General features: G+C 46.8%; 1 protein-coding gene and 1 pseudogene across 1 annotated transcript; one reads left to right on the top strand and one right to left on the bottom strand.

The window, feature by feature from the left end:
- The first annotated feature begins 73028 nt into the window (after positions 1-73028).
- On the top strand, positions 73029-142398 carry LOC123171315 (polyubiquitin-like; annotated as a pseudogene).
- On the bottom strand, positions 127973-128905 carry LOC780615 (agglutinin isolectin 3-like). Its single transcript, XM_044585601.1, has one exon. The coding sequence runs from the start codon at positions 128863-128865 to the stop codon at positions 128269-128271; it is 597 nt and encodes a 198-aa protein (XP_044441536.1). The 5' UTR covers positions 128866-128905; the 3' UTR covers positions 127973-128268.
- Positions 142399-144179: the final 1781 nt, after the last annotated feature.

The following is a 144179-nucleotide window of genomic DNA, read 5'->3' as shown; positions in this document are numbered from 1 at the left end:
ATGTGCAGTGGTTCATACGTCAGTACTACACAATCTTGTTGCTAGTGTAGTAAGATATGAGGATAACAAATGATGTTGTGCGATATGTAACATAGTACCGCTTTTTCGACTGTCCGGTTGAGAATGAACGGTGAGATCAATGTTAACAGATCTAGGTCCACAGCGCACGGTGAGTACGGTGCTACAGTACTCCACGAAACATGAACCATATGAAGCACGAATAGTGTTAGGCAGGGTGTATGAAGGGTGCACGGGATGGGAGCAAAAGTTCCCTTCTCGACCCACTTTTGGGTGTTTGGCAGAGTGCATGAAGGGTGCATGAGTCCACACTAGTAGGTTGACAAAAATACACGAAGAGGAAACAACTATATTGAGATGAGAATGCAACCAAACACACCCACACGCTTTGTGCTACAGTGACTGGTCTGCACCGTCTGAGTTTGATCCAACGGTCATGTTGCGCCGAGACATGGACATGCCCATGCAGAGGGCGCCTAAACACCACCGAAGTCCCTCTGCTTCTCGAGGCGCACGACGTTGGTGATGCAGGGTGCAACCGCCCGTAGAGCCCGCTCCCGTTCGACGGGAGCCAGCTCGTCAAAGATGGCGTCCAATGGCACGAATGGATTCCGGTGACGGAGCCCTGAAAGGATTCGCCCGGCAACGGCGACGGCGATGGCAGCCCGCAACCCCTCCTTGTCCAGCTCAGCCCCCACCATCGCGCGGAGACGGCTCAGCTCCTTGGAGATATAGGTGAAGAAGGAGACCAGGTCAGGAAGCCGCAGCTCGTTGTAGTCGACCGGGTGGTCGAACGGGTTTAGCCCGACGGCCGGCATCGTCGCGCTGGCACGACGGTAGGCATCGCGCAGCCGCAACACGTTCGTGGCAACTTGGTTCACCAAGTGGCTGAGGTGATCCTGGACCTCATCACGATCGGCCCGCTCGCGCTCCAGCCGGCTCCCCTGACGGCCTATCGCATCTCCCGCTTTCTGCAGCAACACCGCCGACGCCTCGAGCATCTTTGTGGTGGACGCCTGCTGCTTTTGAAGCTCCGTGAACTCCCGCACATAACGGAGGAGCATGGCACTCCTCTCCTCCTTGAGCTCACGGAGCTCCACGTCCTTGGCCCTGAGCTCTACATCCTTGACATGGAGCTCCTGTGTCAGGCGCCTCACCTCGGACTCCGTGATCTGCTGCGCCGCCATGGCACCAGGTAGAAGAAATGGGGAGAGGAAGCAAAGGGGGCGAAACGGCTGAAAGGCAATGCAATCTACGGGAAGGCGGAGGGAGCGGGGAATCTTTTGGTTTTCACCACGGTAAAACACCAGTCGGCGACTTCTCACATCAGGGAGTAGTGGGTTTTTACAGGCGGAGTCATCGTGACTAATTGCTGCCGCGCCTGCTCCCGTCAATCAAAAAATTAAAAATCCTGCCGCACCCAAACATGAGAGCAACGCCGCGGTGGATATTTAAATTTCCCTGCCGGCAAGTAGATAAAAAAGGGGTGAAAAAACAAATGTGGCGGCGGCCTAGCTAATCGGTCAAACTAGCCCAACTAGCTAGCCACCGTGCTTCACTGATGTACTCGGCGGGAAAGGTGGTCTTTCGTGATTTGACGACTCATTTACTTGCTTCGGCGCTAGGACCGAGGAGGACCCAGAAAACGCGCGGTAGGGCGTCCCACGTCAGGAAGAATATATGCGTGCACCACCCGGGAGGACCCCGAAACCGCGCGGTAGGGTGTGCCACGTCTCGGCACGGAGGAAAAATGTGCGTGTAAAAATATACTGTATTAGACGTAGTACCTATGGTTCGACCTCGGGACCCAGCCAGTCGGTCGAAAACACCCCACTAGCCACACAGCTTCATCATGCAAATGTGGCACGGAGGATAGATGTGGTTAGCTCCGTCTCGACCAGCCACAACGTCTCTTGTTCTAGGCGATTCTTCTATTTTCCAAGCTTTTTTAGTTGTAATAACACCACGGCAAGCTAGCGCCGCTCTTCGTGTGTGCCCGTGCAAAGGTTAGACGATGGAGAGAAGAGAGATTGAGATCGCAGACCTGGGACCCACCAGAAAGTGAGACAACGGTCATGCACGTGTTGACGAGGCACTCCCTCTACTCTACTCAACGCAAGTACTGTATAAAATCAAGTTATGGGACAAAGCCAACAACCGTTTGTTTTTTCAGGCTATCGACTTACGCTTTGTAGTCCAGGTTGCCAGTTCGAATCTCGTCTTTCAGATTTGTTAGTTTTAGGTCCAAATTTGATTAATGACAAGTGGGACCCCCGTGTGTTGTTCCGATATTTCAGTGTAGGATGGTTTTTTTGAACAAACACTTTGCGCAGTTAGACAAGTAACGGCACGAGTTACACATATTTTGCAAGTTTACGAACAAAAATGATAGCGGCATAGAATAGCACATCCACCCCGCAGCTTAGATACTATGGTGATACGAGTTTTTACACCGTTGGAAGTGAGATCCAATGGCTTGGGAGTAGTCTTTGTAATTATGCGCAATTTCCAAACTCTCCAAAGGTTTTTTTGCAAATAAAACATTCAGGCCTCGTGTGTGCCGCTGCATCTTCGATCCAACGGCTCCCCGGTGCTCATATTAGGTGCTCCCCATAGCTTAATTACCCGCCACGGTGATATGAGCATCTAGGTCGTATGATCAGTGATCAGATGGCACATGAGTAGTACTTGTACTTTCTGCGCATTTCCCAAACTCTATCATTCGTATACTGCAAAAACATTCAAACCTCCTAATGTGGGCCGTTAGATCTCAGTGAACTCGTATCACCATAGAATCTACGGTGCGGGAGCACCTCATACTCTCCCGTGCGAGAAAACATAAGGTGCTATCGCAGCTTGGATGCTATGGTGATACGAGCTTGGAGGTCATTTGATTTGAGATCCAATGGCATCTGAGCAGTCTTTGTGCTTGTAAGCAGTGGCCGAACTCTTTTGGGGCTTTTCTGCAAAAAACCATTCGAACCACCAAGGAGGTGTTGGGTCACAAATCCAACGCCTCCGAAGAGCTTGTATCACCAAAGCATCTAAGGTGTGGTAGCACATGATATTCTTACATACATGAGAATATGATGTCCTCCTTCATCTTAGATGCTACGGTGATACGAGCTTTGAGGTCGTTGGATATGGGATCAAAGGGCATCTAAGTAGTTTTTGTACAAATTGTGTGCAATTCTCAAACTTATCAAGGTTTCCTGCAAAAATATTAAGACACATCATGTGAGCTGCTATATCTCAGATCTACAAGCTCCAAGCAACTCGTATCGGCATATACCATCTAAGGTATGGGGGCACATGATATTCTCCCGGGGAGGAGGGGTGGGGGGTGCACAACCAATTGGTGGTTGGGAGGGTGGGGACAAATATAATCTAAACAACCCTAAACAGAGCTCCACAATTTTATCGAAGGTCGAGGGGTTGACCCCCGACAATCATAGCTCCGCCTAAACACAACATTTGCATGTACTGTAGTACTAGACTTAATATTCATGTTTCAGTTTCATGTTCATTTTAAATATTGAACTGAGGACCATGGATGTCTTACATTTTACTCCCTTCGTTCCTAAATATTAGTCTTTTTAGAGGCTTCAAATGGACTGGCACATACGGATGTATATAGACATATTTTAGAGTCTAGATTCACTCATTTTGCTCCGTATGTAGTCACTTGTTGAACTCTCTAAAAGACTAATATTTTGGAATAGAAGGAGTATTTTTGACTTCGTGTCATACATGCATGGTTTGTAAAAATAGATGCACTATACTTATTGGATTGTTGTTGTGTTCGTGCGTGTGTGTCTGTGTGTGTGTGTGTGTGTGGTCATATGCTTGATACATACAAAGTTTTGTCACCTCCATATTGTTCATCTTTTAAATTTGAATTTGCATTGGAAAACTTACTAGGGATACCATGAAATGTGAAATCCACGTTGAGATCACTAGATCACAAACTCACTCTAATTCAACAACTCGTCATAAATCAATTACCACGTTGAGATTAGTATTTGCAAGGAAAATACGGGTATTGTAATACACATAGATTCGTTCGGCAATTTAAAAGGTTCCTTTCGTATTCTCGAATGGTAGGACCCAACGGCGTACCAGCCAGACCTTGGCTCGTGTTGATCCTAAAAAAAACCGGGCTCGTGTCCTTCGGTGGCGTGCGTGGTACGCACATTAGGCAACCCCAACCAGTCGAGCCTCAGTGTTTCAAGTCGAAATATCTGGCGGCCAGAATTCCAGCCCTAGGAAATTCCCCTCATGTCCCCGGTCCATAATGACTACCGATCAACAACGGTTGAATTCCCTCGGTCGCCGCTCGTCAAGGTCACCCGTCAACTGCATTGCCTACTACTACCCCTACAGCAGGATGAGCACAAAATTGAGCCTGTTTGTTTGTGCCTAGTACTTGAGTTAATATATCAGGCAATGCACTGGTACAGAGGGATTATCCTTTTACTCTGCATATATAACTTGTCTGAAGTCTAACTAAGCAAAATGTTTTACCAAATCCTTTCTTAAGAAATACAACAGGACAGATGTACGGATTGAAAATTTATTGCATGATGCAGGTTATGATATTGTTTCGAATCCTGGATCTTAAATTTCAGAAAATCCAAAAGTGAGCATAAATTCTTGAAACTAAGCATGGTCACGTGATATGGCACAAATATTACTTCGTAAGTTTTTTCTTCAATTTGAGACAAGCTGCTTATGACAAGTTGCACAAATGAAGAGCCAAGGTATTTTAGAACAAAGACCTGTCACGTTAAGGCGAACGCTTTCACTATTGAAACCGTGGGCGTTTACGTGCCGCCACGAGTCCCCGCTTCTCATCGGCAGGTGCCGTCCGAGCAAGCGTGTGAGTCGACGGGAGGCGTGCGAGCAGACCGCTGCGCCGGCTGTCAGGGAGGCGCGCGAGCAGACCGCTGTGCAGGCTCACCCGGAGGCGAGCCCTTTGACTAGGCTCCGCCGCCCACCGTCGTCCCAACTGCTCCCACTTTTAATGTCGTCAGCGCCGCAGTTTAAAATCAACCCCGCACTACCCGGTATCGCTAGAATCCTCTCTCTTCCTCTCCGATTCTCCTGTCGTCTACCTCCAACTAGCCTGACCTAAATGTACGCCATGCCGCATCACGATGGTCTGCCCTTAGTCTTCCAGTTTCCTGAGGAAGACACCCAGCCGGAGTCTCAAGAACATAAGGCGCTTTGGGACGAGATTGAACTCGCCTTGCGGGAAGACGCCACGCCTGTCCCCGCTCCCGTTCCGGCTCCCGTCGCCCCGACTGCGCCAGCGCCCATCCCCGTGGCATTGATGGGCTGGGAGCCGCACATTGTCGCCGAGCTTGATCCCACGGGGTTCCACGAGGTCCCCGCCGACTTTCACGCGCCCGTGCACCTGCCAGCGCATGCGCCTGCGCGTGCACTAACGCGCACGCCCGTGCACCTGCCAGCGCCTGCGCCTGCGCGTGCACTGACGTGCGCGCCTGTGCCGGTGCCCGTGCACACGAATGTCTCCGCCGCGCCATTGACAGCGCCTGTTCCCACGCGGGTGCCAGTGCCCCCCTCAGCGGCATGGATGGCCGCCGTTGACCGCTTCCTTGCACCAACGCTAGTCGCCTCCTCCCGCCAGTTGACTCGCTCCGAAGTCCAGAACATTTTGGCCTTCCTTGAAGCTAGGCCAACGTCCAGGAGTACACCAACAACGGCGCAAGACGCCGCCGTCACCGTCGGTCAGTGGCCCGACGGCACACAGAGCACGGCAGAGGAGCCGCTTCGCACCGCGAGACGCCCCCGCCGCCGCTGCGTAATCTAAATTTGCCATGAAAAACGTTCGGATTGCCATGCTTAAAATCCGAACGTTTATCATTTCCGTTTATTTTATATCGATCGTCGTATAATTTAAAGTCGGAGTCAGACTGAACGAAATGTATGGTTTGATCGATTGAATGTTCTGCTAGAGGCGTATCAAATTAAATATAAAACGTCATCAAGCCACATGTATTCCTTGTCATCCAACGACCTAGACTACTTCAATGTCGAGCGCTCAACACGTTTAGCGTGCAGTTAATTTCATGCCAAAAATAGTGCTAATCACATGACAACACGCAAATAATATCCTAGTAGTTAATATCCGCATGCACTTAATATACTTCCAAATTAACGTGCATTGCATGTACACACTGACTAGTGCTGCTAGTACGTGAAACTGGTGCCGTGACTTGTGAACGCGTCCAGATATGGTCAACGGCAACATCGCCCACGAACATTGCTTAGTACTAAAAACATTATGTGAACAAAGGGGGTACAACAAACATTACATGTTATCCATTAATTAGGCTGTGGTAATATAAAAACATTATGTGAACAAAGGGGGTACAACAAACATTGCTATTCTACGTATGTTGCCTATTGACGTGCGGCTTGAAGGCCCAGTCGCATGTTCGATCCTCGTCCTTTATTTTTTAATTTGTATATGGGTCCAAATTTGTTTCATGACATGTGGGCCCCTCGGTGTGTAGTTTGTAGCACTTTAATTTGTGGGTCGAAATTTGTTCCATTCCAAGTGGACTATCGGTGTGTAGTTTTGTAGCTTATTTATAATAATTAAAGAGAACAACATAGTTTTTTCAATAATACCATGGTGCGACGTTGAAGGCGAGAAAGGATGTGCGAGAGAGCGATGACCGAGCCAGAGGGAAATCAACTAGGGGAGTTGCGGGGGTTGCAACGGTGTTTCGAGTAGTTGTGGGCCGAATGCTACGAAAATATAATCTAAACCGACCGGAATAAATGCCTACACAAATTAATCCAAGGTTGGAGTGCCCCTCAATGTAAATAGCTCCATCTTTGCGAGGGATGGAGAGGTAGTAGCTTCAACGCGTGGAAGATACGGTGTGAGAAAGTGAGGTCAATCGAGAGACATATAGATAGAGAGACAAAGTGAGTGTGGTCCGACATTCATTGAACAAATATATATGCTCCGGAGAGATATTGTCCGATTGAGATTTTTGGCAAGGGTGAGGGCTGTAAGATAGAGCTTGAGAGATGATCCAGTCATAGACATGTAGATATATTTTGTGCGTGGGAGGAAGCAAGGTCAACCGATCACATAGGGTCGCCGTGCGATCAAAAGAGTGAGACGGATTGGAGAGAGTGACCTAGATAGACAATGTGCGTGAGAGAGTATACAATGTGAATAGGTCGAATTGGGCTCAAACATGGTGATATACCGTTTTTGTCCGAGAAAGAGCGAGGTCAATCGAGACATACGGAGAGAGAGAGAGATTGAGTGAGCGTGGCCCACCATGAGGTCGAAAGAGTGGCGGCGGCTTGGATGGACTGGCCTAGATAGACAATCTGCGTGAGAGAGTATAGAGTGTGTCGATCGAGGCCCGAACAGGGAGATATATCATTTGTGTGTGAAAGAAAACGAGGTTAAACGAGACTCAGATAAAGAGAGCGAGATTGAGCGAGTGTGACCTAGATATACAACGTGCGTGCGTGCGCACGAGAGGTTGGGGGGCTAGATAGGCAATGCATGTATTTAGCGCGAGAGGGTGAGAGGGAGGGGGGGGGGGGGAGAGAGAGCTCGGCATGGGGTGCAATGGCGGGTGTGTGAGGTAAATACATTTGGTAACAGAGTGGAAAAAGGGGTTGTGTAGTTGAGAGACTTAGAGATCGAAACATGGAGAGAAAGAATGAACATGTGTTGGAAACCGATAGCTTCCTAAGGTTGTTAGGAGAGGAAGATTGACTGATACAGGAAGTATGTAGCGTTCGTGCGGGGGGGGGGGGGGGGCTAAAAACAACATTTGAATGTACATAGTACGAGACTTAATATCGATGTTTCAATTCGGTGTACATTGTAAGATTTGAACCGAGGACCAGGCATACGGGTAATTATTTCGAATTCGTGCCATACTAAGTTTCGAAAAGTTGACATTGACTCAGTTTGTTGTGCTATTTTGTAGGTCATATGTTTGAATCCATCCAAAAGTGTTCTCACTACCATGGTGTTCATCATATACATATGAATTTGTATTAAAAAAGTAGTGTAGATACAGTGAAATGCGAAATCCACGTTAGAATTGGAGATCGCTACGTGACACACACTCTAATTCAAATAACTAACTATGTGACACACACTCTAATTCAAATAACTAATTATGTGACACACACTCTAATCCACGTTAGCGTGGTTACCGTTTTGATTTTTTTCAAATAACGCGTTATTAATTAATTTATAGTACTCCCTCTGTTCACTTTTATAAGACCTTGAAGACATTTCAGACAATGTGCAAAACAGTTCATTTTAAGTTGTCTGAAACGACTTACAAAAGTGAACGGATGAAGTATCTCGTTTCGAATGCCTAATTATTGCAAGGAAAACACGGGCATGGTAATACATACAGATTCGTTTGCAAATGAAAGAAGATTCGTTTGCATTCTCAAATGTAGGCGCACCAGGCAGACCAGGGTCGTGTCGGGGTGGACGCTGCTTTGGTGCCTTAAAGGCAACTGCCTTTGGGTCACTGACATGTGGGCCAGCCACCTGTTGGGCCCACATGCCATGGCCACAAAGGCAGGTGCCTTAAGGCACCAAAGCATAGTCCTGTCGGGGTGGTCGCGTGTGTCGGACGGACGCGTAGCACCCAGCCACCCCCCCAAAAAAGGACGACAATATAAGTTCGCGCTTCCACATTTCGGATTGAAATATCTGGCGGCCCCAATTCCAGCCCTGCAAAATCTCTCTTCTCCACCGTCCCCTTCCGCGCCCAGATTGCTGAAATCCCTAATTCACCGCCAACCCTCGAATCGCCCCTCATCTCGTCTCTTTCCCCACCGTTCCCCACCTCTGTGCCGGACGACGACGACGAAGACGACGGTCGCGCTTCACCACCGCACCGGAGCTACCTCATGTACGCCCTCGTCCACCGCACCGGGTGGTCCACCGACAACGTCGGCCGCCACAACCGACGTACCTCACAGACACCGAGTTCCACCGCATCAGGTGCGCTTCACCGACGCTGTCTCCCAGCTCACCGGGGCTATTTCACCGAGCACATCGTCGCACCTCCGCCCCCGAGGCCGTTGGGGCTTCACCAACGGTCTCGTCCACCGCATCGTAGCGCTCCGCTGCCACTCAAGATCTGCATCCGTGCGCGGCCAGCCAACGCCAGCGCATCACCCTCAACGACTCTGAAGTGACTCGCACTCTAGCTAGGCGAGCATGCCCAAACGCCGGCCCGAACTAGGCATCCACACATCACTCCCTTGTGCACTGTTCCGATGATGTTTGGATATCCTTTCACTGCTCTCTTAGCTTACACGCCTATGCAACTCTGAATTTAACTCTTATTTCTTCTGGAGATATCATCTGAAACAAGCAAATCCATTTTTTAGCGAAGCATGACGGCGCTACGGGATCTGGTACACATCCTGCACACCCGTATAACCTTGTAAGTATCTGTCCTCCGGTACAACATCAAGGTCGATTCCTCTTATTTGATCAACCATTCGCCGTGTCAAAAATGCAGAGGGGGATGCAAGGAGCACAAGGCCTGCACATCCAAGCAAGTGGTAACATGGACTTGTACATGGAACATCCCAAGCGCAAGCAGAGCTGCAGTGAGCCTGTACAACGAGCTAGCGTAAGTCCCTGCATTTCATTTAATTCGTACTGGCATTCGTGTATGATTTGTGTGCAGTGGCTGATCCACGAATTCAAGTTACCAGGGGCGAACATTTAACTTAAAAAATACGAAGGCACTTGCACTCCGGAAATCAACATAACTTGAGAAATGTGAAGCTACATGCACTTTGAAAACCAGCTAATGATCCAAAGTAGTTCAGATTATAAACACTAAATGATGCAAGCACCAAAAAACACAAAATGCAACATGGTGTACAAGGACTACAAACATGGTCTGTACCTGCTTGAATTATTCGTTCTCTGGCTGAAAATATCGAAGTGTAATTGCACGTATAACCAGTGCGCAAACTGCATATCAATATATCTATCCTGCACAAGTATGCAATAGTTTCAAACAACAGATTAGAAAAGTATTTATGCTATGTTGTCATGATACGGGGACTTTCTGGTAGATGGCCTCGACGTTTCCTCAAGCTATGAAAATGCACTATAATTTGCTTGTCATCAATGCCTGCAAATCTCTGTCTCTCTCAACATAGTAGATCATCATTAGACACTAAATCCTTCAATGAGCTTGCAAAATGCTTGCATTAGATCCCTCATTAGACACTATATGTTCATCACCAGGAGCATGTAAAATGTTTGCATCAAATCCTTCATTAGCAGTCTGTTCATTAGACACTTCAGGCTCAAGAACAACATGAGCTTGTATGTTTGCACCGGAAACTTGATTAGATACATCAGATTCAGTCAGTTCAGTATTGATTGGGGGAGTTATAAAATAAGTAGAAATTGGTTTCATTTTCTCATAGATTCCCTACATACAAGCAGTTTTACAACACCGTCAGGTTTAACTATTGGCCAGAAATTGAAGAGTTGAATTAGATATAATCAGGGATGTGATGTACCTGCTCGTTGCGCATGCTACTCTTGCAAGCTGCGACTGTCCGTTTGCGCAAGCTCGATGCCATGCCCGTGCTGCCGCCGCTGCCTCCCACGCAGGCTACACCCAGGGTTGGATCTTCATCTTCTTGTCCTTCCGTTCGCTTGAAGCCCGGCGACCGCCCTCCAACGAGGGCGCGAGGAAGTGCTGTGTCGGTCTGTCCAGCGGCGGCTAGGTTAGGAGCGAACCAGACTGGAGGCTGGAGCGAATGAATTGGGATTTTTCCTGCTGTCGATCGATATGGGAGGCGCTCGTTTGGGCCGCGAGCCTGCTATAGGGCCTGCCTTGCACTTATGTTATTGGCCCATCCAAATTGAAACATTTTTCTTCATTTTTTACATTGCCTGCTCGTGCGTTGGGACGAACAAAACTAGCGTGGGCCAACCTGGACGACTCAAACTAGGTGCACACTTTCCAGCCACCTGAGGCGGCCGCCCATACCAGCCCCTATGGTGGCGTCGCCCCTTTTTGCGTGTATGATTGGATAGTGAAAAATATTCCAGTGGCGCTTTTGATTTACCCACAGAATGGTTGAATTGCTTGTTTCTATGAACTGAGTTCGCCAATAATGTGAAGGATGCCAGTCTTTTCATCCTATTGTAGATTGCTTAGATCTCGATATGCCAAAAGTAATCACATGAAATATACAGTAAAAGCCAGTGTGATGTGTTTGGCTACAACTAGTCTGACTACACGTCCTCATATAACATATCAAGGACGCACCATCTTACCAGATTAACCATTCGACTTACCCATGCAGTGTGGGAAGAAAGAAGTATTGGGACTGCGTATCCAAGCAATTGATGCCATGGACTCCTTCGTACAACCTTGTAAGCGAAAAAGAAGTTGCAGTGTGCCTGTACAAAGAACTAGCGTAAGTTCAGTTACCTGCTTCTCGGAATTTTAGTTAGCCACTTATTGCAAAATTGTTCAATTACGTTGCTTGGCTTAATTTAGTTTGCTACTGATTACATAATGGCACAACCTGTTAATCATATTGTAGACTGCGCCTATCTATGTGTTTGATACTTACTGTTAAGAATTACCTGTTTGCCTTAACTTAAATATCTACTTGTTTGTTTAACTGCTTTGCTGCTGCAACAGCGGGTTACAATGATGTTAATAACTACTTTTCAGCATCCAATTGAAACTCTTTAATTCCTTGTTTGTTTAACTGGTTTGCTGTTATAACTCCCAGTTGAGATGTTTTGCTAACTTCAACTTTTCTGAATCCAATCGGAACTTTAATGGCAAAACAGGTTAGCCCAAGATCAAAGAGCGAGGTCCCCATGGACGTTGCATCATCCCACAGCAGTGGCACCGGCCCAATCGTGCATTATGAATTGCCAACTGCTGATGCTCTAGAGGCTAAACTAGTGGTAGAAAGAGATTCTGCTTCTGCACTTAGAGATGAAGTTGACATGTTGAGGAAGCAAACAGCACAATCACAAGCAGTACTCAAGACAACCATTAAATATTTGGTGGATTTCAAAACGAAGCAAGCTGAGACTGACCAGATTGTTAAGGTCCTGAAGGAAAAAAGGAAATTAAATTCCTACTTGGTAAATCATAGGTGAAATGTTCTTTCCATAGTTGAATAACCTTTGTGTTGTCTGTTCATGTAATCAATCAAACCATTTGTTTTAGAGATCATGTAATAATTGTTTTTTTTTTTTTGGTTTGTAATTTTATTTGAGCACAAGTCTGTATCAATTGATAAGACTCGGAGACATTTCATTTGGATTGCTGTGCCAGACCTACAAATATGCCAATCGGGCTGAATGTGCATTCAGCAATAGTAGTAGTATAGATGGACCATAAGTGGCACGCATTGGAAAGGGCCAAGATGCTGGCTAAAAAAAGGATGCTGTTGTAGCCAAAAAAAGTACAGCGGCCTGGCTTATGTATGTTAGTTGATATTATTGATCCATATACTCTATAAGTGTTTATATGTCTGTTAGTTCTGTACATTCTTGGTTGATTGACTCGGTATTTGAATCTTGATACATCGCTTGTGTACATATCTAAATGGGAGTACACATTATGCTGCGTGTGACATTTGAGTTGGACATGAAGTGTTCCAAATATTCGAATTCACCTTAAACTGGATTCTAGTTTCTGAATTTGAGTATCGGCATTTGTAAACCATATTCATATATGACAGTGGAATACATCTTTGTCGTCCTTTTGAAGATATATAAAAACACATAGAATGATTTATAAAGATTCATATAGGAATACAAAATGGATTCGAATTTAGTTGCCAGGGTAAACGTGGATGCTTATTGTCCCAAAATTCGAAAGAAGCAGCAAAATGTCCACTCCCACGTCGGCTGCCCGAAGCCAAGTGTTTGGGAGATGGAAATTACTGTCTACCCATTACACGGACAATCCATCGGCCCGATTTCCACTGCTCTAAATAGGGGTAGGTTAGTAACTTCAATTAGACGTGACACGACCGCCTCTGAGCCCATTCCGACACGGTGGGCGTCAAACATGGGCGGCAAAACTCATTTGATTCAAGCTCGTCCGAAAGACCTCTGTTTCTCCCTCCATTCCCCATTCATACACGGTGGGCGGCAAAACAAACTCGACTCGGCCGAAATCGATGTAGGCAAATATTTTCAATAGGGGCAGGTTTGTAACTTCACTCAGACGTGACACAACCGCCCTACCTGTCAGCCCCGTTCATACACCGTGGGCGCCAACCATGGGCGCCAACCACCCTCTCCTCGCCCGAAATCGCTCTGGGCAAATATTGGCGAGATGCGAGATTACCGTCCTATCCCCAACCGACGAGACGTCCAAATTTTAAACGGGGGCTAAGTTCGTAACTTTCCCATATTTCAGACAGGCGCGTCCCAAAAACATGGTTCCCCGTACCTCTCCCTCCATTTTCCCATTCATACACCGTCCGCGCTAGAACACCCCATCCCCACACCAGCCTCCGTCCGCCACCCCATCCATCGCCGCCGTCCTCCACCACATCCATCGCCACCATCCTCCACCATGCCGGAGCGCCTACCAAGACCGCGTCGTCCACTGCTAGAGATGGACGTTTCTCATCCACGGCGACGGACCATTAGCCTTGCATCGCGTCCTCTCGCTTCATCGGCGCCGTCGTCCTCTTTGCCGGGGCCGCTCACACGACCTTCTCTTCCACCGCAACGGGACTTATCCCCCGATGCACCCGTCTACCGTCGCAGATCTGCTTCAACGCCACCGACAGCCATCGCACCCCCGATGCCTACACGGCGCCGCAAGAGAGGTGGTACTTCATATCTCCTCAACTTTTTGATCTCAACCAGAAAATAGATCTTAACTTGGTTACTCTACTTTCTTTTCAGCTCTTAGAATTTAGTTCTTAGTTCGAAGCAAACAATGGATGCTAAATATCATTTCTCCGGTTTGCAGCTTCAAATCTGCCATGGCACAACCATAATACGGTTTAATTGATCATGCTTAGGGTTTAATTGATCATGTTGGTTCCGTGGTGGTTTCTTTAATAGAAATCGGAGGGGAAACCCTCTTTTGCTAAAAAAATATGCTTAGAGTTTCCCCCTTTTATGATCACTATACGATCAGAATACGTGCTTCGTGTCATAATAACACTGCTCCACCCATCAAGCTAAACAAGCTTAGTTGTTCAAATACGAATCTGATATTATTAAAACAGAGTTGTTTAATTGGTCAGCTAAATGTTCCTAAATTAGTTTCGAAAATGCATGTTCGCCGCTCGGGTGTGTATCTCTACAGGGTGCCCACGGTGGGCCGGCCCACCCTGGGATTTTGGGTCGTCCCAGGCCCCGATTCCCCTCTGTTCTGCTGCGCGCTTCCGGTCTCTACTCGCCCCCAGCCGCCTGCCTCACCGGCGACTTGCCGTCCCCGGACGACATGACTCTAGGAGGAGACGCCGGACTAACAGGAGGCCAGGAGCCGCTCGCCCAACAGCGTCACCGCTGCCCGGGCGCGCTGCCGTGCCTACCTTCCCAGTCCGTTCAGGGCTCAGGCGTGCAGCACCCACCAAGCCAACCCGATTTATCCTGAGATACGTCCTCAACACTCAGCAGCCACTCCTCATCACCCATTTTCTAATTGATTCATTACTCATTAGGCAGGACTGTCATTAGGGTTTCTTGTGTGCTCAGTGCTACCTACACTTAATGGTTCAGATGTATTTTGATAATCTTTAGTACCTCTAAAGTTCACAGGGTTTTCAAAATTCCGGCCCTCGGAACAGAAACTAGTCATTTTGGATTGTTGGTCGTAGTGACATTGACCCAGATTACTACTGCAAGCCAGGTTTGTTGACAATTTTACTTGTCTTTCTTACTCATTCGATATAATATCCAATTATTCACGTCGATTAGTTGCAAACAATAAGTGCTAGACAAACTTCTTCATTCAGATTTTGGACGGTCTCTTACTGCAGTTACAATTCTGCATACTTGTCCTAGTAAGCTCACAAGTAAATGATTGATTCACTACATCTATGCTTGCCTTGTCATATTTGTTGTCAATATTCTTTTAGGGTGGACCACCCTATTTCTAAATACTGGAACCGTAGACATGAGTGAATAGTATTTCTCTATGTGATCTCTTCCATCATGTGTGGGTAACGAACACTGCATTGTATAGAAAGAAAGTGTCATTTCCAGCTTTTACATAGGTTTCGATCTTTTACATGGAATACAATCTGCCTACTTGCTTTGTGTCGCACTACCAACACTCCACCCTTGAAGCTAAACATTACGCCACTCATAATTGCTTAGTTTATTTGTTCAAATACGAATTTCATATGATTCTAATGTTCCTACTTCAGTTTTGAAATGTGTGCCTGCCTGTTATAGAGACATAAGGGGTTTGTATTTCTGTGTGTGGTCTGGTCAGCACGGTTGGGGAGGTGAACTTTGCATATGCAGGGGTTTATAGGGAGACACTCTCCGAGTTGAATCCGCAATGCATTCCATAGATAATCTGACTACTTTTTATGTTTTCATGAATCTCAGATTCTGAACAGCATCATAATGATTATGAGCTTGCGCGCATGAAAAGAATAAAGCAGAACAATGCCATGGCTGTCAAACTTGGCATTAAGGGACTGAAATCAAGTCTGGATGCAATGCAATGCAAACGCTCTCCACCTACAGATTCATGCTCAGAATATGATCCTAACAGTGATTCTGAGCTAGAGGGAGACCTAAGTCAATGTAGCTCCCTAGTGGAGGAGTCAGAGGAAGATGCCCTATCTTATTCACCCATCAAGGTACTTGCTCTAACTTTCCAAGGTTACATTGCTCGCACATATCTTGCAACTGATGCTTTGCATTGCTTCTACTTTGTTGAACTGCCATTAGCTTAGTTTACACATCGTGTATGTGAATACGCCCTGCCTATCCATTTTCAGTACATATTCCATCTGTCATCATACCATATTTATCCATTCAATGCTGTTCTTGTGTATCAGACGTTCAAAAGGAAGAGGGCGATTGCTGATCGTGGAGGAGCACAAGCAAAGTATTTGGAAAAGGTAGTGGCACCTGATAAATCAAATAGCCCATTAGGTGTAGTTGCAATATCACCTGACCCACAAAATACCCCAACTCTAGCAGACTCTAGCCCTACTACACTGGTCATTTCTGATGCCCCAACTCAGCAGACCCCAACTGCAGCAAACAGTATGATTATGCCAGTTGACATAGCACCAGCTGTACGACGCAAAACCCCCATTCCAGCAAAGAGTACACCAAATCCAGTTGCCAAATCCCTTTTCGAACCAGAGAGAGCCCCAATTGCAGCAAATAGGACCCCTGTTCCATTTCTTCCCAGTTTAGAAGACGAAGCTTATGTTGTTGTCAGGAACTTTGTGCGCATCTTTCCTTCATGGAAAGATTATACCGCAGACACAGAACAATTTCCAGTCTTCCTCCGCAACTTACGCGTAAGTAATGTACTAATGTTATTCATGGTCATTACTGCATATGTTTCTGCTGACAGAAGACACAAGATTTCATTCTTTTAAATAGGCGAGGAGCAAACTGGATTGTGATGACGAGCAAGGGTTGGTTGCGCTTTTCAAGCACTCGTTGATGAAGTATCGTTCCTACCTGAGGCAAGCGCACTTCGATGGCAAGCCTCTGAACGAAATTTCTGTAAAGTCTCCGGTGCTACATTTATCCGACGGTGACTGGAATAATCTTGTTACACATTGGTCTCGGCTGCAGCGTAAGGTACTGTCTATGATATCACATCACAATTTGAACTACATTTCTGCATTTGCCTTAATGTCTCACTTGTACGAAAACTGTTAGCAGAAGAACATTCATTCTCAAGGGACCACAGAATCTCGCAACTATACTGCACACTGCTTTGCTCTTGTGAGTACCTCTTGCCCTGTATGACCATACTTACTTTCATAGCTGTTTGATTATGTAGCATCACTGCACATGTTAGCCTCGTAATCGTCCATTTGGTGGACATTATAAGATCCGTATGGACTCTTACATAAATTTCGAATCAACCCAATGCTTTTGAAGAGGTTTAGCTCTGCAGTCCTCTTGTAAGGACTGAACGTGGTCTATCACTGTACTTACATTAACAGCTACTCCCTCCATCCCATAATATAAGAACGTTTTGTACAGTACACCAGTGTTCAAAACACTCTTGTATTATGGGAAGAGGGATTGGTTCATTTGTAGCATTCTGCATCTTATCTCCCTCGCCCACCATTTACTAAAAAAGATCAGATCTATATTTAATCTTACCAACAAGTAGAATACACAGACAATGCCAGTGCAGAAGTGTAGCCCATTGCTCTTGTCAGTACATTTTGTCCTGTAACGCTTGTACTTCCAGGGATTGGTAGTTGATTATGTAGCATCAATCTGCATCTTATCTTCATTATCCTCTATCCCTTCCAGTATTATCATATCTATAATTACTCTCTACAAAATGTAGAGTACAGGCAATGCTTATGAAGAAGATTCTGTGCTGAAATTCTTGAGTTATCCTTCCCTTGACATGGAGAAGGGCATTATAAAGCCGGTGTTAACTGTTAATGTAAGTCAGTCCTTCTAAAGCCTTTATCCTCAACTGCTGTTTAATTTGCTCATACTCCCTATCGTTTACTGCTGTTTAGTTTGCTGTTTCTACCAAAATGCATGTTCGTAAGAACCGTAAGTTCTAAGTTTTACTTGTAAAACCAAATTCCTTATTCATACCATGCACATTACTTAAATACTCCCTATATGTATGCTTGTTTTTGTGGATCTATAATCCAGTGTGTGGTGAAGCAGCCCACGTTTGCACCTTGTCATCTCCTGTTTTATCTTACTGATGTGGCTGATGATATGAACAACATGCCATGCACATTATCCAAAATAGATACAATGATTTTCTTTGCCCTTCATCTATGCTTGTTATGTTGACATGGTAATCCAGTAGTGTGGTGAAGCTCCCCGCATTATGAACAATGCCAAATTATGCTATTGATATTTTGAACTTACTCTTTATTTTCTAATTTGAAATTGGATAGAATTGACAGAACAGTTATCATCTTTGTTTATACACGTGCAAAACCTGTCATCTCTCTGCTTTGTTTCAGGGTGATATGCCTGATGGCATGCACAAGTCTGCTGAAGGCTGTGAGACAAACCCAACATATATTGCAGCAAAGAAGGCAAAACATCTTGAAGATAGCGAGACAACCCCAAAGTCTTGTCTTGATGCAGTGTTCAAGTTACTTGAGACTAACAGTCAGACAAGCTCACAGAATTCGTTGTCTGAATCAGTTCGACTTCTTCAGTCCCAAGTTCTAGCAGAAAGGCATTCTGCAACTCAACTTCGACTTGAAGTCCTATCTCTAAGAAAGATTGCGGAGAACACCAATGAGAACCTCATCGCTAAACAGCTACACCTGGAAGCTATGACCGACATGCTAGGCCGGTCTCACAGCCTTGCTCAGCAGCTTGCGCAGCAGTTCCCCCGCAAGGCTAACCTTTCTTGAACTGTCTTGGAAGTGGTCTCGGTTCAGTATTTTTTGTTACGCTGCAATGGTGCCCAGTTTTTGTAATCTGCTTCTTCGTTGCGCTTTATGATCACTGGTGGCGAACTTTGATGCCCAGTGGATGTAATATGTGTAATAGCCGTGATAGCCTAGCATAAGTTGCTTGCTTATTTATTTCCTTGTTGTCTTGTTTATTTGTTTGCTTGTAGTCAGTGCAGTTCTTTTTCCGCGGTTTGCTAGTGGCTGCAATAACCTATTTTTTAAAACTAGGCCACAATAACCATGGGCTAATATTTACTGTAGTGACACTGGGCCTCCTACGGGCCGTAGAAACAGTGGGCCTTCTACGGGCCGTAGAAACAGTAGGCCTTCTACGGACCGTAGAAACAATGGGCCTTCTACGGGCCGTAGAAACAATGGGCCTTCTACGGGCCGTATCATCAATGGGCCTTATACGGGCCGTATGATCGATTGGCCAAACATGGGCCAATAACAGGCCGCATTATGGCCGTAAACGGGCTAGAGTTGGAATCGTCCGTTCATGGGCCGACCATAACGGGCCATCATTAATAGGCCGTATTTGATGACGCTATGAAAACGGCCCAACGTATTAACGGACCACAAACGGGTCGACTGTAACCACGGGCTGAATTTGGCCCACAAGCAGAAAATGACAGTAACGGGCCATAAGTAAACGAATGCTGGAAATGAGCCCAAGAATAAATGGGTTCTGAGAAGGCCAAAAGATAACATGGGCTAGAAACGGCCCAACGGAATAAGGGGCCGTTAATGGGTATAAAGTGATACACTGTTCATTACGGGCCAGTTTCACCACAGGCCGTTAATGGGTGTAAAGTGATACACTGTTCATTACGGGCCAGTTTCACCACGGGCCGTTAATAGGCCAAGAGTTACATAGGGCCTCATATGGGCCGAAAGACGTCATGGGCCATACATGGGCCAGAAGTGAAAATGGGATGGAATCATATTGGATGGCCCAGATGACGCTACTGGGCCTAATTCGGATAGGGCGTAACGGGCTGTAAATGGGCTATATGCGAACAGGCCGTTAACAGGCTTTCCATGGGCCGGCCCGCGACCTTTTGACCAAGTCAAACGGTCCGGCCTTTTCACAGGAATGGGCCTCTGTTGGGCCGTGCCACGTGTCGACGTATCATAGGCGCCTTCTGTCCAATAAGTGGATGACATCTGTCCCAACGATGAGCCGACACGTGTTTCCTCCAGCCAATGATGATTTTACACGTGGAAAATCCCCATTGGTCGGGGCTGTTAACGGGTTATCGGATCCAAAACCCGACCCGATAGCTTAACGGCGTTCCGTTACGGTGGATGCCACGTGTCAGTCACCCTTGACGAAAGCACTTCTGTGACGCGCGATTTATCGTCATGGAAGTGGACACTTCCGTGATGATAATTTTGGTAATGTCATGGAACACTTCTACGATAGCACAGGTATGACTATCTTGATTCTGTCATAAATTTGTCATGCATGTACATGCATGACAAAAAACGCGACCTACTGTGACAAACACGTATCATCACGGAAGTGTATTTTTTTGTAGTGTAGCTAGCAGGAGCCGTCAAGACATGCTCCGGCTGAAGCAGCTCGGTGGAAGCCACACTGCTTCTCCGCTGAGATGGCGGGGTAGCTTCGGGGGTAGTTTCGGCAGGTCGATTGCTGCGAGCTACGTCTCGTTCCTCTAGCGCTTGAACCCTTTCGTTCAGCTTCTGAATTTGGGTCTGCTCCACTTTTTTCCTCCTCTCCTGGCTTTTGTAACCGCCTGCGTCCGGAAAACCAGCCTTCCACGGAACGGAGCCTGGCGTGCCTCGTGTCCGTCCAGGGTGCTCAGGATTCCCGAGGGCCATTGTGAGCTCGTCGTTCTCTCTGTTTGGAACGAACGTCCCTTGGTGCGCTGCATCGATATAGTGTTGAAGCCTCTTGACTGGTATTCTCATTTGCTCGTCCGTCCAAACGCACTTCCCTGATACAGGGTCCAAGGTTCCGCCAGCCCCGAAGAACCAAGTCCGGCAACGGTTTGGCCAGTTCATTGTCTCTGGTTCGATCCCTTTATCAAGCAGATCATTTTCAGCCTTGGCCCACTTAGGCCGGGCTTTGAGGTAGCCACCTGACCCCATGCGATGGTGAAGCTTCTTCTTCGCAGCATTTTTCTTGTTTGTTGCTGACAACTTCTTACTCTTTTCCGATGTCTTGTGGGCCACAAATGCGCGCCAGTGATCTCTGATCTTCTCATATTTGCCGATGAATTCTGGTATCTCTTCTTTGTCGACAAACGTTTTTAGCTCATTCTTCCACCTCCTGAATAGGTCTTCCATCTTCTTAAGAGCATGAGACTTGATTAATTGCTCTTTAACTGGCTTCTCCGGATCCTCCTCTGGCGGTAGGGTGAAATTTGCCTTCAGCTCAGTCCAAAGATCATCTTTCTGCATATCATTGACATAAGACACCTCAGGGTCTTCCTTCTTAGGCTTATACCATTGGTGGATGCTGATCGGGATCTTGTCCCTAACAAGAACCCCGCACTGAGCAGCAAATGCTTCCTTTGTCCGGATGGGTTCAATCGGTTTGCCGTCGCGCGCGATTGCTGTGATCTCAAACCTTTCATCCGAGCACAACTTTCTCTTCGGGCCTCGTCTCTTTACCGAAGTTGTGCTCGATCCGGAGGGCTAGAAAAAAGAAGAAAGACGAGAGTTAATTAATATGTGTACATACCAAAACAATGAATGCATCAATTAGCTAGTCAGCACAGGCTTAACTAATATATTTACCTGGCCGGACTCTGTTCGGTCACCGGAGCCGTCACCACGGGCTCCTTCTTGCACCAGCATTGGGTCACCGGAGCCATCATAATCATGTCTTTCCTCCTCCACTCTTCGATCACCGTAGCCTGCTTCTTCACCCTGTTCTTCCAGACCATCATTGTCGTTAAGATACGACAAGACATCACCTCCGGCTAAGATTATGTCCCCCAACACCTCTTCTGCTTCCTCGTCTCGTCCGTGCTCCATTGTTTCTGCAAATATTACAACATGGCAATTATTACACAAACATGACAGCAGGTGGATATATTAGTGCAAACGTAGACCTAGCTTATTCTGGGTTTGGGGTGGCCTCGGCAACGCTTCAAGGGTAGGGGCGCGGCGGGAGGGGGTAGGAGACCGACATCGTTTTTTCTAGGGTTTGGGTGTCCTCGAGAGTTTTGGTCGAGCGAGAGGGCCGGGGGGTGCGCCCGTGGTATAAGTTATCACGGTCGAAGTTATCCGGGAGGGGGTTATATCGACAACGATGACATACATACATGGGAATATAATTTTATCGGGGATGGGGTAGGTCGACCCCCCCTCGTGTTGAAGTTATCAGGACACGGGGTATATCGACAATGACATATCTGATAAAAAATAAGAAGACGAAGAAGAAATAAAAAGAGGAGAAGAAGATATTAATATAGGAGAAGATTGAAGAAAAAAAGAAGAAAAAAAAGAGGAGAAGAAGAAAGGAATAGAGGAGAAGAAGAGAAAATAGAATATTCTATTTTCTCTTCTTCTCCTCTATTCCTTTCTTCTTCTCCTCTTCTTTTTCTTCTTTTTTCTTCTTCTTATTTTCCTTTTTCCTCTCCTTTTTCTTCTTCTTCATTATCTTCCTAGCTAGATATATAATACTTTTCTAAAAATGTAACTTTTGCATATATAAAACTTTTTCTTCTTCTTCCTTCTTCCTTGTCTTCCTTCTTTTCCTAAATATATACAACTTTTCTAAAAATGAAACTAACCTAAAATGTACCCAAATGTACTAAAAATCTAACTTTTATATGCATAGAGAACATACATACATATATACATTTTTATAAAAATGCAAAAAAAACAGAGAGGAAGGCCGGCGGCCGGACCGAACGTGGCGGCGGCGTGTGGTCGGGGCAGGCCGGGGGCGTGGAGCGGCGTCGGGGCAGGGGCTTGGGCCGGGGCGGCGTGTCGGGGCAGGGGCGCGCGGGCGACGGCGACGGCGACGACGGGCGCGGGCTACAGCGACGGCGACGACGGGCGCGGGTGACGACGATGGCGTCGGGGCAGCCTGGCGGCGACGGGGCAGGGGCGATGACGGGGGCGCGCGGATGGCGTCGGGGCGGCGCGCGTACGGCGTTTGGGCGGCGGGCGCCGTCAGGGCAGCGGACGGCGTCGATCTGGGCAGCCTGGCGGCGTCGATGAGCTCGGCGTCGTCGGGGCAACTGGCGATGAGTTCGTCAAATTTTCCTAAGTGCTACTTATATACCCAGGCCTGTGGTCCCGGTTCATAGTAGAAACCGGGACCAAAGACACCCTTTAGTCCCGGTTGGTGCCACCAACCGGGACCAAAGGCCTCTTTTCAGCAGCCCAAAGGGCGGGAAGCGGCGGCCTTTGGTCCCGATTGGTGGCACCAACCGGGACTAAAGGGGGGGCATTGGTCCCGGTTGGTGCCACCAACCGGGACGGAAAGCCTTGCACAGCGGCGTGGTGGTGGAAGTTTAGTCCCACCTCGCTAGCTGAGAGAGAGCCGCACCTGTTTATAAGGTGCGCTGCGCCTAAGCTGTCGAGCTCCTCTCTAAAGCAGGCTTACGGGCCTAACCTCTCTGTACATGCCTGTGGGCCTACTAGGCCTTCTGTGGGCCTGAATCCTGGCCCATGGATGAGTTTCTAGTCGTATTCAGGCCATGGTGGCCCAGTAGGTGGCATAATTTTATTTTTTGCCTGTTTTTTGGTTTTCTTTTTTGCTTTATTTATTTTGTTTTGTTTCTACTTACAACAAAAAACTTATTTATTTTATTTTATTTTGTTTCTAATTACTTATTTATTTTACTTTATGATAATTCTTTTTGCTATTAAAGTTTCTAACAAAAAAAGTTCTTTATGAAAATTCTTTTTGCTTTCAATGATTTTGAACAGAAAATACTTCGATAATTTTAGTTGCATCAATTTTATATAATTTTAGTTTCAGTAATACTAGAGGTTGCTTATAATGTTTTGAACAGAAAATACTTTGATAATCTTAGTTTCATAAATTTTATTTATGTTATTAAAGTTTATTTTATTTTGTTTCTACTTATATATTTTATTAAAGTTTATATTATTTTGTCTCTAATTACTTATTTATTTTATTTGTTATTTTTCATGCACCATTTTTCATGCATTTACTGATTATTTTGAGCTATAAGACCCTAAAATTGAAAAGCATTTCAAATGAACTCTGAAAAGGTTGAAAGTTGGCATGGTATCATCATTTCATCCACATAGCATGTGCAAGAAAGTTGAGAGGGTTACGGCAAAACTGGATGCACTTCGTGTACAAAACGGACAATGGTATCATACTCGTCTGTTACAAAGTTGGCATGGTATCATCATAATAGTTGCGGGAGAAAGTCTTCACTTTTTCTTTGGTTGTGTCATTTGCTTATTGCACCGTAACCATGGATAATCTTCATCGTTTATTAGGATTCTTGGGTCAGCCTTGACTTTGAAGGGAGGAATTTCATGAAACTTTTCATAATCTTCAGACATGTCTGTCTTGCCCTCCACTCCCATAATGTCCCTTTTTCCTGAAAGAACCATGTGGCGCTTTGGCTCATCGTATGATGTATTCGCTTCCTTATCTTTTCTTTTTCTCGGTCTGGTAGACATGTCCTTCACATAGATAACCTGTGCCACATCATTGGCTAGGACGAACGGTTCGTCAGTGTACCCAAGATTGTTCAGATCCACAGTTGTCATTCCGTACTATGGGTCTACCTGTACCCCGCCTCCTGACAGATTGAGCCATTTGCACTTAAACAAAGGGACCTTAAAATCATGTCTGTAGTCAAGTTCCCATATGTCCATTATGTAACCATAATATGTGTCCTTTCCCCTCTTGGTTGCTGCATCAAAGCGGACACCGCTGTTTTGGTTGGTGCTCTTTTGATCTTGGGCGATCGTGTAAAATGTATTCCCATTTATCTCGTATCCTTTGTAAGTCAATACAGTCGAAGATGGTCCCCTGGACAACGAGCACAACTCATCACAAACAGTGGTGTCACCTCTGAGACGTGTTTCCAACCAACTGCTGAAAGTCCTGATGTGTTCACATGTAATCCAGTCGTCACACTGCTCCGGGTGTTTGGAGCACAGACTGTTCTTGTGTTCATCGACATACGGGGTCACCAAGGTAGAGTTCTGTAGAACTGTGTAGTGTGCTTGAGACCAAGAATGCCCGTCCCTGCATATTATTGAGTCCGCTCCTAGCGTGCCTTTTCCAGTCAGTCTCCCCTCATACCGCGATTTAGGGAGACCTATCTTCTTAAGGCCAGGAATGAAGTCAACAAAAAACCCAATGACATCCTCTGTTTGATGGCGCATGGAGATGCTTCCTTCTGGCCTAGCGCGGTTACGGACATATTTCTTTAGGACTCCCATGAACCTCTCAAAGGGGAACATATTGTGTAGAAATACGGGCCCCAGAATGACAATCTCGTCGACTAGATGAACTAGGACGTGCATCATGATATTGAAGCAGGATGGTGGGAACACCAGCTCGAAACTGACAAGACATTGCGCCACATCACTCCTTAGCCTTGGTATGATTTCTGGATCGATCACCTTCTGAGAGATTGCATTGAGGAATGCACATAGCTTCACAATGGCTAATCGGACGTTTTCCGGTAAAAGCCCCCTCAATGCAACCGGAAGCAGTTGCGTCATAATCACGTGGCAGTCATGAGACTTTAGGTTCTGGAACTTTTTCTCTGGCATATTTATTATTCCCTTTATATTCGACGAGAAGCCAGTCGGGACCTTCATACTAAGCAGGCATTCAAAGAAGATTTCTTTCTCTTCTTTCGTAAGAGCGTAGCTGGCAGGACCTTCATACAGCTTCGGAGGCATGCCGTCTTTTTCGTGCAAACGTTGCAGGTCCTCCCGTGCCTCAGGTGTATCTTTTGTCTTCCCATACACGCCCAAGAAGCCTAGCAGGTTCACGCAAAGGTTCTTCGTCATGTGCATCACGTCGATTGAAGAGCGAACCTCTAGGTCTTTCCAGTAGGGTAGGTCCCAAAATATAGATTTCTTCTTCCACATGGGTGCGTGTCCCTCAGCGTCATTCGGAACAGCTAGTCCGCCGGGACCCTTTCCAAAGATTACGTGTAAATCATTGACCATAGCAAGTACGTGATCACCGGTACGCATGGCGGGCTTCTTCCGGTGATCTGCCTCGCCTTTGAAATGCTTGCCTTTCTTTCGACATTGATGGTTGGTCGGAAGAAATCGATGATGGCCTAGGTACACATTCTTCTGCATTTGTCTAGGTATATACTTTCAGTGTCATCTAAACAGTGCGTGCATGCGTGGTATCCTTTGTTTGTCTGTCCTAAAAGGTTACTGAGAGCGGGCCAATCGTTGATGGTTACAAATAGCAACGCGTGCAGGTTAAATTCCTCCTGTTTGTGCTCATCCCACGTACGTACACCGTTTCCATTCCACAGCTGTAAAAGTTCTTCAACTAATGGCCTTAGGTACACATCAATGTCGTTGCCGGGTTGCTTAGGGCCTTGGATGAGAACTGGCATCATAATGAACTTCCGCTTCATGCACATCCAAGGAGGAAGGTTATACATACATAGAGTCACGGGCCAGGTGCTGTGATTGCTGCTCTGCTCCCCGAAAGGATTAATGCCATCCGCGCTTAAACCAAACCATACGTTCCTTGGGTCAGCTGCAAACTCAGCCCAGTACTTTCTCTCGATTTTTCTCCACTGCGACCCGTCAGCGGGTGCTCTCAACTTCCCGTCTTTCTTACGGTCCTCACTGTGCCATCGCATCAACTTGGCATGCTCTTCGTTTCTGAACAGACGTTTCAACCGTGGTATTATAGGAGCATACCACATCACCTTTGTAGGAACCCTCTTCCTGGGGGGCTCGCCGTCAACATCACCAGGGTCATCTCGTCTGATCTTATACCGCAATGCACCGCATACCGGGCATGCGTTCAGATCCTTGTACGCACCGCGGTAGAGGATGCAGTCATTAGGGCATGCATGTATCTTCTGCACCTCCAATCCTAGAGGGCATACGACCTTCTTTGCTGCGTATGTACTGTCGGGCAATTCGTTATCCTTTGGAAGCTTCTTCTTCAATATTTTCAATAGCTTCTCAAATCCTTTGTCAGGCACAACATTCTCTGCCTTCCACTGCAGCAATTTCAGTACGGTACGGAGCTTTGTGTTGCCATCTTCGCAATTGGGGTACAACCCTTTTTTGTGATCCTCTAACATGCGATCAAACTTCAGCTTCTCCTTTTGACTTTCGCATTGCGTCCTTGCATCGACAATGACCCGGCGGAGATCATCATCATCGGGCACTGGTTCCTCTTGATCTTCAGCAGCTTCCCCCGTTGCAGCATCATTGGGCACATTGTCTGGTTCCTCTTGATCTTCAGCAGCTTTCCCAGTTGCAGCATCACCGTATTCAGGGGGCACATAGTTGTCATCGTCCTCTTCTTCTTCGCCGTCTTCCATCATAACCCCTATTTCTCCGTGCCTCGTCCAAACATTATAGTGTGGCATGAAACCCTTGTAAAGCAGGTGGGTGTGAAGGATTTTCCGGTCAGAGTAAGACTTCGTATTCCCACATTTAGGGCATGGACAACACATAAAACCATTCTGCTTGTTTGCCTCGGCCACTTCGAGAAAATCATGCGCGCCCTTAATGTACTCGAAGGTGTGTCTGTCACCGTACATCCATTGCCGGTTCATCTGCGTGCATTATATAATTAAGTGTGTCAAAAACCATTACAGAACATCATGAATAGATAATTAAGTGACCAAATTAATAGAAGTTCATCATCACATTAAAACCAAAGTATATACATAGTACTCACCTAACAACATATAGCCCTCCAGAGCATCTAATTAATTAAACCATACATTGAAACTATGTAAAACATTTCAATGCGAAAACAAGTGCGATCATAATCGCAACTAAGGTAACAATTGATCCAACGGCATAATGATACCAAGCCTCGGTATGAATGGCATATTTTCTAATCTTTCTAATCTTCAAGCGCATTGCATCCATCTTGATCTTGTGATCATCGACGACATCCGCAACATGCAACTCCAATATCATCTTCTCCTCCTCAATTTTTTTATTTTTTCCTTCAAGAAATTGTTTTCTTCTTCAACTAAATTTAACCTCTTGACAATAGGGTCGGTTGGAATTTCCGGTTCACATACCTCCTAGATAAATAAAATCTATGTCACGTTGGTCGGCATAATTTTCATAAACAATAAATGAACCAATAGTTATAAAGATAATATATACCACATCCGAATCGTAGACAGGATGGGGGCCGACGGGGGCGGATACCAAAACCATCGCACTATATAATAACAAGCAATAAAATAGTAAGAAAATTCGACAAGTATCTATCTAAAGTAAGAATTTTTTCTTTCAGAAAGAAGATAAGAACAAGAGGCTCACCACGGTGGTGCGGGCGACGAGATCGGCGCGGGCGATCGACGGCGGTGAAGACGGGAATGGGACGTGACGGGCCGCTAAACCTAGACAAATCTCGAGGAAAATGGATCTTTACGGTCGAGCTTCGAGAGGAGAAAGCTTAACTAGTGTGGCTTGGGCATTTCATCAAACACCTCATGTGCATAGGAGGTGAGCTAGAGCACCACAAAGCCCTCCCCTCGCCGGCCAGAGAAAAACAGAGCACTGGAGTGCTCTGCTCGCGGGCGAGGGGTATATATAGGCACCTCATAGGTCCCGGTTCGTGGCATGAACCGGGACTAAAGGGCAGCCAGTGGTCCCGGTTCAAGCCACCAACCGGGACCAATGATGGTGGACCAGGAGCGAGGCGCATTGGTCCCGGTTCTTCCCACCAACCGAGACCAAAGGGGCCAGACGAACCGGGACCAATGCCCCCACGAGGCCCGGCAGGCCCCTGGCCTCACGAACCGGGACCAATGCCCCCATTGGTCCCGGTTCTGGACTGAACCGGGACTAATGGGCTGACCCGGCCTGAACCAAAGCCCTCTTTTCTACTAGTGCATCGCTAGGATGTGTGCTTTACTGGATGATGTGCTGAGGTGTTGATGGAAATGCCGAATGCAAGGCTCCTTTATATAGGAGTCCAAGTCGTTCGGTGGTGAACCAAACCTAGTTAGGCATTGATCCTAGTTTATTCAAATCTCACGATTGTTTTCAACTCATGACTTGAAATCGGCTGGTGTATACGGTGTCAGTGTGTGAACCGTCAAGATGAGCCATGGATTTAATACATGACGTGGAAATCAATTGGTAAATACGGTGTCAGTTTGTGAACGGTCAAGACGAGCCATGGATTACCTCATGACTTGGAAATCTGCTTGTACAACATGTAGGTACGTGCTCCTACAAGCCGAGGTCCGGTTATCGCATGCATGCATCTGGGTGAGTGTACTAGCATAACATTTACTCTGGCAAGCCGATACAATGTGTGAAAGATCAAGACGGACATGCATTCCTGACCGTGAACAACTACAGAGATGGCTAGGATCTGACTCGCTGAAATCTGCATTGCATAAGCATATATTCCATTTTTGTTTAAATCTCCATACTATAATGCAAACACAAGATTGAACAATCAGCAGCATGAACAAAAAGTATCATATACCCTCCCGATAGCGGTGCAGAGCACGGAGAACCACTTTCCACCTTCAACCGCCGGCGGCCAACCCGTGGGATCTTCCTCCCTTCGTCTGCCGCTTTGTCGGCGAGAGGTGTGGGGAACACTGATGCTTCGGCATCGACATTTAGATAGGTTAGGATTAGTTTTCATGACGATGCGGCTCTCAGGTGATCTCTTTTTTTCGAAACGGCGGCAAAAGATTTGCCTCGTCGACTAATTAAGAAAAAGAGAATTACCTAGTTAATTAACGGAAAACCGATACATATAGACTACATGCGGACTACTCGTCAACAAAGAAATTCCATGACCCCACGGTCAACCCGACAAACATACATAACGCGCAACAACCACGATCCCTCGCACTTCTACGTCGCGAAGAAACCCCAACGAAATCAAGGATGTCTTAGCAATGGCGCCAAAGTTTCCTTGCTGGTGATGGTCGAAGAGACTAATCCACGGAGACGAGCCAATCAGAGATGGTGGTTGAAGAGACTAATCCATTAAGCAGCCACAGACCTTAGCAATGGCGCCAAAGTTTCATTGACTTCCCACGTCTCGGCAATGCTCTACATGGAGGCATCGGCGAGTCGATGCCACATGTCCCTTGCTGGTCGTCCCGATCATCGAGGCTAGGATTTCCATGTCTGGGCCAGCGGGCGCAGACGATGGATATCTCGGTGCTAGGTTGGCGGATGGTGCCATGCAGCCTCACTGCTCTTCTTTGACTTCCTCGAGTGAAGATAGCGGTGCCGAAGTCCGGCAGGTGACATGGGGATGTACCCCGACTGATGTGTCACAGTGGAAATAGTTTTGCGGCTCACGACGAACGTGTTAGTTGGCTCAACGAAGCGGCTACGCGGCAATGGTGCTCCTTCGGATTTAGGTGTGATATACCTTCATATCCTTCGCCTCCGTTTGTATTTTATCGGTGGCGGGTGTGGGCGGTGGAGAATTTCTTTTCTATGTGCATAGGGATCTCCAAGGACATGATTACATTTTTCTTTTTCTTTTTGGGTGTCCTTTCTGCAAATTTACTGGGGCAAATGTCCTTTTGACTTTGTCTTGTTGAGGTGCACATGTGGCGTCATGACCGTAATTTTATATGGACACGTAGCTACCTTTCTTAACAGGAAGTATCATTCTGTGGACAGTAAGCAACACTACATACAGGGACGGAGCCAGAATTCTAACATGGGGGAGGGGGGGGGGGGTATTTTGCCTAAGCATGCAGACTGATTGGAAGAAAAAAGTCCATGCAGACGTTATAATGTTTTTTTTTGACGAATTTATACTGAACTTAATCTTCATCAAAGGAAGAAAATAAGTGTGAGCTCTCTGAAACAATTCAATTTTCATCAAAAGTTATCATAAAACACAGGCAATTGACATGTTAATGAACTAAATCTTTCTACCATATGGGGATAAACGATGCAAAACCTTTTCTCACGGATCAAAAATAATCCCTAATTAGTTTTCTACGTTTGTACTTTCTGCAGTTTTCAGGAGAGATTAATCTTATTTTGTAAGATCAGACAACAACTAAGTAATGAGAACGAGAGAAGAGAGTGACTAACCTTTTTTTTCCTTTGCTCGTTGCTGCTCATGTTGGCTGTGCATCCGGCCGGTGGCCGGCCACACAAGGATCGCCTCGCCCCCTTCTTAGATTGAAAACATTGGGCGGCGCTAGATCGAGAACTGCCTTAAGACCTAGACTTGCTCGAGGGGGAGAAAAGGAAACGACCTGAGCGTGTCCGTCTTTTTCGATGGTGGGCTACTCCTGCTGAGGCCTTCTAAGATGGGCTTCAGAGTTTACTAGGCCGTGGTCAGGGCCCTCAGGGGGGGTGGGGGGGGGGGGGGGGGGCGAAATTAGTCATTAACACATTGTTTTTCCGGCTGTTTAATCACTATTGTACGTAAAACAAAATCGTTGGGGGGGGGGGGGGGGGGGGGCTAGCCCCCCCTCGCCCCCCTTGGAATCGTCCCTGACTACATAAGTAATAGAAAAACGAAAACTAAATAAAATCCCGATTATGCTTACGTATATTTGAAAAAAAAACTCATACAGAAACTACAGGGAAAACAACTTCCACTATAAATTATAGAAAAGAAGAGAAAATAAAATAAAATAAAATAAGAATCAGATACCATTATAGAGAAGTTAGGCATGGAGAAATTCAGTTCGTGGTGAATACCGTATGTGCTAGTGCAACAGTAACGTGGAGTTTCCTACTCATATGATTTACCTCTTGTTTTCTACGACGATGATGAGTAGATAGGGGATCTCGGGTGGCAGCCCGAGACCTCCGGGGATGGGAACCATTTGCTTCCCCATTCTAGCTTCTCCAGGCATTCGATCTAGTTTTTTGTTGTTTTAGAAAAAAGGCTACCACACGGCTTCAAATTAATGAAGCCCTTACAGGTAACCATACAATACAACAACACACATAACAAGAGAGGAAATAAAAATGGCCCGATACAACGGCGCCAAAGAGCAACCACAACCCCAGACAAACGGATGCGGCGCCACTTGGGGTCATCTGGGTTCTCGTCCGCAATTAGGCAACCGAAGCAGATCCCAACTCGCCGATCTAGTTATGCTCAGACTTGTTATGTAATGGATGTGTTATGTTGTGACTTAGATGTAATATATTTGAGTTTTTCTCATGTGAGACTTAATATAGATACCGCTTCTTCATATATAGATGGTTTTTTTGCAATGATATTTCACAGATGTAAACCTCATATCATATAACCATGCGTTGAAGTTATATCATGACTATATATACTACTTCGTCATAGACGGTTGAAGTTATATGGCATGATAAGGTATCAGATGCACTTCTATTTTGGTTTTGGCAGCAAGGCGCTAAGTCTGGAATAGTTTCACATCCGGGGCTTTACGGTTTTCCAGTGTTCCAAATGCAGCACAAAGCACAAGAACATACATAATTGAGAATCACATGTTTATTATTACCAGGCCAGTATCTAGCTATAGACAGGAAATCTGAGCCTAAAGTTTATCCAAAAAAGGATAAAAGTAGCTCCCAAATTTTTTTGGCAATCACACTAAATCAATAGATGAGATACGGTCTCACAATCAGAACAAAAAACACAACCTAATGGTTTATCCATCTTCCTTTTTTCTAGATTATCTCTAGTCATGAGTTTGTTATGAGATATTAACCAAAGGAGGACAAGAACCCTAGGGGGAGGAGGGACACAAATAGAACAAACAGAGGGGATGAAAACATGTTGCACTCCTATGAAATTTATGATGCTATATAGAGATTTGGACCCTTGGAGTCACATTGTCAAATTAGAGCATCAATATCATCTCTAAGAGGAAGACTATGAACAATTCGCTCAAATTAATACCATGACTCCACCATCTTTGGGGTGAAAATTCTACTAAAGGCCAGGTTCATGTTGCCATTCTCCCAAATCTGAACACCAATTGGTAGATCATGGGCCGGAATTGGACATATAGGGGAGAGGTGCCAAATCAGGTTTCCTCCCAAAATCTAACGAATCGTTCCCTATCACTAGTAGAAAAAGGCCCATTTGTCCCGGTTCCGGAACCGGGACTAAAGGGTCGGTACTAAAGCCCAATACCTTTAGTCCCGGTTCGCCTACGAACCGGGACAGATGGGGCTCCACGTGGCCGCTGCGGCTTGCCCAGGCAGGAGGGCCTTTTGTCCCAGTTGGTAGCACCAACCGGGACCAAAAGGCATCCACACGTCAGTAGTTTAGGGGCTAGGGTTTTGTTTTTTAAGGGGGGGGGGTTGGGGGTTGGGGGTTTTGAGGGTTTTGTAGGGTTAATTTAGGGGTTCATATATTGTGTTAGCTAGCTAATAGAGAGAAGTGTCCTCTCTTATCTCCGTGCTTGGTCGACGCTATGTACTATAAGTATAGAGAGGACTCGACACACTAGCTAGTAAGCAAATGAAGGAAACCATTAAGTACAGAAGATTGTCATGAACATATACAGAGAGAAGTGATCGACCTCTCCTTCTCCGAGAGATTGGTCGAACAACAAGTTTTCGTATATCTATGCGACGCTACTGGCAACATATATACAATATAAGATCTCTTACAACCCCCTAACATCTGAACTCAACTTCCACATGGTATTCTCCGTCTTTATTGATGACGTGGTCAAGAAAGAATCCCGCCAATTCCTCTTGAATTGCTTTTATGCGATCTTGTGGTAGGAGTTCATCCCGCAGGTGCCAAAGCTAATTTGAAGAAGGAGCTCAATACATATATATGAATGAAACTCAACACAAATGATGGTAATAAAATAAAATTGTGAAAATTATTGCTTACGCACTTCATAATCTTCTTTAGAGTAGCCCCGCTTAGAGGTCGTCGCGTTGTAGATGTACTCGCAAATGTAGTATCCACAAAAATTATTCCCGCCTTCCTGCCACAACCACTTTATGAGAAATAGAGGTCAATCAAACCGATAATCAAGCATTATAAATGGTATTGATGAAACTAGCTAGAATCAATGGGAGATGCGCGGAACTAGCTAGTAGTACTTACTTTCGGGTGTGTAAATCGCAGCTCCCCCGGCAGTCCCGGAGCTTCTACGATGAACTCTTTCCAAACCCTGCCAGACAAAGAAAATAATTATTACTTGATATCAGGAAATGAACAAAGTTGGCGATATGGTGCGATAATCATCGATTGAACTTACTTCTCGAGCATTTCAGTCATGGCCGCATACTCCTCATGATCTTTATGTCTTGAGTCTAAGACGGTTACTAGTCCCTGCTCAAGCTTAATCTCTAGGAGAATAAAGTGGAAGCTGCGCACGCATGCATAACTCATCAATTACATTACTATAACCTCGAGTAATAAGGGAAACCGAATATGCACAAGACAGTAACACTCACTTGAAGTTGTAAGGAAAGATTATTTTCTCTTTGTTTTGATTTTGAAGCAACGATTTTAGCAAGTTGGCCTCGTTTTCTTTGGCATTAAATTTAACCGTCCATTCATCTATGAGATTTGTGTTAATGAACCCAATATCATAGATTTGTGCTTTTCCTCATTCGACGATCTTCAATCTGCATAGTATAGTGAGGATAATTATATATACATGCAATGAAAGAGCTGAGCTATATATAGAGACTTAATTATAGAAGTAGTACTTACAGACAGTAGCAAGTGATGATTATTTTATCGAGGGCCTTTTGATTGAAAAACTAGAAGAACTCCTCAAATGGAACAGACAGCAGATGAATTCCAAGGAGGTCGTGCTCCTCTTTAACTCTCAGTGTAAAAATATCCTTCTAGACTTGCAGGTGTCCATGTACCACTTATGGAATCTTCGCATCATCGTTGTTAGAGGAGGATGACCAGGTTTGACGAGAGGCTTCTCGTACCGATATTTGTGTTCGTCCACCTCCATTGTATCAAAATGTGCATCTTCGGGCATGTAATCACCAGGATTGGTACCGGGCAGCATCCCCGGCAGATTTGCGACGATATCGCTAGACACCTTCAGCGGGGGGCACGATTGGTTCGCCTGTTCGCCGAGCTGGGGAATTTTTTCCCACTTGTTCATTCTTGTAACGTTTTGTCACTTGAAGTAGTTCCCGACCGGCGTGCTTCTTGCACTGCCTTTTTAAGAGCGCGGACATGGTTGTCATCCGGTGGAGGCGGTGGTGGTCGCTTCAGGGCATCCAAAGTGCGCTTCAATTTCACCGGATCTATCGTCTCCTCCGGAGGTGGATTTTTCTTTGCAAAAAAGTCCTTCACTTGGGCTTTACAGATCTTCGCGTTTTCCTCCTCGGTCATCTCGTATGCTAACTTCTCTAGAGGCTTGAGAGATGGACCGAATCTGTATTGCCTGCCGCCTCTGGCTGTACTACTAGACGCCGGAGCAGCCGGAGCGGCGGCGACTGTCTTCCTTTGTTGCTTACGAGGCGGAGAAGGGGGCGGAGTGCTACGACGCGCCGGAGCGGCGGCGGCTCTCTTCCGTCCTTGCTGACGAGGCAGAGGAGGAGGCGGGCTGCTCGGACGCGCCGACGCAGGCGGAGAAGGAGGCGGAGTGCCGCCACGCGCCGGAGCAGCCGGAGAAGGAGGCAGAGTGCCCTGATCACTCGCCGGAGGAGGAGGCGGAGTGCCCTGACTCGCCGGAGGAGGAGGAGGAGGCGGAGGCGTCCAGTTCGGAAGCTTGATGAGCTCCTTCCGCCATAGACATGGAGTCTTCAGAGCAAGACCCAGGTGAGTCTCCCCTTCATCGGTAGGGTGGTCAAGCTCGAGCTCCTCAAATCCCTCCGTTATTTCATCGACCCTCACAACAGCATAGCCTTGTGGAATCGGAAGGCAGTGAAAAGTTGCGCCGGGTTCAGGAGGTGCAACAGAACCGACATCCGCCTTGACTTTGAGGTGCTGCCATTGCGTCATAAGGTGGCAATCTTGAGCCTCCGTGATAGTATCCACGGGGTCGCTGGGATCCGTGAATTCAGGTTGCTGAAGGAGCTCGGTGGAAGCCACGCAGCTTCTCCAATGAGATGGCGGGGTAGCTTCTGGGATAGTCTCAGGCCACTGAGATGGTTGGTCGGCAGCTCGCTGGCTCTCAACTTGTTCCTCTAGCTTTAGTACTCTTGCATTCAGCTTCTGCAGATCGCTGAGCTCCTGTTTCGTCTTCCTCTCCCGGGTTTTGTAACCTCCTGCGCCGGGAAACCCAACCTTCCACACAACGGAGCCTGTCGTGCCTCGTGTTCGTCCTGGGTGCTCAGGATTCCCGAGGGCCTGTGTGAGCTTGTCGTTCTCTCTGTCAGGAATGAACGTCCCTTGTTGCGCTGCAACGATATACTGTTGAAGCTTCTTGACCGGTATTTCCAGTTTCTTGTCCGTCCAAACGCACTTCCCTGTTTCAGGTTCCAAGGTTCCCCCAACCCCGAAGAACCAAGTCCTTGAATGGTCTGGCCAGTTCAATGTCTCTGGTTCGACCCCTTTATCAAGCAGGTCCTTCTCTGCCTTGTCCCACAACGGCCGGGCTTTGAGGTAGCCACCTGATCCCGTGCGATGGTGATGCTCCTTCTTTGCAACATTTATCTTGTTTGTCGCTGACATCTTCTTACTCTTCTCTGATGTCTTGTGGGTCACAAATGCGGGCCAGTGATCTCTTATCTTCTCAAATCGGCCGGTGAATTCTGGAGTCTTTCCTTTGTCGACAAACATTGCTTTCAACTCATTCTTCCACCTCCTGAATAGATCTGCCATCTTCTTAAGAGCATGAGCCTTGACCAATGGCTCTATAACTGGCTTATCCGGATCCTCCTCTGGCGGTAGGGTGAACTTTGCCTTCAGCGTGGTCCAAAGATCATCTTTCTGTCTATCGTTGACAAAAGACACTTGAGGGTCTTTGCTCTTAGGATGATTCCATTGGTGGATGCTGATGGGGATCATGTCCCTAACAAGAACCCCGCACTGAGAAGAAAATGCTTCCTTGGTCCGGCTGGGTTCAATCGGTTGGCCATCGCCCTTGATTGCTATGATCGTGAACCTTTCATCCTGGCGCAACCTTTTCTTCGGGCCTCGTCTCGTTACCGAAGTTTGGCTCGATCCGGAGGGCTAGAAAAGAAGAAAGAAGAGAGTTAATATGTGTACATACCAAAACAATTAATGCATCAATTAGCTAGTCAGCACAAGCTTAATTAATATATATACCTCGCCGGACTTTGCAACAACTCCTTCATCCGTTCGCTCACCGGAGCCGTCATCACGGTCTCCTTCTTCCACCGGCATTCCATCACCGGAGCCATGATAATCATGTCCTTCCACCTCCATTGTTCGGTCACCGGAGCCTGCTTCACCCTCTCCTTCCAGACCATCGGTGTCGCTGAGATACGACATGATATCACCTCCGTCGAGGATGATGTCCCCCAACAACTGTTCTACTTTGATGTCTCGGTGCTCCATAGTTTCTGCAAATATTACTACATGGCAATTAATATACAAACATGACAGATGGATATATTAGTGGCAAACGTAGACCTAGCTAGCTCGACGCTTCTACAGTTTGGGGTGGCCTCGAAAACGCTTCCAGGGTTTGGGGTGACCTCGACAACGCTTGTAGGGTTTGGGGTGGCCTCGACAACGCTTCTAGGGTTTGGGCCGGACCGCCTCTCTCATGAATGTCCGACGTCCGGACCAACAAGGGATTTAACAAAATGACGCCATTCTGGATGTGCAGAAAATGGTCCCTATTTTTCTGATCTCATCTACCCTTCTATATGTCACGTTGTCTAGTGTCAAAGGATTCAAGAAAACCATGGCTTCATCATTAGCCAGAAGTAACAGGCGCATGATGGTATGAAGCTCTTCAAAATTATTTTGGAACGGAGTCCTGATAGGATAATTCGCTTCTTGGTACGAAGTTCTGCAAGAGCCTTTCGAATATCGCTATTTGGATGGCCTTTGCTGAACTTCGTAGCAAAAGGCAAATTATCCTATCAAGACTCTGTTCCGAAACAACTTTGAAGTGCTTCATACCATCATGCGCCTGTTACTTCCGGCCAATTATGAAACCATGGATTTCTTCAATACTTAGACATAAGAGAACGTGCAAATGTAGAATGGTAGATGAGATCAGGAAAAATATGGATCAACTTAATTATGCACATCCATAATGGGGGCATTCTTGATAAATCTCTTATAAATCTCGAGAGAGTTGTCGGGTAGGAGTGGGAGGGGGTAGGAGACCGACACCGTTTTTTTCTAGGGTTTGGGCCGTACCGCCCCTCTCATGAATGTGTGACATCCGGACCGACAAGGGATTTAACAAAATGGTGCCATTCTGGATGTGCAGAAAATGGTCCATATTTTTCTTGATCTCATCTACCCTTCTATATGTCACGTTGTCTAGTGTCAAAGAATTCAGGAAAACCATGACTTCATCATTAGCCGGAAATGATAGGCGCATAATGGTACGAAGCACTTCAAAGTTGTTTTGGAACGGAGTTCCCGATAGAATAATTCGCTTTTTGGTACAAAGTTCAGCAAGAGCCTTCCGAATATCGCTATTTGGAAGGCCTTTGTTGAAATTCGTACCAAAAGGCGGATTATTCTATCAGGAACTCCGTTCCAAAACAACTTTGAAGAGCTTCATAGCATCATACGCCTATTACTTCTGGCAAATGATGAAGCCATGGATTTCTTCAATACTTTGACAGACAACGTGACATATAGAAGAATATATATATATATATATATATATATATATATAGATGAGATCAGAAAAAATTGGATCAACTTGTGCACATCCATAATGGGTGCATTCTTGATAAATCTGGACCCTTGACCCCTCAGCGACCCTTGACCCTCTACCCTAGTTCACGAACCTCGACCGCTCAGCGATCCACGACCATCTACCCAAGTTCCTGACCCTCGACCCCCCTCATGTCATGTCTGACGTACCCCCTCATGTCATGTCCGACGTCCGGACCGATAAGGGATTAACAAAATGGCGCCATTCTGGATGTGCAGAAAATGGTCCCTATTTTTCCTAATCTCATCTACCCTTCTATATGTCACGTTTGTCTAGTGTCAAAGGATTCAACAAAACCATGGCTTCATCATTAGGCGAAAGTAACAGGCGCATGATGGTACGAATCTCTCCAAAGTTATTTTGGAACGGAGTCCCAGATAGGATAATCTGCTTTTTGGTACAAAGTTCAGCAAGAGCCTTCCGTATATCGCTATTTGGAAGGCCTTTGCTGAAATTCGTACCAAAAGGTGAATTATCTTCTCCGGGACTCCGCTCCAAAATAACTTTGGAGAGCTTCGTACCATCATGCCCCAGTTACTTCCGGCTAATGATGAAGCCATGGATTTCTTCAATACTTTGACACAAGACAACATGACATATAGAACGTTACGTAGATGAGATCAGAAAAAATGGATGAACTTGTGCACATCCATAATGGGGGCATTCTTGATAAATCTCTTATAAATCTCGAGAGAGTTTGTCGAGTAGGGGAGGGAAGGGGTAGGAGATCGAAGATGTTTTTTCTAGGGTTTGGGTGTCCTCGAGAGTTGGTCGAGCGAGAGGGGGTTGATCGACGTCCCCACCTCGACCCTCAACCCTCTACCCTAGTTCCCAACCCTCGACCGCTCGGCGATCCTCGGAGAGTTGGTCGAGCGAGAGGGGGTTGATCGACGCTCGAAGAAGAAAAATAGAAGAATAGAAAAAAGAGGAGAAGAAGAAAAAATAGAATTATTCTATTTTTTCTTCTTCTCCTCTATTTATTCTTCTTCTCCTATTTTTTTTCTTCTCCTCTATTCCTTCTTCTTCTCCTATTTTCCTTTTTCCTCTCCACTAACCTAAAATCTACTAACCTAAAATGCACTAACAACAACTAACCTAAAATGCACTATAAATCAACTAACCTAAAATGCACTAACCTAAATCAACTAACTCAACATATGAAGAAGGAAATGTTATCGGAGAGGGGGTATATCGACCCCCCCTCATGTATCCACATACATACATCCATCTATGGATCATCATTGGAAAAAATGCATACATCCATGGATCACCATTTCTCATATATATCCATCTATAGCCACATACATATATAAATGAAAAAAATGCTATGAAAAAATATATGAACAAAAATACATATATACTTGGTAAATATTCTATGAACATCATTTCACATATATATCAATGCATACATCCATGGATCATCATTGCTCATATACCATAGTCATATATAAAAACTTTCTATATATGAACAAAAAAACATTTTTGACATATTTAGCATATTCTAAATTTTCCTAACTCTTTTACAACCAGAAAAATTACTCCAACTTCATGACAGTACCCACACTCCAATTCACCAAAAACCTTCTGATCCATAGTTCAAAATTTTCAAATTTCATTCAAATGTAATTTGAATCAGATTCAAATTACTTGCTGAAAACCTATTCTAAACCACTCCAACAATTCTGAAATTTTGCCATCGCCTTTGTCTTGCATCAGTACCTCACCACAAAAAATTTCAGAAATTCCAAAAATGCCCAAAACCATCTAGCATTTGATCAAACACCTTCTATATGCACTGTTCATATCTGTAAAAAAAATCAAAAATTTCTGAAAAGTGGACAGCGCGTTGCTGCTGCTCCACTCCTTCTCCTTCTCCTCTCCTTTTGCTCTTCAATGCGTCGGGGCCGACGGCGACCATGGGGCAGGAGCAGAGAAAAAGGGGCGCTCGGGACCATGGGAAAGGGGGGCACTTCGAGGGGGCCGGCGATGGCTGGAGTCCGGCGACGAGGATGGCGGGCTCGGGGCGGCACGCGGCGACGGGGACGAAGAGGCGGGCTCGTGGAGGCACGCGGCGACGGGGACGAGGACGAGGACGGGGGGCTCGGGGATGTCGGCGACGAGGATGGCGCGGGCTCGGGGAGGCGACGACGCGGTCCAGAGGGCTCGACAGCGATGAGGACGAGGAGCAGCCTGGCGACGTCGTCGGAGGAGAGGACGAGGAGATCGATCGAACTAAATGAAAATTTCTAAGTGTTTGCTTATATAGACGAAGCATTGGTCCCGGTTCGTGGCACCAACCGGGACCAATGCCCCCCTTTGGTCCCTGTTCGTGCCACCAACCGGGACCAAAGGTCTCTTTTCAGCAGCCCAAAGGGCGGGAAACAGAGACCTTTGGTCTCGGTTGGTGGCACCAACCGAGACTAAAGGGGGGCATTGGTCCCGGTTGGTGCCACGAACCGGTACCAATGCAACCCTTTCCTCCTAGTTGGTGCTACCAACCTGGACCAAAGACCTTGCGCTGGCATGGTGCGGTGGGATGTTTAGTCCCACCTCGCTAGTTGAGAGAGCTCGAGAGTGGTTTATAAGCGCTGCTGCGCCCACCCTCCCGAGCTCCTCTCAACTGCAGGCTTTCGGGCCTACTCTGTCACTCCTTGCCCGTGGGCCGACTGGGCCTGCTTCGGGCCTGAATCCTAGCCCATGGTTGGGTTTCTAGTCGTATTCAGGCCGTGGTGGCCCAATAGGTGGCATTTTTTCCATTTTTTTGTTTTCCTTTTTGCTTTATTTATTTTATTTTGTTTCTACTTACAACAAAATACTTACTGTTGCTATTTTTATTTATTTTATTAAAGTTTATTTTATTTTGTTTCTACTTATTTATTTTATTAAAGTTTATTTTATTTTTTTGTTTCTACTTATTTATTTTATTTAAGTTTATTTTATTTTACTTTGTTTCTACTTATTTATTAAAGTTTATTTTGTTTCTACTTATTTATTTTATTTTGTTTCTACTTCTTTATTTTATTTTATTTTTTGGGTTTTTATTTATTTTATGAAAATTCTTTTTGCTTATAATGTTTTGACAGAAAATAATTTGATAATTTTAGGGCCATAAATTTTATATAATTTTAGTTTCAATAATACTAGAGGTTTATAAAAGCTTTTTAGTTGATTCCTTTTGCTATTAGAGTTTCATTAAAGTTTTCTAGTTCATTCTTTTTTCTATTAGAGTTTCATTAAAGTTTTCTAGTTCATTCTTTTAGTTTATTATTTTTGCTATTAGAGTTTCATAAAAGTTTTCCAGTTCATTCATTTTTATATTAGTTCATTTTTGGCGCTAAATGACCCTGAAATTGAAAAGCACTTCAGATGAACTCTGAAGAGGTTGAAAATTGGCATGGTATCATCATTTCACCCACATAGCATGTGCTAAAAAGTTGCGAGGGTTACGGCAAAAACTGGATGCACTTCGTGTACAAAATGGACAATCTCTTTCGAAGTATCATGGTTTCAGACGAAAACTCATCTCTAACAAAGGGATTTCATTTTTTTGAACTTATTTGAACTCCAGACTTTTTGTGTGTTCAAAATGAACCATTCAAAGCCACATCATCAATTTTCAACCCTTTCTAACTTCATCTGTTATTTTTCATGAATTTCCTGATTTTTTTGAGCTAAATGACCCAGAAATTGAAAAGCACTTCAGATGAACTCTGAGGAGGTTAAAAATTGGCATGGTATCATCATTTCACCCACATAGCATGTGCTAAAAAGTTGAGAGGGTTACGGCAAAAACTGGATGCACTTCGTGTACAAAATGGACAATCTCTTTCGAAGTATCAGGGTTTCGGACGAAAACTCATCTGTTACAAAGGGATTTCATTTTTTGAACTTATTTGAACTCGAGACTTTTTGTGTGTTCAAAATGAACCATTCAAAGCCACATCATCAATTTTCAACCCTTCCTGACTTCATTTGTTATTTTTCATGCATTTACAGATTTTTTTGAGCTAAATGACCCTGAAATTGAAAAGCACTTCAGATGGACTGTGAAGAGGTTGAAAATTGGCATGGTATCATCATTCCACCCACATAGCATGTGCTAAAAAGTTGAGAGGGTTATGGCAAAAACTGGATGAACTTCATGTACAAAATGGACAATCACTTTTGAAGTATGAGGGTTTTGGACGAAAACTCATCTGTTACAAAGGGATTTCATTTTTTGAACTTATTTGAAATCCAGACTTTTTGTGTGTTCAAAATGAACCATTCAAAGCTACATCATCAATTTTCAACCCTTTCTGACTTCATCTGTTATTTTTCATGCATTTCCTTTTTTTTGAGCTAAATGACCCTGAAATTGAAAAGCACTTCAGATGAACTCTGAAGAGGTTGAAAATTGGCATGGTATCATCATTTCACCCACATAGCATGTGCTAAAAAAGTTGAGAGGGTTACGGCAAAAACTGGATGCACTTTGTGTACAAAATGGACAATCTCTTTCGAAGTATCAAGGTTTCGGACACTATTACAAAGGGATTTCATTTTTTTGAACTTATTAGAACTCTAGACTTTTTGTGTGTTCAAAATGAACTATTCAAAGCCGCATCATCAATTTTCAACCCTTTCCGACTTCATCTGTTATTTTTCATGCATTTACCGATTTTTTGAGCTAAATGACCCTGAAATTGAAAAGCACTTCAAATGAACTCTGAAGAGGTTGAAAATTGGCATGGTATCATCATTTCACCCACATAGCATGTGCTAAAAAGTTGAGAGGGTTACGGCAAAAACTGGATGCACTTTGTGTACAAAATGGACAATCTCTTTCGAAGTATCTGTTACAAAGGGATTTCATTTTTTAACTTATTTGAACTCCAGACTTTTTGTGTGTTCAAAATGAACCATTCGAAGCCACATCATCAATTTTCAACCCTTTCTGACTTCATCTGTCTCCACTTTTTCTTCGCTTGTGTCCTTTGCTTATTGCACCGTAACCATGGATATTCTTCATCGCTTAACAAGGTGCTTGGGTCAGCCTTGACTTTGAAGGGAGGAATTTCATGAAACTTTTCATAATCTTCAGACATGTCTGTCTTGCCCTCCAATCCAACGATGTCTCTTTTTCCTGAAAGAACTATGTGGTGCTTTGGCTCATCGTATGATGTATTCGCTTCCTTATATTTTCTTTTTCTCGGTTTGGTAGACATGTCCTTCACATAGAAAACCTGCGCCACATCATTGGCTAGGACAAATGGTTCGTCTGTGTACCCAAGATTGGTCAGATCCACTGTTGCCATTCCGTACTATGGGTCTACCTGTACCCCGCCTCCTGACAGATTGACCCATTTGCACTTAAACAAAGGGACCTTAAAATCATGTTTGTAGTCAAGTTCCCATATGTCCACTATGTAACCATAATATGTGTCCTTTCCCATCTTGGTTGCTGCATCAAAGCGGACACCGCTGTTTTGGTTGGTGCTCTTTTAATCTTGGCCGATCGTGTAAAATGTATTCCCATTTATCTCGTATCCTTTGTAAGTCAATACAGTCGAATATGGTCCCCTGGACAACGAGTACCGCTCATCAGAAACAGTGTTGTCACCTCTGAGACATGTTTCTAACCAACTGCCGAAAGTCCTGATGTGTTCACATGTAATCCAGTCGTCACACTGCTCCAGGTGTTTGGAGCGCAGACTGTTCTTATGTTCATCGGCATATGGGGTCACCAAGGTAGAGTTCTATAGAACTGTGTAGTGTGCTTGAGAGCAAGAATGCCCGTCCCTACATATTATTGAGTCCCCTCCAAGCATGCCTTTTCCAGTCAGTCTCCCCTCTTACCGCGATTGAGGGAGACCAATCTTCTTAAGGACAGATATGAAGTCAACACAAAACCCAATGACATCCTCTGTTTGATGGCCCATGGAGATGCTTCCTTCTGGCCTAGCGTCATTACAGACATATTTCTTTAGGACTCCCATGAACCTCTCAAAGGGGAACATATTGTGTAGAAATGCGGGGCCCAGAATGACAATCTCGTTGACTAGATGAACTAGGACGTGCGTCATGATATTGAAGAAGGATGGTGGGAACACCAGCTCGAAACTGACAAGATATGCGCCACATCACTCCTTAGCCTTGGTTGGATTTCTGGATCAATCACGTTCTGAGAGATTGCATTGAGGAATGCACATAGCTTCACAATGGCTAATCAAACGTTTTCCAGTAGAAGCCCCCTCAATGCAACCAGAAGCAGTTGCGTCATAATCACGTGGCAGTCATGAGACTTTAGGTTCTGAAACTTTTTCTCGGCCATATTTATTATTCCCTTTATATTGACGAGAAGCCAGACGGGACATTCATACTGAGCAGGCATTCAAAGAAAAATTTCCTTCTCTTCTTTGGTAAGAGCGTAGCTGGCAGGACCTTCATACTGCTTTGAAGGAATGTCGTTTTTTTCGTGCAAATGTTGCAGGTCCTCCAGTGACTCCGGTGTATCTTTTGTCTTCCCATACACGCCCAAGAAGCCTAGTAGGTTCACGCAAAGGTTCTTCTCACGTGCATCACGTCGATTGAAGAGCAAACCTCTAGGTCTTTCCAGTAGGGTAGGTCCCAAAATATAGATTTCTTCTTCCACATTGGTGCGCGTCCCTCAGCGTCATTCGGAACAGATAGTCCGTCGGGACCCTTTCCAAATATTACGTGTAAATCATTGACCATAGCAAGTACGTGATCACCGGTACGCATGGCGGGTTTCTTCCGGTGATCTGCCTCGCCTTTGAATGCTTGCCTTTCTTTCGACATTGATGGTTGGTCGGAAGAAATCGATGATGCCCCAGGTACACATTCTTCATGCATTTGTCGAGCTATATACTTTCGGTGTCAGCTAAACAGTGCGTGCATGCGTGGTATCCCTTGTTTGTCTGTCCTGAAAGGTTACTGAGAGCAAGCCAATCATTGATGGTTATAAACAGCAATGCATGCAGGTCAAATTCCTCCTGTTTGTGCTCATCCCACACATGTACACCGTTTCCATTCCACAGCTGTAAAAGTTCTTCAACTAATGGCCTTAGGTACACATCAATGTCGTTGCCGGGTTGCTTAAGGCCTTGGATGAGAACTGGCATCATAATGAACTTCCGCTTCATGCACATCCAAGGAGGAAGGTTATACATACATAGAGTCACCGGTCAGGTGCTGTGATTGCTGCTCTGCTTCCCGAAAGGATTAATGCCATCCGCGCTTAAACCAAACCATACGTTCCTTGGGTCACCTGCAAACTCAGCCCGGTACCTTCTCTCAATTTTTCTCCACTGCAACCCGTCAGTGGGTGCTCTCAACTTCCCGTCTTTCTTATGGTCCTCTCTGTGCCATCGCATCAACTTGGCATGCTCTTTGTTTCTGAACAGACATTTCAACCGTGGTATTATAGGAGCATACCACATCACCTTGGCAGGAACCCTCTTCCTGGGGGCTCGTCGTAAACATCACCAGGGTCATCTCGTCTGATCTTATACCGCAATGCACCGCATACCGGGCATGCGTTCAAATACTCGTACGCACCGCGGTAGAGAATGCATTCATTAGGGCATGCATGTATCTTCTGCACCTCCAATCCTAGAGGTCATACGACCTTCTTTGCTGCATACGTACTATCGGGCAATTCGTTATCCTTTGGAAGCTTCTTCTTCAATATTTTCAGTAGCTTCTCAAATCCTTTGTCAGGCACAACATTCTCTGCCTTCCACTGCAGCAATTCCAATATGGTACCGAGCTTTGTGTTGCCATCTTCGCAATTGGGGTACAACCCTTTTTTGTGATCCTCTAACATGCGATCGAACTTCAGCTTCTCATTTTCACTTTCGCACTGTCTCCTTGCATCAACAATGACCCGGCGGAGATCATCATCGGGCACATCGTCTGGTTCCTCTTGATCTTCAGCTTCCCCCGTTGCAGCATCACCATATTCGGGGGGCACATAATTGTCATCGTCCTCTTCTTCGTCGCTGTCATCCATCATAACCCCTATTTCTCTGTGCTTGGTCCAAACATTATAGTGTGGCATGAAACCCTTGTAAAGCAGGTGGTTGTGAAGGATTTTCCGGTCAGAGTAAGACTTCGTATTCCCACATATAGGGCATGGACAACACATAAAACCATTCTGCTTGTTTGCCTCAGCCACTTCGAGAAAATTATGCACGCCCTTAATGTAGTCGGAGGTGTGTCTGTCACCGTACATCCATTGCCGGTTCATCTGCGTGCATTATATATAATTAAGTGTGTCAAAAACCATTACAGAACATCATGAATAGATAAGCGATCAAATTAATAGAAGTTCATCATCACATTAAAACCAAAGTACATACATAGTTGTCATTGAACAACATATAGCTCTCCGGAGCATCTAAGTAAACCATACATTGAAATTATGTTAAACATTTGAATGCAACAACAAATGCGATCATAATCGCAACCAAGGTAACAATTGAGCCAACGACATAATGATACCAAGCTACGGTATGAATGGCATATTTTCTAATCTTTCTAATCTTCAAGCGCATTGCATCCATCTTGATCTTGTGATCATCGACGACATCCGCAACATGCAACTCCAATATCATCTTCTCCTCCTCAATTTTTTATTTTTTCCTTCAAGTAATTTAACCTCTCGACAAAAGGGTCGGCTAGAATTTCTAGTTCACATACCTCCTAGATAAATAAAATCTATGTCACGTTGTTTGGCATAATTGTCATAAACAATAAATGAAACAAATAGTTATAAAAGATAATATATATACCACATCCAAATCATAGACAGGACGAGGGCCGACGGGGGCGGATACCAAAACCATCGCACTATATAATAACAAGCAATAATAAAAGTAAGAAAATTAGAAAAGTATCTATCTAATCATACAAGTAAGAATTTTTTTCTTTTAGAAAGAAGATAAGAACAAGAGGCTCACCACGGTGCTGCCGGCGACGAGATCGGTGCGGGCAATCGACGGCGGTGAAGATGGGGACATGACATGACGGACCGCTAAACCTAGACAAATCTTGAGGAAAATGGAGCTTGGAGGTCGAGTTTGGAGAGGAGAAAGCTAAAGTAGTGTGGCTCGGGCATTTCATCGAACACCTCGTGTGCATAGGAGGTGAGCTAGAGCACCACAAAGCCCTCCCCTCGCCAGCCAGAAAAAAATAGAGCAGGGGAGTGCTCTGCTCGCGGGCGAGGGGTATATATAGCCACGTCATTGGTCCCGGTTCGTGGCTGGAACCGGGACTAAAGGCCACCCTTTGGTCCCGGTTCCAGCCATGAACCGGGACCAATGGATGTGGGCCAGGAGCGAGGCCCATTGGTCCCGGTTCGTGTCTGGAACTGGGACAAAAGGGTCCAGACGAACCGGGACCAATGCCCCACGAGGCCCGGCCGCCCCCCTGGGCGCACGAACCGGGACGTATGCCCCCATGGGTCCCGGTTCATGACTGAACCAGGACTAATGTGCTGGCCAGGCCTAAACCAAAGCCCTGTTTTCTACTAGTGTATATGAGCGCTCCTAGCGAGGGTTTCCTGCCACCTCCTACCAGCGGCCCCATGGATCCGCCTCGCCTCCTATGGCCTTAGGACCATTAAGGCGCGGTGGATCTTGGCGCTTGCCGGTGGGAGGGCTCTTCCTCCGTTATTAGATGTGTTTTTGAGTTTGCTTAGGGTTTATGTCCTGCTTAGGAAAACGAAGCGACGACTTTCTGAAGATGGAATAATATTCTTCCCGCCTAGTTCCCGTCCTAGTGATACGTCTAGCGTTGCCACCTTGTCGGAGGGCGTGTGGAGGTGTGTTTCCGGTGGATCTCATGAGATTTGGCCGACGTTTGTCTTCGATGGATCTGCTTGGATCTGGTCTTTGTCCGTCTACGCTCGTGTATCCATAGGTTGGATATCCTTCTGATCTACTCTTCTCTTCATCATCGACGGTTGTTGTTCTGGTGCACTGGTCCTTTGGGACTTAGCACGAAGACTTCCTGACTTTCTAATACAACAATGTTTTTCCGGCTCCCATGAGGGAGGGGTGATGATGGCGCCACACCTTTGGCTCGCTCCATTGCTTGTAGTTGTCGCTAGGTGGTCTACGAACTTGGATGTAATTTCTGTTACTTCTGATGTTCTATGCCTCATCGCTTTGTTGATATACACCACTAACTTGGTTACTTTTGTTTTTGCAATTTTGACCTACGCAGATGAAGATCGTTGCGAAGACCCTCCCTAGCAAGATCATCACACTCGAGGTTGTGTCTTCTGACACGATTGATAATGTCAAGGCGAAGATCCATCACAAGGAGGCATTCCCCCGGAGCAGCAACTATAGGGGAACGTAGTATTTCAAAAAAAGTCCTACGATCATGCAAGATCTATCTAGGAAAAGCATATAAACGAGCGGGGAGAGCGTGTCCACGTACCCTCGTAGACCAAAAGCAAAAGCGTTAAGTAACACGGTTGATGTAGTCGAACGTCTTCGCGATCCAACCGATCCAAGTACCGAACGTATGGCACCTCCTCGTTCAGCACACGTTCAGCTCGATGACGTCCCTCGAGCTCTTGATCCAATTGAGGCCGAGGGAGAGTTCCGTCAGCACGATGGCGTGTCGACGGTGATGATGAAGTTACCGGCGCATGGCTTCGCCTAAGCACTACGATGATATGATCGAGGTGTGTAACTGTGGAGGGGGGCACCGCACACGGCTAAGAGAAACTTGTGTGTTCTAGGGCGTCCCCTGTCCCCGTATATAAAGGAGGGGAGGGGAGGCCGGCCGGCCCTATAGGGTGCGCCAGGAGGAGGGAGTCCTACTAGGACTCCAAGTCCTAGTAGGATTCCACCTGGAGGAAAGGGGGAAGAAGGAAGGGAGAGGGGGAAGGGAAGGAAAGGGGGGCGCCGCCCCCTTCCCCTAGTCCAATTCGGACCCAGGGGCGGCCAGCCCCTTGTGGCCCTTCCTCTCTCCCCACTAAGGCCCATCAAGGCCCATTATTTCCCCCGAGGGGTTCCGATAACCCTCTGGCACTCTGATAATTATCCGGTACCTCTCGGAACTCATCCGGTGCCCGAATAACATCGTCCAATATATCAATCTTTATGTCTCGACCATTTCGAGACTCCTCGTCATGTCTGGTGTCTCATCCGGGACTCCAAACAATCTTCGGTCATCAAATCACATAACTCATAATATAAATCATCATCGAACGTTAAGCATGCGGACCCTACGGGTTCGGGAACTATGTAGACATGACCGAGACACATCTCCGGTCAATAACCAATAGTGGAACCTGGATGCTCATATTGCCTCCTACATATTCTATGAAGATATTTATCGGTCAAACCGCATAACAACATACGTTGTTCCCTTTGTCATCGGTATGTTACTTGCCCGAGATTCGATCGTTGGTATCATCATACCTAGTTCAATCTCATTATTGGCAAGTCTCTTTACTCGTTCCGTAATGCATCATCCCGCAACTAACTCATTAGTCACATTGCTTGCAAGGCTTATAGTGACGTGCATTACCGAGAGGGCCCAGAGATACCTCTCCGATACACGGAGTGACAAATCCTAATCTCGATCTATGCCAACTCAACATCGGAAACACCTGTAGAGCATCTTTATAATCACCCAATTACGTTGTGCCATTTGATAGCACACTAAGTGTTCCTCCGGTATTCGGGAGTTGCATAATCTCATAGTCAAAGGAACATGTATAAGTCATGAAGAAAGCACTAGCAATAAACTAAACGATCATAGTGCTAAGCTAACAGATGGGTCTTGTCCATCACATCATTATCTAATGATGTGATCGTTGATACGTCTCCAACGTATCTATAATTTTTGATTGTTCCATGCTATTATATTATCTGTTTTAGATGTTTAATGGGCTTTATTATACACTTTTATATTATTTTTGGGACTAACCTACTAACCGGAGGCCAGTGCAAATTGTTGTTTTTTTGCCTATTTTAGTGTTTCGCAGAGAAGGAATATCAAACGGAATTCAAACATAATGAAACCTTCGCGAGGATCGTTTTTGGAACAAACGCAATCCAGGAGACTTGGAGTGGACGTCAAGGAAGCAACGAGGTGGCCACGAGGTAGGGAGGCGTGCCCCCACCCTCGTGGGCCCCTCGTGGCACCACCAACCTACTTCCTTCGCCTATATATACTCTTATACCCTGAAAACATCCAGGAGCACCACGAAACACTTTTTCCACCGCCGCAACCTTCTGTACCCATGAGATCCCATCTTGGGGCCTTTTCCGAGGCTCCACCGGAGGGGGAATCGATCACGGAGGGCTTCTACATCAACACCATAGCCTCTCTGATGATGTGTGAGTAGTTTACCACAGACCTTCGGGTCCATAGTTATTAGGTAGATGGCTTCTTCTCTCTATTTAGATCTCAATACAAAGTTCTCCTTGATTCTCTTGGAGATCTATTCGATGTACTACTTTATGCGGTGTGCTTGTCGAGATCCGATGAATTGTGGGTTTATGATCAAGATTATCTATGAACAATATTTGATTCTTCTCTGAATTCTTATATGTATGATTTGATATCTTTGCAAGTCTCTTCGAATTATCAGTTTGGATTGGCCTACTAGATTGATCTTTCTTGCAATGGGAGAAGTGCTTAGCTTTGGGTTCAATCTTGTGGTGTCCTTTCCCAGTGACAGCAAGGGCAGCAAGGCACATATTGAATTGTTGCCATCGAGGATAAAAAGATGGGGTTTATATCATATTGCTTGAGTTTATCCCTCTACATCATCTCATCTTTCTTAATGTGTTACTCTTTTCTTATGAACTTAATACTCGAGATGCATGCTGGATAGCGGTCGATGTGTGGAGTAATAGTAGTAGATGCAGAATTGTTTCGGTCTACTTGTCGCGGGCGTGATGCCTATATACATGATCATGGCTAGATATTCTCATAACTATGCACTTTTCTATCAATTGCTCGAGAGTAATTTGTTCACCCACCGTAGAATTTTCTATCTTGAGAGAATCCACTAGTGAAACCTATGGCCCCCGGGTCTATCTTCCATCATATAAGTTTCCGATCTATTTTATATTGCAATCTTTACTTTCCAATCTATACAACAAAAATACCAAAAATATTTATCTTATTATCTCTATTAGATCTCACTTTTGCATGTGGCCGTGAAGGGATTGACAACCCCTTTATCGCGTTGATCGCAAGGTTCCTATTTGTTTGTGCAGGCACTAGGGATTTGCGTGTAATATCCTACTGGATTGATACCTTGGTTCTCAAAAACTGAGGGAAAAACTTACACTACTTTGCTGCATCACCCTTTCCTCTTCAAGGGAAAACCAACGCATGCTCAAGAGGTAGCAAGAAGGATTTCTGGCGCTGTTGCCGGGGAGATTTGCACCAAGGCAAGTCAAGATTTGATCTCCTGGTAACTAGCCATTTCTATCGCCGTTGCCGGGTAGATCTACGCTCAAGTCAAGACATACCAAGTACCCATCACAAACTGTTATCCCTCGCATTACATTATTTGCCATTTGCCTCTCGTTTTCCTCTCCCCCACTTCTAAAACGATTTTCGAAAACCTTTGCCTTTTCTTCGCCTTCTTCCCGTATGTCTTTTTGTTTGTGTTTCCATGTGCCTTCTATTTGCTTGCATCTTTTCTTGCTAATAATCTATTGATATGGATCCACTTAAAGTGTTCTACTTGGATCATCTTCGATCTATATGTGCTCGTGCTGAAACCCCAACTAGTTTAGTTCAGGGAAAATCTTTAGATGAGCATGCTAATTTTGTGTGTCATCGTTTGTCTGAAAAGGGGAAACTCTTATGGTATCAAATAAATAGTTTGGTATGCTATGCTTGGAATCTTTGTGAAATTTATGATTTTACTTGTTGCTCTAAGAACCCTAAAAAACACCTTCCCTACCAATGTGAGTTTAATGATAATGAAATCTTATCTTCTTATGGAAAGGGTGTGTATAGTTACTATGACATCGAACAAATTGAAGAATTTGTCATTTTTAAGGGTGCTCATGAAGTTGCTTCTTTGATTGAAAAGTATGATATTACTCTCTACAAATCTGAAATTCCGACATACTTAAATATTGCTATGAAAACTATGCTCATAATGCCTATGTTAAGGAAATTATTGAGAGAATGACCGTTGCTTTGGAAGAAAATAATGATATGCACGAATCTATAGATAATTATGATTCCAATGATTTGATTGAAATATCCCTTGATGAACATGATGCTTGCTATTCTTATGGCCGTGATGCCAATATTTATGGAGATGAATTTGCTATAGTTCCTTATGTTAAACATGAGATTATTGCTACTGCACCCATACTTGATAGTTCCTTGAATCAAAAGCATGATTGCAATGATGTTATTATAAATTCTCTTGATGTCAATTGTGCTAATAATATGCAAAACCCTAAGCTTGGGGATACTAGTTTTGCTATGTCTACTACTTGTTGCAATGATCATGATTGGGGTGATTCTTCTTATGATCTTGAAAATTTATTTAAGCCCCATGATGAATATGAGATTGATAATAGTGTTTGCAATAATATTGAAAGTGGGTTTGGAAGAGTGTCAACTTTAGATCCCACATATTTGGAGAATGTTCAATCTTATGGTATTTTTGATAAAAGTGGGTTTGGAGAGGTCATGACTTTAGTTAATGATAATCCCACTATTTTGGAAGAGTGTCAACTTCGTATGCATGTAGATCGTGTTGAGAATATGTTATGTGATAGCTACTTTGTTGACTTTTCCTATGATCCTACATGTAATTATTATGAGAGAGGAAAATATGGTTGTAGAAATTTTTATCTTACTAAATTACCTCTCGTCATGTTGAGATTGCTATCGTCTCTTTCTTCTTCCTTGCATATGCTAATTTTTGCTTGCTATGGTAACTTGTTTTCAGGATGTTCTTGATCGCTGTCCAGTGATCCACTCCTGGATTACTTTGGTACCTCCCTGCTAAACTAATAGCAAGGCACACATCAGATCTGGTACACAACATTGCATGCATGATAGAACCTATGGCTGAAGCATAGGGAATGACTTTCATTTTCTCTCTATCTTCTGCAGTGGTCGGGCATTGAGTCTGACTCAACTTCACACCTTGTAACACAGGCAAGAACCCTTTCTTCGCTTGATCCATTTTGAACATCTTCAAAACTTTATCAAGGTATGTGCTTTGTGAAAGTCCAATTAAGCGTCTTGATCTATCTCTATAGATCTTGATGCCTAATATATAAGCAGCTTCACCGAGGTCTTTCATTGAAAAAATCTTATTCAATTATCCTTTTATGCTATCCAGAAATTCCGTATCATTTCCGATCAACAATATGTCATCCACATATAATATCAGAAATGCTACAGAGCTCCCACTGATACGTCTCCAACGTATCTCTAATTTTGTATTGTTCCATGCTATATTATATTCTGTTTTGGACATTAATGGGCTTTATTATACACTTTTATATTATTTTTGGGACTAACCTATTAACCGGAGGCCCAGCCCAGCATTGCTGTTTTTTGCCTATTTCAGAGTTTCGCAGAAAAAGAATATCAAATGGAGTCCAAACGGAATGAAACCTTCGGGAACGTGATTTTTGGAACGAACGTGATCCAGAGGACTTGGACCCTACGTCAAGAAAGCTACCAGGACGGCACGAGGTAGGGGGCGCGCCTACCCCCCTGGGCGTGCCCTCCACCCTCATGGGCCCCACATTGCTCCACCGACGTACTTCTTCCTCCTATATATACCTACGTACTCCCAAACTACCAGATACGGAGCCAAACCTAATTCCACCGCCGCAACCTTCTGTACCCGTGAGATCCCATCTTGGGGCCTTTTCCAGAGCTCCGCCGGAGGGGGCATCGATCATTTTATGATTTGTGAGTAGTTTACCTCAGACCTTCGGGTCCATAGTTATTAGCTAGATGGCTTCTTCCCTCTTTTTGGATCTCAATACAATGTTCTCCCCCTCTCTTGTGGAGATCTATTCGATGTAATCTTCTTTTGCGGTGTGTTTGTTGAGACCGATGAATTGTGGGTTTATGATCAAGTTTATCTATGAACAATATTTGAATCTTCTCTGAATTCTTTTATGTATGCTTGGTTATCTTTGCAAGTATCTTCGAATTATCAGTTTGGTTTGGCCTACTAGATTGATCTTTCTTGCAATGGGAGAAGTGCTTAGCTTTGGGTTCAATCTTGCGGTGTCCTTTCCCAGTGACAGTAGGGGCAGCAAGGCATGTATTGTATTGTTGCCATCAAGGATAACAAGATGGGGTTTATATCATATTGCATGAGTTTATCCCTCTACATCATGTCATCTTACTTAAAGCGTTACTCTGTTCTTTTGAACTTAATACTCTAGATGCATGCTGGATAGCGGTCGATGAGTGGAGTAATAGTAGTAGATGCAGGCAGGAGTCGGTCTACTTGTCGTGGACGTGATGCCTATATACATGATCATACCTAGATATTCTCATAACTATGCTCAATTCTGTCAATTGCTCAACAGTAATTTGTTCACCCACCGTAATACTTATGCTCTCGAGAGAAGCCACTAGTGAAACCTATGGCCCCCGGGTCTATTTTCCATCATATTTAATCTCCCGACAACAAGCTATTTCTGTCGCCGTTTTTATTTTGCTTTCTTTACTTTGCATCTTTATCATAAAATACCAAAAATATTATCTTATCATATCTATCCGATCTCACTCTCGTAAGTGACCGTGAAGGGATTGACAACCCCTTTATTGCATTGGTTGCGAGGATTTATTTGTTTGTGTAGGTGCGAGGGACTCGTGCGTGGCCTCCTACTGGATTGATACCTTGGTTCTCAAAAACTGAGGGAAATACTTACGCTACTTTACTGCATCACCCTTTCCTCTTCAAGGGAAAACCAACGCAGTGCTCAAGAGGTAGCACCCACTCACTTTCTTTTAAATACAGGCTTCTCTAAAAGTCTGTATAAAACCATATGCTTTGATCACACTATCAAAGCATATATTCCAACTCCGAGAGGCTTGCACCAGTCCATAAATGCATCGCTGGAGCTTGCACACTTTGTTAGCACCTTTTGGATCGACAAAACCTTCTGGTTGCATCATATACAACTCTTCTTTAAGATATCCATTAAGGAATGCAGTTTTGACATCCATTTGCCAAATTTCATAATCATAAAATGCCGCAATTGCTAACATGATTCGGACAGACTTAAGCATCGCTACGGGTGAGAAGGTCTCATCATAGTCAACTCCTTGAACTTGTCAAAAACCTTTCTCAACAAGTCGAGCTTTGTAGACAGTAACATTACCGTCAGCGTCAGTCTTCTTCTTGAAGATCCATTTATTCTCTATGGCTTGCCGATCATCGGGCAAGTCAACCAAAGTCCACACTTTGTTCTCAGTACATGGATCCCATCTCAGATTTCATAGCCTCAAGCCATTTCGCGGAATCTGTGCTCATCATTGCTTCCTCATAGTTCGTAGGTTCGTCATGGTCAAGTAACATGACCTCCAGAACAGGATTACCGTACCACTCTGGTGCGGATCTTACTCTGGTTGACCTACGAGGTTCAGTAGTAACTTGATCTGAAGTTTCATGATCATCATCATTAGCTTCCTCACTAATTGGTGTAGGAATCACAGGAACTGATTTCTGTGATGAACTACTTTCCAGTTCGGGAGCAGGTACAATTACCTCATCAAGTTCTACTTTCCTCCCACTCACTTCTTTCGAGAGAAACTCCTTCTCTAGAAAGGATCCATTCTTAGCAACGAATATCTTGCCTTCGGATATGTGATAGAAGGTGTACCCAACTGTCTCCTTTGGCTATCCTATGAAGACACATTTCTCCGATTTGGGTTTGAGCTTATCAGGTTGAAGCTTTTTCACATAAGCATCACAGCCCCATACTTTAAGAAACGACAACCTGGGTTTCTTGCCAAACCACAGTTCATATGGTGTCATCTCAACGGATTTAGATGGTTCCCTATTTAACGTGAATGTAGCCGTCTCTAAAGCATAACCCCAAAACGATAGCGGTAAATCAGTAAGAGACATCATAGATCGCACCATATCTAATAAAGTGCGGTTACGATGTTCGGACACACTGAGGGAGTCTTGGATTAGGGGTCTCCGGGCGTCCGGGCTATGTGACGTGGGTCGGACTGGTGGGCCGTGAATATACGAGATAGAAGGCTTTCCCCCGTGTCTGGATGGGACTCTCCTTTCCATGGATGACAAGCTGGTGTTCGGATATGAAGATTCCTTTCTCTGTAAACCGACTCTGTACAACCCTAAACCCCTCCGGTGTCTATATAAACCGGAGGGTTTAGTCCATATGGGGAAGCATAATTACACAGCCTAGACATCTAGGGTTTAGCCATTACGATCTCGAGGTAGATCAACTCTTGTAACCCCTATACTCGTCAAAGTCAATCAAGCAGGAAATAGGGTATTACCTCCAATAAGAGGGCCCGAACCTGGGTAAACATCGTGTCCCTATCTCCTGTTACCTTTGATCCTCAGACGCACAGTTCGGGACCCCCTACCCGAGATCTGTCGGCTTTGACACCGACATTGGTGCTTTCATTGAGAGTTCCATTGTGCCGTCGTTAGAAGGCTCGATGGCTCCATCGATCATCTACAACAATGCCACCTTGAAGGTGACTCTTCTCCCCATCCAAATTTTCGTATTCGGCGGCTTCGCACTGCGGGCCAATTCGATTGGCCACCTGGAGCAGATCGACAGCTACGCCCGGGTCATGAAATCAGCTTTGGAAATCTGAACTACGTCGCTGATATCCGAGGAGACTTGATCTTCGAGGGGTTCACGACACCGACGGCCGCTCTGGCCTTAGATCTGGAGCAAACCGCTAGGTCCGAAGATGGGAGTGCGGAACCCACCGGACTCTCCACAATTATGGAGCTCACTACCACAGATCCAGATAGGACTGTGTCATCGGCAGGCCTGTAGCCTAACCGGACTCCCCTCATCACTGAAGGGCCGGACTCATCCCCAGATCCTAATTTCGGACTCTCGAGGACTGTAGCAAGCGGGCGCGACCCGGAGGCCTTTTCCTCACCTAACGACAAAAGCTCTTGTCTCCCCGTCCAACCCTCCCCTTTAAGCGAGGCCCTGGACCTAATGCGACCCCTCGCCATCGCTGATGAATTGCTGCCAAACTGCGCCCAGCCCATGCTAGGGGCTGAGAGCAGGGAATTTTACGTCCCACCCACCACCCACTTCATAGCCACTATCAAGGATCTAACCGACTGCTCGATTATGCCTCTGAAGACATCGACGGTATGGACGACGATGCCGGAGATGAGCAGGGCCAAAACCCGCCGTTCAACGGACGCTCGACGGCCACTTCCCCATATGACATGTACATGGTGGACACACCCAAAGAAGGCGACGGCGATGATGAGAAGGATCCAGTCGAGGACGAACCTCCTGAGATACCACCAAAGCATCGACGTCAGCGGCGCCGCTCTAAATCGCATCGCAGAAAAGATAGCAATACCAGCACCGGAGACAATAATACTCCGGAGAACGCCGAAGACCAAGAAGCCCCCATCGAACCAACATCCGAACAGGATGATCGGGAGGACGGTCAAGTTGACCCTGACGAGCTGGCAGGGAACGAGGACTCGGAGGATAGCAACTATCTACCACTCTCCAAAGACGACGTGAGCCTCGGCGACGAAGATTTCATCATGCCAGAGGAACCCCTTGAACAAGAACGCTTTAAGCGCCAGCTAATCGCAACTGCGAGAAGCCTCAAAAAGAAGCAGCCATAGCTCCAATCCGAGCAGGATACGCTCAATGACAGATGGACTAAAGTCCTGGCAGCCGAAGAATACGGCCTTGAACGCCCAATAAAGAGCTACCCAAAGCGCAAGCTGCTACCCCAATTTGACGATGAGGCCCTGGAGCCCATACTGCCAACATGTGGCGCTGTTGACAGACCTGACCGACCACCACGTGGCCGGGACAGAGCGGCAACTCAAGCCAAACAGCAGCCCGCATGTGGCACCCCGGCTCAGAGAAACCGGAATGCCCCGTATTCCAGCCCAGAGATCGAGGAGAAGTCTTCTAGAATACGGCACTTCTTAGCATAGAACAAACCAGCTTTCTATTATTACACGAATATGAATACAAGGTCTCCGATATTACAATGAATAACATCGGCACGGCGACACTACGCCATCCTCAGTTGCTCTATGCAAGCAGCAGAACAACTCAAAGCAGCGGAAAAACTCTAGCAGCGGAACAACGATGACGGTGGTGAACTCCACCCCGCAGGGACTCTGGCTGGAACGCTTATCCTAGCTCGCGAACACAGGAACAACACCAAACAAGCAAGCAATCCAGGCACGACCTGCAAACTGGCATGACACGCCAGGTCAGTACATTGAATGTACTTGCAAGCTCACAATAACCAGAAGCATTCAAGACAAACAACAGCATGGCAATTACAGGTGTGACGCCCGGGTAATCAAGCTACAGTAACCCCTGGTAATGATGCCATGTCACTTCGATTACTCTTGTTAATCTCGCGTTAATTCAAAACTGATCCAACTTCAAACTGAATTAAAGGCAAACAACAAAAGTTTTCAAAAACTAAAACTAAAATGTCCGGGTTGTGTCAAATAAATCGTAAGTAGTAATGGTGGAGAAACCACATGTTTATAAAATATTTAAATGCTCTAAATTAACTAAAACAGCAACTAGAACAATTAATTAAATACCTTTTAAGATATAAGGTTACAAACTATTTTTAATTAAATGCCTAACTAGTATTGGCAGTGGTATAACTAGTAATACTACATTAGGTGATGTTTTCATAATGAACAAAACTAAAATGTGTAGTAAATAAAATAGCAAAACTAATTAACAGGAAAAGTAAACAAAAGAAAAAAAAGGGAAAACAAAGGGGCAAACCCCCCCGGCCCAACTGGGCCACGGCCTAGCAGGCCACCAGGCCGCCCGGCCGCCCCACCTGGCCCAACCGGCCACCCACTCCCCCCTCACTCCCTTATCCACCCATACCCCCGAAACCCTAGCCCACAACCGCACACCCCCACTCCTCCCCCACGTCTCTCTCCCCCTCCCCGATCCAGATCGGGATCGGGGGAAGGAACCCCCCACGGCGCCCGACCCCGCGGTCGCCGCCGCGCCAGCCTCCGACGTCGCCGCCTCGTCTTACCACCACCTTGCGGACGCCACCTTCCCGCCGGACCGCCTCGTCACCTCCCCGACCCTGGAGGCCGCCGCTCGCCGCCCGAACACCGACGCCGCCCAACGCCGCCTCGCCCTCGACGCACGACGACGTCGCCGGAGCAACCTCGCCGGTCTGCCTCCTCCACGCCGTCGTCCCCGCCTTCCACCCCGAGTCCCGCTGCCCCAGACCCCGCCCCCCCCCCCCGTGAGGACCCCCCTCCTTCTCCTCTTCCCCACGCCCCGCCAGTGCGTGCCCGCACGCGCCCGCCGTGGCTGCGTCCGGCCGGCCTCGCTCCGCCCCGCCTCTGCAGTCCAGTCGCCTGTTGCGCACCCCCTGTCCAGCGCGCACACGCCGCGGTCGCCGCGCCCCGCGCGCGCCCTCGGCCGCGCTCACCGCCGCGCCGCACCCGCCCCTCCATCCCATGCTCGCCCGCGACCACCGTCGCCTCTGCCACTTTGGCCCGCGGCCACTTCCTCCGCCCCACACGGCGCTCGCCCCGCCTCCGGCCGCCGTGGCTCTCATGCCCCGCTGCGGCAAACCCCCGCCATGGCCACGGCCCCGCCCTGCCCCGGGCAGGCTACGGGCGCCCGTCGCCCACGCACACGCGCGCCGCGCCCGCGCCCGCCTGTGGCCCCTGGGCCACTGCCAGGTGGGGCCCCGCGCCCCTGAGCCACTGCCCCTGGGCCCGAACCCCCTATGGGCCACAGACAGGTGGGCCCCCGCGCCCAGAACGTAATAAAAAATGATTTTAAAAATAAATAAATAAAAATAAATAAATAAATAATGAAGATAATTAATTAAGATAATTAATTAACTTAATTAATCCTGTTAATATTAACTAATTAAGATTAATTAACTTAATAATTAATTAACCTATTTAACTACTGTTAATTAGCTAACAGCCCCTGACAGGTGGGACCCACCTGTCAGGTTGACCAGGTCAACGGACAACGTTGACTGCTGACGTCATGCTGGTGCATTAATTAAGTTTCGAATTAAATTAATTTATTAAATTCTAAAAATGATTTAAATCATTAAAATTTAATATAAAATAAACCGTAGCTCGGATGGAAAAACTGTGTACATGAAAGTTGCTCAGAACGACGAGACGAATCCGAATACGTAGTCCGTTTGTCAGCCACACATTCCTAGCATAGCGAACATGGAACTTTCCCCCTCCGGTCCGTCTGTTCGAAAACGCCAAACATCGGGAATACTTTCCCGGATGTTCCCCCCCTTCGCCGGTACCACCTACAGCCGCGTTAGGGCACACCTAGCACAGCTCATTGTCATGTCACGCATCGTCATGCTTATGTTTGCATTGTATTTAATGTTTCTTCCCCCTCTTCTCTCCGGTAGACTATGAGACCGACGCTGCTGCTGCCCAGTTCGACTACGGAGTTGACGACCCCTCCTACTTGCCAGAGCAACCAGGCAAGCCCCCCCCCCTTGATCACCAGATATCGCCTATTCTTCTCTATACTGCTTGCATTAGAGTAGTGTAGAATGTTACTGCTTTCCGTTAATCCTATCCTGATGCATAGCCTGTCATTGTTGCTACAGTTGTTACCCTTACCTGCTATCCTACTGCTTAGTATAGGATGCTAGTGTTCCATCAGTGGCCCTACACTCTTGTCCGTCTGCCATGCTATGCTACTGGGCCATGATCATTTCGGGAGGTGATCACGGGTATATACTATATACTTTATATACATGACACATGTGGTGACTAAAGTCGGGTCGGCTCGTTGAGTACCCGCAAGTGATTCTGATGAGGGGGCTGAAAGGACAGGTTGCTCCATCCCGGTAGAGGTGGGCCTGGGTTCCCGACGGCCCCCGACTGTTACTTTGTGGCGGAGCGACAGGGCAGGTTGAGACCACCTAGGAGAGAGGTGGGCCTGGCCTGGTCGGCGTTCGCGGATACTTAACACGCTTAACGAGATCTTGGTATTGATCTGAGTCTGGCCATTTGGTCTATACGCACTAACCAGCTACGCGGGAACAGTTATGGGCACTCGACGTCGTGGTATCAGCCGAAGCTCTTCTTGACGTCAGCGACGGAGCGACGCGCGCCGGATTGGACTGGAACGCCTGCTAGGCTAGGTCTGCTTCCGGCCGCCCTCGCAACGTGCAGGTGTGCAATGGGCGATGGGCCCAGACCCCTGCGCGCATAGGATTTAGACCGGCGTGTTGACCTCTCTTTTGAGCCTAGGTGGGGCTACGACGTGTTGATCTTCCGTGGCCGTGCATGACCCAGGAAAGTGTGTCCGGCCAAATGGGATCGAGTGTGTTGGGTTATGTGGTGCACCCCTGCAGGGAAGTTTATCTATTCGAATAGCCTTGTCCCTCGGTAAAAGGACGACCCGGAGTTGTACCTTGACCTTATGACAACTAGAACTGGATACTTAATAAAACACACCCTTCCAAGTGCCAGATATAACCCGGTGATCGCTCTCTAACAGGGCGACGAGGAGGGGATCGCCGGGTAGGATTATGCTATACGATGCTACTTGGTGAACTTACCATCTATTCTCTTCTACATGCTGCAAGATGGAGGTGGCCAGAAGCGTAGTCTTCGACAGGATTAGCTATCCCCCTCTTATTCCGGCATTCTGCAGTTCAGCCCACCGATATGACCCTTTACACATATACCCATGCATATGTAGTGTAGCTCCTTGCTTGCGAGTACTTTGGATGAGTACTCACGGTTGCTTTTCTCCCTCTTTTCCCTTTTCTATACCTGGTTGTCGCAACCAGGTGTTGGAGTCCAGGACCTAGAGATCCCGAGGATGATTCTGCATGGAGCTCGGCTTCGAGGAGTAGTTAGGAGGTCCCAGGAAGGAGGCCTGGCCTCTTCGATCGTTGCTACGTTGGTGCTAGCCTTCTTAAGGCAAACTTGTTTAACTTATGTTTGTACTCAGATATTGTTGCTTCCGCTGACTCGTCTATGATCGAGCACTTGTATTCGAGCCCTCGAGGCCCCTGGCTGGTATTATGATGCTTGTATGACTTATTTATGTTTTAGAGTTGTGTTGTGATATCTTCCCGTGAGTCCCTGATCTTGATCGTACACATTTGCGTGGATGATTAGTGTACAGTCAAATCGGGGGCGTCACAAGTTGGTATCAGAGCCAACTGCCTGTAGGAATCCCCCTTTCCACACTCCTTGGCCGAAGTCGAGTCTAGACATTACAAAACTTTTACTAACATGGCTGTGTGTCTTACGGGCCCACGTCGCCATTGGGTGGTATTAGGATCTTTTACTCCTTGTCTATACTCCGGGGCTCTGATCTCTCTTCTATTCGGGTTAAGTAAATTTTGCTAAATCTAACATTAGGATCTCGTTATCACTTTCACCCGGAGAGCCCCTTATTACTGATGATCGTCTGCTGCACGTGAAGACCCTGAAGATACTCTCCGCTGTTAACGCGAGAACTTGTCTTCTTCGCTTTCGCAATTCCCTTTCATCGATAAACTCCTATAGATAACCACGTATACTCGCCATTCATACAATGTTTCCCAGTTGATCTTGTTATTACAAGATACCCCGAAATTCCCTCTGTTGTTCCGAGAATCCTTTGAGCTTACTGCCTTGCTGTACTTTGTCACCTGAATACCCCTACGGATAATTCTCGCACTTACCGAGTATCCGCTCATCCCCAGTTGATTCAAGTATATCACAAAAGTGTTCAGAATACCATTCGATCTTCCGAAAATCCTCAGGAGCCCATTGCTCTTGAAATTCTTGCTTACTAGCATAATGATTAATCCCATAAGTCTCGAAATCTTATTGGCACCCTTTGTCATTATCTTTTTGAGTCCATTGATTCAATATGTTGCGAATGCTTGCAATCCTCAATCAGATCCTAGAATTCATCCTTCCGGCTCAGACATCATTTTTAACATGAGCTGGATCTCGACCAATCAAATCGTTGTCGTTTGTACCCCTAAGGCTATTCAGCTTATCCATCCCTAATCAGAGCATTGCTTCTGATCCCTTGTCTTGGAATTCATAATTCTTTTGCAAATGAACTCTGAAGTAGTCAGTTGTTTCTATCATCTGATCTCCTTACATGCTTTTTCTTCTGGTTGAGTACCGATGCTCACACCAGATCCCTTATGGACCATCAGAACCTTGTTGTTTTATCCGACGACGTCCTTCATATTCAATAACTTTGTGAGTCTTTTCTCGGATACATAATGCCTTTGGTAAATTGTATCCTATGCTTTGTCAACAATGCTCTCCTTTCGAGCTTGTGTTATTTACTCCTGAAGTTTGAGGTATATGTTTCTAAGATGCCCCGATGGATTGAACCTATACCTTCCCTAAAAACCGTATGAACCCGAAGGTTTTCACAAGCCATACCCTTGTGGTATTTTACCAGATAATTTTCTACCATACAACTTCATCGAATGCAAGAAGTGAATGAAAGGTTATGCATTGGAGAAGTGGGAGTCGACCTTGAACTTTGTGTTCATGCCCATGGACACGATTTAGACCTTATCATTAAAAGCTTCTCTTAAATTAATTATTCCCTTGGAATAAGTTCATCTTATATCTGTGATCTGGCCTTTTGCAATCGTGGTTCCGACCATGTTCTCCTTTAAATACCATTTCTCGTACAAGTTGGGCACTTGTCTTCTGCAGAGCAATACCCCAGTCCAACCTCTACTTTGATCTACCGTCGAACATTACACTCTGGTATCTCAAGAATACCACGGAACTACATAACTTCTTATGAGTTCTTCATCAACTATTATTCTCGCCAATTCCAACTTCCCTCGGGTTCTAAGTTATTAGTAACTCGAGAACACCGTTAAGTCAATCGATTCCGCACTCCAATTCAATAACTCTAAGTAATTTTCGTTGCTTATGATTTAATAACCCTTCAAGTCATTCCTAGCCCGATCGGCTATATCATTATCATGCAACTTTTTAACTGTGCTATCTGGTCCTTCTTTCCGAAGCACGATTTTCGACGATGAGCTAAGCTTACGCCAACTTTCCTCGTCATATCATTTCGCCTTGAACAACAAGCTTGTTTCCGAGTTTGTGTCGTACCCAGGGTTCCAATAACCTTTCGCTTCATCATTCCTTTGACTTGATGTCATCGCCGAGGGATTGCATCTTCATGGAATCTCTCGACAAATGTGTCGTGATCATCATGAGCATTCTGAGTCCTTCCAGAATATCAATTGAATTCATGATGAGAAAGACCATCCTTTCCCTTGATGATTTGTGTTATCATCGGCCACTTTACTGCCTTCCCTCCAACACAAACTTGTTCGTGTTTTGTGTTATACCTTGAGATCCTTGCTATCCAGCATTTGTTCCTCTTTACTTTGGAGTATTACCAAATTTTATATCAAGAATGTCGTGAGAATTTCACCACCTCTTTAGAATTCTTGATATAGTAATACATCTTGCCGTCTACATTCAGTTCTTGGTCCCCATGTTGATTTTAACCACAGTACCCACAAATGAACTGTGATGTGTAAAATTCAAAACTTCCAGCAACCCTATTGCTTGTAATTTAATGAACGATAGTTCATTCCTTGTGTATTGGTTATCGAGTCACCATTCTAACCTTGATCATGCTACCTAAGCCCATATTCGGGTGCACCTTTCAACCAATGTTTAATTGTGTATGTTTTCCTCGAGCATACATCATTAAGTCATTCGATCTAGCTAATGTTATCTCCTTGTTCACATAGTTGTGGAAATCCATCTTTTGGAAATCTCAATGGATTGTCGCTGAGTCAATCAGTCACCTCCTCACCTCTCCTTGATTTAATGATGAACCCTTGTTCGGAACTCGCTTCCATAGTTCATCTCCCGAGAATCTTCGATGTCGTTTCGACAATTTGTGTTGCACCTTTCTTCTCAGGCATCCTGAGTCTGAGTTATCCTGACACCAATCAGATCTGAATCTCGGTCAAATATGATGGTTGGAACATATTTCCAAGAGTTATAACATTGGTCTATTTATGACCCGATAAGGTGATGTCATGCCTAACCCACCTGGCCGGAGGACCTATTGTTATAAGTTTTCCCTTTTTAGCAAGGTTAGCTATTCTTCCATGAGGAAATTGTAAGACTTACTCTATAAGTTGTTCCTGATGGATCCTTTGTGTATCCATAGCCTGATCTTACCTAATGACCATGTTAATGCTATCTCGAAGCATGTCTGTGTTACTCCGATCTTCAATAAAAACATTTGAAGCACAATGCTAAATTTTCGTTATCAATTATTCAAACACCGTTCTTTGGGTAATGTCATGAACGTCCTCTTCCCTAACCTAAATGGTTCTCTTCTAACCATTGTCCTTGGGAAGGATATACCCCCTGAAATATGTGTTTAAACACATTTTCCTTTCCATTGTTCTGTTTAATCTGATAATCATATTTTCCTTTCCATTGGTTGGCTTAACGTTTTTGGTGATCATTATGATCTAAGCAGTATTAATTCCCTGCTTGTGCAAACACCTCGGTGTACAACTCTATCGGTAAGACCCTGTTACTATTGTTGGTGACATTCCGGTAACCACCGATGGACGAGAACTTTGCCTATTGGTCCGCCTCGTTTCAACGAGCAGGAAAATGGTTCTCTTCGTCCCTCGCCCTTGGTACCGACAATGTTGCTGACATATAACTGATAGGCTACCCTCTGACATGCCTTGCTATCATGATCGTGCAAGATGTCACTGCCCTTCCTACTTTAACCACATGGTGGGCCCATAACCCACAGTTCCACAGGATCAAAACCTGACTCTCCTGTGCACCCCCTGTTCCCAAATTTATTCATCGCGCGTGGCCTCGTATGTAATTCACGGACCACCGTCCTACTGATCTATTCTGGTATCAGACGCAATACTTACTCTCGCTGCTTGAACCCCTTTCACACTTTGTTTCAGGCAACGAACGATTCACCCGCTCGAAACTTCTCATGGTACCTACTTACCTTGCTCTCGATATTGTGTTAAGTTTCCATTCAAGAGTTACTTTCCGCCACTTTCCCCGATGTTATCAACAAGATAGTCAACCGTTCAGAGGTCTGTTATTCCAAAGTTACCCCTTGTCCTTCGTAAGTACGATGGAGTTCCCGAAGAAAGGATGCCAGCTTCATCATGATGACCTTGAGCAGGAAAAATGAAGACATCAACGTAACGGATCAACTTCTTCGAGAAGAGCAACTAGGACCGAGAAGATTCATTAGAATACCGTAACCAGAACTTTTCCCCGTCCTCCCCTCTTAAATCTCGGGACGAGATTTCTTGTAGTGGAGGAGAATTGTGACGCCCGGGTAATCAAGCTACAGTAACCCCTGGTAATGATGCCATGTCACTTCGATTACTCTTGTTAATCTCGCGTTAATTCAAAACTGATCCAACTTCAAATTGAATTGAAGGCAAACAACAAAAGTTTTCAAACACTAAAACTAAAATGTCCGGGTTGTGTCAAATAAATCGTAAGTAGTAATGGTGGAGAAACCACATGTTTATAAAATATTTAAATGCTCTAAATTAACTAAAACAGCAACTAGAACAATTAATTAAATACCTTTTAAGATATAAGGTTACAAACTATTTTTAATTAAATGCCTAACTAGTATTGGCAGTGGTATAACTAGTAATACTACATTAGGTGCTGTTTTCATAATGAACAAAACTAAAATGTGTAGTAAATAAAATACCAAAACTAATTAACATGAAAAGTAAACAAAAGAAAAAAAGGGAAAACAAAGGGGCAAACCCCCCCCCCCCGGCCCAACTAGGCCACGGCCCAGCAGGCCACCAGGCCGCCCGGCCGCCCCACCTGGCCCAACCGGCCACCCACTCCCCCCTCACTCCCTTCTCCACCCATACGCCCGAAACCCTAGCCCACAACCGCACACCCCCACTCCTCCCCCACGTCTCTCTCCCCCTCCCCGATCCAGATCGGGATCGGGGGAAGGAACCCCCCACGGCGCCCGACCCCGCGGTCGCCGCCGCGCCAGCCTCCGACGTCGCCGCCTCGTCTCACCACCACCTCGCGGACGCCACCTTCCCGCCGGACCGCCTCGTCACCTCCCCGACCCTAGAAGCCGCCGCTCGCCGCCCGACGCCGCACGACAACGTCGCCGGAGCAACCTCGCCGGTCTGCCTCCTCCACGCCGTCGTCCCCGCCTTCCACCCCGAGCCCCGCTGCCCCAGACCCCCCCCCCCCCCGTGAGGACCCCCCTCCTTCTCCTCTTCCCCACGCCCCGCCAGTGCGTGCCCGCACGCGCCCGCCGTGGCTGCGTCCGGCCGCCCTCGCTCCGCCCCGCCTCTGCAGTCCCGTCACCTGCTGCGCACCCCCTGTCCAGCGCGCACACGCCGCGGTCGCCGCGCCCCGCGCGCGCGCTCGGCCGCGCTCACCGCCGCGCCACACCCGCCCCTCCATCCCATGCTCGCCCGCGACCACCGTCGCCTCTGCCACTTTGGCCCGCGGCCACTTCCTCCGCCCCGCATGGCGCTCGCCCCGCCTCCGGCCGCCGTGGCTCTCGTGCCCCGCTGCGGCAAACCCACGCCATGGCCACGGCCCCGCCCTGCCCCGGGCAGGCTACGGGCGCCCGTCGCCCACGCACACGCGCGCCGCGCCCGCGCCCGCCTGTGGCCCCTGGGCCACTGCCAGGTGGGGCCCCGCGCCCCGGAGCCACTGCCCCTGGGTCCGAACCCCATATGGGCCACAGACAGGTGGGCCCTCGCGCCCAGAACGTAATAAAAAATGATTTAAAAAAATTAATTAATAAAAATAAATAAATAAATAATGAATATAATTAATTAAGATAATTAATTAACTTAATTAATCCTGTTAATATTAACTAATTAAGATTAATTAACTTAATAATTAATTAACCTATTTAACTACTGTTAATTAGCTAACAGCCCCTGACAGGTGGGACCCACCTGTCAGGTTGACCAGGTCAACGGTCAACGTTGACTGCTGACGTCATGCTGATGCATTAATTAAATTTCGAATTAAATTAATTTATTAAATTCTAAAAATGATTTAAATCTTTAAAATTTAATATAAAATAAACCGTAGCTCGGATGGAAAAACTTTGTACATGAAAGTTGCTCAGAACGACGAGACGAATCCGAATACATAGTCCGTTTGTCAGCCACACGTTCCTAGCATAGCGAACATGGAACTTTCCCCCTCCGGTCCGTTTGTCCGAAAACGCGAAACATCGGGAATACTTTCCCGGATGTCCCCCCCCCTTCACCGGTACCACCTACTGCCGCGTTAGGGCACACCTAGCACCGCTCATTGTCATGTCACGCATCGTCATGCTTATGTTTGCATTGTATTTACTGTTTCTTCCCCCTCTTCTCTCCGGTAGACTATGAGACCGACGCTGCTGCTGCCCAGTTCGACTACGGAGTTGACGACCCCTCCTACTTGCCAGAGCAACCAGGCAAGCCCCCCCCCCTTGATCACCAGATATCGCCTATTCTTCTCTATACTGCTTGCATTAGAGTAGTGTAGCATGTTACTGCTTTCCGTTAATCCTATCCTGATGCATAGCCTGTCATTGTTGCTACAGATTTTACCCTTACCTGCTATCCTACTGCTTAGTATAGGATGCTAGTGTTCCATGAGTGGCCCTACACTCTTGTCCGTCTGCCATGCTATAGTACTGGGCCGTGATCATTTCGGGAGGTGATCACGGGTATATACTATATACTTTATATACATGACACATGTGGTGACTAAAGTCGGGTCGGCTCGTTGAGTACCCGCAAGTGATTCTGATGAGGGGGCAGAAAGGACAGGTGGCTCCATCCCGGTAGAGGTGGGCCTGGGTTCCCGACGGCCCCCGACTGTTACTTTGTGGCGGAGCGACAGGGCAGGTTGAGACCACCTAGGAGAGAGGTGGGCCTGGCCTGGTCGGCGTTCGCGGATACTTAACACGCTTAACGAGATCTTGGTATTTGATCTGAGTCTGGCCATTTGGTCTATACGCACTAACCAGCTACGCGGGAACAATTATGGGCACTCGACGTCGTGGTATCAGCCGAAGCTCTTCTTGACATCAGCGACGGAGCGGCGCGCGCCGGATTGGACTGGAACGCCTGCTAGGCTAGGTCTGCTTCTGGCCGCCCTCGCAACGTGCAGGTGTGCAATGGGCGATGGGCCCAGACCCCTGCGCGCATAGGATTTACACCGGCGTGTTGAACTCTCTGTTGAGCCTAGGTGGGGCTGCGACGTGTTGATCTTCCGCGGCCGGGCATGACCCAAGAAAGTGTGTCCGGCCAAATGGGATCGAGCGTGTTGGGTTATGTGGTGCACCCCTGCAGGGAAGTTTATCTATTCGAATAGCCGTGTCCCTCGGTAAAAGGACGACCCGGAGTTGTACCTTGACCTTATGACAACTAGAACTGGATACTTAATAAAACACACCCTTCCAAGTGCCAGATATACGATGCTACTTGGTGAACTTACCATCTACTCTCTTCTACATGCTGCAAGATGGAGGTGGCCAGAAGCGTAGTCTTCGACAGGATTATCTATCCCCCTCTTATTCTGGCATTCTGCAGTTCAGCCCACCGATATGACCCTTTACACATATACCCATGCATATGTAATGTAGCTCCTTGCTTGCGAGTACTTTGGATGAGTACTCACGGTTGCTTTTCTCCCTCTTTTCCCCTTTCTATACCTGGTTGTCGCAACCAGGTGCTGGAGTCCAAGAGCTAGAGATCCCGAGGATGATTCTGCATGGAGCTCAGCTTCGAGGAGTAGTTAGGAGGTTCCAGGCAGGAGGCCTGGCCTCTTCGATCGTTGCTATGTTGGTGCTAGCCTTCTTAAGGCAAACTTGTTTAACTTATGTCTGTACTCAGATATTGTTGCTTCCGCTGACCTGTCTATGATCGAGCACTTGTATTCGAGCCCTCGAGGCCCCTGGCTGGTATTATGATGCTTGTATGACTTATTTATGTTTTAGTGTTGTGTTGTGATATCTTCCCGTGAGTCCCTGATCTTGATCGTACACATTTGCGTGCATGATTAGTGTACGGTCAAATCGGGGGCGTCACAACAGGTTAAGCAGAAATTAGCATGAAGTCATCAGGATAACATGGCATCAACAATATGATACCGCTAGAACAATAGGAGCATATAAATCTGACGATACTAGCATGCAACAGGATGACACTATATGCACTATTTATTCTGCTCGGGTTACTTCGTAACCATCACATGCATCACTTACCAACCTCGGACATCATACGATTATCTCAGGATCAAATCAAGCTTGGTACAAACAATACCGTAGTAATCATTAAATGACCACAAGGAGCTTGATCTTTACCCACGATTCTCGCACAACATCACGAATATCCAACAACTCGGTATCCTCGATACCACGGTGATCATTCCGGCGATCACAACCATGACCAACACTTGGTCTCAAACGGTGATCTTTCCGGCGATCACAACCAACTTATCTCATCATCAAACCGGGGTTGTTATTAATCAAGTTATTATTATTAATACTGTTGACTCACGGTGGGACCGACTACGAACTGGGCCCTTATCCGTGGACGCGGCTAGCGATAGATTTAATATACACTCTGCAAAGGTTAGTACACTGTACCCAGACCACGGAACCCATGGCCTCGCACTCCAATTCGGGTGGACCAACGGCGTTCCGACAAAACCGATCTACTGCCATGACACTCTCCCGGCCACTCCGACTCCCTCCCCATGGGGCTAGTCCTGGGTGGCCCCGTGTCTACCAAAGACACAACGACCACCGTCGTGGTCCGTCCCAAACAGGGACAAAATCGCTTATCATCCAACTACGGGCACACAAGGTTATGTATGCTTACCGGGCTAGGGTACGCACGCCCATAACCTTCCCTAGTTGGAGGCACCGGTGAGAGGCACGACAATAGACCCAGTTAGGACCCCCCATAAGGCAAGTGTGGTTGCACTGGTCAGCTCAATTTGGTGGCAGCATGACTCAGCCAACAGTTGTTCAAGTTCAATTTAATCCGGTTAAACTTGAATGCAATATGTTGAGCCATGATAAAATAACATGATGCAATTACAATGCATGAACATGATATCAACATAAGCACGGGTTGCAACATAACTATCCACCATATCCACAATGAATCATATCCAACTGAGCATAGTATAATGACGAGCATGAATATCACAAGTACAACACTACTCATAGAAACCTAGCATGACCACTAGCATCAACAATAAATATCATGCAAGACATATCAACAATGCTACCATGCAATCATTTAACCAACTGGATGCAAAGGGACATGCATAACGACGGCGCTCGGAACAGACGTTAGTCATGCACCGAAGGCCATCACCAACATCAACATGTACTACTAGCAAGCATAAGCATATTAAAAGAATACTAGCAACTAGTACAAGATAACCAGGTGCAAGACAACATAACACGAGAGTGAACATGAAACTCTAAGCGGCACCGGAGCAACGATAACCATGTTTTAAACAAGCAAACATTTATTAAATATTCAAGTTGAAAACCATGGCTACTGCATGACTATCATGCAAGTGGGTATTGTGGCTTGCCTGGGGTGGAAGAAATCACCGGGACAAAGTGCAAGAAGCTTGCGGAAAGAATCGCCGGAAAAACATTTTCTCTCGGAGGGGGCTGATTAGGGGCAAGGGCAAAAAGGTCATTTTCAGAATGTTAAAACATAGTGAATGATACCAACAGAACGGGCTCGACGAGACGAAGAAGTGGGCTTTGGAATCACCTCATTTGGAGTTGTGAGCAAAAAGTTATAAGGGTTTTTCTGCCAGGGACCTATCTGTAATTAAATCATCACAAACAAGCCCTCGGCTGGAAAAACAGAACGCGCAATCCAGAGAATACGCTTTCAGTGAAGTGAAAGCATATTTCGCACCGCAGAACACCAGAGCACGCTTTCATCGCAAGAAAACGTATTTCTGGGATACCGCTTCCACTTATCCAACTCAGCGGTGGTGGGGTCAGCGGTGTGTGCGGCTGACGGGTGGGACCGCGAGGCCCACCGGCCAGCTAGCAGGGAGGGGTCGGGGCCTTCTTCTCCTTCCCATCGCCGCCCATGGAGCAGAGGGAGGAGCTCGACGCCGGCGGCCGTTCTGGCGCCACAGGCCACCTCCAGCAGCGCTCCGGCCACCGGGATGATCAGGGAGACGCCGCGCTTCACATGGGCTATATCCCGGACTCCGGGGAGCGCTCGGACGAGCGGGACGGTAGCCGCGGTGGACGGCGGCTTCGGGCAGAGGTGGAACTCGGGGATACGGCACTCCGGCGACGAGGAGAAGGGTTGGGGACGCTTGGTGGGTTGTGGGAAGGCCTCTGGTGGTGGTGGACGGAATAGAGGGGTTCGGCTTCGGGCTAATTTAGCCGGCGAGGAGCGGCGGACATGGAGGCAGAGGGAGGCGAGGAGAGGTTCTCCGGCTCGGGTGACTGGTCGGGGAAGTTGCTGGAGGTGGTGTGAGGCTGGTGGTGAGGTCGCACGGCCTCGGGATGGGCTTATATAGGCAGAGGGGCGAGGTGCCGAGCTGTCGTCGCCGCGGACGCGTGGCCGGCGCCGCGGACGCGTGTGCTCGCGCATGAGCTCGGGGGAAGGCGACGGGGAGACACAGGGAGGAGCCCACGGGGCAGATGGAGCCCACGGAGCACGGGGAGGAAGAAGACGGCGACGAACGGAACCAAATGGCCACTGTTCGCCCGTGGTCACGCGGCGGCGAGCGTCGGTGAGCAAGCGGACGGAGGGGGAGAGGGGTCCACGGGGACGGCGACGATGCAGGATAGCTGCTGGACACGCTCACGCGCGCGAAGGCGACGAGAGGAGGAGGGGGTCCAGCACAAACAGTCACTGGACGCGGCCACTGCACACAGAGCGCGTGCACAGGCACGCCATTGTCGCGGTCACTGCGTGAACCAGGGCATTCAATGCTCTACAACACCCAAAACGTTGTCTAGCTGATAGTCCATCCAGGGGAGGTTGGTACTGAGGTGGTAGTTTGGTTAAAGACGCTTTGGTTAAATGGTAAGTGAGCTCTGAAGTTTACTGTAGTAAACTTGGACGTGAAACAGTGATCAACTGAGGTGAGATTAGAGGCAAATGAGTTGTCTGGGGTGATTAGCTTAGGAAGAACTACCATACTGGCGAGTTTGGAAGGAAATGGACCAAGATTTAATGCACTTTCTTTGCAACTGCATAATCTGGTCCAGAAACTTGATCAGGAAGGTGCACTCACATGGAGTGTCAAAATGAGCTCAAATTGGGCAAGGCAGAGTCATTTGGTCCTATGAAGATGCTCAAAAAGTCTCATACCAATTGGCCAAGCCATACTGGTACTTGCTTCACAAACATCTCCTCTGGACAGAAACTTGCAAAACTTCTAGAGGAATAATGGCTTGATGAACAATGCCCAAAATGGGTAGAGGTAGGTTATATGGATAATAGAAGGCCTAGAAAAATTGGCAGCCATAATGGAGCAAGATAAAATATACTTGCTTCACAAACTGAAATTTTGGACAGAGTCAAAGAATTGAAGATGAGCTCACATGGAGGCATGACATGAGCTATACTTTGGTGGAGGGCTATTATATGATGATATGAGGGATAATGCAAAATGGAAACTCATTTGGATATGCCTAGCTTGCACCTCCTTCACAAAGCTTATTTCTGGATAGAAACTTTGGAAAATCATAATTAAATACTTACTAGGCAAATGAGGTTGCATTTTGGCATGTGGCAATGATATGGACAGGAAAAGGTGTCCAAGGAGTTTGAGGTCAATTGGGAAAAGAAAAATAGCACTTGCTTAACAATGTGCCATTTAGGGCAGAATAGGAAATGAATTATTTGAGCATGATGATAAACATGACAAATGAAACATTTTTCCATATTTGAGAAAGATATGACACAAAAAATTTATGAGAATTATTTGGGAATTTTAGGAGTGATGTAAATAAAGGTTGCTTCACAACCTAGGGCAATTTGAGTTATTCCTTTAATAGAAAAGGAATATTCCCAATAAAAAGAATATTGGGATTTGGGCTAGGATGAAAATGACAGGGTCTAGGGAAGGATTTGGGAATGACAAGCCACTCTGGAAACAAAGAAGAGGGCATCTTCTTCAGTTTCCAGACCACAAAGCCACGGAAAAAGAAAACTCAAGCAAAAACCTCAGAAAAACAAAAGAAAAATAATGGGCCAAAAATCAGGCTGTCACACCGCGCCACCTCGCCGTAGAGGCAGAGAAACAGCGGCTCCAGGATACGCCTATGACCTACGACAGGACCTGGAAAATAGAGCCGGTCAGACAAGATCAATCTACGGATCACGGGGGCGTGCCCCAGCGCGAGAAGACGTCTATCAGGCCTGGTGCGACAAGCACAACTACACCCGGGCCGAAAACCGCATACGGACTTCATCCGAACTGCGCCGTGACATGGCCCGATACAGAGACGCCGCACACCCCCTATGCTTCACCGATGAGGTAATGGAGCACCAGTTCCCAGAAGGGTTCAAACCCGTGAACATTGAATCATATGATGGCACAACAGATCCCGCAGTATGGATTGAAGATTTTCTTCTCCACATTCACATGGCTCGCGGTGACGATCTACACGCCATCAAATACCTTCCCCTAAAACTTAAGGGACCAACTCGGCACTGGTTAAATAGCCTCCCAGAAAACTCTATTGGAAGCTGGGAAGACTTGGAAGACGCCTTTAGAGACAACTTCCAAGGCACGTATATCCGGCCTCCAGACGCCGATGACCTCAGTCACATAGTCCAGTAGCCCGGAGAGCCGGCCAGGAAATTCTGGACCAGGTTCCTAATTAAAAAGAACCAGATTGTCGACTGTCCGGACGCCGAAGCCCTAGCGGCCTTTAAACACAGCATCCGCGACGAATGGCTTGCTCGACACCTCGGCCAAGAGAAGCCGAAGTCCATGGCAGCACTTACAGCACTCATGACCCGCTTTTGCACGGACGAAGATAGCTGGCTAGACCGTAGCAGCAACAGTACCAGCGACCCCGGCACTTCTGAAGCCAGAAACAGCAACGGCAGGCCCCGACGCAACAAACACAAGCGTCGAAGCAACAATGACAATACTAAAGATACGATGGTCAACGCCGGATTCAGTGGCTCCAAGTCCGGTCAGCGGAAGAAGCCATTCAAAAGAAACAAAGACAGTTCATCTAGCTTGGACCGAATACTCGATCGACCCTGCCAGATTCACGACACCCCCGACAAGCCTACCAACCATACCAATAGAAGCTGTTGGGTCTTCAAACAGGCCGGTAAGTTAAATACCGAACAAAAGGAGAAAGGGTCGCCCAGCAAGGATGACGATGAGGAGCCTCGCCCACCGAACACAGGGGGACAGAAGAAATTCCCCCCCCCCCGAGGTCAAAACGGTGAATATGATATACGTTACTCACATCCCCAGGCGGGAGCGCAAGCGCGCGTTAAGGCACGTCTATGCGATAGAGCCAGTCGCCCCAAAATTCAACCCATGGTCAGCCTGTCTGATCACTTTCGATCGCAGAGACCATCCGAGCAGTATCCATCACGGAGGTTCGGCCACGTTAGTCCTCGACCCAATTATTGATGGATCCCACCTCACGCGAGTCCTCATGGATGGCGGCAGGAGCCTTAACCTGCTCTATCAGGACACAGTCCGCAAAATGGGTATTGATACGTCAAGAACCAAGCCCACCAAAACTACCTTTAAAGGAGTAATACCTGGCGTAGAGGCCCGCTGCACGGGCTCAATCACATTGGAGGTCGTCTTCGGTTCGCCGGACAACTTCCGAAGCGAAGACTTGATCTTCGGCATCGTCCCTTTCCGCAGTGGCTACCTGATAACCCACATGTATAGGGGATCACAACAGTTTTCGAGGGTAGAATATTCAACCCAAATTTATTGATTCGACACAAGGGGAGCCAAAGAATATTCTCAAGTATTAGCAGTTGAGTTGTCAATTCAACCACACCTGAAAGACTTAATATCTGCAGCAAAGTATTTAGTAGCATAGTAGTATGGAAGTAACGGTAACGGTGGCAAAAGTAACAGTAGCAGTTCTGTAGTAATTGTAACAGTGGCAACGGAAAAGTAACTAAGCAAAGATCAATATGTGAAAAGCTCGTAGGCATTGGATCAGTGATGGATAATGTCGGATGTGATTCCTCATGCAACAGTTATAACATAGGGTGACACAGAACTAGCTCTAGTTCATCAATGTAATGTAGGCATGTATTCTGAATATAGTCATGCGTGCTTATGGAAAAGAACTTGCATGACATCTTTTGTCCTACCCTCCCGTGGCAGCGGGGTCCTATCGGAAACTAAGGGATATTAAGGCCTCCTTTTAATAGAGTACCGGACCAAAGCATTAACACTTAGTGAATACATGAACTCCTCAAACTACGGTCATCACCGGGAGTGGTCCCGATTATTGTCACTTCGGGGTTACCGGATCATAACACATAATAGGTGACTATTGACTTGCAAGATAGGATCAAGAACTCACATATATTCATGAAAACATAATAGGTTCAGATCTGAAATCATGGCACTCGGGCCCTAGTGACAAGCATTAAGCATAGCAAAGTCATAGCAACAACAATCTAGAATATAATGGATACTAGGGATCAAACCATAACAAAACTAACTCGATTACATGGTAAATCTCATCCAACCCATCACCATCCAGCAAGCCTATGATGGAATTACTCACGCAAGGCGGTGAGCATCATGAAATTGGTGATGGAGGAAGGTTGATGATGACGACGGCGACGGATTCCCCTCTCCGGAGCCCCGAACGGACTCCAGATCAGCCCTCCCGAGAGAGATTAGGGCTTGGCGGCGGCTCTGTATCGTAAAACGCGATGAATCCTTCTCTCTGAATTGGATAAGGATGCATTTTAAGCATATCAGTCAAACGCATACGCAAAAAGATAGGTCTAATCATTTCAGCAAAGCGCTCAAAATCCTCATCATCCTTTTTCTTGGATGGTTTGGGAGGAAAAGGCATGGGTTTCTGAACCCATGCTTCTCTTTCTTTACCATGCTTCCTAGCAATGAAGTCTCTCTTATCATAACGTTGATTCTTTGATTGTGGGTTATCAAGATCAATAGCAGGATCAATCTCTACATCATTGTCATTGCTAGGTTGAGCATCATCATGAACATCATCATTAATATTATCACTAGGTTCATGTCCATTACCTGATTGTGTTTCAGCATCAGAGATAGAAATATCATTGGGATTCTCAGGTGTGTCAACAACAGGTTCACTAGAAGCATGCAAAGTCCTATCATTTTTCTTTTTCTTTTTTTTATAAGGACTAGGTGCATCAACATTAGTTCTCTGAGAATCTTGCTCAATTCTCTTAGGGTGGCCCTCAGGATACAAAGGTTCCTGAGTCATTTTACCCCCTCTAGTCATAACTCTAATAGCATTATCATTTTTCTTATTATTTAATTCATTGAGCAAATCATTTTGAGCTTTAAGCACTTGTTCTACCTGAGTGGTAACCACAGAAGCATGTTTACTAATAATTTTAAGTTCACCTTTAAATCTAGACATATAATCACTCAAGTGTTCAATCATATAAGCATTACATTTCAATTGTCTACCAACATAAGCATTGAAGTTTTCTTGTTTAACAATAAAATTATCAAACTCATCCAAGCATTGGCTAGTAGACTTATAATGAGGGATATCACCTTCATCAAATTTATAGAGAGAATTTACCTTTACTACCTGTGTCGGTTATCAAGACCATGTATTTCTTCAATAGGTGGTAAATTCTTAACATCTTCAGCTTTAATACCCTTTTCTCTCATAGATTTCTTTGCCTCTTGTATATCTTCAGGACTGAGAAATAGAATACCCCTTTTCTTCGAAGTTGGCTTAGGAGTTGGTTCAAGAAGTGTCCAATCATTATCATTACTCAGCATATTATTCAACAGCAATTCAGCTTGCTCAGCCGTTCTTTCCCTAAAAACACAACCAGCACAACTATCCAGGTGGTCTCTAGAAGCATCGGTTAGTCCATTATAAAAGATATCAAGTATTTCATTTTTCTTGAGAGGATGATCAGGCAAAGCATTAAGTAATCGGAGAAGCCTCCCCCAAGCTTGTGGGAGACTCGCTTCTTCAATTTGCACAAAATTATATATTTCCCTTAAGGCAGCTTGTTTCTTATGAGCGGGGAAATATTTAGCAGAGAAGTAATAAATCATATCCTGGGGACTACGCACACAACAATGAGTAAGAGAATTAAACCATGTTTTAGCATCACCCTTTAATGAGAATGGAAATAATTTAAGGATATAGTAGTAACGAATTTTTTCCTCATGAGTGAATAGGGTGGCTATATCATTCAATTTAGTAAGATGTGCCACAACAGTTTCAGATTCATAGCCATAGAAAGGATCAGATTCAACTAAAGTAATTATCTCAGGATCGACAGAGAAATCATAATCCTTATCGGAAATACAAATAGGTGAAGTAGCAAAAGCAGGGTCATATTTCATTCTAGCATTCAAGGACTTTTCTTTCAGCTTAGCTAACAGTTTCTTAAGATCATATCTATCTTTGCAAGCAAAAAGGTCTCTAGAAGTTTCTTCATCCATAACATAACCCTCAGGTACATCAGGCAATTCATATCTAGGGGAGAATCTTCATCATCACTTTCATCAATATTATCAGTTTCAATAATTTCATTCTCTCTAACCCTAGCAAGTTGTTCATCAAGAAATTCACCTAATGGCACAGTATTATCAAGCATAGAAGTAGTTTCATCATAAGTATCATGCATAGCAGAAGTGGCATCATCAATAACATGCGACATATTAGAATCAATAACAGGAGTAGGTGTCGCAAATTTACTCATAACAGAAGGTGAATCAAGTGTAGAGCTAGATGGCAGTTCCTTACCTCCCCTTGTAGTTGAGGGATAAATCTTGGTTTTTTCGTCTTTCAAGTTCCTCATAGTGATCAGCAGATATAAATCCCAAGTGACTCAAAGAATAGATCTATGCTCCCCGGCAACAGCGCCAGAAAATAGTCTTGATAACCCACAAGTATAGGGGATCGTAACAGTTTTCGAGGGTGGAGTATTCAACACAAATTTATTGATTCGACACAAGGGGAGCCAAAGAATATTCTCAAGTATTAGCAGTTGAGTTGTCAATTCAACCACACCTAATAGACTTAACATCTGCAGCAAAGTATTTAGTAGCAAACTAGTATGGAAGTAACGGTAACGGTGGCAAAAGTAACAGTAGCAGTTCTGTAGTAATTGTAACAGTGGCAATGGAAAAGTAACTAAGCAAAGATCAATATGTGAAAAGCTCGTAGGCATTGGATCAATGATGAATAATTATGTCGGATGCGATTCCTCATGCAACAGTTATAACATGGGGTGACACAGAACTAGCTCCAGTTCATCAATGTAACGTAGGCATGTATTCCGAATATAGTCATACGTGCTTATGGAAAAGAACTTGCATGACATCTTTTGTCCTACCCTCCCGTGGCAGCGGGGTCCTATCGGAAACTAAGGGATATTAAGGCCTCCTTTTAATAGAGTACTGGACCAAAGCATTAACACTTAGTGAATACATGAACTCCTCAAACTACGGTCATCACCGGGAGTGGTCCCGATTATTGTCACTTCGGGGTTACCGGATCATAACACATAATAGGTGACTATTGACTTGCAAGATAGGATCAAGAACTCACATACATTCATGAAAACATAATAGGTTCAGATCTGAAATCATGGCACTCAGGCCCTGGTGACAAGCATTAAGCATAGCAAAGTCATAGCAACATCAATCTTAGAACATAATGGATACTAGGGATCAAACCCTAACAAAACTAACTCGATTACATGGTAAAGCTCATCCAACCCATCACCGTCCAGCAAGCCTATGATGGAATTACTCACGCATGCCGGTGAGCATCATGAAATTGGTGATGGAGGAAGGTTGATGATGACGACGGCGACGGATTCCCCTCTCCAGAGCCCCGAACGGACTCCAGATCAGCCCTCCCGAGAGAGAATAGGGCTTGGCGGCGGCTCCGTATCGTAAAACGCGATGAATCCTTCTCTCTTTTTTTTCTCCCTGAACATGAATATATAGAGTTGGAGTTGAGGTTGGTGGAGCCTCAGGGGGCCCACGAGGCAGGGGCCGCGCCCCAGGGGGTGGGCGCACCCTCCACCCTTGTGGACAGGGTGTGGGCCCCCTGGTGCTGATTCTTTCGCCAGTATTTTTTGTTTATTCCAAAAATATTCTCCGAGAAGTTTCAGGTCATACCGAGAACTTTTATTTCTGCACAAAAATAACACCATGGCAATTCTGCTAAAAACAGCGTCAGTCCGGGTCAGTTCCATTCAAATCATGCAAGTTAGAGTCCAAAACAAGGGCAAAAGTGTGTGGAAAAGTAGATACGTTGGAGATGTGTCACTACCACACACTGCTCGGACGGACCGCGTTCGCTCGCTTCAACGCAGTCCCACACTGCCTATCTCAAACTCAAGATGCCCTGACCATGAGGTGTTATAACGGTCAATGGAAACATGGAACGCTTCCTCCGTACTGAGGTGCACACCGCGGCACTTGCAGCGGAAGTACAGGGCGGCCTTATCAAGCCAAATATTACATCGGCGGCCAAACCCCCGAACGCTGTCAAACGAGTCCGGACTACACTGCAGTATGACAGTCCTGCTCTCCAGCAGCTCGATTTACAATTCGGCCTCCGTCTCAGCCCCAACCGAATTTCGGCATATGTACCACGCGTACATAACTACGCACTAAAGATACCATGGGCAAAGATGGAGGCATAGCAAAGATAAAATCCACAATACGGCTCGACCCTATCTGGACCCTCATATTTCGTTTTTCTCTTATTTTTATTTTTCCAGGTTCCTTACAACCCACATCACCTTTCGACAGTACCAAGGGCCCTTTTCTAGGCCCCTCATGAAAACCCGATCGTTGATCCTTTCGAAGGATAATACACCACAGAGAAAAGCAGCGTAGACGTGTGGCAGAGTATCTAAAGGATCTTTAAAGATCACATGTTCCTTTTTTTAGGACCCGTACACAGCTTTCCCTTGTGCTCGGCATGTAAAATAGCCTCGATGCTTATCGCATTACTTGTAAAAATATGTTTTGACGTATCAATCAGACTATAATGGAAACAGTTTTTTCGCCCAACATATTCGGTACTGGCTTATTTCCTAATCTGTATTCCCTCTGTTTTCGTCCCATTTCCATGTAGACCTCGATACGACTTAAATCGCCAGGGGCTCCATTCGGCCACATACATTTCTTAAAAACAAAAAAAAGTCCGAACACTTTTATAGTACAATTTGGCGTCACGAATATAGCATTATATGCATCGGCTCCAAATCATGTCTTTGGTCAATAGTTGGGTTGCCCGGCTCCTGTGGTTACTGCCTTACGTTCCGCTCGTTCGGCTAAAGTAGTAAAGGGAGAACTACTGCGATTGTGTTTCCGGTTCATCCGGATAAACACCTCAGTAGAGAAAGCCGAAAACTGACTATCATGCTGCGGCGAGAGCTGGTCAGCTATTCAGTGACTAATTAAAAATCTCTTGCATTTTTTCCGTATTACGTGAAGGACCGGTCTTCACCCGGTCAGGCATCTACAACACCCAAGTTCGGACAATCGAATAATCAAACACCTATGGCTAAGTGAGAGCGATAAAGCCACATAGTCTGATTGCCTGGTTCGCCGCACTAACACCTCCTTCAAGGACCAAGCCGTTGGGTCAAGTGTGTCCAGGTGCTATTCCGAACACCCCCGTACTACCTACGTGGGGGTTGAAGCCGATGGCTGGCCAAATCTCAGATACCGTAAACGGCCGCGCAGGAGGAAAATAATTTGAGATAAAACAAGCAAAAAATTATACATAAGCCTTGTTTCATAATACAAAGTTCGGGCAGCATGGATACATTCATTCAAAAATAATGTTCTTCGAGCACTGGCCCTCTACAATGCGGGATCCTTCCAGGACGTCATCAAAATACCGCTCCGGCGTGCGGTGCTCCTTGCCTGCGAGCGGCCCCTCGGTTGCAAGCTTGACGGCATTCATCTTCGCCCATTGCACCTTGAAACGGGCGAAGGCCATCTGGGCACCTTCGATACAGACCGACCGCTTTATGGCATCAAGCCAGGGGTAGGCACTGACTAGCCGCTTCACGAGCCCGAAATAACTGCTGGGTATGGGTTCGGCTGGCCAAAGACGGACTATAACATCCTTCATGGCCAATTCGGCCACCCTATGTAGTTCGGTCAGCTGCTTCAGCTGATCACTGAAGGGCACTGGATGCTCTGGCGCAAGGTACTACGACCAGAATAGCTTCTTCGTTGAGATCCCCTCTTCGGCTCGGAAGAACTCCGCAGCATCAGCAATACTCCGGGGTAGATCCACAAACGCTCCTGGAGAACTCCAAACGCGGGTCAGTAAGATGTACCTTCTCCTTACAAATTTTCTCTGCATGTTAAAGGCCTTACCCGCCGCAATCTGCTTTGCCTCTTGGATCTCTCGGCAGGCGCCTTGGGCTTCAACCCGGGCTTCATTTGCGCTTTGGAGGGACTTAGCAAGTTCGGAATCATGATCCGAAATCTTGCGCTCCAAGGACTCACATTTGCTTATGGCATCCTTGAGCTCTTGCTGGACTTCCTCCACCCTTGCTTCATGTTTTAGGCAGGCGGCTCGTTCCTCCTCCGCCTCCTACTTGGCTTCGACCAGCGCATTCTTGAGGGTCTCGACCTCAGACGCGTTAGCTATGAGCATAATCATAAAACTCATTCAGATAACAAATCAGAGCTCATATCATTTCAAATATGTTTCGGTATCACATACATTGCTTTTCCTCTAATTTCCACTTTAGTTCGGACACCTCAGCAGCTTGGGAGGTTGCCGCCAACATCGAAGCCTGTTTGTTCAAATAGACATGTATGTTAATCTCCTGCGAGAACTATTCGACCCTCTGTTCGACCTTTCTTTGCGAACACCGAACAGAGCCTTAGGGGCTACTATCTATACACAGGCATTCCTTTTATACAGCTAACAAGTATTACATCACATACCTCAAAGCCTGTTAGAAGGCTATTATAGGCCTTGTTCAATCCGCTTTTAGCGGACCGAACCTTTTCAACCACCGTACCCATAAGGGTACGATGTTCCTCAACAATGGAGGCGCTCCGAAGCGCTTCCACCAGAGTGTCTGGCGCCTCTGGATTGACAGAGGTCACCGGTGGAGTTGACGCACCCGCTTCTTTCGAAGGAGGCTGCTCACCTGATTCCGGAGCCATGTCGGTCTCCAGAATGATATTCGGTTGGGGGCCGAACTGGGCATGGCCCCCGTCGCCAGTCTCCATGGGGGTCGGTTCACCCATGTTTTCGGCAGCAGAGGTATCACCCTCTAGCACCGCCTTGACGGCTTCTTGCACCTCTCCCTGACCCGGAAGGGTCCTTCGGGACAACACTTCGGTGTTGTCTGTAGCAGTGGGAGGGGAGTCCGGCGGAGGTGACTCGCTCTCCATCATGTTCGGACCCAGCGAATTCCCAGAAGACGATGATCGCTGGGGGAGATCGCGAGCTGGACTATAGCATGTAATTTAATACCTTAGAACCACAAGACAAAAAACTGGATAGGTGTCTTTGGATACTTACGATTCGGCCCGGGGCTTTGGCCTAGGGCGCCACTCGGGGATGGCGTCGGCATCCGAGTCAGAGTCGTCCGAAAGGGAGAGTCTTCCTTTCTTGGACGCCTCCGCCTCAAGATCCACGGAGGCTGCCCTTTTCTTCTTTCCCCCTTAAGGGGAGAAGTGCTCTCTTCCTCCTCCTCTTCATCTTCGTCATGACAGGAGAGAGTTTCGGCACCTTCGGACACTACGTTTGAAGCGTCTTTAGGGCGGAGGCCACCTTTGGCCTCCTTGCCCTTCTTCTTGGCCTTCTTTTCCGGCGCCTGATACGGCGCCGGAACCAGCATCCTCATTAGCATAGGGATGGCTGGGTCTTCAGGTAGCGGAGCCGGACAGTGAATCCGCTCCGCCTTCTTCGTCTAGCCCTGTAGGAAGAATGGGAAGCGTAGTATACTCCTTGGATCCACAAATTAAGGTTATCAGAAAACTTACATGAGTGGCCAAATGAGTGCAGTAGAGGCCGAGGTCTTCGGTCGTTTTCGGCCACGACTTCTGGGCCTTGAAAAGCAGCTTCCATATGTCTTCGTGTGTTGTGCCGAAGAACCACTGCAGGGTCCGGGGACTGGCCGGATCGAACTCCCACATATACCGAGTCTGGCGTTGACAGGGGAGAATCCGGCGAAAAAGCATCACCTGGATCACGCTGGCAAGACTGGTGTTCTTGTCTACCATACTCTTGACGCACTTCTGCAGCGTCATCACCTCATCAGACGACGCCCAGTCCAGGACCTTGTTGAGCCATGATGTAAGCCGCATCGGAGGCCCGGACATGAACTCAGGAGAAGCAGCCCACGTGGAGTCACGGGGTTCCGTGACATAGAACCACTCCTATTGCCATCCCTTCACGGACTCCACGAAGGTACCCTTGGGCCAAGTGACGTTGGGAAGCTGGCTCACCATGGCGCTGCCGTACTCCGCATGTTGACCATCAACCACTTTCGGCTTCACATTCAAGACCTTGAGCCATAGGCCGAAGTGGGGGGGAATGCGGAGGAACGCCTCACACACGACGATGAACGCCGAAATGTTGAGGAAGGAATTCGGGGCTAGATCATGGAAATCTAGCCCATAGTAAAACATGAGACCGCGGACGAAAGGATGGAGGGGAAACCCTAGTCTGCGAAGGAAGTGGGGGTGAATACTACCCTCTCATTGGGCTCCGGAGTGGGGACGATCTACTTTTTGGCAGGAAGCCGGTGGGCGATTTCCTTGGCTAGGTACCCCGGTTCCCGGAGCTCCTTGATGTTCCCCTCTGTGAGGAGGAGGCCATCCACTTTGTCGTGCGCTCCAGATCCAGACATGGCTGGAGTGTTTTCTGGGGACGGAAAGGATTGAAGCTTGGGTGCTGGAGCTCGAGGGCGGATGGGCTGAGGAAGAAGAAGGCGTGGGGTGAAAAGGTGGATCCTTATCTCCTTATAAAGGCAGTGAATATCAAGCGTCCCCCCCACGAGCCTTAAACTCGCCTATTCCCAACGGGTCATGCGGACGGCATGGTTGGATTACCCAAGCCCGTATTGATGAGAATCTCGTAATAAGGGGACACGGTCTCTGCTTTGACAAGACGTGTCACCGGAGGCTGCGTCTCGAAACGCGAAACGGGAGATCGAAACGGTTCAAAATAATGAAGAGGCCAGACGTAACGTCTCACCAGTAAAACTGTCAGTAAAGACATACCATGTTCTTTGATTAAGTATTATGCCCTTGCGGTAGTGGGTTGTAACTGTTAAACACAGCCGGATATAGTTCTTGTTGATCAAATACCTTGAAGTGTTCGGAGGAGGAACCCGCCTTGCACTGCTAAAGACAATCTGCGCGCCGGACACATCGTCATTGAAGCATGGTTCAGGGGCTACTGAGCGAGTCCTGGATTAGGGGGTTCCCGGGCGTCCGGGCTATGTGACGTGGGCCGGACTGGTGGGCCGTGAAGATACGAGATAGAAGGCTTTCCCCCGTGTCCAGATGGGACTCTCCTTTGCGTGGATGACAAGCTTGGCGTTCGGATATGAAGATTCCTTTCTCTGTAAACCCACTCTGTACAACCCTAAACCCCTCCGATGTCTATATAAACCAGAGGGTTTAGTCCGTATGGGGAATCATAATCACACAGGCTAGATATCTAGGGTTTAGCCATTACGATCTCGAGGTAGATCAACTCTTGTAACCCCTATACTCATCAAAGTCAATCAAGCGGGAAGTAGGGTATTACCTCCATTAAGAGGGCCCGAACCTGGGTAAACATCGTGTCCCTGTCTCCTGTTACCTTCGATCCTCAGACGTACAGTTCGGGACCCCCTACCCGAGATCTGCTGGTTTTGACACTGACACACACCATTACGCTGTGGTGTTCCAGGTGGCGTGAATTGCAAAACTATTCCGCATTGTTTCAAATAAAGACCAAACTCGTAACTCAAATATTCACCTCCACAATCAGATCGTAGAAACTTTATTTTCTTGTTACGATGATTTTCCACTTCACTCTGAAATTCTTTGAACTTTTCAAATGTTTCAGACTTATGTTTCATCAAGTACATATACCCATATCTGCTCAAATCATCTGTGAAGGTCAGAAAATAACGATACCCGCCGCGAGCCTCAACACTCATCGGACTGCATACATCAGTATGTATTATTTCCAACAAGTCTGTTGCTTGCTCCATTGTTCCAGAGAACGGAGTCATAGTTATCTTGCCCATGAGGCATGGTTCGCAAGCATCAAGTGATTCATAATCAAGTGATTCCAGAAGCCCATTAGCATAGAGTTTCTTCATGCGCTTTACACCAATATGACCTAAGCGGCAGTTCCAGAAATAAGTTGCACTATCATTATTAAACTTATATCTTTTGTCTTCAATACTATGAATATGTGTGTCACTACTATCGAGATTCAACAAAAATAGACCACTCGTCCAGGGTGCATGACCATAAAAGATATTACTCATATAAATAGAACAACCATTATTCTCTGATTTAAATGAATAACCATCTCGCATCAAACAAGATCCAGATATAATGTTCATGCTTAACGCTGGCACCAAATAACAATTATTCAGGTCTAAAACTAATCCCGACAGTAGATGTAGAGGTAGCGTCCCGACGGCGATCACATCGACTTTGGAACCATTTCCCACGTGCATCGTCACCTCGTCCTTAGCCAATCTTCGTTTAATCAGTAGCCCCTATTTCGAGTTGCAAATGTGAGCAACAGAACCAGTATCAAATACCCAGGTACACATCATTAACATGTATATCAAATATACCTTTCACTTTGCCATCCTTCTTATCCGCCAAATACTTGGGGCAGTTCCGTTTCCAGTGACCAGTCCATTTGCAGTAGAAGCACTCAGTCTCAGGCTTAGGTCCAGACTTGGGTTTCTTCACTTGAGCAGCAACTTGCTTGCCGTTCTTCTTGAAGTTCCCCTTCTTCCCTTTGCCCTTGTTCTTGAAACTAGTGGTCTTGTTAACCATCAACACTTGATGCTCCTTTTTAATTTCTACCTCCGCAGCCTTTAGCATCGTGAAGAGCTCGGGAATTATCTTATCCATCCCTTGCATATTATAGTTCATCACGAAGCTTTTGTAGCTTGGTGGCAGTGACTGAAGAACTCTATCAATGACACTATCATCAGGAAGATTAACTCCCAGTTGAGTCAAGTGGTTGTGGTACCCAGACATTCTGAGTATATGTTCACTGACAGAACTATTCTCCTCCATCTTGCAGCTCTAGAACTTATTGGAGACTTCATATCTCTCAATCCGGGCATTTGCTTGAAATATTAACTTCAACTCCTGGAACATCTCATATGCTCCATGACGTTCAAAATGTTTTTGAAGTCCCGATTCTAAGCCGTAAAGCATGGCACACTGAACTATCGAGTAGTCATCAGCTTTGCTCTGCCAGACGTTCATAACGACCGGTGTTGCTCCTGCAGCGGGTCTTGCACCTGGCGGTGCTTCCAGGATGTAATTCTTCTGTGCAGCAATGAGGATAATTCTCAAGTTACGGACCCAGTCCGTGTAGTTGCTACCATCATCATTCAACTTAGCTTTCTCTAGGAATGCATTAAAATTCAAAGGAACAGTAGCACGGGCCATTGATCTACAACAACATAGACATGCAAAATACTATCTGGTACTAAGTTCATGATAAATTAAAGTTCAATTTAATCATATTACTTAAGAACTCCCACTTAGATAGACATCCCTCTAGTCATCTGAATGATCACGTGATCCATATCAACTAAACCATGTCCGATCATCACGTGAGATGGAGTAGCTTTCAATGGTGAATATCACTATGTTGATCATATCTACTATATGATTCATGCTCGACCTTTCGGTCTCAGTGTCCGAGGCCATATCTGCATATGCTAGGCTCGTCAAGTTTAACCCGAGTATTCTGCGTGTGCAAAACTGGCTTGCACCCGTTGTATGTGAACGTAGAGCTTATCACACCCGATCATCACGTGGTGTCTCGGCACGATGAACTGTAGCAACAATGCATACTCAGGGAGAACACTTGTACCTTGAAATTTAGTGAGAGATCATCTTATAATGCTACCGTCGTACTAAGCAAAATAAGATGCATAAAGGATAAACATCACATGCAATCAAAATAAGTGATATGATATGGCCATCATCATCTTGTGCCTTTGATCTCCATCTCCAAAGCACCGTCATGATCACCATCGTCACCGGCTTGACACCTTGATCTTCATCGTAGCATCGTTGTCGTCTCGCCAACTATTGCTTCTACGACTATCACTACCGCTTAGTGATAAAGTAAAGCAATTACATGGTGATTGCATTTCATACAATAAAGCGACAACCATAAGGCTCCTGCCAGTTGCCGATAACTTTTACAAAACATGATCATCTCATACAACAATTTATATATCATCATGTCTTGACCATATCACATCACGTCAAGCCCCACAAAAACAAGTTAGACGTCCTCTACTTTGTTGTTGCAAGTTTTACGTGGCTGCTACGGGCTTCTAGCAAGAACCGTTCTTACCTACGCATCAAAACCATAACGATTTTTCGTCAAGTGTGTTGTTTTAACCTTCAACAAGGACCGGGAGTAGTCAAACTCGATTCAACTAAAGTTGGAGAAACAGACACCCACTAGCCACCTGTGTGCGAAGCACGTCGGTAGAACCAGTCTCATGAACACGGTCATGTAATGTCGGTATGGGCCGCTTCATCCAACAATGCCGCCGAATCAAAGTAAGACATTGCTGGTAAGCAATATGACTATTATCGCCCACAACTCTTTGTCTTCTACTCATGCATATAACATACGCATAGACCTCGCTCGGATTCCACTGTAGGGGAACGTAGTATTTCAAAAAAAATCCTACAATCACGCAAGATCTATCTAGGAGAAGCATAGCATCGAGTGGGGAGAGTGTGTCCACGTACCCTCGTAGACCGAAAGCGGAAGCTTTGAGTAACGCGGTTGACGTAGTCGAACGTCTTCGCGATCCAACCGATCCAAGTACGAACGTACGGCACCTCCGCGTTCAGCACACGTTCAGCTCAGTGACGTCCCTCGAGCTCTTGATCCAGTTGAGGCCGAGGGAGAGTTCCGTCAGCATGATGGCATGTCGACGGTGATGACGAAGTTACCGGCGCAGGGCTTCGCTCAAGCACTACGACGATATGATCGAGGTGTGTAACTGTGGAGGGGGGCACCGCACTCGGCTAAGAGAAACTTGTGTGTTCTAGGGTGCCCCCTGTCCCCGTATATAAAGGAGGGGAGAGGGAGGCCGGCCGGCCCAGTAGGGCGCACCAGGAGGAGGGAGTCCTACTAGGACTCCAAGTCCTAGTAGGATTCCACCAGGAGGAAAGGGGGAAGAAGGAAGGGAGAGGGGGAAGGGAAGGAAAGGGGGCGCCGCCCCCTTCCCCTAGTCCAATTCGGACCCAAAGGGGGGCGGCCAGCCCCTTGTGGCCCTTCCTCTCTCCCCAATAAGGCCCATCAAGGACCATTAGTTCCCCCGGGGGGTTCCGATAACCCTCCGGCACTCCGATAATTATCTGGTACCTCTTGGAACTCATCCGGTGTCCGAATAACATCGTCCAATATATCAATCTTTATGTCTCGACCATTTCGAGACTCCTCGTCATGTCCGTGATCTCATCCGGGACTCCGAACAATCTTCGGTCCTTAAATCACATAACTCATAATATAAATCGTCATCGAACGTTAAGCGTGCGGACCCTACGGGTTTGAGAACTATGTAGAGATGACCGAGACACATCTCCGGTCAATAACCAATAGCGGAACATGGATGCTCATATTGGCTCCTACATATTCGACGAAGATCTTTATCGGTCAAACCGCATAACAACATATGTTGTTCCCTTTGTCATCGGTATGTTAGATTCGATCTTCGGTATCATCATACCTAGTTCAATCACGTTACCGGAAGGTCTCTTTACTCGTTCTGTAATGCATCATCCCGCAACTAACTCATTAGTCACATTTCTTGCAAGGCTTATAGTGATGTGCATTACCGAGAGGGGCCAGAGATACCTCTCCGATACACTGAGTGACAAATCCTAATCTCGATCTATGCCAACTCAACAAACACCATCGGAGACACCTGTAGAGCATCTTTATAATCACCCAGTTACGTTGTGACATTTGATAGCACACTAGGTGTTCCTCCGGTATTCGGGAGTTGCATAATCCCATAGTCATAGGAACATGTATAAGTCATGAAGAAAGCAATAGCAATAAACTAAACGATCATAGTGTTAAGCTAACGGATGGGTCTTGTCCATCACATCATTCTCTAATGATGTGATCCCGTTCATCAAATGACAACACATGTCCATGGCTAGGAAACTTAACCATCTTTGATTAACGAGCTAGTCAAGTAGAGGCATACTAGGGACACTCTGTTTGTCTATGTATTCACACATGTACTAAGTTTCCAATTAATACCATTCTAGCATGAATAATAAACATTTATCATGATATAAGGAAATATAAATAACAACTTTATTATTGCCTCTAGGGCATATTTCCTTCAGCAACATCTCATCTATGCCGACAAAAGTAGTTGGAAGATGGCCGTACCCTAGACGATTACAACACCCAGAAGGAGTCATTCCTCCACCTGGTCATCCGCCTCTATGGTGGCATGCATATCTTCGTCAAGAACCTTACTTGCAAGACCATCATCCTTGTCATGGAATTGTCACGGCAGATGTCCTAGCAGAAGGACTTAGTCGTGGAGCCATCGCAACTAGGTTAGCTTAAAGGGGTTAAACGGGACAAAGGACACACAGAGTTTATACTGGTTCGGCCCCTTGTGGTGAAGGTAAAGGCCTAATCCAGTTTGAGGTGGTATTGCTTAGGTTTCGATTACCAGGGAGCGAATACGCTTGACCTAGTTCTCAATCTCTTGTTTTCTTACCCTAAACCGCCGCCGGGTCACCCCTTTATATACATAGGCTGATGCCCAGGCGGCCTACAAAGTCCCGGCCGGCTCATACACAACGTGTCCGGCTTACACCCGTGGGTTTACAAGTTAACATATGGCGGTTTACACTCGTGGGTCTCAAGTCACCTTTGGGTCTTGGGCCTTCAATAGGCCTGCTTCGTGAACCGCCATCTTCAACATCTTCATGGGCCTTGTCATTACGAACCGCCAGTAATATGACCCGGCCCCTTCTGGGCGGGTCATACCCAATAGTTATATCCCCAACATTAGGCCCCAGGTTGATGTGAACTTGTTCCTATCAATCTTCAACACTTAAGAAAAAATCCTTCCTCATTTGCTCTTGCGAGATCTTGTAACCCGCCATGTCGTCATCCCTTAGGATTGTGGTAACCCGCCATGACATCACCTGTCATTAATATTACGCAAGGCCCAAATCTTAATATACCTTCTCTTTTAATGAGCCTCCGAAAATTGAGGCGTCTGCGCTGTCACATATCCATTTTTTAGCCTCCTCGATTCCTGCGCATGCCACTTATCCTTTCAGCTTTATAAATAGGGCCAGGGTGAAGGAAATATGCCCTAGAGGCAATAATAAAGTATTATTTATTTCCTTATATCATGATAAATGTTTATTATTCATGCTAGAATTGTATTAACCGGAAACATAATACATGTGTGAATACATAGACAAACAGAGTGTCACTAGTATGCCTCTACTTGACTAGCTCGTTAATCAAAGATGGTTATGTTTCCTAGCCATAGACATGAGTTGTCATTTGATTAACGGGATCACATCATTAGGAGAATGACGTGATTGACTTGACCCATTCCGTTAGCTTAGCACTCGATCGTTTAGTATGTTGCTATTGCTTTCTTCATGACTTATACATGTTCCTATGACTATGAGATTATGCAACTCCCGTTTACCGGAGGAACACTTTGTGTGCTACCAAACGCCACAACGTAACTGGGTGATTATAAAGGTGCTCTACAGGTGTCTCCAAAGGTACTTGTTGGGTTGGCGTATTTCAAGATGAGGATTTGTCACTCCGATTGTCGGAGAGGTATCTCTGGGCCCACTCAGTAATACACATCACTTTAAGCCTTGCAAGCATAGTGGCTAATGAGTTAGATGCGGGATGATGTATTACGGAACAAGTAAAGAGACTTGCCGATAACAAGATTGAACTAGGTATCGAGATACCGACGATCGAATCTCGGGCAAGTAACATACCGATGACAAAGGGAACAACGTATGTTGTTATGCGGTCTGACCGATAAAGATCTTCGTAGAATATGTGGGAACCAATATGAGTATCCAGGTTCCGCTATTGGTTATTGACCGGAGAGGTGTCTCGGTCATGTCTACATAGTTCTCGAACCCGTAGGGTCCGCACGCTTAACGTTACGATGACAGTTATATTATGAGTTTATATGTTTTGATGTACCGAAGGTTGTTCGGAGTCCGGGATGTGATCACGGACATGACGAGGAGTCTCGAAATGGTCGAGACATAAAGATTGATATATTGGAAGCCTATGTTTGGACATCGGAAGTGTTCCGGGTGAAATCGGGATTTTTCCGGAGTACCGGGAGGTTACCGGAACCCCCCCCCCCCCCCCGGTAACTTAATGGGCCTTAGTGGGCCTAGGTGGAAGAGAGGAGAGGAGGCCAGGGCAGGGGCGCGCCCCCTTCCTCCCCAGTCCGAATAGGACAAGGAGAGGGGGGCGGCGCCCCCCCTTCCTTCCTCCCCTCCACCTCTTCCCCCTTCCACTCCTAGTCCAACATGGAAAGGGGGGAGTCCTACTCCCGGTAGGAGTAGGACTCCTCCTGGCGCGCCTCTACCTCCTAGGCCGGCGGCCTCCCCCTTGCACCTTTATATACGGGGGCAGGGGGGCACCTCTAGACACACAATTGATCAACGATCTTTTAGCCGTGTGCGGTGCCCCCCTCCACCATATTACACCTCGATAATATCGTAGCGGAGCTTAGGCGAAGCCCTGCGTCGGTAGAACATCATCATCGTCACCATGCCGTCATGCTGACGAAACTCTCCCTCAACACTCGGCTGGATCGGAGTTCGAGGGACGTCATCGAGCTGAACGTGTGCTGAACTCGGAGGTGCCGTACGTTCGGTACTTGATCGGTCGGATCGTGAAGACGTACGACTACATCAACCGCGTTGTGTTAACGCTTCCACTATCGGTCTACGAGGGTACGTAGACAACACTCACCCCTCTTGTTGCTATGCATCACCATGATCTTCCGTGTTCATAGGAAATTTTTTGAAATTACTACGTTCCCCAACAGTGGCATCCGAGCCTGGTTTTATGCGTTGATGTTATGCACGAGTAGAACACAAGTGAGTTGTGGGCGATATAAGTCATACTGCTTACCAGCATGTCATACTTTGGTCGGCGGTATTGTGAGATGAAGCGGCCCGGACCGACATTACGCGTACGCTTACGCGAGACTGGTTTCACCGTTGCGAGCACTCGTTGCTTAAAGGTGACTGGCGGGTGTCTGTCTCTCTCACTTTAGTTGAACCGAGTGTGGCTACGCCCGGTCATTGCGAAGGTTAAAACAGCACCAACTTGACAAACTATCGTTGTGGTTATGATGCGTAGGTAAGAACGGTTCTTGCTAAGCCCGTAGCAGCCACGTAAAACTTGCAACAACAAAGTAGAGGACGTCTAACTTGTTTTTGCAGGGCATGTTGTGATGTGATATGGTCAAGACATGATGCTATATTTATTGTATGAGATGATCATGTTTTGTAACCGAGTTATCGGCAACTGGCAGGAGCCATATGGTTGTCGCTTTATTGTATGCAATGCAATCGCCATGTAATTGTTTTACTTTATCACTAAGCGGTAGCGATAGTCATAAAAGCAATAGTTGGCGAGACGACAACGATGCTACGATGGAGATCAAGGTGTCGAGCCGGTGACGATGGTGATCATGACGGTGCTTCGGAGATGGAGATCACAAGCACAAGATGATGATGGCCATATCATATCACTATATTGATTGCATGTGATGTTTATCTTTTATGCATCTTATCTTGCTTTGATTGATGGTAGCATTATAAGATGATCTCTGACTAAAAAATTTCAAGATAAAAGTGTTCTCCCTGAGTATGCACCGTTGCCAAAGTTCGTGTTGCCCAGACACCACGTGATGATCGGGTGTGATAAGCTCTACGTCCATCTAAAACGGGTGTAAGCCAGTTTTGCACACGCAGAATACTCAGGTTAAACTTGACGAGCCTAGCATATGCAGATATGGCCTCGGAACACGGAGACCGAAAGGTCGAGCGTGAATCATATAGTAGATATGATCAACATAGTGATGTTCACCATTGAAAACTACTCCATTTCACATGATGATCGGTTATGGTTTAGTTGATTTGGATCACGTAATCACTTAGATGATTAGAGAGATGTCTATCTAAGTGGGAGTTCTTAAGTAATATGATTAATAGAACTTAAATTTATCATGAACTTAGTACCTGATAGTATCTTGCTTGTCTATGTCAATTGTAGATAGATGGCCCGTGCTGTTGTTCCGTTGAATTTTAATGCATTCCTTGAGAAAGCAAAGTTGAAAGATGATGGTAGCAATTACACGGACTGGGTCCGTAACTTGAGGATTATCCTCATTGCTGCACAGAAGAATTACGTCGTGGAAGCACCGCTGGGTGCCAGGCCTCCTGCAAGAGCAACACCAGAAGTTATGAACGTCTGGCAGAGCAAAGCTGATGACTACTCGATAGTTCAGTGTGCCATGCTTTACGGCTTAGAACCGGGTCTTCAACTACGTTTTGAACGTCATGGAGCATATGAGATGTTCCAGGAGTTGAAGTTAATATTTCAAGCAAATGCCCGGATTGAGAGATATGAAGTCTCCAATAAGTTCTACAGCTGCAAGATGGAAGAGAATAGTTCTGTCAGTGAGCATATACTCAAAATGTCTAGGTATAATAATCACTTGATTCAACTGGGAGTTAATCTTCCGGATGATAGCGTCATTGACAGAATTCTTCAATCACTGCCACCAAGCTACAAGAGCTTCGTGATGAACTATAACATGCAAGGGATGAATAAGACAATTCCCGAGCTCTTCGCAATGCTAAAGGCAGCGGAGGTAGAAATCAAAAAGGAGCATCAAGTGTTGATGGTCAGTAAGACCACTAGTTTCAAGAAAAAGGGCAAAGGGAAGAAGAAGGGGAACTTCAAGAAGAACAGCAAGCAAGTTGCAGTTCAGGAGAAGAAACCCAAGTCTGGACCTAAGCCTGAAACTGAGTGATTCTACTGCAAGCAGACAGGTCACTGGAAGCGGAACTGCCCCAAGTATTTGGCGGATAAGAAGGATGGCAAGGTTAACAAAGGTATATGTGATATACATGTTATTGATGTGTACCTTACCAGAGCTCGCAGTAACACCTGGGTATTTGATACTGGTTCTGTTGCTAATATTTGGAACTCGAAACAGGGACTACGGATTAAGCGAACACTGGCTAAGGACGAGGTGACGATGCGCGTGGGAAATGGTTCCAAAGTCGATGTGATCGCCGTCGGCACGCTACCTCTACATCTACCTTCGGATTAGTATTAGACCTAAATAATTGTTATTTGGTGCCAGCGTTGAGCATGAACATTATATCTGGATCTTGTTTGATGCGAGATGGTTATTCATTTAAATCAGAGAATAATGGTTGTTCTATTTATATGAATAATATCTTTTGTGGTCATGCACCCTTGAAGAGTGGTCTATTTTTAATGAATCTCGGTAGTAGTGACACACATATTCATAATGTCGAAGCCAAAAGATGCAGAGTTGATAATGATAGTGCAACTTATTTGTGGCACTGCCGTTTAGGTCATATCGGTGTAAAGCGCATGAAGAAACTCCATACTGATGGACTTTTGGAATCACTTGATTATGAATCACTTGGTACTTGCGAACCGTGTCTCATGGGCAAGATGACTAAAACACCGTTCTCCAGAACTATGGAGAGAGCAACTGATTTGTTGGAAATCATACATACAGATGTATGTGGTCCGATGAATATTGAGGCTCGTGGCGGATATCGTTATTTTCTCACCTTCACAGATGATTTGAGCAGATATGGGTATATCTACTTAATGAAACATAAGTCTGAAACATTTGAAAGGTTCAAAGAATTTCAGAGCGAAGTTGAAAATCATCGTAACAAGAAAATAAAGTTTCTACGATCAGATCGTGGAGGAGAATATTTGAGTTACGAGTTTGGCCTACATTTGAAACAATGCGGAATAGTTTCACAACTCACGCCACCCGGAACACCACAGCGTAATGGTGTGTCCAAACATCGTAATCGTACTTTACTAGATATGGTGCGATCTATGATGTCTCTTACTGATTTACCGCTATCGTTTTGGGGTTATGCTTTAGAGACGGCTGCATTCACTCTAAATAGGGCACCATCGAAATCCGTTGAGACGACGCCTTATGAACTATGGTTTGGCAAGAAACCAAAGTTGTCGTTTCTTAAAATTTGGGGTTGCGATGCTTATGTGAAGAAACTTCAACCTGATAAGCTCGAACCCAAATCGGAGAAATGTGTCTTCGTAGTATACCCAAAGGAGACTGTTGGGTACACCTTCTATCACAGATCCGAAGGCAAGACATTCGTTGCAAAGAATGGATCCTTTCTAGAGAAGGAGTTTCTCTCAAAAGAAGTGAGTGGGAGGAAAGTAGAACTTGATGAGGTAACTGTACCTGCTCCCTTATTATAAAGTAGATCATCACAGAAACCAGTTTCTGCGACACCTACACCAATTAGTGGGGAAGTTAATGATAATGATCATGAAACTTCAGATCAAGTTATTACTGAACCTCGTAGGTCAACCAGATTAAGATCCACACCAGAGTGGTACGGTAATCCTGTTCTGGAGGTTAATATACTAGACCATGACGAACCTACGAACTATGAAGAAGCGATGGTGAGCCCAGATTCCGCAAAATGGCTTGAGGCCATGAAATCCGAGATGGGATCCATGTATGAGAACAAAGTGTGGACTTTGGTTGACTTGCCCGATGATCGGCAAGCCATTGAAAATAAATGGATCTTCAAGAAGAAGACTGACGTTGACGGTAATGTTACTATCTATAAAGCTTGACTTGTTGCGAAAGGTTTTCGACAAGTTCAAGGGATTGACTACGATGAGACCTTCTCACCCGTAGTGATGCTTAAGTATGTCAGAATCATGTTAGCAATTGCTGCATTTTATGATTATGAAATTTGGCAAATGGATGTAAAAACTGCATTCCTGAATGGATTTCTGGAAGAAGAGTTGTATATGATGCAACTAGAAGGTTTTGTCGATCCAAAGGGAGCTAACAAAGTGTGCAAGCTCCAGCGATCCATGTATGGACTGGTGCAAGCCTCTCGGAGTTGGAATAAACGCTCTGATAGTGTGATCAAAGCATTTGGTTTTATACAGACTTTTGGAGAAGCCTGTATTTACAAGAAAGTGAGTGGGAGCTCAGTAGCATTTCTGATATTATATGTGGATGACATATTGCTGATTGGAAATGATATAGAATTTCTGGATAGCATAAAGGGATACTTGAATAAGAGTTTTTCAATGAAAGACCTCGGTGAAGCTGCATATATATTAGGCATTAAGATCTATAGAGATAGATCAAGACGCTTAATTGGACTTTCACAAAGCACATACCTTGACAAAGTTTTGAAGAAGTTCAAAATGGATCAAGCAAAGAAAGGGTTCTTGCCTGTACTACAAGGTGTGAGATTGAGTAAGACTCAATGCCCGACCACTGCAGAAGATAGAGAGAAGATGAAAGATGTTCCCTATGCTTCAGCCATAGGCTCTATCATGTATGCAATGCTGTGTACCAGACCTGATGTGTGCCTTGCTATAAGTTTAGCAGGGAGGTACCAAAGTAATCCAGGAGTGGATCACTGGACAGCGGTCAAGAACATCCTGAAATACCTGAAAAGGACTAAGTATATGTTTCTCGTTTATGGAGGTGACAAAGAGCTCATCGTAAATGGTTACGTTGATGCAAGCTTTGACACTGATCCGGACGATTCTAAATCGGAAACCGGATAGGTATTTACATTGAACGGTGGAGCTGTCAGTTGGTGCAGTTCTAAGCAAAGTGTCGTGGCGGGATCTACGTGTGAAGCAGAGTACATAGCTGCTTCGGAAGCAGCAACTGAAGGAGTCTGGATGAAGGAGTTCATATCCGATCTAGGTGTCATACCTAGTGCATCGGGACCAATGAAAATCTGTTGTGACAATACTGGTGCAATTGCCTTAGCAAAGGAATCCAGATTTCACAAAAGAACCAAGCACATCAAAAGACTCTTCAATTCCATCCCGGATTTAGTCCAGGTGGGAGACATAGAAATTTGCAAGATACATACGGATCTGAATCTTGCAGACCCATTGACTAAGCCTCTTCCACGAGCAAAACATGATCAGCACCAAGACTCCATGGGTGTAAGAATCATTACTGTGTAATCTAGATTATTGACTCTAGTGCAAGTGGGAGACTGAAGGAAATATTCCCTAGAGGCAATAATAAAGTATTATTTATTTCCTTATATAATGATAAATGTTTATTATTCATGCTAGAATTGTATTAACCGGAAACATAATACATGTGTGAATACATAGACAAACAGAGTGTCACTAGTATGCCTCTACTTGACTAGCTCGTTAATCAAAGATGGTTATGTTTCCTAGCCATAGACATGAGTTGTCATTTGATTAACGGGATCACTTCATTAGGAGAATGACGTGATTGACTTGACCCATTCCGTTAGCTTAGCACTCGATCGTTTAGTATGTTGCTATTGCTTTCTTCATCACTTATGCATGTTCCTATGACTATGAGATTATGCAACTCCTGTTTACCGGAGGAATACTTTGTGTGCTACCAAACGTCACAACATAACTAGGTGATTATAAAGGTGCTCTACAGGTGTCTCCAAAGGTACTTGTTGGGTTGGCGTATTTCAAGATTAGGATTTGTCACTCCGATTGTCGGAGAGGTATCTCTGGGCCCACTCAGTAATACACATCACTTTAAGCCTTGCAAGAATAGTGGCTAATGAGTTAGTTGCAGGATGATGTATTACGGAACGAGTAAAGAGACTTGCCGGTAACGAGATTGAACTAGGTATCGAGATACCGACGATCGAATCTCGGGCAAGTAACATACCGATGACAAAGGGAACAACGTATGTTGTTATGCGGTCTGACCGATAAATATCTTCGTAGAATATGTGGGAACCAATATGAGCATCCAGGTTCCGCTATTGGTTATTGACCGGAGAGGTGTCTCGGTCATGTCTACATAGTTCTCGAACCCGTAGGGTCCGCACGCTTAACGTTACGATGACAGTTATATTATGAGTTTATATGTTTTGATGTACTGAAGGTTGTTCGGAGTCCCGGATGTGATCATGGACATGACGAGGAGTCTCGAAATGGTCGAGACATAAAGATTGATATATTGGAAGCCTATGTTTGGACATCGGAAGTGTTCCGGGTGAAATCGGGATTTTTCCGGAGTACCGGGAGGTTACCGGAACCCCCCCCCCCCCCCCGGTAACTTAATGGGCCTTAGTGGGCCTAGGTGGAAGAGAGGAGAGGAGGCCAGGGCAGGGCCGCGCCCCCTTCCCCCCAGTCCGAATAGGACAAGGAGAGGGGGGCGGCGCCCCCCTTCCTTCCTCCCCTCCACCTCTTCCCCCTTCCACTCCTAGTCCAACATGGAAAGGGGGGAGTCCTACTCCCGGTAGGAGTAGGACTCCTCCTGGCGCGCCTCTACCTCCTAGGCCGGCGGCCTCCCCCTTGCACCTTTATATACGGGGGCAGGGGGCACCTCTCGACACACAATTGATTAACGATCTTTTAGCCGTGTGCGGTGCCCCCCTCCACCATATTACACCTCGATAATATCGTAGCGGAGCTTAGGCGAAGCCCTGCGTTGGTAGAACATCATCATCGTCACCACGCCGTCGTGCTGACGAAACTCTCCCTCAACACTCAGCTGGATCGGAGTTCGAGGGACGTCATCGAGCTGAACGTGTGCTGAACTCGGAGGTGCCGTACGTTCGGTACATGATCGGTCGGATCGTGAAGACGTACGACTACATCAACCGCGTTGTGTTAACGCTTCCGCTATCGGTCTACGAGGGTATGTAGACAACACTCTCCCCTCTCGTTGCTATGCATCACCATGATCTTGTGTGTTCGTAGGAAATTTTCTGAAATTACTACGTTCCCCAACACAGGGGTCCCTTTCACTTTCCCCCTTGCCTTCTCGTCTCCATCTTCTACCTCACGATGCCTCTGCGCCCGAGCTCCACCGCCGCCGTTGACCTTCACCACTACCTCGACCACGGCCGCTACATCAACCTGAATTGACCAGAGTCCATCCGCGCGCCTCCGGTGTTCAACAGTTGTGGTGAGTTTTCCCCTTTCCTTTCACCGTAGATCCCATAGAGTTTCCGCAAGTTCGTCGCAATTCATCTTTGCCCTTCCTCGTTCTTCACTGTATTTTCAGATTTCAATCCAAACTTTATACTCCTCCTGCGCGACGGTAGTTGTAGTACTAATTTTTGATATTAAAACATCTCCTCTGCATGAGAAAACCAATCTGGACACATAAACTGCTCAACTGCTGCAACTTAGGTTTAGATATTTTTCCATTATTTGAAGTGCCGTAGATCCAAAATCATAGAAATAATCTGTGAAATCTGTTTTTTCCAATACTTAGCAATTTTTCCTCTCCCAGATCTGTAAATCAATAACTGTGTAAGCGGCTTAGCTCATGAACCGTAACCCGCCAGACACCATTAGTCCCCTCTTAAGCCGCCAATAGCTCATCTCTATAACTTCAATGCCATCCTCCGGTTTAACACCTTTGCATGCATGCTTTATTATTATTTGCCTTTAAAACAACCGTCAGCTTAACCATATAATCTTAAACCGGCATAATCTTCCTTTCAGATCATCAAGAAAATGGCTAAGTCATACACTTCCTGTAATTGGGTCCAATCCTAGGTCACTGAAGAAGACCTGAACAACTTTGTTGTGACTGGCACCTTAGCCAAGAAGGAAGTCATCCACTGGAGGGTCCCTGGCGAAGAAAACCCACCTGAGCCTAAGTACGGAGAAGTGGTTGTTTTCACTGACCACATGATCCGGGGGTTCAGCCCACCCGGCTCAAATTTTTCCCGCGACGTACTTCATTTTCTCCAACTTCACCCTCAAGACATTGGACCCAATTCTGTGTCCAATATTTGCAACTTCCAAGTATTATGTGAAGCTTATCTTTCAAGAAGAGCCCACAGTTGAATTGTTAGAGAGTTTTACTACTTAAATCGTTAGATAGAGTTCACTGACGGGCCCAGCTTGGAACTCGGTGGAGTTTCCATTCAGACGAGCAAAGAAGCCAGCTTTCCCTATGCCAAGCCGTCGAGTCATCCCAAAGATTGGAACCAAACTTGGTTCTATTGTCAAAACACATCTCCAGCAGACGAAAATCCTCTGTCGGGTTACCGCGACCACCGGCTTAGCAAAACACATCCACTCCCACACGGATCTGCGCAAAAGAGTGGGTCAAATATGCGTCAACTTTTTCAAAGCTCAGAGCCTTCATGGCTAATGGCCTAACTGGTGTCGACCTTGTTCGGTGTTGGGTCTCCTGGAGGATCTTGCCATTAAGCCGCCGCCCCGGCTTAATGTGCGAATAGACTGGCGATTTAAAAGACCCCCAGCGCCACTGTGACATTTAGCTGTCTGGCGCTGAAATCGCTGAAGCCACCAAGGCGATGTTGAACGAATCTTGAAAGAATGTAGTAAAACAAGACTTAGTCCTTTCCGCACCTTCAACAAGCCGCCAGCCGTAAGTGTTGCACACCTTTCATTCAACTACATTTACATTAATACTGCCCACTTATGATCTTTCCGACCTCGACAGGCCGACTCTCCGTTTTGGAAGAAGAAGCCACAAGATAAACCGGCCAAACCGGCTCGCACAAAAACCAAGGCTACCAAGAAGCCTGCCAAGAAGAAGAACACTAAGCCCGCCGGGTTAAACATTGACGATGACGCTGATGATGATGAGTCCGAGGTAGAACTTGACTCATTTTTTATGCATCTCATTGACAATGATTGTTATCAGGAGGAAGCCGAGGCCAGCCGTGCAGGTGACAATGAGGTAATTGTTCTTTCCTCCGGCTCAGAGTCTATGCCAAAACAGAAATCTCGTCAGGCAAGCCGGAAAGTAAGGTTTTCTCATCCTTTGGCTTATTTGGATCCCAACTTTATTTTGAAGAAGCAGCAACATGAAGCTCGCCGCACAACCCGGAATAGCGGAAGCAGGACCCTTTCTTCCGGCTTACCGAACACCCCAGCACCTCGCAAACATCGTCCTAAGGTCTCAAAAATTTCTGACTTAGATTATGCCAAGGCGGGTCTTATTCGTCAGCCTCTTAACCCGTCTGATTCAAATTATCAGGGAACATCTCATTCTTCCTCCGGCGAGTCAACGGGAACTCAAATCCCAACTTTCAAGACTGTACTTGGGTAAGGATATATTTAAACATTCAAACCTTACGCCTGATTAATATACTGACCTCTTTGTGCTTCTTAATTTCAGGGGCCAAGCCAAACCCAGCAAGAAGGTGAAACTGAGTAAGCCGGTCGACGACTCCAAACCGTCTGAGCCGGAAAATCAACAACCAGAATCTTCTAACCCAATTGCCGAGGCCACCCTTGATGATTCGCCACCACAAGACCATGAAGTCTCCATAGACCATATGGACGTTGAACCGGCCATTTCTAAGCCGCCAAGCCCGGTTAAGCCTGCTGAGGAAAAGACTGACGATGTCGTCGTCACTGGGTTTGGTTTCATAGCCCCGGGTCACCCCAATGTCTTATCTAAGCGCAGCGCCAAGGAAGAAATTTCTGCTGAAGATAAAGGCAAGTGGAAGGTAGACTTAGAGAGCTATGCCCAGTTCAGTGCCCAAGACATCCACTCTGGTTATTTGAACCATCTGTACACCAGCCGTGACTTTGAAGGCAGCTTGGTCAATTTGATGAAGGAATGCTATGAGGTAATTCAATCACCATTCTCTTTCATAATTATCTGTCTATCAGCCGCCAAGTCCATAGGATATGATAGAATTTGAATATGCTGTAGACTTTCCAATTGCCATAAAGAACTGCACAACATCACTAGTAGCCTCCAAGGGTCGGCTTGAATCATCATGTTAAGCTAGGACTTTGAAATAGCAGTAAGGAACTTTACATTCGTAGACTCCAAGGGTCGGCTTAATAAGTATGTTAAGACGGGTTTTTAAGTAGCAAGAATCAACGTTGCATCTGTATCCCCCAAGGGTCGGCTTAATAAGTATGTTAAGCCGGGACTTATCAGCATTTGATAGATCAACACTTCAACATATAACCTTGATAAACCGGATTATATCATTATACCCGAGTCATCACATAAATTCGTCTTTGAAAAGAGCAACAAGCATTAGCCCCCAAGTGCCAAGGAAAATACTTGTATTGTGCTTGGGACTTTTAGAAAAGATCTTAAGAGCAATACACATTAGCCCCCAAGTGCCAAGGAAAATACATGTATTGTGCTTGGGACTTCAACAATAATCATACTCATAATATATGTCCATGTTTATACCACAGACTGAACTTTCTGAGAAGGACTCGCAGCTCAATGATCTGAAGGCCAATATTAAAACTCAACAATCTGAGACATCCAAGGCCAAATCAGAATTAAAGACTGCTTTAGAGAACATTGAGCAGCTTAAGCAAAACTTCAATACTGACAAAGATGGCTGGGAGACTGAAAAAGTAGCTCTATTGAAGAGAACAGAAGATGCTGAAGCCACACTTAAACTGGTGACCGACGAGTTGCCCGGCTTAAAGAAACAGATTAATATCATGTCGTCAGCCATCTTTGGTAAGTAGAAAACATGTCTCCCTTGCACCTTAATAATCATATTATAAACGGTTGCCGGCTTACCCATAATTTTTCTAATGTACGTTCTCCGAGCGCTAAGTTGGGCTCCGATATGCGCATCCGGCTTAAAGCTGTCTACACTCTTGTAGAACAGCTATATACTAGCGCCCAATGAACCATTGCTGCTGCGCTGCACAAGAAATCTCCCTCAACACTCATCAAAGAAACACTGGAGAAGTTATCCGTGCTGCCCCAAAGGATTGATGACTTAAAACAGGGAGCTGCCAGAGCCAGCGCCTTGACTGCCTTAAGTCGGGCAAAGGCATGGCAAGCAGATCTTGATCCTGAGGATTTGGCCAATGGCTGTCCCAGCGTTAAAGAATACGGATCTACCTTCAGTGCTGATGATTTTGCAGAAATAGCAAGAGCAATGCGTCCCTTAGCAAGTAAGCTGGCTGATGATACCAATCTATCCACATACCAGGCGGCTTATGACGCTGAAAACAAGAAAGTGAAAGCGTTGGTTCATTAGCCGACGGATCTCATCCCGCCGATTCATAAGCACACCTTCGCTCCTGACATTGATCCATCAAACCTTATTGATGATGAAGCTGTGTTTAGAGCGTTGACCGGTATCAACTGGGCTATGCCTGACTTCTAACTGACGGATAATCAAGGAGCTAAAGATGAAGAAGAGGCGCAAGATGACCCGGAGGCTTCAACCCGCCAACATCCATGAGCCAGTTTAAGAAGCATAATACTTTGCTGTGTTGACATCTCAAAACACTTATCCTCGTTGAGCCATCAGATGCCTTGTAATAGGCTAGTTAAACTCTTGATTTGCCGTGCCATCGTGCATGTTTTGTTTTGCATAACACTGCTGAACCGCCAGTTGAAGCTCTACCACTTATGCTTATGATATCATCAAGTATGTATATCAGATGTTATTTTTCATGCACATAAACAGATCACAAGTGCTCTGGCGGTTTACACCAGAGCGGGTCATAATACCCTATATAAAGACCACTGGTGATCAAATATGTCCATAACCAGGGCCGGCTTAATCATAATCTTATATAACAAAGTATCATGCCTGTGATATTTGCTTATACTGTCGGTTTATCATACCTGTGCAGTGAGGGTTACAACCCAAAGATTTATACCACTGGCTTATAACGCCATATGCAGCGAAGGACATTATTCCATAGCCTAGAACATAATATTCCCAGCATATCCTGGTGACTTATAGTCCAAAACCAGGCTGGGTGAAATAAAACCTTGGAGAGGCTCATAATATGAACCATAAGGCATGATAGCCATTATTAGTTTCCAATCAACATGTCACAAAAAGCAAACCTCAAAAAAGGAATCTTTCAAATCAAATAAAAGTCAAAAAAACAAGGCTTTCATAGGCGGCCAGGCCTAAAACCCAAGTGCTTTTCATGGGCTTGCACAGCCGCTAGCTGAATCTTCAAACCTTGTAAGCGGACCTCACATAACAACCGCCGTTTTAACCTTGATAAGTTCAGGGTCCGAATAGGATTGACTATCAGGAGTTCGACGGGTTATTCCAGGATTACCTGGGCAGAGTGGCAGACGTACAAGGCAGGATCAACTGAAATTGTTTGGTGCTATGCACCTGGTGTTTCAAACCAAGAGGGGTTTATTAAAGCTATGTTCTGTGAACAGGTAGCCCCCAAGGGATATATATTGAGCTGTGCTCGGTGGGTACCTATGTTTGAGCTGTGCTGTGCAGCAGACTCTCTTCGATCCCTTTTAATCCGGGCATCAAGCCTCCAAGAGCTATGCTCATATGAACTTACAATAAAGAAACATATTCTTTAGAAAGGAAATGACAGAGGCCCTGAATTATCAGGGATGCCGGCTTTATTATATTCATTACAATATATACACCGAAATATGTACATCACAAGTGCCAATGGCTCAAGTGTAATAAGGCCGAAGATGAGCAATATTCCATGGCCGGTGGGTCTCCTCCTCCAACGTGCGTGAGTCCTTGTGGTCTCGAACATCGATAAGGTAGTATGACCCGTTGTTTAAATTCTTGCTGACCACAAAGGGCCCTTCCCAAGGTGGGGATAGCTTGTGCATATCAGTTTGATCCTCGATAAGTCGGAGCACCAAATCGCCTTCTTGAAAGGTCCTGGTTTTAACCCGGCGGCTGTGGTAACGACGCAGATCTTGCCGGTAAATCGATGAACGAGCCGCCGCAAGGTCACGCTCCTCATCCAATAGGTCAAGTGCATCCTGATGTGCTATTTCATTATCAGCTTCAACATAAGCCGCCACACAGGGCGAGTCATGACGGATGTCACTAGGGAGAACCGCCTCTGCTCCGTAAACCATGAAGAAAGGCGTGTAACCCGTAGATCTATTGGGGGTGGTATTGATGCTCCATAACACGGAGGGTAACTCCTCCACCCAACAACCCGGCGTCCTCTGCAAAGGGACCATAAGCCGAGGCTTGATGCCTTTCAAGATTTCTTGATTGGCCTTCTCATCTTGACCATTAGACTGGGGGTGAGCCACTGATGATACGTCAAGCCGAATATGCTCTCGTTGACAAAACTCTTTCATAGCACCCTTGGACAGATTAGTGCCATTATCAGTTATAATGCTGTGGGGAAAGCCGAAACGGAAAATCACCTTTTTGATGAATTGAACCGTTGTTGCCGCGTCACACTTACTAACCGGCTCTGCTTCAACCCACTTTGTGAACTTGTCAACTGCCACCAAAAGGTGAGTCTTTTTATCCTTAGACCTTTTGAATGGCTCAACCATATCAAGCCCCCAGACTGCAAATGGCCAAGCAATTGGAATCATCCTCAATTCTTGAGCCAACACATGAGCTCGTCTTGAAAATTTCTGACAACCATCACATTTGCTGACCAAATCCTCAGCATCAGCATGAGCCGTCAGCCAATAAAATCCATGACGAAAAGCCTTGGCCACAAGAGATTTAGAACCGGCATGATGGACACAATCTCCTTCATGAATATCTCGTAGGATCTCATGACCTTCTTCAGGAGAAACACAACGTTGAAACGCCCCCGTAACACTGCGATGGTGGAACTCTCCATTGAAAATAGTCATTGACTTAGACCGTCGGGTTATCTGCCTGGCCAAGGTTTCATCCTCAGGTAACTCGCCCCGGATCATATACGCCAAGTATGGAACTGTCCAATCAGGAATAGCGTGAAGAGCCGCCACCAGCTGTGCCTCTAGGTCAGGAATAGCAAGATCTTCCTTTGTAGGCAGTTTGACTGACGGATTATGCAGAATATCAAGGAAAACATTGGGTGGTACCGGCTTACGCTGGGATCCCAACCGGCTTAAAGCATCAGCCACCTCATTTTTCCTTCGATCAACATGCTCTACTTGATAGCCCTTGAAGTGACCAGCAATAGAATCAACCTCTCGACGATAAGCCACCATGAGCGGGTCCTTGGAATCCCAAGTGCCAGAAACTTGCTGAGCTACCAAATCTGAATCACCAAAACACCTCACCGGCTTAAGTTCATTTCCTTAGCCATCCAAAGACCATGGAGCAAGGCCTCATACTCAGCTGCATTGTTAGTACAAGGGAACATCAACCTTAAAACATAACAAAATTTATCACCTCGTGGGGAAGTCAAGATAACTCCAGCCCCCGAGCCTTCCAACTGCCTGGATCCATCTAAGTGAATAGTCCAATACGTACTATCTGGCTTCTCCTCAGGCATCTGCAGCTCTGTCCAATCATTTATGAAGTCCACAAGTGCTTGAGACTTGATGGTTGTGCGAGGCATATACTTCAAACCATGGGGTCCAAGCTCAATGGCCCACTTGGCTACCCGACCTGTGGCTTCTCTGTTTTGAATAATATCCCCTAAAGGAGCAGAACTAACCACAGTAATGGGATGACCCAGAAAATATTGCTTGAGCTTGCGACTAGCCATGAACACCCCATATACAAGTTTCTGCCAATGCGGATACCTCTGCTTGGATTCAATGAGCACCTCACTGATGTAATAAACCGGCCGCTAAACCGGATGCTCCTTGATTGATTCCTTTCTTTCCACCACAATAACTACGCTAACAGCTCGGCTATTGGCAGCCACATACAACAACAATGGCTCTTTATCAATGGGAGCGTCCAGGACCGGCAGCTGAGCTAACTGTTTCTTTAAGGCCTCAAACGCCTGATCAGCAGCGTCACTCCAGACAAAGTGATATGTCTTCTTCATCATCTGATAAAGAGGGATAGCCTTCTCACCCAACCTGCTTATGAACCGGCTTAAGGCCGCAATACGACCCGCCAAACGCTGAACATCATTGATACAAGTCGGTTTAGCCAGAGAGGTGATAGCCTTTATTTTCTCCGGGTTAGCTTCAATACCCCGTTCAAAAACCAGAAAACCTAAGAGCTTGCCTGCTGGCACACCAAAAACACACTTGGCCGGGTTAAGCATCATCTTGTAGACTCGGAGATTATCAAAGGTCTCTTTCAAATCATCTATCAAGGTCTCCTTCTTCCTGGACTTCACCACAATATCATGCACATAAGCATGAACATTGCGCCCAATCTGATCATGAAGGCAATTTTGCACACACCGCTGGTAAGTTGCCTGGGCACTCTTGAGCCCAAAAGGCATAGATACATAATAGAAGGCTCCAAAAGGTGTGATAAAAGTTGTCTTCTCCTGGTCCTTAACTACCATCTTGATCTGATGATAACCAAAATAAGCATCCAAAAAGCTCAAACGCTCACAACCCGTCGTAGCATCAATGATCTGATCAATACGGGGGGGAGCAAAAGGATCAGCCGGACAGGCCTTGTTTAAGTCTGTGTAATCCACACACATACGCCAGGTACCGTTTTTCTTAAGTACCAGCATCGGGTTAGCCAACCACTCAGGATGAAAAACTTCAACAATAAACCCAGCCGCCAAGAGCCGGGCCACTTCTTCACCTATGGCCTTGCGCCTTTCTTCATTGAAACGGCGAAGGAATTGCTTGACCAGTTTAAACTTTGGATCAATATTGAGAGTGTGCTCAGCGAGTTCCCTCGGTACACCTGGCATGTCTAAAGGCTTCCATGCAAAGATGTCCCAGTTCTCACAGATGAACTCGATGAGCGCGCTTTCCTATTTCGGATCCAGATTAGCACTGATGTTGAACTGCTTGGATGAATTGCCAGGGATGAAGTCAACTACCTTAGTGTCATCTGCCGACTTAAACTTCAACAAGGGATCATGCTCCGTGGTTGGCTTCTTCAAAGATGTCATATCCGCCGGGTCAACATTATCCTTGTAAAATTTCAATTCCTCTGTTGCACAGACAGACTCAGCGTAAGCAGCATCGCCTTCTTCACACTCTAAGCTATCTTGCGACTTCCATGCACTGTGATGTTGCCCTTGTCACCCGGCATCTTAAGCTGCAAATAAACATAACAAGGCCTTGCCATGAACTTAGCATAAGCCGGCCGCCCAAACAGAGCATGATAAGGGCTCTTGATTTTAACCACTTCGAAAGTCAACGTCTCAGATCTGGAATCATACTCATTTCCAAAGGCAACCTCCAAAGATATTTTGCCCACTAGATATGCCGACTTACCAGGCACCACACCATGAAAAACAGTGTTCGACGGCTTAAGATTTTTATCAGTTAATCCCATGCGATGGAAAGTGTCATAATAAAGGATATTGATGCTACTGCCTCCATCCATGAGCACCTTAGTGAATTTGTATCCTCCAACCTGAGGTGCTACTACCAAAGCCAAGTGACCCGGGTTATCAACCCGGGGCGGGTGATCTTCACGGCTCCAGAGAATAGGGTGCTCAGACCATCGCAAGTAACGAGGAATTGTCGGCTCAACCGCATTTACTGCCCTTTTATGGAGCTCCTGATTTGGCTTACACCGACTTGTGGTGAAAACGTGGTACTGTCCACTATTCAACTACTTCGAGTTACTCTGATAACCAGACTGCTGCTGCTGATTTCCCTGACCAGACTGTTGATTATAACCACCCTGATTGCCTTGGCCTTGGAAACCGGTATTAGAACCGCCGCCACCGTAACCCGAACCGTGAGAGCCGGACCCTGAGCCGCCGTTCGGGCCATGGTTGTTCTGAAAAAGATTGGAAGCTTTGAACTCCTTCATAATAAAGCAATCCTTCCATAGATGAGTGGCCGGCTTCTCGCGTGTATCGTGCCTCGGACAAGGCTGGTTCATTATTGCTTCGAGGTTGAATCTCGATCCTCCAGGCTGGGTCGGCCTTCCCTTGCGACGCTGATTATTATTCTGTGCACTGGTGTTAGCCACAAAGTCTAAATTACCGTCGGCCTTTCGCTTACCATTACCACCTTGGCTTGTCGTATTATATTGCTGCCCCTTTGTATTGCTGCTCTTCTTCCCTTTACCAGTCTTCTCTTCATCAGACTCAGGGTCTTTGGTACTATCAGAGTCGGCGTACTTGACAAGAGCCACCATGAGCTCCCTCATGTCATTGCAATGGCGCTTAAGCCGTCCAAGCTTCTACTTGAGGGGGAGGAAACGACAATTTTTCTCCAACATTAAAACCGCTGAGCCAGCGTTGATACTATCTGACGAGTGTATAATAGTTGAGATCCGGCGCACCCAGTGGGTTGTTGACTCGCCCTCACCTTGGACACAAGAATCCAAATCCAGGATTGACATAGGCTGCTTGCACGTGTCTTTGAAATTTTGGATAAAGCGGGCCTTCAGCTCCGCCCATGACCCAATGGAGTTGGCAGGCAGCCCTTTCAACCAAGTGCGAGCCGGCCCATCATGGTGAAATACTTAGCACATGCAGAATCGCTAACATCCAGCATTTCCATGGCCATCTCATAACTTTCAATCCAAGCTTCAGGGGGTTGATCTGCTGTGTAATTAGGCACTTTGCGAGGACCATTGAAATCCTTGGGTAAACGCTTGTTACGCAGAGCCGGCACTAAACAGGTCACACCCAATGTTGAGGATATAGACCTGGGAGTCACCCGCCAGGAGGGCCGGGTTACACTAAGGGTCATTGCCAGAAGCCCGGAGCTAAGTTTCAAGATAATGGGCCAGAGATGGGCTGAGACCCGGCGGTGGCTTATTGCCCATAGTTATCATCATTGTTATAGTAGACTTGTAGTGTAAGGCAAGTATTGTTTAGAGTCCGAGCCGGACACTCTTATGAGCCGGCCGGGACTCTAAGGGCCGCTGGGTGCCAACCTCCCTATAAAAAGGGACGACCCGGCAGCGGTTTAGGGGCGACAACAATCTGATCGAGAGCCGGGCATAGCTGTTTAGCTCCCTGGTTATCGAAACCCTGATTAATACCACCTCAACTGGACGTAGGCTTTTACCTTCACCGTAAGGGGCCGAACCAGTATAAACCCTCGTGTTCCTTGTCCCACTTAACCCCTTCAAGCTTCCCAATTGCGATGGCTCCACGACTAAGTCCTAACCCGAGGACATCTGCCGTGACAATTCCACGACAGTTGGCGCCCACCGTGGGGCTGGCGCACGGTGGATTTGAGTTCTTGAAGGGCAGCTTCGAAGGGCTCAAGGGATACGCTGTGGGCCGGATGACCAAGAGTCGTCGCGGCAAGCTCTACATCGACGATGCGGACTGGGGCCCCGACGCCGGCTCAGTGGAGTACGGGTACCGGGTCCCCTTCGGTGGAATTCATGTCTTCATCGGCAAGATTGGAGAGCCGGGCCCCGAGCCGGATCTCCGCGCCGGTCTCATCGAAACGGCTCAGCGCGCACGACCCGCCCGGGCCCGGCCTGCCTTAAAGCGCGCTTTTGTGGGATGCATCCACGGAGGGCCCTCTGATCCATCTGGGTCTGGGGATGAGGCGGCCGCCGGCTCTGACGGCGAGTCGGCCGCTGATGAGTCAAACTCGTTGTACCAACTTCAAGATGGCAGGCTCATGAGTTATTCCGATGGCAGCAGTATTCCGGACCTTTTTGAGCCGCCAAGTCAGGTTGGAGTTTTTATGGCTGGTGCGCAGCCTGTTCAGAACCCCGCTTCCGGATCGGAAAACCCGGTGCCTTCCCCGGCTCAGGTGCTGATGGATCTCACGGATAAGATGACGGCCCTGTTAACCGCAACGGTCGACCCGGCGGATCAAGTTCAGCATGATGCGGCGGTGGCACAGCTAAAATTGGATCTGATAAAAGCTAAAGAGGACCTTGCAGCGGAAGGGATCAGACTGGCTGCGGAGCGGGCGGCTCTCGATGCCCGGACTCAGCTGATTCAGGCGCAGTCCTTCCAACTCACGATGGATCAGAACGCGGCCAATGAGGTCATGAGAAGGAGGCATCAAAAGGCTCAATCTCGACTCCCGCCGGTTTACGATCCGCGCAACCTCTTCAACACACCGGGTGCAGGGTCTAGTCACCCGCCGGGGGTCGTAGCACCCGGATCTGGACCCCTTATTCAACCACGAGTGATGGGGCCTCCCCAGGGGCCCCCCGCCCCGCCTCAGTATGTGCCAATACCCCCGGGCCATTATAATAACCCGCTGGAGAACATGGTCGCCGCAGCGGCACGGCTGGCGGCTCTGCCCGTTGATGGCGACTCTCCGACGGCTATTGAGACCCGCCGGGTCAGAGAACTCCTCCAGACAGCGCTGGCGCAGCAAGAGGCGTACTCCTACAGCCGGGATAGGATCCATTCAACCCCTCGTCTAGGGCAGAGCCCGAGTTACAGCCGGCACATGGTCTCGGCGACCGGCTCAAGTAATGTCCGACGCCATGACCCGCCCCCTGGTCATGGCCCGGCTCATAATGGAGCCTTCTACGTAGCAGACCAAGCACGCCAGGAGGCGGAGCAGGCGCCTCAAGTGATGGCTTACCAGACCCCCCCGGCTTATCCGACGATGTCCGTTGATGCGGGTATCCCTACTAGAACCGGGGGTGTCCCGTGTTTGATGCCAGCTATCCGTAATGAACGTCTACCCAAGGACTTCAAAGGACCTAGGAAGGTGCCTAACTATACAGCAGACTTACAGCCGGCAGCCTGGATCGAGAGTTATGAGATGGCTATGGAATTGCTGGAAGTCAGCGAGGCGGCCATGGCCAAATATTTCACCATGATGTTAGATGGAACTGCCCGCACGTGGTTGAAAGGGTTACCGCCGAACTCCATCGGGTCTTGGGCTGAGCTGAAAGCCCGGTTCATTCAAAACTTCAAAGATACCTGCAGGCAATCTATGTCAATCGTGGATCTGACTAACTGTAAGCAGCAGGAGGGTGAATCCACGACCCATTGGGTTCGCCGGGTCAAGGAGATCATACATTCATCGGATAAGATGGATGCCGGCTCTGCAGTCTTAATGTTGGAACAAAACTGTCGCTTTGTGCCCCTAAAGATGAAACTCGGGCGGCTTAAGCGTGACTGTACTGATATGGGTACACTGATGGCAGCTCTTGTCAAGTACGCCGATTCCGATGGTACCAAGGATCCCCCTTCAGATGATGAAAGGGCAGGGAAGGGAAAGAAGAACGGCAACGGCAAGGGTCCTCAGTTTAGCCCGGGGAACCAAGGAGGAGGCAAGCGCAAGGCCGATGGCAGCCTAGAGTTTGTAGCCAACACCAACTCTCAAGGTAATAACCAGCGACGCAAGGGGAGGCCCCCTCCCCGAGGCGGCGGGTCAGGACCTTCTCTGGAACAGCTGTTGAATGAACCTTGTCCGAGACACGGTTCTAGAGAGAAGCCAGCGACTCATCTGTGGAAGGATTGTGCTATCATGAAGGCCTTTAAAAACTACAATGGTCCGGGTGGCGGCTCAGGCGCCGGCGGCTTTCATGGCCCGGGCGGCGGGTCAAATTCCGGTCCTCAGAACGGTCAAGGGGGCTTTAATCAACAGTCTGGTCAGGGTCATCAACAGCAACAGGGGGGCTATCAGACCAACCCAAAGCAGCTTAGCGGTGGACAGTATCACGTGTTCACCACTAGTTTGTGCAAACGAGACGAGAAGCTTCACAAGAGGGCTGTTAATGCTGTTGAGCCGGCGGTTCCACGCTACTTACGGTGGTCGGAGCAGCCCATAGTGTGGAGTAGGGAGGATCACCCTCCCCGGGTGGATAACCCGGGCCACCTGGCCTTAGTGGTGGCTCCTCAAGTGGGAGGCTATAAGTTCACAAAGGTACTCATGGATGGAGGCAGCAGCATCAACATCCTCTATTATGAGACTTTCCGTCGTATGGGGCTAGTTGATAAGAACCTCAGCCAGTCAAATACTATCTTCCATGGTGTGGTACCCGGTAAATCGGCTTATCCAGTCGGCAAGATCGAACTGGAAGTGGCCTTCGGTGATGAGAACAACTACAGGGTGGAGAAGTTGACCTTTGAGGTGGTCAAGATAAGAAGTCCTTACCACGCCATATTTGGACGGCCGGCTTACGCCAAGTTCATGGCACGGCCGTGTTATGTGTACTTACAACTCAAGATGCCGGGTCACAACGGGACCATTACGGTTCACGGCAGCCGGAAAGTGGCTCTGGAGTGTGAGGAAGGTGACGCGGCTTATGCAGAGTCTGTTTGTGCCACAGAAGAGTTGAAATTTTATAAAGACAATGTTGACCCAACAGATATGACCTCTCTGAAAAAGCCAACCACGGAGAATGAACCAGCAATGAAGTTTAAATCAGCTGATGAGACTAAACTTGTTGATTTTGTTCCAGGTGACTCGTCTCAGCAGTTCAGCATCAGTGCAAATCTGGACCCGAAATAGGAAGGCGCGCTCATCGAGTTCATCCGTGAGAATAGGGACATCTTCGCATGGAAACCTTCTGACATGCCAGGTGTACCTAGAGAACTCGCTGAGCACACTCTCAATGTTGATCCAAAATTTAAGCCGGTCAGACAGTTCCTTCGACGGTTTAACGAAGAGAGGCGGAAGGCTATTGGTGAAGAAGTGGCCCGGCTTTTGGCGGCCGGGTTCATTGTTGAGGTTTTTCACCCAGAGTGGTTGGCTAACCCGGTGCTTGTACTTAAGAAGAACGGCACCTGGCGGATGTGTGTGGACTACACGGACTTGAACAAGGCGTGTCCGGCTGATCCTTTTGCTCTCCCCCGTATTGATCAGATCATTGATGCTACGGCAGGTTGTGCACGCTTAAGTTTCTTGGATGCCTATTCCGGGTATCATCAGATTAAGATGGCAGTTAAGGACCAGGAGAAGACGGCGTTCATCACTCCCTTTGGAGCCTTCTGCTATGTCTCTATGCCCTTTGGGCTCAAGTGTGCGCAGGCGACTTACCAGCGTTGTGTACAGAATTGTCTCCATAAACAGATCGGGCGCAATGTTCACGCTTACGTGGACGATATTGTGGTTAAGTCCATCAAGGAGGAAACCCTGATAGATGACTTAAGGGAAACCTTCGATAATCTCCGGGTCTACAAGATGATGCTTAACCCGGCCAAATGTGTTTTTGGTGTTCCTGCGGGCAAGCTATTGGGCTTCTTGGTTTCTGACAGAGGAATTGAAGCTAACCCGGAGAAGATCAAAGCTATCACTTCTCTAGCTAAGCCGGCATGTATAAATGATGTTCAGCGTTTGGCAGGTCGCATCGCTGCTTTAAGCCGGTTCATAAGCCGCTTGGGTGAGAAGGCTATGCCCTTATATCAGTTGATGAAGAAAACGGATAACTTTGTCTGGAATGATGCAGCTAATACCGCCTTCGAGGATTTGAAAAAGCAACTGGCAGAGCCCCCCGTCCTTGCTGCTCCGGTTGATAAGGAGCCCTTGCTACTGTATGTGGCGGCAAACACACGAGCCGTCAGTGTGGCTATGGTGGTGGAGCGTAAGGAGACGGGTAAGGAGCATCCGGTTCAGCGGCCGGTTTATTATGTCAGTGAGGTGCTTATTGAGTCCAAGCAGCGATACCCGCACTGGCAGAAGCTTGTATATGGTGTGTTCATGGCGAGCCGGAAACTCAAGCATTATTTTCAGGGTCATCCCATCACTGTGGTCAGTTCTGCCCCTCTTGGGGATATTATCCAGAACCGAGAGGCTACAGGGAGAATTGCTAAGTGGGCTATTGAGCTTGGGCCTCATGGCCTCAAATATGTGCCACGCACTGCTGTTAAGTCTCAGGCTTTGGTGGATTTTATTAATGATTGGACAGAGTCGCAAGTGCCTGAGCAGAAGCCGGATAACACCTATTGGACTATTCACTTTGATGGGTCCAGGCAGCTGGAGGGCTCGGGGGCTGGTGTTGTATTGGCTTCCCCTAGGGGTGACAAGTTCCAGTATGTGCTACAATTGATGTTTCCTTGCACTAACAATGCGGCTGAATACGAGGCCTTACTCCACGGTCTTCGGGTGGCTAAGGAGATGAGCTTAAGCCGGGTACGGTGCTTTGGGGACTCAGATTTGGTGGTTCAACAAGTATCAGGCACTTGGGATTCTAAGGATCCCCTCATGGCGGCTTATCGCCGCGAGGTTGATGCCATTGCTGGGCACTTTCAGGGATATCAAGTGGAGCACATTGATCGCAGGAAGAACGAGGCGGCTGATGCTTTAAGCCGGCTCGGCTCTCAGCGAAAGCCGGTGCCGCCTAACACTTTCCTGGATGTCCTATATAACCCTTCGGTTAAGTTGCCTACAGAGGAGGACTTGGCTATCCCTGACCCGGAGGCACGACTGGTGGCGGCTCTTCATGTCATACCAGACTGGACAATGCCGTACTTGGTTTATATAACCCGGGGAGAGTTGCCTGAGGATGAAACTTTGGCCAGGCAAATAATCCGGCGGGCCAAGTCAATGATTGTTATCAACGGCGAGTTGCATCATCGCAGTGTTTCAGGGGTATTTCAGCGTTGTATTTCCCCTGAGGAAGGTCAAGAGATCTTGCGCGAGATCCATGAAGGGGATTGCGGCCATCATGCCGGCTCAAAATCCCTTGTGGCCAAGGCATTCCGTCATGGTTTTTATTGGTTGACGGCTCACGCTGATGCGGAGGACTTGGTCAGTAAGTGTGATGGTTGTCAGAGGTTCTCCCGACGGGCTCATGTGCCGGCTCAGGAATTGAGGATGATCCCGATCACTTGGCCCTTTGCGGTCTGGGGGCTTGATATGGTCGGGCCTTTTAAACGGTCCAAGGATAAGAAGACCCACCTCTTGGTGGCAGTGGACAAATTCACGAAGTGGGTGGAAGCTGAGCCAGTTAGCAAGTGTGATGCAGCCACGGCGGTTCAATTTATGAAAAAGGTGATCTTCCGCTTCGGCTTTCCGCACAGCATCATAACAGACAATGGCACTAATCTGTCCAAAGGCGCTATGGAGGAGTTTTGTCAACGAGAGCATATCCGGCTTGATGTTTCTTCAGTGGCTCATCCCCAGTCCAATGGTCAAGCTGAGAGAGCTAACCAGGAGATTCTGAAGGGCATCAAACCCCGGCTTTTGGTCCCTTTGCAACGGACGCCGGGTTGTTGGGTGGAGGAGTTGCCCTCCGTCTTATGGAGCATCAACACTACTCCTAACAGGTCTACTGGCTTCACGCCTTTCTTCATGGTTTATGGGGCAGAAGCGGTCCTCCCTAGCGACATCCGTCACGATTCACCTCGTGTGGCGGCTTATGTTGAGACGGACAATGAACAGGCGCGCCAAGTTGCTCTGGACTTGTTGGATGAACAGCGTGATGTGGCAGCAGCCCGTTCAGCGATTTACCAACAAGACCTGCGCCGTTATCATAGCCGCCGGGTCAAAACCCGGGTCTTCCAGGAAGGCGACCTTGTGCTCCGGCTCATCCAGGATCAAACAGATGCACACAAATTATCCCCACCTTGGGAAGGGCCCTTTGTGGTCAGTAAGAACTTGCACAACGGGTCATATTACCTCATTGATGTTCGGGAGCGTAAAGATTCGCGTAAATCTGAGGAGGAGACCCGTCGGCCGTGGAATATCGCTCAGCTTCGGCCTTATTACACTTGAGCTACCGGCTCTTGTGGTGTACATATTTATCTCAGACATATATATATTATGATAAGCAATAAAGCAGGACCTCTGTCCTTTTTTCTCCTCCAAATATACGTGTCATACTAATTTGAAAGGAGGATCCGGCTTATGATCGCATTTGAGTCTAGCCGTAAGCAGTAAGATCACTTGGGGGCTTCCTGTTCAAACATGGGTCGTATTCGAACCAAAGAGAACATAGCTGTCGATACCCATTTGATTGGCAAAGTGCCGAGCTCATTGGGAGGTTGCCTTTGGTCATATTTGAATCATAGTGTAACCCCTCTGAGAACCGACGTGGATCGTATTCGAATCAGCGTCGTTAAACAATTTTCAGAATCACTTGGGGGCTTCCTGTTCAAACATGGGTCGTATTCGAACCCAAGAGAACATAGCTGTCGGTACCCTCTTGATTGGCATCGCCACACCCATTGGGGGCTATATGATCGTATCCGAATCTTGGCTTAAACCCCTTTCGGGCCGGGTCTCTGGTCGTATTCGAACTGGAAGCCCCTAAGTTCCGATTTATCGCAAAGTCTACTCTGATTATGACAACGTGTGCATGGCCGGGTTTCGCTTGACCGGCTTAATTTTGGAGTTATCTTGTTAATTGAACATCCTGGATGTCATCAAGACAAGTCCATTAGAGTTAAGATACCAACCATGCTACCCGGGTCATTTAATCCGGAGGGTGGTAAGCCGTCTTGAGACTTGTGATTTACCTTTCTATGCAGATGCTTGAAGGTACTTTTTTAAAGGTTGAGAAGCACGAAGGATAATTATGACCCGGAGGAGCATCAAAAGAATGACTTCAAAGGATTTCAGCATTCATTACGTGCACGATGGCACGGCAGAGATAAATTGTTGCACTTATTCTATTACAAAAATCTTTCAAAGTTTCAAGGGTGGAGCGTTGTTTGGTGAGCCGCTAGCCGGTTTATGACGCCTGCTGAGTCGAAGTCCCCGGCTCATCTTCTGCTCCGGCTGATCCCAAGGCTTCGAAGGTCGACGACTTCCAGTTGATGCCGCTGAGAGCTTCGAACTGAGCTTCTTCGTCAATTAACCCGGCCGGGTCAATCTCGGGGGCGTAGGTGTGTTGGCGAGCCGGAGGAATCAGACTAAGAGCTTCATAGCGAGGGGTTGGAATCCTCTGATTCTCCGCGTTGTACCCCGGCTGATACTTGGTTAAGTCGGTGTCGTTCCCGATGATGGTGGCCACCGGGCGTACAGCCTTCACGCATGCCGCGAAATCCTTCTGGTCGAAGGTGGAGCCGTCTTCCTTCAGGCTGGGGTAACCCAGGGCGATGTCTGCCGGGTCTAGCTCCGGCAGGAAGGCTTTGGCCCGGCTCAGCGCGGCAATTGCTCCGGATCTTGCGGAGGCTCGACGTAGCTCTTGGATTCGCTGTGGCAAAACTGCGAGCCGGCGCAGGACTTCAGCCAGATGGGTTGGCACCTCATTGGATAGGGCCACCACAGCTAAGGCGCGCTGTGACCCGGTGTAGAGTTGTTCCACCAGGGTGTACACGGCCTTTAGCTTGGTGACCACGCTCTGGTTGAGGTTGGCACTCCTGGGACCTGTTTAATAAAGGTCAGGTAAGCCGGTGACAAGGGTGAATCGTAACATGTGCAGACTTGATGAAAGCCGGTGAGGCGACTTACCGAAGATAGCAGCCACCATTTGGGAAACCTGGTGCTTTAGACCGGAGAGCTCAGCGGTCTTCTCAGTGAGGGCCTTCTCCGCCTGTTCTGCCCGGGTCACCAGTGCGGCTTTCTCCTCAGCCCAGGCCTTCCGCTCAGCGTCGAATTCAGTCTTCAATTTCTCCTGAGCGGCGATGCTGGAGACAAACTTGGCATTCGCCTTCCGGGTCTCCATCTCTTGAGTTTTTAACCGGCTCTTGAGACCCGCAAGGTCCGACTCAAATTTCTTGCCAGTAGCCTGCATATATTTCCGGGTTATTAAACAGTCATTGTATAAGTCCCAAGCACTTTCCAAGCAAAGACACTTGGCACTTGGGGGCTAATGCATATTGAACGTGTCTATCTACGTACTGCTGGTTCAATTAAGTAAGCCGGACTCTAAGTCTACAACCTATGCCAAGTATAAGTTATAGACTTGGGGGCTAGCATGACAAGGATCACTATGCGGAAAGTAAGAAGACAGCAGAAGGTTACCTCAGACTTTTGTTGGATCTGATTGACCATGGCGATCTCCGCGTCCCGGCTCTTGTGAACCTGGCTGATGTAGCCAGAAACAAGCTCTCCAATGCTCAAATCGGGGTAGCCCGAGAGATCCAGATTCGCCCGGTGGGGTCGCAGCAGCTCCCCCTTCGCGGAGCATTGGGCCAGTGCGGTCGGCCTCCCCGGCTCAACACACTCCGTCCGGGTAATTACCACGTCCGGGTCGTTAGCCGGTGGGGTTGAGCCGGAGGCCTCCGGATTAGCTGACGCTTCGGTCGTTGTCTTGGTGGTCGGGGCAGGGGCTTCAGGCGCCGTATCCATGGGAATGGTGGCCTCGGAGGCGGCTGGCGGATCTTGAGCCGTCGTCTCCGGCTCAGGCAAGTCCGGCACTCCGGCTGACCTGGTCTTCTTTGCTCTTTTGGTGAGCTTTGCCTGGGCACTGAAAAGACAGAAGTGTTAGGCATACAAAGAGTAAATACAGACAGGTAATGTAAGGTGATTGTTATTACCCGGGTGCAGTTTTGAAGGCCGGCAGACTTGACTGCATGGAGTCACCAGAAGAAGGGGAGGTCTCCTGGTAATTGGAGTCAGAAGAATTAAGCGGTTGACGGATAACACCCGCCAACGGATGAAAAGGGTACAAGTGAGAAAAGACCTCGGTGCGACGTTTCCTTGTCGCGTCGGGTAACCCGGCGGAGAGGTCGGTGTCCTTGCGGGCCCGGGTTAGACGCCGGCTTTCGTGAACCTGCTGCTTCAAAAGAAATTGAGGGTCTTGATGAGCTAATGGATGAGAAAAGCTTACTTTCCGGGTTACCCTTCGGACTTTCAGCTGTGGCAAAGGCTCCGAGTCGGAGGGGAGTAATGTTACCTCTTCAATCACCGGGTTACTGGCGCCGGTGTCATCCTGTCAATAAGCAAAATGATGGTAAAGTGGACAGCAGCAAACAATAAATACGGCAAGAGTTTAAAGGTTACCTCTGACTCGGAGCTATCGCTTAATTGCAGCAGCTCCGAAGCAGTGGGTCTGTTTCCCTTTTTGCGAGGGGCGGCTCTCTTGGCGGCTTTCTTCGCCTTCCTGGCCTTCTTGGCCGCCTCATGGTCATACTTGACCCGCCAGAATTTATCATCAGCCTGAGAAATACAGTAATGAGTTCTTAGTAAGATGATAGGTAAAAAAATGGAAAGGTTAAAGTCAGCGGCTTACCGCTGGGGCTGGATTGGTCTTGCAGAACGGGGCTAGCCCGGTTTTTCCACAGTCTGCCAGGCTCTCGTTTAATAGAGCCTTGGTCTCTTCTTCGGCAACGTCTTCTGGAAGGTCGTTGCGACTGTGCCTCTGCGGGTCATCCTTTCGCCCGGTGTACTCACACATTAAGCCGGGGCGGCGGCTCAATGGGATCACCCGCCATGAGATCCAGACCCGGACCAGGTCTATTCCGTTCAGACCGTTGCCTAGCAGGGCCTTGATCTTATTGATCGTTGGAAGCAGAGGCTGGCGTTCCGCGGCAGTCAACTTGTCGGATAGCGGATGAGTCGGCTCCAGGCGCGTTGGGCGAAAGCCGGGCAGCGGGCTCTCATCAGCCGGGGACGTGTCTTGGCAGTAGAACCAAGTCATGTTCCAGTCCTTGGGGTGACTTGGCGGTTCTGCGTAAGGAAATAGACAGTCCCTGCGCCGTTGGATGGAGATGCCGCCTAACTCTAGACTTGGACCGTTTGCGCACTCGGTTTGGCGGTTCAAATAAAACAGCTCTCTGAAGAGCAGCAGACTCGGCTCTTCTCCAAGATATACTTCACAAAAAACTTGGAAGTTGCAGATGTTGGATATGGAATTGGGTCCTATATCCTGAGGCCGAAGGTCAAAGAAGTTGAGCACGTCCCGGAAGAATTTTGAGCCGGGCGGTGCGAAGCCCCGGCTCATATGGTCTGCAAAGATCACTACCTCCCCGTCCCTCGGCTGAGGTCTTTCTTCGGACGGGTCAGGGGCACGGTAGGACATCACTTCCTTCTTGGGCAGATATCCGGACTTAACAAAGTTGGCCAGGGTCTCTTCGGTGACGTTGGATTTCATCCAGTTGCAAGTGATGGGAGCCTTGGGAGGCATGGTGATGGTTGGTGGTCTATGAGGAAGAGACAAGTGTCCGGGTTAATTATAAGCCGGGGATTATCATTCAAACTACAGTGACGGCTTATGAAGGGGACTAATGATATATATTGATATGGTGGGTTATCTAAGCTGTCGGAGCTTTCAGGTTAAGTTGGTCATCTACGGCTTACTGCAGTTAAGTCGGAGGATTTTACAGAGCATGGTTCTCTTTAAACCGGGCATGTAAGCCGCCGAGATTCAATGGTTGCGTTTTTACTAAGTGTGGTAAACAGGTTTCACATACTACCGTAACTTTTTTGGATCAAAATAGTCGGAGCAGAGAAAATTTTCTAGACCTAAAAAACAGAGGCAGGAGAAGTTCTTGAGGTTGAACACAGTTCTTATGCAGTAAAAAGAGGATTTCTTGCAGATGAAATGAGTTCCGAACGTCTACCGCAGTGGTTTTACGCAAGGATAAAGATCAACCGACTACAGTGGTGACGAGGACTGCCGAGTTTCTGGGCAAAGGTGACGAACACGAAGAACGGGAGGAACCCTACCACAGATCTGTTCTAGCAAGGCAGAGAAGACTCACCGGAGTTGAGGAAGAGCGAAGGTCGCCGCCGTTATCTGGTCCGGGTCAGGGTGATGCAGCGGCCGGGTCGATGAAGATCAGGGGCGCGACGGCGGCGGCGGCGGCAGAAGCTCGGGCAGAGGAACGACAGCGCGAGGAAGAAGAAGGAGAGTGTGAGAAGAGAGTGCCGGGCCGGCCTATTTATAAGGTAAGTCATAAGTGGGCGCGAGATTCAAGGAGACCACGGTGTGGTTATCTCCCCCTCACGGCGCCTCGATTTTCACAAAGACAGTAAAAGCAGAGATCCGTTGTGGATCTGGCGGAGTAAAAAATGGACTTAATGGAGGATGACGTCACGGCGGATTATCCGGAGTCCGGAGAATGACGTCACTCCGGGTTATGGCCTTCACACGAACGGTAAGCCGGAGATTTTTCTGTCGGCAGAGTTGAAGATTGACACGAGCCGGCTCAAGTCAATCTGGGGCCTAATGTTGAGGATATAGACCTGGGAGTCACCCGCCAGGAGGGCCGGGTTACACTAAGGGTCATTGCCAGAAGCCCGGAGCTAAGTTTCAAGATAATGGGCCAGAGATGGGCTGAGACCCGGCGGTGGCTTATTGCCCATAGTTATCATCATTGTTATAGTAGACTTGTAGTGTAAGGCAAGTATTGTTTAGAGTCCGAGCCGGACACTCTTATGAGCCGGCCGGGACTCTAAGGGCCGCTGGGTGCCAACCTCCCTATAAAAAGGGACGACCCGGCAGCGGTTTAGGGGCAACAACAATCTGATCGAGAGCCGGGCATAGCTGTTTAGCTCCCTGGTTATCGAAACCCTGATTAATACCACCTCAACTGGACGTAGGCTTTTACCTTCACCGTAAGGGGCCGAACCAGTATAAACCCTCGTGTTCCTTGTCCCACTTAACCCCTTCAAGCTTCCCAATTACGATGGCTCCACGACTAAGTCCTAACCCGAGGACATCTGCCGTGACAATTCCACGACACCCAAGATCCTAGAAATTACGCCTTCCTCCACCGAAGCTGACGGATAAACCGGAGAATATTGATGAGCCGCTTGCTGAGCCGCCAGCTCGCCTTCCCGAAGCGCTCTGCCTTGATCCACCAAAGTCTGAGCATTAGCACCACCACACGCCGGGTCATGTCCTCGAGGTTGGTTACAGTGTTGTTCACTGCTTGAAACTGCTGGCGAGACAATGTGCCTGCTGTAACTCCGGCTTGGACGTGGGGTTGAGTGAATCCGCTCGCGGCTGTAAGAATAAGCCGCTTGTTGAGCCACAGCTGTCTGGAGAAGCTCTCTAGCCCTCCGTGTCTCTATCACCATCGAAGACTCGCCTTCAACTGGTAGAGCCGCCAATCGCGTCCCCACAACAATCATATTGTCCAAAGGGTTAGAATAGTGACCCGGCGGCGTCGTAACATGCTGAGGCGGGGTATTATTTACACGTGGAGAGCCCATCGTGCGTGGCTGAACCAGCGCTCCGGTCCCAGGCGCTTCCACTGTCCGGTTTACCACCGGCGGGTCACTGGTCCCTGCTCCAGGCGTGTTGAAAAGGTTCCTTGGCTCATAAACCGGGGGTAGATGACTCCGGTGCCTCCTTCTCATGACCTCATTTGAAGCGTTCTGATCCAACTTGAGCCAGAAGGAATCTGTTGCGCCTGGGCATCCAAAACAGCCCGCTCTGCAGTCATCCTAGCGTTCTCAGCCGCCAACTCTTCCTTGGCTTGAGCTATCTCATCTCGCAGCTTAGCCACGTCAACCTTGTGTTGTTCCTGGTTGTCCGGGGTTACTTCCACCTCCATAAGAGTCGCCAGAGCCTCTAATAACTCTGTGAGAACTTGAGCCGACGGGCGCGTAGAGCCGTCAGCATCAGCCGCCGCTGCAGCCATTGAGCTGGAGGTCATAGCCGCGGCGGTTGTTGAACCAAGCGTCAGCTGTGTACCGGCCATGAGGATCGCAACCCTGTTCGGCGGCTCATAGGGGTCTGGAATACTGTCACCATCAGAATAGCCCCCAAGCCGGCTGTCTTGTAGTTGATACAATGAATTAGTTTTGCCCGTGGATGACTCATCATCAGAATAGATGGCCGTCTCACTGCCAGACACAGATCCTTCTTCAATTTCCGCCCCATGGATGAAACCAACAAAGGCACGCTTCACGGCGAGTTGAACTCGGGCGGGCCGCGCACGCTGAGCCGTCTCGAGGATGTCGGTGCAGATGTCCGGCTCAGGACCCGGTTCACCGATCTTGCCGATGAAGACGTGGATTCCGCCGAAGGGGACCCGGTACTCGTACTCAATTGAGCCGGCCTCGGGGCCCCGGCCTGCATCGTCGATGTAGAGCTTGCCGTGACGACTCTTGGTCATCCGGCCCACAGCGTATCCCTTGATCCCTTCGAAGTTGCCCTGTAAGAACTCGAAACCACCGTGCGTTGGCCCCACGGTGGGCGCCAACTGTCGTGGAATTGTCACGGCAGATGTCCTAGCAGAAGGACTTAGTCCTGAAGCCATCGCAACTAGGTTAGCTTAAAGGGGTTAAACGGGACAAAGGACAGAGAGAGTTTATACTGGTTTGGCCCCTTGCGGTGAAGGTAAAGGCCTAATCCAATTTGAGGTGGTATTGCTTAGGTTTCGATTACCAGGGAGCGAATACGTTTGACCTAGTTCTCGATCTCTTGTTTTCTTGCCCTAAACCGTCGCCGGGTCACCCCTTTATATACATAGGCTGATGCCCAGGCGGCCTACAAAGTCCCGGCCGGCTCATACACAACGTGTCCGGCTCGGTGACAGAACCTATACTTTCCTTAATGTACAAGTTAACATATGGCGGTTTACACCCGTGGGTCTCAAGTCGCCTTTGGGTCTTGGGCCTTCAATAGGCCTGCTTCGTGAACAACCATCTTCAACATCTTCATGGGCCTTGTCATTATGAACCGCCAGTGGTATGACCCGGCCCCTTCTGGGCGGGTCATACCCAATAGTTATATCCCCAACAATCCTGGAGGTGGAATCTTCAAACACCATTGACAATGTGAAAGCGAAGATCTAGGACAAGGTGGGCATCCTCCCAGACCAGCAGCGTCTGATCTTTGCCAATAAGAAGCTCGAGGATGGTCGCACCCTTGTGGGTGACAACATCCAGAAGGAGTCTACTCTCCACTTGGTGCTCTGTCTTCATGGTGGCCAGTGAGTTCCTTGCACCCTTGGATGTTTGATTCGCCAGTCTGCGCCTGGTGGCATCTTCCCTTGTCTCTTATGTGCAAGTCTGTGTCATGTGTCAAACTCTTTAGTCATGTACTGTTTGTTAGTACATATGTTGGTGCCTTATGGTAGTGTGATCTCTGTTATGAATTAAGTGAAACCTGAATCTTGTTAATACATGATAAAATTTATCCTGTGATTGTGGCTGCTTTGTGTTCTTAATCTGAATGTTCTTATCCTATGATAACCCATTTTTGCTCACCATGAATGTCCGGAACTTAGATTATGTGGCGTTTCCACTGGACTTATCTGTTCTCTTGGTTGTTTGCTGGTCTAGTCCCAAACATCTGATATTATACACCATCGTGATTTCTCGTAGATTCAGAGTAAGAGTTTCACTTGCATAACTTGCGATGTTATCAAAATCTGTTTAGATATTAGACTTTGCGGCTCCATATTTAAATCCGGAGTGCAATATTGTGCACTTTTGTTGTGTTCTCCAAATAACCAAAATGATCATATCAAAGGCGTGACAACACACATAAAGTGCTCGGGATCCAGTGTTCCACGGTAGTGAAACCAATAGTTCATCTCGCATGTTTACCATAGAGAATAAAAATGTTCTAGTGAGGTTTTTTTGTTCACCTTGATCCTTTTATTCCCTTCAAAGTTTTATTGTATTCATTTCTGTTTTTTTTTCAGCAATTAACAACCATGATTATAACACATTAATTATTCAATATTCCAGCATCGCAACAAAACGTACCGGTCAAGAAGTAGCAACCTAAAACAAGTGATAATATATAGTATCACCAGATCATACAATAACACTACACGATGTCAACAAAACATAACATTTAATAGGACAAATGTTGACAGCTTGACAACCATACTTAGCTGGTACAAGTAGAACTTAATTTGGGACAATAATATTAGCTATTGCCACTTATTATTACTCCTCATTGCAATGCTTATACTTTGTCATTGCAACGCTTATACTTCCATGGCAACAGTTCAAGGTAGTGCGCACTTGAGTTTGTCAGCCAGGAAGGAAGGAGTGTACCACAGTATTACTAGTTGCATGCACCATTCTGGCAGCCGGTACCACAGTAATCCTTGCCAAGACCACAAGACCCATACTGGCTGCAACAATAGTTGTTGGTGCATGGTGCACCATTAGCCTTGTTGCCACACGGCTTGTCTGTGCTGCAAGCGCCATTTTGGCAGCCAGTACCACAGAACTCCGGTCCTAGGCCACAGTAACCGTACTGGCTGCAGCAGAGGTTGTTGGGGCATAGCTTACCATTGTCCAGGTGGCCACACTTGAGATCAGCCCAGCAAGGACCGCCCTGGCAGCCGTTGCTGCAGTATTCTCTGCCGTAGCCGCAGCGACCACCCGAGCTACAACAGTGGTTGTTACGGCACAATGTACCATTGGCCTGCGCGCCGCAGATCTTGTTGTCATAGCAGGCGCCGCTCTGGCAGCCGGCGCCAGCGCTGCAGTAGTCGACGCCCAGGCCGCAGTACCCATCCTTGCTGCAGCAGAGGTTGTTGGGGCACTCCATGCCGTCGGCCTGCTTGCCGCAGCGTGTCGGGCAGGACTGCAGCTGGGCGTGGGTGGTAACCGCAGCAAAGGCAAGTGCGAGCGCGCACAGCAAGAGGCCCTTCATCGCTAGGATGTGTGCTTTACTGGATGATGTGCTGAGGTGTTGATGGAAATGCCGAATGCAAGGCTCCTTTATATAGGAGTCCAAGTCGTTCGGTGGTGTTTTAAAATCTCACGATTTTTCTTAACTCATGATCTGGAAATCAATGGTTAAATACGGTGTCAGTTTGTGAACGGTCGAGACGAGCCATGGATTAACTCGTGACTTGGGAATCTGCTTGTACAACATGTAGGTACGTGCTCCTACAAGCGGAGGTCCGGTTATGGCATGCATGCATCTGAGTGAATGTACTAGCATAACATTTACTGCAAGCCGATACAATGTGTGAAAGATCAAGACGGACAAGCATTCCTGATCGTGATTCGTGAACAACTACCAAGATGGCGAGGATCTGACTTGAGTCTGCATTGCATAAGCATATACCCCATTTTGAAAAAAATTATCCATGCTATATAATGCAAATCGACTGTCGTGAACAGAAGAATGAACAATCAGCATCATGAACAAAAAGTATCATTTCCCCTCCCGGTAGGGGCGCACAGGACGGAGAACCGCTTTCCACCTTCAACCGCGGGCAGCCAGCCCGTGGGATCTTCCTCCATGCGTCTGCCACTCCGTTGGCGAGAGGTGTGGAGAACTCCGATGCTTGGGCGCCAACTTGTAGACAAGTTAGGATTAGTTTTTCGAGGTGGCGGCGGCGCTCCGGCGAATAAAGTTTCCTCGACCTGTCTCGGCGATGCTCTGTATGGAGGCATCGAAGAGTCGGTGCCGCATGTTCCTTGCTGGTCATCCGGATCGTCGAGGCTAGGTTTTCTAGGTCTAGGCTAGTAGGTGCAATTCCTTTCTAGGGCATATTCCGAATAGTATTCCCTTGGGAGGAGATACGAACGGGAGGAGACTTTAGACATGACTTGGTTGACGTGCACAACTAATGGAGGTTTTGAGATGAGCCTGGTTGTTAGCCCAAGTAAATTGTCTACCTGACGTGTTGATCTCCAACAGAATCCAGATATCAATCTAGGCATCACTCCATTTATGATCTATATTATCATCTTTCACATCTCCTTCAATGAGGGTAGGCAACCTCCATATACATATGAAGTGTGCTTCATGTGCATTTTTTTCGTAACGGATGCCAAAGATTGGCCTCGTATTTAATTAAGGAGAGGAGAGTTTACACATACCCAACAAACACCACATGACAATTACTCTCGTGATACAATCTTTCCTAGGTTTTCTATCCCCCACGGTGGACCATAACTTTGCCTCGTTCGGGATGATGCCGAGCAAGATTGGCGGTGGAGCACTTTTGTGGCGGAAAACATACGAGTTTCTCTCACTCCATAGAGTCCAATACACGAGCATGGAGGGAGGCCATGGCCTTTCTATCGGGGTTATTCATGCCGGAACTCTTTGACCAGCAACTTTTGATGGATTCCTCAAGATGCCAAGCGGAAGTGTCGATGTCTGCCATCTCAACTTTTTGATTAGAAGCTTCCAAAGCCTCAGGGAGTACCGGCATTTGTAAAAAAAGTGTGCCCCAGATTCTTGCACCCTCTTGCAAAGGGTGCAAAGACCATAATTTTCCTAGCCCCTCTCTTCCAAAATATCGATGGTCCAAATCCGATCTTGCAAAGCCAACCAAGCGAAGAACTTGGCTTTTGGAGGTCCCAAGCCTTTCAAATCATGCGGTCCAGAGGAGATAGTACAATGCCTAAGAACTGAGCCTTGTAAGATGTGGCTGCAGAGTAAACACCATCTTTGGAGTGCTTCCACACCATTTCGTCCTCGGTGTGCACATCAAGGTGGGGTAGTCATGCAAGAGCATCCAAAGAGTGAAGAACTCATGGATGTGGTCAGCGGTGATAACTGTGGAGGGGTTGATCCTTAAAATTCAAGCATTGTCCTTAAGGGCCTCGCACACCTTCCAACCTTTTCTCCTTTAGGCCTCAAAAATTAGAGGGGCGGATGTCCTTAGGCTTTTGCTGAAGCAGCCAAGCGGGGTCCCAGAAATGTGTTTTCGAGGCGTCTCCAACAGTGATGATGGTGAAAGCATAAAAATAAAAAATCAAGATCATTTTCATGTGCATTATGATGACTACACATATGACGACTGCACACATGATGACTTTGCTAGGGTTAGTCTTAGCTTAGCTTGCCAGCTCCCTATGTCGGTTGTGTGCTGTTGGAAATGTCGCCAATGGACATGTGTCAATTTTTTAATTTTTTTTATCAAAGGGGTTTCCCCCCGCCCCATTTTATTAAAAACGGAGCAAAGCGCGAGTCAACAGAGACTGTTACAAGCTATCGGGCCTCCCCGAGGTGGCAGACCAGAGTAAATGGAAAGCAGGAAAAACTACGGCCTAAAAAGTTTAAATTCGCAGACACAACTACAGAAAAATGCCGAAATGAAAAAGCGTCTACTGTCAAACAGACACACTATAGCCCTCGATGGACATGTGTCAATCTGTGTACCATTTCAGTTTCTAGCTTTTTTTTCTTCTTCTGAACGTAATGCGACCTAGGAACCGGGAGGCTGCCTTTGGCTGGAATCCTGGAACTGTATCACGCTGGTTTCGTGGCTGCCACCGCATTCATCATCCGAGAAAAAGAAGTGAAACAAAACCAATGTATGCATGGTTGTGTTTATTCGAGCGTTTCTTTTAGCTGTTGCGGTTCGTGTTTATTCGGGCGTTGGATCCCCTGTTCAATGCGGAACCATCAACGCACGCATGCAGTAATCCTTTCGGCAGTTTCGGTCATTCGTCGGGTCGGTGCCAATGTATATAAACCGGTCGAGCAAGTCGATCTCAGTCAGTGTGATCTCGAGCTTTCGACTGACAACAGACAGTTTCGAGGCGCCGGTCGGAGGGGAAACCAATGGCTTGCGCCGTCCTGGTCGCCGCGCTCGTCCTCTGCGCCGCCGCCGCCCTGGCGCACGCCGGCCGCGTCATACCAGAGGAGGAGCAGGAGCCCCGCGTCCTCGAGGCTGCGTCCTGGCTGGAGCCGCCGGCCGAGGCTCCGTCGCCGTACGCCGGTGGCGTGCAACTGAGAGACAGCGGTAGCACCGGAGGGTACGTCGTCGACGTGCTGTGGTTCGTGATCAAGTGGGCCAAAGACGTCTGTGCGGCCGCCGGCAGACACAAGGTTCAATGAAGCTGGCCGCCGGCATTCGTCCTAGCTGCGTCCGTCGTGCTCCCTGGTCGCCTCCTCTGTCCCTAGAACGGAGTAAGAACGTAATAACGCTGCACGCATATAATGCGTCCATGTCATCTGTCGGTGGAGATTCAACAATAAGAGGATGATACTTCCCACTCTGTTCCCGCTCTGGTTTATGTAGTTTGCTCACGTTGTAGTACGTTGTGACCATGAGATGGGATGCTGTTCGTGCAGTCTTCTGAAATTTCACCCCGCTTACGCAACAGGACTTCCGACATATGTCGATGATGCGCTTCTCTCTGTTCCTCTTGTTCTGCGATGCAAGTTTTTTTTTTCGAGTCTGTTCTGCGCGTTGGGCTGCCCCATTGCTCAGCAGGGCGGGAGCAATGGGCTTTATGTCCGGGCCTAATGGGCCAGCATCGAGAAAGCCCACCTCCCAGCTGCAGTTAGACCCCGTCGAGACGCTTCGAGAGACTGCTTCTCGTGGTAGAGACGGACGGATTCCGCAATCGCCTCTCCTGCCGGAGTGCCGGTACGTTCAGGTCTGTATCCTTTCTCCCATCTATAAATTCCCCCAGACGCATCGACCCCGCTTTCAACGAATCCACTCGCCAGCTGATTCCGATCGAGAAAAAAGAAAATCCTCCACCGCAACACAGCGATCGATCTTTAGCTCGCGCGATCCGTCCCGTCCCCTCCGTCAAGGTATGCGCGCGCCACCGATTCCTTGTTCCCCCGATCTATCTATCTGTTGACGTTGTGAGATTGATTGAGGTGCTTTCGTGTCAGGCCCTGAACCGCGGACGTACTGAAGATCGACACCAACTTTGTTTTCAGACAAGCAACGGCTGAGATGGCAAGATGGCGTTTCAAGCGATCTAACGGCTCGGATGTATCCTCGCCGGTCTCCAGTAGTTTTAAACCGTTTACTGTATTGTAACCGTTAAGTGACTGTCGGTGAATACAACTGAGCTGGAAAGGTTATATGTAGCGTGCGTCGCGTGAAGGAGGGCAAGTCATTATTTCCCCAAATTCCTTAGCATAGGTAGAAACCCTAGGAGCCCAGTTTCATGGCGTATGCATCGGTCCTGGAGGACCTAAAGGTCCAAATGAAGCTATGGTTCTCAAGATGTGAGGTTATTGCATGTAGAAGAAAGGCCAACTGTGCGGCGCATGAACTGGCCAAACTTGGTTATGATTGTAATGTGAATGAACCCACTGTGTGGGAGGCTAATGTCCTGCCTTCTGTGGCAGGTCCTGTACTAGGCGATTTGCCTAACCTGGTTGAGTAATAAAGCAATTGCTTTGACCCTCAAAAAAAAGGTAGAAACCCTAGTTCATCTTGTAAGGCGGGGTATCTAGGCTCCGATCCCCAAAATTGTATCCGCACAGAACCTCAAATTCCCCTGATCCAATGAAATTCAGATAGATCGGTGCAATTCCTGCGTTCCGGTCCTCACAAAGGTATCAGAAGCTAGTCAATTTTCGGCATCGACGAAGCAGGGCGGCGGATCAAGCAGAGGAGAACGAGGGGTTGGGTTCTCCCGTAAAATCCCTCCCGTCCCTCCCTGTTTGCGGTGGCGGTGGTGACGTCTGTGGAGGCGAACACGGTGGCGGCGAACATTCGGGCATAGATCGACGAGTCCGGGAAGGTTGTGGGGAGATATTCTTCTCGTGGTAAAATTCATGTCCCTTACGACGATCCGTGTGCTTTTGGCGGCGTAAAATTCGGGGCGATTCTGCAGGTTGGTTCGCTGTAAAATCCCTGCAGAGCAACGAAGTTACAGGAGGCGAGATCGGGTCAGAGGTCACTGTCTCCACTCTAGATCCGAAGATGGCAGACACGCGTGCTAAGGTCCAGATCACAGTGGACAGATTGGAAAAGGAGGTGGCTGATTTCAGGGAGGAATTAGCGGATATGAAAGGATTGCGAGCCGAAGTACAGCAGTTACGCTCTGACATGGTGACCATGCCATGAGTAGAAGCAAAACTAACAGAGATGAATTCAGAAATTCAGAAAACTCTGAATCTGATACTGCAAAACATGTCCATGAGCCAGGGGAAGGTGGAAGCAGCTACGCCAAATACAACTATTCCAGTGTGTGCAGGGTTAGGCACAGAGATTCCACCTGTGCAGAAGAGTCAGGAGCAACCAGGAGTTACTCAGCCACCAGTGAGCAGAAATCTGCACCAGGAGTTCATGGGACAAGGACAGAATTCGGTCACTAAGATGTCAGGAGTGTCATCAGTACTACCTTCAACACATATGTTCACTGAAAGTACCAAGATACATACTGATAAGCAGCAAGAGCAGATAGCACAAGACAAGTTCAGGTTATCTTCTGCAAACACTAGTGTGGCAGTACAAGCTCATACACTGGGATTTTCAGGCAATAGTGGGTATTTTGCTCCCATAACTGCACCACTGTATAACCCACTCCCTACATATAATCCTATCACAGGTCAGTACATTAACACGACCACAAATGGACCTGTGCAGCCACCAGTTTATCAAGCAGCAGGAAACTTGTATGATGCTCAAAGAAACCAACATGCCACACAGTTGGGAGGCCCTTCTTATTTTGCTGAAGCTGTGCTAAAAGGACCAAGATTAGAAATACCATTGTTCAGTGGGGAGGATCCAATTGGTTGGCAGATTGCTTGTGAGAAATTTTATGATATGTTAGGCACTCCATATGATCAGTGGGTCAACCTTGCTACAGGACATCTGCGAGGAAGAGCATCTAACTGTTGGGAATCGTAGCATAATTTTAAAATTTTCCTACGTTCACCAAGATGCATCTATGGAGTATACTAGCAACGAGGGGAAAAGAGTGCATCTACATACCCTTGTAGATCGCGAGCGGAAGCGTTCCAATGAACGTGGATGACGGAGTCGTACTCGCCGTGATTCAAATCACCGATGACCGAGTGCCGAACGGACGGCACCTCCGCGTTCAACACACGTACGGTGCAGCGACGTCTCCTCCTTCTTGATCCAGCAAGGGGGAAGGAGAGGTTGATGAAGATCCAGCAGCACGACGGCGTGGTGGTGGATGCAGCGGGATGTCGGCAGGGCTTCGCCGAGCTTATACGAGAGAGAGAGGTGTTGCAGGGGAGGAGGGAGGCGCCCAAGGCTGAGATGTTGCTGCCCTCCCTCCCCCCCCCTTTATATAGGCCCCCTAGGAGGGGGGGCGCCGGCCACAACCCATCTAGGGCAAGGGGCGGCGACCAAGGGGGGGAACTTGCCCCCCAAGGCAAGTGGGGCGCCCCCCCACCCTAGGGTTCCCAACCCTAGGCGCAGGGGGAGGCCCATGGGGGGCGCCCCAGCCCACTAGGGGCTGGTTACCCTCCCACTTCAGCCCATGGGGCCCTCCGGGATAGGTGGCCCCACCCGGTGGACCCCCGGGACCCTTCCGGTGGTCCCGATACAATACCGGTAACCCCCGAAACTTTCCCGGTGGCCGAAACTTGACTTCCTATATATAATTCTTCACCTCCGGACCATTCCGGAACCTCTCGTGACGTCCGGGATCTCATCCGGGACTCCGAACAACTTTCGGGTTTCCGCATACACATATCTCTACAACCCTAGCGTCACCGAACCTTAAGTTTGTAGACCCTACGGGTTCGGGAGACATGCAGACATGACCGAGACGCCTCTCCGGTCAATAACCAACAGCGGGATCTGGATACCCATGTTGGCTCCCACATGTTCCACGATGATCTCATCGGATGAACCACGGTGTCGAGGATTCAATCGATCCCGTATGCAATTCCCTTTGTCAATCGGTATGTTACTTGCCCGAGATTCGATCGTCGGTATCCCAATACCTTGTTCAATCTCGTTACCGGCAAGTCTCTTTACTCGTACCGCAATGCATGATCCCGTGACTAACGCCTTAGTCACATAGAGCTCATTATGATGATGCATTACCGAGTGGGCCCAGAGATACCTCTCCGTCACACGGAGTGACAAATCCCAGTCTCGATCCGTGCCAACCCAACAGATACTTTCGGAGATACCCGTAGTGCACCTTTATAGTCACCCAGTTACGTTGTGACGTTTGGCACACCCAAAGCACTCCTACGGTATCCGGGAGTTGCACGATCTCATGGTCTAAGGAAAAGATACTTGACATTGGAAAAGCTCTAGCAAACGAAACTACACGATCTTTTATGTTATGCTTAGGATTGGGTCTTGTCCATCACATCATTCTCCTAATGATGTGATCCCGTTATCAATGACATACAATGTCCATAGTCAGGAAACCATGACTATTTGTTGATCAACGAGCTAGTCAACTAGAGGCTTACTAGGGACACGTTGTGGTCTATGTATTCACACATGTATTACGATTTCCGGACAATACAATTATAGCATGAACAATAGACAATTACCATGAACAAAGAAATATAATAATAATAACCATTTATTATTGCCTCTAGGGCATATTTCCAACACTAACTGGCTGAAAAACATATGTGTTCCTTGGCAAATGATAACTTGGCAACAGTTTTGTCAGATGATTGCAGATAGATTTTCTGAAGCCAGTGTCCATGAAGCTGTGGAGTTATTGAAAAATATACAACAGAGCAGTTCAGTAGCCAACTACATTGATGAGTTTGAACATTGTGTAGCCTTGGTTAAAAGAGACCATCCCTACTTACAAGAAAATTTTCTGCTCAATTGTTTCATTGGAGGTCTGAAACCTGATATTAAACATGAGGTCTGTGGACAGAAACCTACTGGGATTATAGAAGCTTACTGGTATGCAAAGATTTATGAAAAGGCTGCAGCAGCAAGAAAATTACCTGCTCCAGTTGGATATAAACCCAGATCATATTCACAGCCATACAAACAACCTCCTCCTCCACTGCAAGTGCAAGTACCATCTCAAGAGAAGTACACTGTGCCTTTTCCCAAAGATGCAAGGGCATGCTGGTACTGTAGAGAGCCATGGACAAGACATCACAAATGTAAGATTGGAAAAACACTACACATTCTGCAAGAAGTAGATGAGTGAAAGTACAGAGGAAATCACTGCCCAGGAGCAAGTATATCATACAGCTCCTAATACTCCAGATAAGGAAAAAGGGGTTGAAGGAGTTGCATCAAAACCTACACAAGCAATGCATATTTCTGCAAATGCTACAAAAGGGACAACGGGTCCAAACACCTTTTCCTTAATACTGGAAATTGCTGGAAGAAAAGCAACAGCTCTGTTTGACAGTGGTTCCTCAGACACTTTCATGAGTACAGAATTTGCAATCAAAAGTGACTGCTATCAACAACCAATGGCTCCCAGAAAGGTCACAGTAGCAGGAGGAGGAAAACTTCTGTCTACAGCCAAAATCCCTGAAATGAATTTTAAAGTGCAGGGTCACACTTTCCAGAGCAGTTTCAAAGTGCTGGATCTAGTGTCTTATGACATTATATTAGGTGCTGATTGGATATACCAATACAGTCCCATTTGTTTAGATCTAGTGGAGAGATTGTTGATTCTCACTAAGCAGGGACAACCAGTCACTTTGTTTGATTACACAATACCCAAGAAGAAGTGTCTGATTTCAGCAGCTAAATTGGAAAAATTGCTCAAGAAAGGTGTGATGGGTTATATTTTGCAGATACATGAGATGGAATCTGAACATAACAAATAGCACACTCCTCCTCATGTGGCTCTACAACCACTGCTCCAAAAATATGCTGATATTTTTGAAGATTCTCAGAAATTACCTCCCAAGAGACCTTGTGATCACAGAATTGTGTTGCAAGAAGGAGCAAAACCACCAAATCTGAGGCCATACAGAGTTCCTCACTATCAGAAAGCTGCTATGGAAGAAATTATCAAACAGTTAATCAAAAAAGGAGAAATACAAGAAAGTTTTAGTCCTTTTTCTTCTCCTGCAATTATGATTAGAAAGAAAGATGGAGGATGGAGACTGTGTGTGAATTACAGAGAACTAAATGCTATCACAATCAAGAACAAGTTTCCTATGCCCATCATTGAAGATTTGTTGGATGAGTTGTATGGAGCTAAGGTATTCTCCAAACTGGATTTAAGATCTGGGTACCATCAAATCAGAATGTCCACTGCGAATATTCCCAAGACAGCTTTCAAAACACACATGGGGCATTATGAATACACTGTAGTACCTTTTGGGTTATCTGGTGGCCCTGGTACTTTTCAAGGGTTAATGAACAATGTGTGTGAAGAAATCAATGAACCAGAGGAGAAGAAATGTATATTAGTGTTCTTTGATGATATGCTCATTTTCAGCAAATCCTTAAAAGAGCACATTGCCCATTTAGAAAGAACCTTTGCAACCTTGAGAAAGCATGAAATGTATGTGAAAATGTCCAAATGCACCTTTGCAACAAATCAAGTGCATTACTTAGGACATGTGATTTCTGATCAAGGAGTATCCACTGATCCTAGCAAAATTCAGGATGTCATGGATTGGCCAGAACCTAATAATGCCACAAAGTTAAGAGGATTTCTGGGTTTAACAGGATATTACAGAAGGTTTGTGAAGGACTATGGAAAAATCTGTAGACCTCTACATGATATCATGTAGAGGTCTACAGATTTTTCCATAGTCCTTCACAAACCTTTTCTGAGCATATCATGTAGAGGTCTACTAGAAGCACTTAAGAAGTGGAGACATTATGTGTGGGGAAACAAGTTGATCATCAAAACTGATCAGCGGTCTCTAAAATACATGACAACTCAAAGGTTGACAGAAGGTGTTCAACACAAATTGCTCTTGAAATTGTTGGAGTATGATTATTCCATTGAATATAAAAAAGGAAAGGAGAGTGTAGTGGCTAATGCATTGTCCAGGAAGGAGATACTAAAAACAATGCAATGCAATAATGTTACTGTGGTAGTTCCTAAATGGACTGAAGATGTAGCACAAGTTATTTAGGGGATCAGGACAGTGATAAACTACTAAAGAAAGTAGCTGCTGATACTGATCAAAACCCTAAGTTCTCTCTCAACAAAGGACTGCTGAAATACAAAAACAGGATTTATGTAGGAGCAAGCACTGAATTCAGAAAGCAGTTGCTACAGACATTTCATTCATCTGCTTTGGGAGGACATTCTGGTAGTAAAGCTACTTACTACAGATTAAAGAAAGTGTTTTATTGGCCCAACATGAAGAAGCACATAGAGGAATTTGTCAGTCAGTGTCCTGTTTGCCAATTAAACAAGATTGAGCACATTCATCCCCCTGGATTGTTACAACCACTTCCAGTGCCTGATATGGCCTGGGCACACATAACAATGGATTTCATCACCGCATTGCCAAATTCACAGGGAAAAGAGATCATTCTAGTGGTGGTGGACAGACTGACCAAATACTCACATTTCATACCTCTGACACATCCATTCACAGTTCAAACTGTGTTTGAAGCTCTAATGGACAATGTCATCAAATTACATGGTCTGCCTATCTGCATTGTTTCTGACAGAGACACCATTTTCACTAGCAAATTGTATCAAGAATTGTTCCAAGCATTTGGGGTGAAGATCAGATTCAGTACAGCTTCTCACCCTCAAACGGATGGACAGAGAGAGTAAATCAATGTTTAGAAGCATATTTGAGAGGGATGGTGTTCCAAGAACCAAAGAAATGGTTGAAGTGCTGCCGTTAGCTGAATTGTGGTACAATACCAGTTATCATTCTTCCTTGAAATGTACTCCTTTTCAAGCATTATATGGGTACAAACCACCTCAAGTAGGAGAATTTGCTGTTGACACAACCTTGTCTCCAGCAGCAAAATTGACAGTGGCAGGAAGGGAGCAAATGATGCAAAAGCTGAAAGCCAACTTGGAACATGCACAAAACAGGATGAAATATTTTGCAGATAGACACAGAACAGACAGAGCATTTGAGGTGGGAGAAAGGGTATATCTCAAGATCCAGCCATACAGACAGAAGGCATTTGGTCTCAGAGAATCACTGAAACTACGATCAAAGTTCTATGGTCCTTACACAATTTTAGAAAGAGTTGGAGAAGTTGCTTATAAGCTGCAGTTACCAGAGGGCACAAACATCCATCCAGTGTTTCACATCAGCCAGCTCAAGAAACATGTAGGACATCAAGCTGTGCCTCTACCGCACGTTCCACTGGTCACCCGAGAAGGATATGTCAAAACTATTCCTATAGCTGTGCTGGACCGCAGGGTGGTTCAACGCAACAAGAAACCGGTTGGCCAATGCTTAGTACAGTGGGAGAGCCTTGCACCTGATGATGCTACTTGGGAAGACGCAGCCTTCCTCAACAAAACATTCCCAGGTCACAAGCTTTTTCGCCTCGAGGACAAGGCGGTTGTCATGGCGGCGGCATTGTCAGGCCCTGAACCGCGGACGTACTGAAGATCGACACCAACTCTGTTTTCAGACAAGCAACGGCTGAGATGGCAAGATGGCGTTTCAAGCGATCCAACGGCTCGGATGTATCCTCGCCGGTCTCCAGTAGTTTTAAACCGTTTACTGTGTTGTAACCGTTAAGTGACTGTCGGTGAATACAGCGTGAGCTGGAAAGGTTATATGTAGCGTGCGTCGCGTGAAGGAGGGCAAGTCATTATTTCCCCAAATTCCTTAGCATAGGTAGAAACCCTAGTTCATCTTGTAAGGCGGGGTATCTTGGCTCCGATCCCCAAAATTGTATCAGCACAGAACCTCAAATTCCCCTGATCCAAGATTGAGGTGCTTTCGTTGATGCGGCCAACGCGATTAGATAATGAGATTCTTGTCGATTGCTCTACCGTGTCCCAAGTTGTTTCTATGCTGATAGATTGAAAGATAATCGAGGTAGTGTTGAGGACGACTGGACGAGTGAGTGTATCTCGATCAGTTGTACTCGCCATCTAGGGTTTTCAGTAGATTTTGACGGGTTAGTTCTCGGCCTGCTGTTTCACATTCTTGTTTATTGCTGCATTCAGATATTGATCCACGATCTGGCTTTATAATGGATCTGCTGATGTCCAGTCGACTTGTTGCACAAATCTGCTTGATTTTAACTGGAAATATATCTTAACAGAGATTATGGCCTTTTCATTTTTGCTATGCGGTTGTTATTTGTTTATTTGTTAATTCTGAACTGCGGATTTACTATCTTTTTTTAGGACGAATTTACTACTCCCTCCGTCCCATAATATAAGAGTGTTTAGTGTCAAAAACGCTTTTATATTATAAAACAGAGGGAGTATCTTTTACAACCTTGAAGTAAAACCACGACGTTTATTTTGGATGGAGTATTAGATTTGGATTATCTCAGTCTTTCTTGTTGTTTGTTAATTTTAACTGCAGAATAACTATTTGTAACAAGATATATAATTTATCGCAGTCCTTGTTCTATGACTGTTGATCTATTCATACGCACCTAACTTGGTCAACTAAAATGCTCTGTTTGCAATTTTCAACTATGCATGCCTATCACATCATTTAAATTAGTGCCCTTTGTCTCATGGCTTTGCTAATCAATTTATCTATTCATGTAAGCCTCTTCCTTGGTGACTTATCCTGCTTTGTTGTAATTTCCAATTATGCAGATGCAGATCTTCGTGAAGACACTCACAGGCAAGATCATCACGCTTGAGGTCGAGTCCTCTGACACAGTCGACAATGTGAAGGCGATGTTCCAGGATAAGGAGGGTATCCGGGTGGACCAGCAGCGCCTCATCTTTGCTCGCAAGGAGCTTGAGGATGGCCGGACACTTCTTGATTACAATATACAGAGGAAGTCCACCCTCCACCTGGTGCTCAGGCTCAGAGTTGGTATGCAGATCTATGTGATGACACTCACTGGCAAGATCATCATGTTTGAGGTTGAGTCCGACACAATTAGCCCAAGATCCATCATGTTTGAGGTTGAGTCCTCCGACACAATAGATAATGCAAGGCGAAGATCCAGGATAAGGAGGGTGTCCCGCCGGACCAGCAGGGCCTCATCTTTGCTGGCAAGCAACTTGAAGATGGCCGGACCCTGGGCGAATATAACATCCAGAAGGAGTCGACACTCCACCTTGTGCTGAGGCTTATGCAAATCGTCATGAAGACCCTCACCAGCAAGACAATCACCCTTGAGGTTGAGTCTTTTGACACGATTGACAATGTCAAAGCGAAGATCAGGGACAAGGAGTGCATCCCGCCAGACCAGCAGTGGTTGATATTTTCCTGCAAGCAACTTGAGGACCATCACCTTGGAGGTGGAATCGTCGGACACCATTGACAACGTGAAGGCGAATATCCAAGACAAGGAAGGCATCCCCCGGACAGCTCGACGACGGACACACCCTTGCTGATTACAACATTCAGAAGGAGTCTACACTCCACTTGGTGCTCCGCCTTCGTGGCGGCCAGTGAATTTCTTTGGGTTCCCGGAAGTTTGGTTCGCATGTCTGTTGAGCCTGGTGGCCTCTTCGTTCGTCGACGTCGTCTTTTTGGTTACGTGAAGTTTGTGTCATGTGTCGTTTCTGCACCTCTTTATCCGTGTGCAGTTTGTGAGACATCTGATGCTGCCTTTGAGCAGCTGCTTGGTCTATGTTATGAATAAGTTGACCTCAGTCCTCTGGATGTCTGATGACCTGTGTTGTGTTGGTCCTGTGGTCGTTTTTGCTATCAAAGATCGTAACTTCAGATTTGGCGTTTCCACGTTTACTGGTCAGTTCCAAACATCTAATTTATCCAATAGGCGTACCCTGAATTCTTCTTGATACGTGAACATCATCATAGATGTTCAGTTCGTGGCGTTTCCAGTCTGCCACTGAACTTGCCTGTGTTGTTTGCAGGTCTAGACATGCACACCGGCGTCATTTCGTCTGAAATTAAATAAGTTGGGTGATTGTTGTATTGCCAATGTTCAGATCGTCTATATAAAGCCGCTGTTCAGCGAAATCTGCAGATTGCAGGTTTCCTTTTCCTGCTAATAACATGTTGCAGGTTTCCTTTTCCCGCATCAACACTGTCCATCAAAATGAACACCCAAAACATTCGTGGACGCTTTCTCGAAATAGGCTCACGCCCCTGCTTTATATATAATACAAACATCATAGTGCACGGCCGAACGTTACAAGGTAATGAGGAGACTCTCTTACAAAGCAGATCTTTGTGAAGACACTCACCGGCAAGACCATCACTCTCGAGGTTGAGTCTTCCGACACAATTAACAATGTCAAAGCGAAAATCCACGATAAGGAGGGCATACTACCGGACCAGCAGCGCCTCATCTTTGCAGGCAAGCAGTTTGAGGGCGGACGCACCCTTGCTGATTACAACATTCAGAAAGAGTCCACGTTGCACCTGGTAATTCGCCTCTGTGGAGGCATGCAAATCTTTGTGAAGACCTTGACTGGCAAGATCATTACCCTAGATGTTGAGTCTTCTGACACCATTGACAATGTTAAAGCCAGGATCCAGGATAAGGAGGGTATCCCCCCGGATCAGCAGCGTCTGATCTTCGCCGGCAAGCAGCTCGAGGATGGTCGCACTCTGACTGATTACAACATTCAGAAGGAGTCTACTCTCCACCTGGTGCTCCGCCTTCATGGTGGCCAGTGAGTTCTTTGGGGTCCTAGAAGTTTGGTTCGCAACTCTCTCCCTGGTGGGCCTCCTCCCTCTTCATCTCTTTGAGTTATGTACAACTCAGTGTCTAGTGCCGTTGTTGAAAATCTTTATTCCTGTGCCACCTGTGAGAACATATGCTATCTTAGCTGCCTTTGAGCAGCTTGGTCTATGTCATTAATAAGTGAACCAGAATCTTAATTCTTGTTAACCTGAAATGTTCTTATCCTGTGATTACGTTAAAGTGAACCATTTGTGTACATTTTTGTCCCTCCGGGCTAAAAGGTGCTCAGGAACAAATGCTGCCGCCGATTTGCAGCCGCTTTTTCTCTCCGTTCCTCCTGTTCTGCGACGCAAGTTTTTTTTCCCTCTTATTCCGAGTTATTTTTTTCCAAGTGTTTTTTTAGAATCTTTCTGAGTCTGTTATGCGGTGCAAGTTACAGATGCACACTGCTTAAAGCATCGACCCCTTAAAAGCGGTTAAACCCGTAAAAAATAAGGCATTTACAATTTCGTTCGAAAGAACGGTCCCTAGCAGATCCCGTAATGTTTTTAAGGGGCACGGAGACTCCATCCGCGAGAAC

Source organism: Triticum aestivum, chromosome 7D (genome assembly GCF_018294505.1).
Source record: "Triticum aestivum cultivar Chinese Spring chromosome 7D, IWGSC CS RefSeq v2.1, whole genome shotgun sequence".
Classification (NCBI taxonomy): Eukaryota; Viridiplantae; Streptophyta; class Magnoliopsida; order Poales; family Poaceae; genus Triticum; species Triticum aestivum.
This window is presented reverse-complemented; position numbering and strand designations above follow the sequence as displayed.

Excerpts from the sequence above, each read along its gene's own strand:
- LOC780615 (XM_044585601.1), bottom strand. The coding sequence starts at position 128,865 with ATGAAGGGCCTCTTGCTGTGCGCGCTCGCACTTGCCTTTGCTGCGGTT.